The sequence below is a fragment of the Eurosta solidaginis genome, chromosome 4 (assembly GCF_040869045.1).
Source record: "Eurosta solidaginis isolate ZX-2024a chromosome 4, ASM4086904v1, whole genome shotgun sequence".
NCBI classification, from domain to species: domain Eukaryota; kingdom Metazoa; phylum Arthropoda; class Insecta; order Diptera; family Tephritidae; genus Eurosta; species Eurosta solidaginis.
In genome coordinates this window covers 211,598,729-211,742,907 of record NC_090322.1, presented here as the reverse complement: position 1 = coordinate 211,742,907, position 144,179 = coordinate 211,598,729, and the positions used below count along the sequence as shown (strand labels likewise).

At 36.9% G+C, this 144,179-nt stretch overlaps 2 protein-coding genes across 2 annotated transcripts; both read right to left on the bottom strand.

Annotated features, from left to right (window-relative positions):
* Positions 1-47,349: 47,349 nt before the first annotated feature.
* On the bottom strand, positions 47,350-130,382 carry LOC137250942 (uncharacterized). The gene is made up of 6 exons (XM_067784696.1): positions 130,304-130,382; positions 126,882-126,937; positions 119,801-119,938; positions 94,200-94,393; positions 92,393-92,489; positions 47,350-53,344 (listed from the first exon to the last, which is right to left on the bottom strand). The coding sequence occupies exons 1-6, from the start codon at positions 130,366-130,368 to the stop codon at positions 53,196-53,198; spliced, it is 699 nt and encodes a 232-aa protein (XP_067640797.1). The 5' UTR covers positions 130,369-130,382; the 3' UTR covers positions 47,350-53,195.
* LOC137249007 (protein spaetzle-like) lies at positions 65,068-66,029 on the bottom strand. The gene has a single exon (XM_067780061.1). It carries the CDS (start codon positions 65,900-65,902, stop codon positions 65,216-65,218), a length of 687 nt encoding a protein of 228 aa, XP_067636162.1. The 5' UTR covers positions 65,903-66,029; the 3' UTR covers positions 65,068-65,215.
* Positions 130,383-144,179: the final 13,797 nt, after the last annotated feature.

Here is a 144,179-nt window from a genome sequence, read left to right as displayed (position 1 = left end):
ATATCATTACTGGAGTTGAATGTTGACATAATTTACTTATATACTGTAAAGATATTAAATTTTTTGTTAAAATTTTACTTAAAAAAAATTTTTTTTTAAAAGTGGGCGTGGTCCTTCTCCGATTTTGCTAATTTTCATTAAGCGTACATATAGTAATAGGGGTAACGTTCCTGCCAAATTTCATCATGATATCTTCAACGACTGTCAAATTACAGCTTGCAAAATTTTAAATTACCTTCTTTTAAAAGTAGGCGGTGCCGCGCCCATTGTCCAAAATTTTACTAATTTTCTATTTTGCGTCATAAGTTCAACTCATCTACCAAGTTTCGTCGCTTTATCTGTCTTTTGTAATGAATTATCGCACTTTTTCGGTTTTTCGAAATTTTCGATATCGAAAAAGTGGGCGTGGTTATAGTCCGATATCGGTCATTTTAAATAGCGATCTGAGATAAGTGCTCAGGAACCTACATACCAAATTTCATCAAGGGACCTCAAAATTTACTCAAGTTATCGTGTTAACGGACGGACGGACATGGCTCAATTAAATTTTTTTCGATCCTGATTATTTTGATATATGGAAGTCTATATCTATCTCGATTCCTTTATACATGTACAACAAACCGTTATCCAATCAAACTTAATATACTCTGTGAGCTCTGCTCAACTGGGTATAAAAATTTAAATGTGGGAATTATGTGATATTTATGTGCTCCAACATAAGCTACGGTCTGTCCAGAAAAACAGACGGGTGACAAGGGGGGATGCGGGGCATATAACCCGAAGGCAACATCGAAACGGGATAGGGCAGAATTTTGTGCTATTTATGGGCTCGATAGTTCCAAAAACGATTCGTTTTTTTGACGTAAGAAAAAGTACTTAAATTTTGAGCACAAAATTTTTTATTTTGGGAACAAATTAGCACATAATACCTGGCCTACCAAATTTCGAATCCATCGTGGGGGGTCCAGCTTGACGGACCTGGCCGCCGTGGTGTGATGGTAGCATGCTCCGCCTACCACGCCGAAGACCCTGGGTTCACACCCCGGACAAAGCAACATGAAAATTTTAGAAATAAGGTTTTTCAATTAGAAGAAAATTTTCCTAAGCGGGGTCGCCCCTCGGCACTGTTCGGCAAGCACTCCGAGTGTATTTCTGCCATGAAAGGGTCTCAGTGAAAACTCATCTGCCTTGCAAATGCCGCAACATAGGTACTTTCGTACGAAGCTGTCGCAACACCTTTTTTTGTTCATTTGACTACTAAAACGGTCAACTACGAATCAACGATTTGTGCGCAGTTGATTCAACATCTTGTTGCGGTGGATAAAAATTGGTAGAAATTTCGGTTGAATTTACACGTATTTCGGTTGATTTTACCAGTCTTTTTCTTTCAGTGCAATTGCTCAATAATAGCCTCTATTGACCACCTTCTTTTTATACCTTTCATGAAAATGAAATGGTATATTAATTTCGTCACGAAACCCAAAATTTTAAGTCCTTAAAGGAAAATAGATAGACCCACCATTAAGTATACCGAAATAATCAGGTTGAAGAGCTGAGTTGATTTAGCCATGTCCGTCTGTCCGTCTGTTCGTCTGTCCGTCTGTCTGTTTGTATGCAAATTAGTCCCTCAATTTTTGAGATATCTTGATAAAATTTGGTGAGCGGGTGTATTTGGGTGTCCGATTAGACATTTGTCGGAACCGACCGGATCGGGCCACTATAGCATATATCCTCCATACAACCGAATTTTCAGAAAAAGAGGATTTTTGTAATATCTTACTCAATTTAACAGATTGAAGCTTCAAAGTTCGCCATATACTTTCGTATATTGCACATATTGTTGCCTGAAAAAATTGATGAGATCGGGCGTATATATAGTATATATCCCCCACAACCGATTGTTCAGATAAGAAACTTTTCGTAATTACTGCCCTATTTTAAGAGCTAGAGGCATCAAATTTCAACGAATGCTTACGTATGTAGCATATATTGTTGTCTGAAAAAATCATACAGATCGGTGGTATATATAGTATATATATGGTGGTCTGTATAGTATATATATAGTATATATATATATTTTCGCAATTTTAGCCCCATTTTAACAGCTAGAAGCTGCAAATTTCACCGAACGATTACGTTTGTGGCATATATTGTTGTCTGAAAAAATCATAGAGATTGGTTGTATATATAGTATATATCTCATGCAACCGATTGTTCAGATAAAAAACTTTTCGCAATTTCTACCCCATTTTAACAGCTATAAGCTTCAAATTTCACCGATTGCTTACGTATATAGTATGTATTGTTGTGTCAAAAAATCACAGAGGTCGGTGATATATATAATATATATATGATGGTATATATAGTATCTAAAGTCACCCCTGGTCCACCTTTATGGCGATATCTCGAAAAGGCGAACACCTATAAAACGAAGGCCCACTCCCTTTTAAAATACTCATTAACACCTATCATTTGATACCCATATCGTACAAACGCATTCTAGAGTCAACCCTGATCCACCTCTATGGTTATATCCCTAAATGGCGTCGACCTATAGAACTATGGCCCACTCCCTCGTAAAATACTCTTTAATGCCTTTCATTTGATACACATGTCATACAAACACATTCCAGGGTTTCCCTCGGTTCATTTTCCTACATGGTTATTTTCCCTTATCTTGTCACCATAGCTCTCAACTGAGTATGTAATGTTCGGTTACACCCGAACTTAACCTTCCTTACTTGTTTTGTTTGACCTAGTGCTTATGAGGGGGGGGGGGCTATCTGGACGTCCAGCTGGACCCCCCATTTTGAGGCTAAAAAAAAAGTACTTAAACTTTGAAGTTTTAAAAAAATCATTAAAAGTTGTCAAAAAACCGAATTCTTTTTGGCACTATTGAGCACATAAATAGCACATAATTCCCACATTTAAATTGTTTTGTTTTGCCTAGTGCTTACGAGGGGGGTCTAGCTGGATCCACCACTTTTGATGTTTAAAAAAAAACATTAAAAGTTGTCAAAAAAACGAATCGTTTTTGGAACTATCGATCCCATAAATAGCTAAAAATTCTGCACCTATCCTTTTTCGATTTTTCCGTCTGGGGTTATATGCCCCCGCCCCTACTTGCCACCCCTCTGGTTTTCTGGACAGACCGTAGCTTATGTTGGAGCACATAAATAGCACATAATTCCCACATTTAAATTTTTTTGTTTGAATTAGTGCTTATGAGGGGGGGGGGGGGGGGGGTCTAGCTGGACGTCCAGCTGGACCCCCCATTGTGAGGTTAAAAAAAAAAGTACTTAAATTTTGAGCACAAAATTTTTTATTTTGGGAACAAATTAGCACATAAATAGCACATAAGACCTGGCCTGCCAAATTTCAAATCCATCGTGGGGGGTCCAGCTTGACGGACCTACGGCGGCCGCCATATACATCGTAAATATGTGCATACATATAGTACACAGCATACATAAGTACAGAGTAGAGAGCGCAGTGAGCGTAAAACTCTCTTTGAAATTTGCTCATGTGTTGACTGTTGATCGATGTTGAAATGACCAGTGAGATCAGTTGTGTTAACAAAAAAATCACTTAGATTGACTAGGAATCTGTCAATTTTACAGAATTTTGTTAACTTAAGAGCGACAATTTCTCTTCTGCTGAAATGACTAAACTAATTTGTTCGCTTGACAAAGAACTCGGTCGAATTAACCATAATTCGATCAATTTCACCGAATCTCCGTTAAGTCAAGAACAACATAAACGATTTGTTGATTTTACTACCACCATTTCTTTCAGTGTACAAAACTTACATAAATTTGAATAACTTCTATTCATAAGGTGTTGGTGTATCACTTGAGTATGCCCCATTCTTAATCGGATATATTTGATCAAATTGAGTCGTTTTAAATTACGTTGTCACATACAGGAAATTTTATTTATTACGCTGTTTTTATGAGGGGTAGATCTTTTATACCAGTTTGAAGTTTTATTGAAACTAGAAATGTGGGCTTTTTGTAGTTTTGTTTTTAGTAATCTTATATTATCTGTATTGTTAATGTTTTTATTTAAGAAGGTACATAGCTGAGGTTTTGTGAGTTTCTTTAGCGATCTTGTTGGCGAATTCATTACCAATAATATCTACACGCCCGGGTATACAAAGTAGAATAAATTTTGGAAAATTATTGATTAAAATATTTCTTATATGGTTCGAATAAAAATTTGTGTTATTTACATTTTTAACAGAACTAATAGCTCCAAGTGAATCAGTGCAAATAATATAGTTACTAATGTTATTTATAAGTAACAATAATGCTCCGAGAATCACTACTATTTCAGCCAAGTAGATAGAACTATACTCTGCGAGTACGCCTACTTTTAAAGTGGTTTTATTTGTTGTAATGCGGAATGTGATGCCCTCATTCGACTTTGGATCATCGGTGTATATAAATTTATAGTTTTTGTATCTACTCCGAATAAAATGGAATTTACTGCGGTAGCTCTCTGAGACTGTGTCTGAGTTCATCAAATAACTCAGGCTGTCGCCAATGCATTCGTCATTTAAAAACCACGGAGAGTATATTTCCGTAACTGATTTTGAAGCTATATATGATATGCCTATCTTTTTACATAACTCAATACATTTTTGTATAGCGGACTTATATTTTGATGCTTTTTTTGAGGTATCTCTTTTCTTGACCATTTTTGCAAAAAGTTTATTGTTTTGCAGTAAAATTTTATAGAGTTTAGTTGTTGAAAATAAGGCGCGATTTTCTATTGGTGATATTTTTGATTCAGAGATTAAACAGCTTATATTTTTTGTGCGGTAGGTTCCAAGTGCCATTCGTATAGCTGAGTGATATATTGATTTGACCTATATAAGAGAAGAAGATGCTTCATCTTTATATATAAAAATCACGTGTCATATTGTTTGTCCGCGATGGACTCCTAAACTACTGAACCAATTTTGAATTTGTTTTGCACCCCGTAAGTAGTTTGATCTAACTTGTAATATAGGATAGGTTATATCTCAGTTTATAGTCGCAATATTATTTTATTGCAAATTATTTTATATGTTTACACGTAATAATAAAATGTTACGTATACGCACCGGCACTCATATTTTCAGGTGGTACGGATATCCTTCCGTGTAATTGGTTGGTGTTTAATTAAACAACGTGCTAATCAATAAAAAATATTATAGCGAATGATATCAAGTATAGCACATCACCAGGCCCGCCGAGAGGGGGGGGGGGGATAGGGGAATTACCCCCGGACCCAGGGTTTCTGAAGGGGCTCGCGATTTAGAAGTACTAAGACATTTTTTTTTAATTCAGGAGTGTCTTTATTTATTCCATGTGCAATTTTTAAACCGAATTTCAAAAGCAACGAATATCTGCATTTTGTTTTAATATTATAGTGAAGTGTGTAAAATAAAAATCTACATATATAAAAGGAAAGGCTAAAATGTGTGTTAGTTGGTTGCCGGTGTTTGAAGAGATGCCTTGGTCAATTTTGTTCGAACGTGGACCCGGGTAGCCCTAGAATGTGATTTTATAATATCGATATCATATGAAAGCTGTTGATGAGTGCTTTAGTACAGAGTAATATATTATACCGCTTGGTGACTACGGTCTCAAGATATAGGCCAAAACGTGGACCCGGATACCCCTAGAATGTGTGGGTAAAATGTATATAAAGTGAAAGCTGTTTCTGAGAGCTCTAAAGAAATTTTCATTGTAATATTCGATTTAGTCGCATCAACCTGGCAAAACTGATAAATATGCATGCGAAGCGGAAATAAAGACAAGAATTAATAATACCCACATACCTATTTTTATACGCCCTATTCGATTTACCTGAAATTTCGTATATAAATTTGCCTATGTTAGTATTTACGATCCTTTTTTCCGGGAAGTAGACCAGAGACGGACTGGAACTGGGATTAGGACTAGGACTGGGACTCGGAGTGGGTCTGGGACTGGAACAAAATACATGCCACCCTCTGAGACAGTCAATAAGGGATAAAGAAGAATGAGAAGAACGTGAGAGAAGAGAAAAGAGAGAAGGAGACTGAGAAAGAAATAAAATGAGACGAATATGGAGATAGATGAAGCGAAAAAGACGGAGGGAGGAGTGAATAAAAAGATCAGGAAAAAGTGAAGAGGGCAGAGTTAGACGAAAAAAGCTTATTAAAATGTATGCAGATAGGCCAAATTTAGGGCAGAACAACGTCTGCCGGGTCTGCTAGCAACCATATAAAAATAAAGAATAATCAATCTTTGACATCAATAATGCATTTACTATACTTATAAGACTTGGTGGCTTGCAGTTATTGGCATCCGATATACTTGTGTGCGTTAGTACAAATTTCGAAATATATTTTTTTATTATTCCAAAATTCTTTAGGCCATTTACTTTGTAAAGTTAAGTACAACTCTACTTTACCCTTGAAAACAATAAGTGTTTTCTAGTGATTAGATAACGAACTCACTATTCATCACATTGGAGTGAAAAAACGTATGATTTTCGGTATTTCTTGACATTTATTTATGTACTTGTTATACACAAATAACACCCTATATTTCTTTTTTTCGCTCTGTTTGTTCTTTGCAAATATTATGTTGATACGTTATGATATATGTTTTTTATTGTAGACATTTCCATATGCTCGTAAAGCCGTTACGCATATAACGTAAATTTATGTTTTGAACAATCATGGTGACAACAGAGATAACAACGTCTAAATACATTAGGGCGGTCCCACCCTTCCTTTGTTGCGGTTTCCGGTTGCTTCAGGGGAACAGCTTCTGGGCCTGAACGTAAACATTCATTTGCCTAACGCGACAAAGCTAGCCATTGACATCTTACATCCACAATAGAGGTATAGATTTGGTGAAATTAAAAAAATATCTTCATGTCTTGTAGAGGTGCGATCTCAAATCGTCATTGATATCCATTTTGCAATTGCGAAGATGGTTGGTGTCATGTGGAGACACGTTAGATACAGGAAACATATTGAGTGTCGGGCGATGCCATGTCATACCTCTCCCTTGATCTTGTAATCTCCCCCTAGCATCTCTTTTATAAATCCTTAAAACTCTGAGTGCAGAACTCCCTCTTCCTCTGCTAAACATGGTATAGGTAGAGGTGCGCAAAGCCACCCCTTTTCGGCTTATATCGGAAGGATTTTAGGTTTAGTTGAGGAATGGTTCTGGGTCGCTTCATGATTATTTAGAGGACAAAATCGAATTATCTACAGATTATTTTAGGATAATTTTTCCATGATTTAGGAATATTTCGGGATAAATTCGGAATTATTTTCGAGATCATTTCGCTACTATATAAAGATGCTCTTGGAATTTATTTGGGCCGATTTCGGGATTGTTTGAATATCCTTTTTCGATATCATTTCGGTACTACATAAGGATGCTCTTGGAATCTATTTGGGCCTATTCCGGGATTGTTTAAAGATCCTTTAGGGATTTATCCGGTGCAATTTTGAAATAATTTCGTGACTTGTTCCGTTCTCATTTCCCATTCTTATTCTAGATAGGTTCAGGAGTACTCCAAGATAACTTTGATCATATTGAGGTAATTGCAGGAAACTCCCTCTTTTTTAAAAACTATGCCCAGCAGGTCCTTGTACACAATGAGCTATCTGTGATCGAAGTTTAATCCATTCGAGTCAGCCGTTGTAGTGTGATTTAATCATATGGTGACATCTGAATATCGCCACATCGAAGCATCCAACCATCCAAACATTTCGACTTTCTTATTTTGTTCATAATAATAACCTTAACTCGCTGCTCCGTCTGCAAAACAGCGATCAACTCCAAAAATCACAATCATGCACAGGCATAAAATTGATTGACTTCCCCATACGAGCCAACGAAATTTTCGTATTTTGCAAAGCCCTCTCCTGGGTGATTAGAATAGGGTAGTTAATATTTAGAGTAAACAGATCAGTAAGTATTGAGTTGGTGAACTCGGAAGGCATTCGGGAGTGTTATCGATGTTGATGGTCCTTTGCCGGATGCAGATACGGCAATCTGGGAAAGATTTGGTAAGACCACAAGAGACCTTATAGGCCATACCGCCCTCCCACCCTCTAGACCCATCAGGACTTCGGGGTCCCCAGAGCCGCAGCTGTTAATGAAACAGGATTCGCCACGAGTAGGCGAGGTTGACAATTGGGTTGGAGAAGCTGTATATTGTGCTGGCAACCCCTTGAGAGGGTTGCGTTACACAGCCCCTTGAGTCAATCTGGTATCTTAGTCGCCTCCTACGACAGGCTACCTACCGCGGGTATATTCTAAGCCCCTAACCCGCTGGGGGATCGGTGGTGTGTATAACTTCAGTATTTCAGAATTTCGACTAAGCGACCTCTTGATGTAGGTGGTCCATATATAATTATTGCGATAAATGTTCGAAACACTTCGGAAATGACCCCGATCATTTTATGACTAATTCTAAAAAATTTCCAGACTTTTTTTTGGGTTACTTCAGATGATCTCGCTACTATTTTGATTTGTGACTATTTTTTCCTCGCATTGTATTTTTGATCATTTAGGCGCCATTTCTCGACTTATTACGGTTTTTTTTGTGTTGTCATTCCAATAGGTTATGTTAAAGAAGGCGCTGCCCGGTAATAGATCACCAAGTCTCTCTTCTACTCTTCCAACTTCGTTGTAGGGACATCTGTTCGCATTCGAAGCACTTTTGCAAGCAATCTATCCACCCTAATACACGTGTTCGTATGAAAAGATTTTATGAGGAACTAAGCTAGCATATAAATTTCGCCATGTTACGCTTATACATGTCTAGTGAATTTTTATTTTAACACCGTTAACGAATATGCGTTTAGTCGAAAAAGGTTTCAGCATATTTCATGTCGTATGCTATTAGGGCTGTTAACGCCTTAGTATAAAAGAGCATCACAAAGGAGGGATACATAGTTGCGTTTTAATAGCTACACAATAAATACTTTGTGACTTTTTATATAATCACATCAACGGCAAATGCGAGGACTCACTTTAGCAAAAATTTGTCCTTAAGTGATTTAAAAAATGAAAATATAATCACTTTTGATTTGGCAAAAATGTTTACGAGATGACAAAGATTTATATTCTAGTCGTATTTTTTTATTGCTGTTTATTACGCAGTTGTTTTATTTGAATGGTTTCATGTAGGTATTGCTTATATGTATTTATAAATAGAGTAGTTTAGTTTAACCGCCGTGCAGTTCTTTGAGCCTCCTCATAGAGCGATAGGCTGAAAGAAAATATTAGAAATTGCATACATATATAAGAAGCAATTTATTGAAGAGAGGCAGTTTTCTAAGATATCCTTCAAGGAAGTAATGGAAGTAATGCCTCGAGAGTGTTAGGCGCACTAGAATCTACACAGAGGGCTCGAAAACGGAAAAGGGAACTAGACCTGGAATATACTCAAAATATTTGTAAGTAAATCAATCGTACCGGCTACTTCCTGACACATGCAATCTCTTTCAAATGAAGGTATATTTCGTAGGAGAGTACGGTCCTAGATATCAATATAATGAGCTTGTAGACAACCAGCTTGCCTTTGCATTGCAAGCCGATGTGATAAGCTCGGATATTGTAGGGAGGTGTTCAGCGTCTATAGCGTCCATACAGGACCAAACGAAATGAGAACGAACTTGCAGAACGAATTTGCAGACGAGATTGCTAGAAAAGGTTCCAAAATGGACATAAGCAAGGCGGACAGCTCCGTACGACCACCCCTGAGTAAGACCACGTTTGGATAGCAAAGATCTGGCTTTCTTCTCCAGCTGAACAAGCAGAGTTTTCACCGGTGCCATCACAGGTCATTGCGCTAATGGTTCGACGGTGGCGCATACCAAAAAGCTCGCTCAGCAGAAGCTGTCAGGACGAAGAGGAAGATTCGTCGATTCATCCGTTCCTCAGCCGATGTCCAGGACTGCAAACAAGATGACTCATATTTCTGGGCTCCCGGTTTTTCGACAATCTTACAATCTAGAAGAGTTTGAGAAAGTAGATCTTTCACTTCTAATTAAGCTCATTGGAGAAAGCAAGTGATTCTTTGAGCACTACTATGGAGTAATTTGGTTGGATGAATGTGCCACCATCCGATACTGTTTTAGGGTATCACAATGGAAAAAAAAAATTCCTCCGAGTAGAAGTGTGGAAAATTCCCACACACGCCCCCTTAACCCTAGTTCGATCGACGCGTCACCGGGGAGTCTCCCCTCAAGAAAACACATTTTTAATAAAGTTTTTTAACTCATTTTCCGCAACATCCAAAGTTAATGAATTTTAAGTAGAAAATATAAAAATAAGGTTTTACAATTTTAGTCATAGACAACTGTAACGGGTTGAAAACTTTTCTTGTTTTTTTGGCCAACGTAGTCACCTATGTGACCACAAGCAAATACCAATTACAAGCAAGACATGTAGATACATATGAAAATATTATTGTTATAGGATCATTTATGAGAACAGAGTTTTATAAAAGATAGAAACTTTATTTGCTGCACTAAACACATTTGAAAATGGGCTGAATGTGCTATTGGCACACTGGCTTTTTACAAACTAAGCAAACTTTCCGGGAGTTCCGTTGTCTTTTATTCACTTGTTGACAAACATGACACTTGCCTTTGATTTTCATTTCACCTGTTTCGTCACGTTGCTCAATTTGCGATTCCGATGCAAAGGACAGAGATAAACGGGTATTCTTTACATAATTATCCCTATAAATAATGTGTCCAACTAATGCCATTACATCCAATATATTGTAAAATAGAGCCAATGGCCACAGATGCGACTTTCCTTTGCATGTGTAAATTCCGAGCATTGGATGCATTGTATCGACACCACCTTTTGTACGATTGTAGTCGAGAATTATTTCAGGCTTCTTTGAGGCAGAATCGATTGATGCATTATTGTGCAATGTAGAGAGCAAAAAACTTTTTTTTTGGCTTTGGCTTTGCGGAACGCAAACTTAGATTCACACAAAGGCGAAGACTTACCAAACTGCATAGGCAAGGTGCAATGAAGTGTAGAAGTTGTCGGTGGTAAAATTTCGTCCACTACTTTACCATGGTTACACCAACTCAAGCACAATTTTTATACTCAGTTGAGCAGAGCTCACAGAGTATATTAACTTTGATTGGATAACGGTTGGTTGTACAGGTATTAAGGAATCGAGATAGATATAGATTTCCATATATCAAAATCATCAGTATCGAAAAAAAATTTGATGGAGCCATGTCCGCCCGTCCGTCCGTACGTCCGTTAACACGATAACTTGAGTAAATTTTGAGGTATCTTGATGAAATTTAGTATATAGGCTCCTGGGCACTTATCTCAGATCGCTATTTAAAATGAACGATATCGGACTATAACCATGCCCACTTTTTCTATATCGAAAATTTCGAAAAATCGAAAAAGTGCGATAATTCATTAAAAAAGACGGATAAAGCGATGAAACTTGGGTAGGTGAGTTGAACTTATGACACAGAATAGAAAACTAGTAAAATTTTGAACAATGGGCGTGGCACCGCCCACTTTTAAAAGAAGGTAATTTAGAAGTTTTGCAAGATGTAATTTGGCACTCGTTGAGGATTTCATGATCAAGTTTGGCAGGAACGTTACCCTTATTAATATATGTATGCATAATAAAAATTTGCAAAATAGGAGGACAACCACGCCCACTTTTAAAAAAAATTTTTTTAAAGTCAAATTTTAAAAGAAAAGTTAACATCTTTACAGTATATAAGTAAATTATGTCTACATTCAACTCCAGTAATGATATGGTAAAACAAAATACAAAAATAAAAGAAATTTTCAAAATGGGCATGGCTGCGCTCTTTTCATTTAATTTGTCTAGGATATTTTTAATGCCATAAGTCGAGCAAACATTTACCAATCCTTGTGAAATTTGGAAGGGGCTTAAATTCAAGGACGATAACTGTTTTCTGTGAAATTGGGCGAAATCGGTTGAAACTACGTCCAGTTTTTATACACAGTCGACCTTCAGCCCATCCTCTCGGCCGTTAACACGATAACTTGAGCAAAAATCGATATATCTTTATTAAACTCAGTTCACGTACTTATCTGAACTCAATTTGTATTGGTATAAAAAATGGCCGAAATCCGACTATGACCACGCCCACTTTTTCGATATCGAAAATTACGAAAAATGAAAAAAAAATGCCATAATTCTATACTAAATACGAAAAAAGGGATGAAACATGGTAATTGGATTGGTTTATTGACCCAAAATATAACTTTAGAAAAAAACTTTGTAAAATGGGTGTGACAAATACCATATTAAGTAGAAGAAAATAAAAAAGTTCTGCAGGGCGAAATCAAAAGCACTTGGAATCTTGGCAGGAATACTGTTCTTGGTATTACATATATAAATAAATTAGCAGTACCCGACAGATGATGGTCTGGGTCACCCTGGTCCACATTTTGGTCAATATCTCGAAAACGCCTTCACATATGCAACTACCACCACCCCCTTTTAAAACCCTCGTTAATACCTTTAATTTGATACCCATATCGTACAAACAAATTCTAGAGTCACCCCTGGTCCACCTTTATGGCGATATCCAGAAAAGGCGTCCACCTATAGAACTAAGGCCCACTCCTTTTTAAAATACTTATTATCACCTTTCGTTTGATACCCATATTGTACAGACACATTCTAGAGTCACCCCTGGTCCACCTTTGTGGCGATATCTCAAAAAGGCGTCCACCTATAGAACTAAGGCCCACGCTCTTTTAAAAAACACCTTTCGTTTGATACCCATATCGTACAAACAAATTCTAGAGTCACCCCTGGTCCACCTTCATGTCGATATCTCGAAAAGGCGTCCACCAATAGAACTAAGGCCCACGCCCTTTCAAAATACTCATTATCACCTTTCGTTTGATACCCATATTGTACAAACAAATTCTAGAGTCACCCCTGGACCACCTTTATGGCGATATCTCGAAAAGGCGTCCACCTATAGAACTGAGGCCTACTCCCTTTTAAAATACTCATTAAAACCTTTTATTTGATACCCATATCGTACAAACAAATTCTAGAGTCAGCCCTGGTCCACCTTTATGGCGATATCTCGAAAAGTCGTCCACTTATAGAACTAAGGCCCACTCCCTTTCAAAATACTCATTATCACCTTTCGTTTGATACCCATATCGTCCAAACAAATTCTAGAGTCACCCCTGGTCCACCTTTATGGCGATATCTCGAAAAGTCGTCCACTTATAGAACTAAGGCCCACTCCCTTTCAAAATACTCATTATCACCTTTCGTTTGATACCCATATTGTACAGACACATTCCAGAGTCACCCCTGGTCCATCTTTATGGCGATATCTCGAAAAGGCGTCCACCTATAGAACAAAGGCCCACTCCCTTTTAAAATACTCATTAACACTTTTCATTTGATACCCATATCGTCCAAACAAATTCTAGAGTCACCCCTGGTCCACCTTTATGGCGATATCTCGAAAAGTCGTCCACTTATAGAACTAAGGCCCACTCCCTTTCAAAATACTCATTATCACCTTTCGTTTGATACCCATATCGTCCAAACAAATTCTAGAGTCACCCCTGGTCCACCTTTATGGCGATATCTCGAAAAGGCGTCCACCTATATAACTAAGGCCCACTCCGTTTTAAAATACTCATTATCACCTTTCGTTTGATACCCATATCGTCCAAACAAATTCTAGAGTCACCCCTGGTCCACCTTTATGGCGATATCTCGAAAAGTCGTCCACTTATAGAACTAAGGCCCACTCCCTTTCAAAATACTCATTATCACCTTTCGTTTGATACCCATATTGTACAGACACATTCCAGAGTCACCCCTGGTCCATCTTTATGGCGATATCTCGAAAAGGCGTCCACCTATAGAACAAAGGCCCACTCCCTTTTAAAATACTCATTAACACTTTTCATTTGATACCCATATCGTCCAAACAAATTCTAGAGTCACCCCTGGTCCACCTTTATGGCGATATCTCGAAAAGTCGTCCACTTATAGAACTAAGGCCCACTCCCTTTCAAAATACTCATTATCACCTTTCGTTTGATACCCATATCGTCCAAACAAATTCTAGAGTCACCCCTGGTCCACCTTTATGGCGATATCTCGAAAAGTCGTCCACTTATAGAACTAAGGCCCACTCCCTTTCAAAATACTCATTATCACCTTTCGTTTGATACCCATATTGTACAGACACATTCCAGAGTCACCCCTGGACCACCTTTATGGCGATATCTCGAAAAGGCGTCCACCTATAGAACTGAGGCCCACTCCCTTTTAAAATACTAATTAAAACCTTTTATTTGATACCCATATCGTACAAACAAATTCTAGAGTCAGCCCTGGTCCACCTTTATGGCGATATCCCTAAATGGCGTCCACCTATAGAACTATGGCCCACACCCTCTTAAAATACTCTTCAATACCTTCCATTTGATACACGTGTCATACAAACACATCCCAGGGTTACCCTAGGTTCATATTCCTACATGGAGATTTTCCCTTATTTTGTCTCCATAGCTCTCAACTGAGTATGTAATGTTCGGTTACCCCCGAACTTAGCCTTCCTTACTTGTTTCACCTAAATTAAAAGATGTTGCCTGCACTGGTTCCCGCCCTAAATATAATATACCATGCAAAAGGTGGCTGGTTTTCACACGCCTACAATATTTTTATGCCGTATTTTGCTGGTTTTGAGGCGATATATTGACGGAACGCCACTCGACCACGAAATGAATAAAGTTGTTCATCATTCTTCATTCATATTACTGTGGGGCCGATAGTGCTTCCGCATGTTTTCGTTCATAAGCATCCAAATTTCCGATATTGGAGCTGCTTTATCAGTTTCCTTTCGAGTCTCACGTGTTCTGTTATCATCAAAACGAATAGTGTGGAGAATAGCTTTGAATCTATTTCTGCTCATCGCAGCACGGTAGAGTGGAAATGAATAAGAAGCCCATAACTCATCAATCGTCTCCATGCTGGACTCATGGACACCGAAAGCTAATAAGATTCCATAAAATACATCCATTTCAATACTGTCAGTTTCTTCCCATATTTTTGGGGCGACTGTTGATGTTTCTCGTTCCATATTTGGGCCATCATCTCGCCTATTCTGTTTGCGTGGCGCACTTTTATATACTTCATAATGTCGGAAAACAACAAATTAAACGGCTGATAGCTCCTTGGCAAGCAGGCCTACCTAAACATAATCAAAAGCGACTTAATAATTATTTGCGCATAATATACATATACTTCATTGGCTGACCTCTTTGTCTAAGTATATTGTGGCCACGAGTTTGACCTGTTGATGATGGCTTCTGACACCACTGAGTTCCAACGGGCGCTTCTACACTAATTGCGACCCAATGATATGAAACACAATATCTTCTATTTCTCCATCGGTATCTGGCCCTTCTCTATCTGGCTTTTTCCGAAATTTGTTCCCAGCATTTAAGCTGAACTTTCATTTTATTAAACAGTCACCGGGGTGACTGCGTCAGCCAAAATGAGTTGTAACAAGTAACGGTGTCGAAGTTTGGGTGTAACCGAACATTATATACTCAGCGTGAGCTTCAATTGCACATTTCATTTCAGATAAATTACTTTTCTACATAACACGTCGCACCGCCCGTTTAAAAAAAATTTCTCCCCATTTCCTCTTACAATAAAACTTGATAAGTGAAATATCATTGATTCAAAACTATTTGTTGCTAAGTTATAGGTTACTGTTCTAGTTTACGACCCTTTTAAACCTTTAAAATTTGTTCTATATCTAAGCTGCCGTAGTCTTTAACCGATCCCGTCCACTTTTACTAGAAATATTTTCTGCTATAAGGAAAATATGTGTATCCAATTTTGTTACTGTATGTAAATTTTTCTTAGAGTTATGGCTCCCGAAACATTGAAAATTGCTTAGTAATAAAAGGGGTGATGCCACGCCGATTTTTTTTAAATTTGAAGCTTTTCTTATTTGTTGTTGGGAAATGAATTGCCATTGTTATAAAGTTCTTTTTTGCAACGATATAGCTTATTTTATACGTCCGTGACCCTTTTAAAAATCTTTTGTATAAAAGTGGGCGTGGTCCTTAACCGATTTAATTTTTCTTCAAAGCATTCCTTATAGTAAAGGCAACCTCTCTGACGAATTTTGTTACGATAGGTTTAACGGTATTTGATTTATGATTAATAATATTTGTAGAATTGATTTTTACACAAGTGAGCGGTGCCACGCCCATTTAAAAATTTTTTTTCAAACTTTTATCAGGAGTCTCAATATCAGTCCACATGTCAAATTTCAGCATTCTAGGTGTATTACTTACTAAATAATCAGGTTTTTTGTGTTTTCCAAAATGTTATATATATAAAAAGTGGGCGTGGTTATCATACGATTTCGCTCATTTTCAATATAAATCTATTCTGGGTCCAGATAAGCTCGTGTATCAAATTTGGTGAAGATATCTCAAGATTTACTCAAGTTATCGTGTTAACGGTAGACGGACGAACGGACGGACATGGCTCAATAAACTTTTTTTCGATACTGATGATTTTGATATATGGAAGTCTATATCTATCTCGATTCCTTTATACCTGTACAACCAACCGTTATCCAATCAAAGTTAATATACTCTGTGTGTAAAGCACACTGAGTATAAAAATCGTCGGCCGAATGAGGGTTAACCTTACTTAGCCGTATAACTAAGCTATATTGTAATTATTTCATTCCTAGTGGTGTATGTTTTATAATAGCAATTTGAATACCGAATAAATACATAACTATGTACAAATCTGGTTATCTGGCGACTGCCGTGGTATTATGGTAGCGTGCTCTGCCTACCACACCGAGGATTATGGGTTCAAATTCCGGGAAAAGTAACATAAAAAATTAAGTAACAAGTTTTTTCAAGTTTTTTTAAATGGCGCGCCCCTCGGCAGAGATTTAGCAGGGACTTCTAGTGTATTTTTACCATGAAAAGCTTCTTATTGAAAACTCATCGGCTTTGTAGGTCCCGTCCCGACAATTTGTGGGCAAAATTGAAAGGAGCGCGACGAAAATTGGAAGAGAAGCTGGGCCTTAATCTCTTCGAAGGTTCAAAGCGGCTTGTATTAACTTTTTTTGTGTACAAACCTGGTTATGTACGCAACATATTTCCAAATCGTGCTCGTGCAAACATCCAAATATAAATGCATAATTAACACAAAATAAGCTTACACAAAAAAATAATAGAAAAGAGGATTTGAAAATTTCATTTGCATTGCAAATATTTAATGTAATAAATTAACAAGGGATTATTGTAATAAAGTGGTGAACATTTTCAATTAGTCGCATAGAATGTGGATTTTTTGCTGAAACGTATTTACATAGAACGGATGCACAGTGCACTGCACTGGGATAGAAACAAATAAAAAATTTGCAACTAGAAATATGAGATAATTTTAATGACAAATGAGAGCTATTATTTCTTTTAATATCTTAATAATCATTTTTTTTATTTTAATTTTTACTATTCTCCTATTATCAAAATTGAGGTTATATAAGAACGATCTCAGCAAACAGTTGAATTTTTTTAGTTAGAAAGTGGTTATTTGTCAAGGTATGGATAGAAGCGAGGGCGCAGTTTTGACTCAGAAATTTGCACATGTTATAACAATGTAATAGAACCAACAAAAAAAAACACAAGAGAATTAACTATAACAGGCTTTCTGCATTAAATGAAAGGCGTGAGTACCAAGTACTCATCAATTTCGATGTGTAAATATGCAGTTGTATGCTTGGAAGCTAATTGTTTTAAGTTTACTAAAGGTCGCCCAAGGGTTGAAGTTAAATCACAACAGAGGCAACTTTATCGGAAACAAATAGTATCAAGCTTTTTGATTAGAGCTTTGTCGGCTTCTGATCGGGAATGAACGATACCGACAAGATTTTAGATTTCGATTTCTATTAGCTTGCCATTGTCTTCCACACCTAGGTCCTCTAGATACTGCAACATTTGCTCAACAACTCCTGATCCATTTACGTTGGGAATTTGTATGTTTGACTTAGGTTAGGTTAGGTTGCAAGGGCTGAGCTGAACACTATGGTAATAGCTCACTACTTAGGCCACCAATGGGCCCATTGTAATACCCTATACGGTCTCAAAAGATGACCCCTACCCTGCCTAAAGCGGATCAAACCACTTCGTGGAAATTATAAATTTTGCCAGAGCCTTTACTTCATAGCAAGAGACCTCAGCGAGGTCATGTAGAAAAGGTTTACCAAGGATAGCAACCCTACGCCTACTAAGCGCTGAACAGTGACAGAGAAGGTGCTGGACGCTCTCTTCCTCTTCTGTACATCTGCAGCTGCGACAATAGTCGAAGGTCGTTACCCCCATTCTAGCACCGTGCGTGCCTATTAAGCAATGCCCTGTTAGAACCCTTATCAGGGATGATAGAGCTGATTTTTTTAAAATCAGAAGCGCTTCTGTGCGCCCCTTGTCATATGAGGCTCAGGTTTGCCTGGATGTCTCACACGATGATATGGCTGACCATAGTCCATTTGCGATTCTTATAGTGCTTGTGTTCACACGAAGCCTGAAAGTGGCAATGGGTATGCCTACCGAATCATTTCCCGTTAGGATATCGTCGGTGGTACCTCTTCTGGCCAGCTTTTCTGCCCTGCAATTGCCTTCGATATCCCTGTGCCCAGGTACCCATATAAGGCTGATACTGAAGTGCTGAGCCATCTCGTTAAGAGATCTGCGGCATTCAGTGACCGACTTTGCGTTGTCGACGAATGAGTCCAGGACCTTTAAGGCGGCCTGGCTGTCTGAGAAAATAAACACCCGTTTACCATCCTTAGGCATAGACTCTAGATGGTTCACAGCCCTGTGTATCGCCAGCATTTCCGCTTGGTAAAAACATGTTTGACTTAACATAAGCTTTTATTTTTCCCCATATTATTTCAATAGGGTTAAGCTAAGGGAGTAAGGCCTCAACCGCAATAAAGTGGCTTCCTGGCAAACCTCGTGTAGCTTGGAATCGCATGGCGCGTTTTCACAAACAATGGCAGCATCTGAAAATTGGTTTCCAATTTCGCACCATCTCTGCTAAGCCAAGCATTTGCATCGTCAGCCTCGAAAGACCCTCTTCTTGTAGTAATTTTCACTACGCCAGATGCGGATATGGCCCCAATAAGATGTACGTTGAGAACTTCTGAGACCGGCAAGACCTATACGAGTAAGGAGAACTAGTTCTGCTTACTCCAAACTGGAAAAAGAAGCGGTACAGATGGGTTTGATGGTGAATGAGGACAAAACGAAGTACCTGCTGTCATCGAGCAAACAGTCAGCGCATATGTGCCTTGGCAACCACGCAACCGTTGGCAGCCATAATTTCGAAATAGTAAAAGACTTCGTTTATTTGGGAACCAGCATCAACACTATCAACAACATCAGCACTGAAATCCAGCGAAGAATCAATCTTGCCAGTAAATGCTGCTTTGGACTAGGTGGGCAATTGAAAAGTAAAGTCCTCTCTCGGCGAACGAAAATCATACTCTACAAGTCACTTATCGTACCCGTCCTGCTGTATGGAGCAGAAGCATGGGCCGTGACAACAGCAGATGAAGCGGCTTTGGGGGTGTTCGAGCGAAAAGTTCTTCGAAAGATTTATGGACCTCTACGCGTTGGCGATGGCGAGTAGCGAAGAAGATTTAATGATGAGCTGTACGAGCTATACGCAGACATCAACATAGTCTAGCGAATTAAAACGCAGCGGCTGCGCTGGCTAGGCCATGTTATGCGAATGAATGATGATGCTCCGGCCAAGAAAGTGTTTCTATCGGAACCCGCCTATGGAAACAGAGGTAGAGGGCGGCCCCACTCCGTTGGAAGGACCAGGTGGAAAACGATTTAAACTCCCTTGGTGTTACCAATTGGCGCCAGTTGGCGGAGCGAAGGAGCGACTGGCGCGCCTCCTTGTTTGTTGGACGGCCATAACCGTTTAGACGGTTAAGCGCCAATTAAGTATGTAAGTAAGACCTATACGAAATGTTCTCCAATTTTTGCGCGACCTCGTGAACGCCTACAGAATAGATTTAAATTCGTCTCATCAAATAAGATTATTTGCTTGCCGGACTGAATTAATTGGTTTAGCGAAATTACATACTCACTATACTTTTCCTTATTGAGTTGGTTGTTCATTGAAAGGGGCTCCTTATGAAGACCTTTGTCCTTCCAAGTAATTTCCTACGCTGGAAATGGAAATGGTGTTTCTAAAAGTTTGTTCAATTCTTTTTAATACAATGGCTTTATCCTCCTCTGCCCATGTAAGTATTATTGCCAACTCATCATCCGAAGCTTAGCATTTCAAGCCACCTCGCTTAACTGCTTCAGGAGTGCCAGAATATACCAATACGTAGGCTGTTTTGTATCTTACATTGAGCGACTCCGCCAGCACCACCTAATCAAGGCCTTTATTGGCAGCTTCAACAATTCTCCTTTTGCCTTCAGTAGAGTACTTGCTGCTAGCCCGCTGCTGGACTGATTCGGATACTGAAAACAATTAAAAACTACATATGAGTCGTTTATTTTGAAAGTGGTTTATGTCCATTAAAAAAAAAAAATGGAGTTAATGATAAATGATGATAATTGATAATAACAATAATCACATTCCTATATAATCTTTTTTATACTCAGCTGAGCAGAGCTCACAGAGTATATTAACTTTGTTCGGATAACGGTAATCCGTAACGCCATAAACTAATCGACATAGATATAGACTTCTATATATCAAAATGATCTGGGCGGACAAGAAATTCATTTAGCCCACTTTTACGATATCGAAAATTTCGAAAAACCGTAAAAGTGCGATAATTCATTACCAAAGACGGATAAAGCGATGAAACTTGGTAGGTAGGTTGACCTTATGACGAAGAATAGAAAATTTGTAAAATTTTGGACAATGGACGTGGCACAGCCCACTTTTAAAAGAAGGTAATTCAAAAGTTTTGCAAGCCGTAATTTGGCAGTCGTTGAAGATATCATGATGAAATTTTGCAGGAAATTTACTCCTATTACTATATGTGTGCTAAATAAAAATTAGCAAATATCTTTACAGTATATACGTAAATTATGTCAACATTCAACTCCAGTAATGATATGGTGCAACAAAACACAAAAATAAAAGAAAACTTCAAAATGGGCGTGGCTCCTCCCTTTTTCATTTAATTTTTCTGGAATACTTTTAATGCCATAAGTCGAACAAAAATTTACCAATCCTTGTGAAATTTGGTAAGGGCATAGCTATGCTGATAACTGTTTTCTGTGAAAATGGGCAAAATCGGCTAAAGCTACGCCTAGTTTTTATACACAGTCGACCTTCAGCCCATCCTCTCGGCCGTTAACACGATAACTTGAGCAAAAATCGATATATCTTTACTAAACTTAGTTCACGTACTTATCGCTACTGACTATATCTTGGTATTAAAAATGGGCGAAATCCGACTATGACCACGCCCACTTTTTCGATTTCGAAAATTTCGAAAAATGAAAAAAAATTCATAATTCTATACCAAATACGAAAAAAGGGATTAAATATGGTGATTCTGGGTCACCCTGGTCCACATTTTGGTCACCATCTCGAAAACGCCTTCACTTATACTACTAAGGGCCACTCCCTTTTAAACCCTCATTAATACCTCTAATTTGATACCCGTATCGTACAAACACATTCTAGAGTCACCCCTGGTCCACCTTTATGGCGATATCCCGAAAAGGCCTCCACCTATAGAACTACGGCCCACTCCCTTCTAAAATACTCTTTAATAACTTCCATTTGATACACATGTCATACAAACATATTCCAGTGTTGCCCTAGGTTCATTTCCCTACATGGTGATTTTCCCTTACTGAGTATGTAATGTTCGGTTACTCCCGAACTTAGCCTTCCTTACTTGTTTATGAACAATTTAAGTTTAGTATCATAAAATCGCTATGATTTTGGGGACTTAAAATTACTTAGCTAACTAAATCCAAAAAAAATTATTTTTTAACTCATTTAAGTCTGAAATAAAACTTATTATTTAATATTTATTCAAAATTTATTATTATTAATTATTATCTGGAAGAAGCAATTCATAAAATATTAAAAAACACTAGTGGCGAATCTGTAAATTGGCTAAGGATATGTTGGATGCGATTTATAAGAAATGCACCCAATAGAATGCTTTATAAAGAATCTATGGAAGTGGATGCAGGGTTCAAAATACTTGATTATTACCTTGTCGGGGAAGACTAAGGAACTTCAAGAAAATAATATAAGCGCCATTATACAAAAATGTATGTACCATTTCAACTCCTAATTATAAGGATATGATGGAGTTACTAAGGTATATACAACCTATGCATCATGAATATTTTAAGAACCTTACACATAATCTAAATGAGGAGAAATAATATTGCAAAATCTTCAATGTTATCCTTAGTAAATAAATGTAAATTTAATTTTTTAATAAATGAATTAATATTTATTTTTAAAAACATTTTTTTAATTACATAAATAAAAATCTTTACCTAACTTGAAAACCTCCCTATTTATTTTAAAGCTATTACATTCATCTACATCAGAGATAAAATATTTACAATTTCTATTATTTAATTTCTTAAAAATAAGCGGACTTATTCCTTTTCACAAAGAAAAAAGTTATTTTATTAATTTTTGAAAGTTGTTTAAGTCCATTTTAGGTTCTGAAACACAGCTTATTATTATAGTAAAGTTTACAAAACATATTACGTTATATATTCAAACATGTTTAAGGTCACAAAGCCATAAAAGAAAATAATACTACTTAACAATATTTTTGAAACTAATCAAACACAAACCCTTAAATGTCTCAATATAACAAAAATGGACTTAAACCACTTTCATAATAAACGACTTATATATCCTTTAAGATATCATTTTATAAAGAGCACAACTTTTGTTTTACTTACGTGTTATATCGCTTCGACAAATGGGGAACTTATTGCCGTCCATAAACCTCGAAGCACTCCCCATGGAAGAGGTGCTTACATGGTAATAACCTTGTCAATGCACGACGTTTTATGGATACAAGGCACAATGAACATTTATCCTGAACCTGCATATTGAATGCTTACACGTAAACAATGCAAATTTTATGGATACTTTTTTATAGATAACTTATTTGATAAACTAACTTGATTATACCAATTTTGCTGCAATATTTTCTAAAGTAAATTTGATGTTGTCGAAAGTACATTTGACACTTTCTTAAGTACATTTGAGGCTTTCTAAAGTACGTTTGACTAAAGTACATTTCATGTTTTCTATAATCTAATTTATTTTTTAATTTCATGCTTCTAAATTACATTTGACATATTCTAAAGAACACTTGATTATTCTAAAGTTCACATCATGCATTCCTAAATTGAGTTGATGTTTTCCAAAATCGAATTGACGCTTTCAAAAATCAATTTGATATTTTCTAAACTACTGTTGGAAAAGGTGTAGCAGGTTAATGGCTGTGTACTGTTAGCACTACGATCAGAAATCGATAACTTTTACATAACAAATCGATATATTTTTGATTGCAAAATCGATAACTTTCGATAATACACCGATAAAAAATCTATTACTTTTCTGGGTTTTTTTATTTCGCATAACGGAAACCCGCTATATGATACTGCGGTCAAAATCAGATGTCCACCTTTAATTTCACCGCTTTTTCAGATCTTTTTCAAATGTATTATTTTGACTCGTTCCCATAACAATATTTAGCTGCAACTGTGGTGGCGTTGCACTGTAGTTGTACGTGGCGTATACGTAATATGAAAATCTGAATGCAAGCACGAGTTAATCAGAACCCATCAACAATTGGCATAAGCGGTTGTAAACAATAAGGTATTTTGAATGAAACTAAGTGTGATATCTTCTGCATAGACATCAAAATTCCAAAGTGATTGGATCACCTGATTTGTAATTGACTATCGCTCTCTAATTCTGTATCTCTTTCTATCACCCGCTGAAGATAGGTGCCGCCATATTGAACACCCTGTCAAAACGCTAAAAAGTAGCCATATTGAACATCCTGTCAGGCAGTTGACAGATAAGATATCACACTTAGTTTCATTCACAATCCAATAAGGAATACTGATTTCCCTCCTGACAGATAAACCTTAGAATAAGTTGAATATAGTAAAACATAGGTCTTATTTTATGCTTCAGATAAGCCTTATTCTTAAGGAGAACCAAAAGTAAGTATGAGCAGAGGAAATTCTGTCGTTCATATATACAGCAGTGGTACGCCCCATTGATCAAATTCTTTAACGAAAGTCAAAGGAAATTTGAAGTTTGAGGGGTTGTACCAAATGACATGGGGGTTAGAGACGTTGGTCCCACCTTGCACTTGAGAAGATCAAAGTTGTGTCAGAGTGACGCGCGTCTCCCTAAGAAGACTGCTTTCCCCAACCGAGAATTTAGGGTATGACATTGAGACCTTGCTGACTTTTTGTGAATGACTCTGAAGGCATTTTTATATTATTAGAACTAAATCTTTTGGGCCAGATTTCGTCAGAGTGCTTGCGGAGAATACTTGCTATGTCACTAGGAGGCGGGACCTCTTCAATCAAATGTCTGCTAGGGTACCCAAGCTTCTGAATATTCAAGAGAAATTGTTTATTCAGCATTTCCTTTCTCGCCTTCATGGGGAGAATGATGTTCTGGTGACATAACAAGTTTGTAGTGGTAGCAGCACCGCTATCGGATTTGTGGTTTTGGGTACAAAGTTTTAGCTGTTGTGAGCTAAAGTAAAGAGCCACGCAAAAATTACATTCCGTGTATAAAAATATGCCTCTTTATCCCACTTTCCACAGTACCTAACAATGTCTGTAGTTATTAGATACAGTGAATAATCAAAAGAGTCAATAGCGGGATACAGGAAGGCATCCAGCCGCGAATAGGTATTTCCACAATGGCTTAATTTTACATAAAACTTGTCAGTTTTAAAGCAAGTAAGACTTTTTTTATACAATACTTAGTAATAGATCACTTGTTCATGGATGGGTCAAAGTTGAACGCGAAGGTTGGTGGGGCAAGTTTTTATCAAGATATTGTAACGAATTTACTGCAAATCCTCTTATTTGCCCTTTTGCTAAGTTCACATCGCTAAACTGTTGAATAAATAACTCCAATATTGAATAATGGAAAATTGGCCTTTATTAAAGTACTTCACAATAACACTTATACTTTGCAACTAGCTTGCCTAACAACCAAACTGATTAATAGCTCAAATGAAAACTCTACTATTGCCCGCCAGATTGCGTGCTTAATCAATAACTGCTTGATAGCACAACTCAAACTGAATTCCAGCGCTTCTACATTTGCTTCCTTTTATACTCTCTGATTTCAACGTTCGCATCTTCTAGGCGCTTCCAGAATCTACTAGCTGCCATCAGCTCTCAAACTTCTCAGCTGTAACTACAATTGCGCGATTTTATAGCTTCTCTCATTGCATACTTTCAGGAGTATCTCAGATATATGCATGTGTTTGTGCATTGACTCTCCGCTGCTCGTATACGTACATGGTACATATGTGTAGACGCAATTATTGTTTCGTTTATGTAGATACATAATGATTGAATTATTGATGTGAATTCACGTCACTGCTTAGCATCGGCCTAGAGATAGCAGCACCCCTTAGTTTTGCTAATATTCGTAACAATATTTAAGCGGCTATGAGAGCCTTGAATTCAACTATAGTATGATCGAGGGTGTGGTTTGGAAGTGCTTGACCTCGTTTGCTATTGCATCCAACTACTTTATGATTAAGATAATCTGGCTCCCGGACCATACTAAATTTCCGGGTAACTGTCCAGCGTATCTCTGCAGTACGGCTCAATATACTGCAAACCCCATCACGCTGCTGCTGTTTGGAGGATGATGATTTGGAATAATCGAGTCACTTTTTGCTTGATTGCCCAGCTTTTGTCATAACTAGGCGAAAGAAAGTATTTAGGTGGCGACTCACATGGATCTCCGCAGGATATATCCAAAGTAGAGAACGATGTAATTATAAACAATATTGTTGTTACGTTGCACAACGATTCGCTAAGTAGCTCTAACTAAAAACAAAAAATGTAAGGCGCGATAACCTCCGAAGAGATCTAAGGCCGAGCTTCTCTTCCAATTTGCGTCGTGCTCCTCTTAAATTTTCCCTACGAATTGGCCCGACGGGACCTACATGTTTTATGCGGACCTCGAACGGCATCTGCAAGGCAGGTGAGTATTCAGTGAGAGCTTTTCATGGCAGAAATACACTCGGAGCGCTTGCCAAACACTGCCGAGAGGCGACCTCGCTTAGAAAATTTTTCTTCTAATTGAAAAACCTTATTTCTAAAATTTTGATGTTGCTTTGCCCGGGGTGTGAACCCGGGGCATACGGTGTGGTAGGCGGAGCACGCTACCATCACACCACGGTGGCCGCCAATTAGCGCTAACTACGACACCGTTATTTGCTGTCCAAGTGAGGGCCCCCTACCAGGGCAGCTCCCACCTAACATAGCCTAACCTAGTAACAACTCAACTATATTGTTGGAAAGGAATACGAAAACAAAATTTTCTTCTTATTTGAAAAAATTGGAACGGCGATGAAGCGAGTTTTAATAAATAAATGTACTTTTCATCGTTTCGAAAAACCCATACAATATGTAAATTATGTATATATTCCTCGTTAGGTTAGGTTAAGTTGAACTGGCCGGTCCGTGAGGACCTCACATAGACTGAATGAGTCCGTAGCGTTACTAAAAGTTTATTTTAACGACCAAGCTGGAAACCCTATCAAAAACCGGACCTATGTTATAAAATAACTCCGTCCTTTTGGCAAATACTAGAAGCTTTCTAAGACTGAAGCCAGTTGCTGCTTCTAGATCGGACAGCTGTATCACTCCTAATAGCTGGAGTCTTAGCCTGATAAGCGCAGGGCAAAAGCACAAAATGTGCTCGATCATTTCCTCCTCCAACCCGTAATTCCTACATCTGCTATCACCGACCAAGCCTTATTTAAGTGCATGTGACGCCAGAAGGCATTGTCCAGTCCGAAAACCCATCACGAGTCTACAGTCCTCTCTTTTTAATGACAGAAGCAAATTTTTTAGCCTAAGGTTGTAAGACCTCCACATAATCTTCTACGTTTTACAGCCCGCGCTTCGATCCACGCCTGTCCCGCTTGGCCGATCATGTGCGCCTCTCGCCTTGTCTTAATCTCGTCCAATCTAATTGGGATGCCTACGGAGCAAGCGTCAAAGTATGCGCCCTGTTTAGATAGTTTATCTGCTTTTTCATTCACATCTATTCCCATATGCCCAGGGACCCAATATATATGTATGTTTCTCCCTGTACCGATTCTTTTCGGATACTGCTTGCACTTGTTTCCTAATGAACTCTTCTTTTCAGGGGATTTCATTTGTTTTATAAGCCTTTATAAAAGGCCAAATACAACAAGTAGTATCCTATTATAAAGTCTTTTGTACGCCTTATGTCAATTAATCTATGAGCCTTATAATAAAATTGTTACATTCTGCATACCTTAGGTCTTATCATAATCCCTACTGCAAGTCGTATTTTATATGGGTTATATTTCAGATAAACCTTAATCCCGATGACATAAGTAGAGAAAAATAAGGCGTAGCATAAAGAACACACCATACAACTAATATTCCTTTTATAATTAGGGACTGACACCATAAGGCTTTTGGCCATATGACATAAGCCTTATGTAAGGTCCAAATTTTTTAGTGGGAATTTCAACAGTAAATGGGTTTAAGCTCTTTTGCTTACATATTTTTGATATTTAAATAATTCGCTGTGTTCGTATGTAATATTATTTAAAACAAACCCATATTTATGAATTTAGACACAAAAACTACATTAAATTTATATCGAAAATACGTATACAACTTTAAAAATAACAAGTAAGGAAGGTTAAGTTCGGGTGTAACCGAACATTGCATACTCAGTTGAGAGCAATGGTGACAACATAAGGGAAAATAACCATGTAGGAAAATGAACCGAGGGAAACCCTTGAATGTGTTTGTATGACATGTGTATCACATGAAAGGCATTAAAGAGTATTTTATGAGGGAGTGGGCCATAGTTCTATAGGTGGACGCCATTTAGGGATATCGCCATAAAGGTGGATCAGGGTTGACTCTAGAATTTGTTTATACGATATGGGTATCAAATGAAAGGTGTTAATGAGTATTTTAAAAGGAGTGATCCTTAGTTCCATAGGTGGATGCCGTTTCAAGATATCGCCATAAAGGTGGACCAGGGGTGACTCTAGAATGTGTTTGTACGATATAGGTATCAAATTAAAGGTATTAATGAGGGTTTTAAAAGGGAGTGGTGGTAGTTGTATATGTGAAGGCGTTTTCCAGATATCGATCAAAATGTGGACCAGGGTGAACCAGAACATCATACGTTGGATACCGCTAATTTATTTATATATGTAATACCACGCACAGTATTCCTGCCAAGATGCAGAACTTTTTCGTTTTCTTCTACTTAATATGGTAGGTGTCACACCCATTTTATAAAGTTTTTTCTAAAGTTATATTTTGCGTCAATAAACCAATCCAATTACCATTTTTCATCCCTTTTTTCGTATCTGGTATAGAATTATTGCATTGTTTTCATTTTTCGTAATTTTCGATATCGAAAAAGTATGCGTGGTCATAGTCGGATTTCGGCCATTTTTTATACCAATTCAAAGTGTGTTCGGATAAGTACGTGAACTGAGTTTAGTAAATATATATCAATTTTTGCTCAAGTTATCGTGTTAAAGGCCGAGCGGAAGGACAGACGGTCGACCGTGTATAAAAGCTGGGCGTGGCTTCAACCGAATTCGCCCTTTTTAACAGAAATAAGTATCGTCCACAGTACCATAAGGAATGGTAAATTTTTGTTCGACTTATGGCATTAAAAGTATTCTAGACAAATTAAATGAAAAAGGGTGAAGCCACGCCCATTTTGAAATTTACTTTTATTTTTGTATTTTGTTGCACCATATCATTACTGGAGTTGAATATTGACATATTTTACTTATCTAATATATAAAATTCTTCTGTCACGGTTTTAGAGGCTGAACTCCTCCGAAACGGCTGAACCGATTCTCATGAAATTTTGTGGGCATATTGGGTAGGTCTAAGAATCGGCCAACGTCTACCATTTTCGATACGTGTCTAGGGTCTTGAGATCAAAACGTGGACCCGGGTACCCCTAGAATGCGTTTATACAATATGGGTGTCAAATGAAAGCTGTTGATGAGTGATTTAGTACAGGATAATTTTCATAAAAGTGGGAGGCTAGTGTCTCGAGATATAGCCCAAAACGTGGACCCGGGTACCCCGAGAATGTGTTTATACAATATGGATAACAAATGAAAGCTGTTGATGAGTGATTTAGTACAGGATAATTTTCATAAAAGTGGGAGGCTAGGGTCTCGAGATATAGCCCAAAACGTGGACCCGTGTACCCCTAGAATGTGCTTATACAATATGGATATCAAATGAAAGATGTTGATGAGTGCTTTAGTACAGGGTAGTTTTAATACCTATTTGTGACTAGAGTCTCGAGATATAGGCCAAAACGTGGATCAGGGTAACAATAGGATGTGTTTTTACATTATGGATATCAAATTGAAGTTGTTTATGTGTGCTTTAGTACAGAGTAAGTTTTACACCGCTGAGTGAATAGGGTCTTGAGATATAGGTCAAAACATGGACCCGGTTACCCCTAGAATGTGTGTGTATTATGGATATCAAATGAAAGCTGTTGCTGAGAGCTCTAAAGTTCATTGTGATATTCGATTTAGTCGCATCAACCTGGCAAAACTGATAAATATGCATGCGAAGCCGAAATAAAGACAAGAATTAATAATACCCATATACCTATTTACATACGTCCTCTTCGATACGCCTGAAATTTTTTTATATAAATTTGCCTATATTAGTATTTACGATGCTTTTTTCCGGGAAGTATACCAGAGGGGGACTGGGACTGGGATTAGGACTAGGACTGGTACTGAGACTGAGACTCGGAGTGGGACTGGAACAAAATACAAACCACCCTCTGGGACTGGCAATAAGAAATGAAGAAGAAGGAGAAAAATTTGAGAAAAGAGAAAAGAGAGAAGGAGACTGAGAAAGAGATAGAATGAGACGAAGATGGAGATGCAGCGAAAAAGACGGAGGGAGGAGTGAATAAAAGGATTAAGAAAAAGTGAAGAGGGGGAGGGCAGAGTTAGACGGAAAAAGCTTATTAAAATGTATGCAGATAGGCCAAATTTACGGCAGAACAACGTCTGCCGGGTCTGCTAGTATACTGTATTATTATTAAATTTTTGTTAAAATTTTACTTAAAAAAAAAACTTTTTTAAAGTGGGCGTGATCATTCTCCGATTTTCTAAGTTTTTATTAAGCATACATATAGTAATAGGAGTAAAGTTCCTGCCAAATTTCATCATAATATCTGCAATGACTGCCAAATTACAACTTGCAAAACTTTTAAATTACCTTCTTTTAAAAGTGGGCGGTACCACGCCCATTGTCCAAAATTTTACTAATTTTCTATTCTGCGTAATAAGTTCGACTCACCTACCAAGCTTCATCGCTTTATCCGTCTTTGGTAATGAATTATCGCACTTTTTCGGTTTTTCGAAATTTTCGATATCGAAAAGTGGGCATGATTATAGTCCGATATCGTTCATTTTAAATAGCGATATTAGATGAGTGCTCAGGAACCTACATACCAAATTTCATCAAGATAAATTTACTGAAGTTATCGTGTTAACGGACGGACGGACATGGCTCAATCAAATTTTTTTTCGATCCTGATGATTTTGATATATGGAAGTCTATATCTATCTCGATTCCTTTATACCTGTACAACCAACCGTTATCCAATCAAAGTTAATATACTCTGTGAGCTCTGCTCAACTGAGCATAAAAACATAGCACATGCATAAAACTAAGTGCAATGTAAATATGAATAAACAAACATGTGTATGTACAAACATATGAGTTGCAAAAATAATAGAAACCATTAATCCACCATGAAATATTAACATTTTCCACATACGCAGTAATGTGACAAATTTTCACTGATAACAAATTGTTAAGACGTGCTTCCAATGTATACTTCAAATTACATAACTGTATTATACACATATACTTATTGTATTGCATTTTGATAACTGTGGCGGGCACAATTCCGTTGTATTTAGTGAAACCAAAATTTTTTGAAGATAAGGATGTTGCATGCGCGAACTTCAGTGGAAAGCAGCGGAGCTTCACAAAATTCTAGTAGGTCACTTCCACCACACCACAAACTTTAACACCATTTTTAACATAATTTAAGCATAATTTAATACACTGATTGTAGTTTAGGAGAGTAAAAATGTTAATTCTGAACACATTAGCTGAATAAAAGTTGTACATATAATTGTTAAATAATAAATACAGGCTGTGGTAGCTTAACACATTCTGCTATGGTGAGTGGTGAATGTGACCTACTAGAGTTTTGTGAAAGTTGCTTCACAATATTTTTCGTCCACGCAACATCTCTACTTTAGAATTGTCTCTGGCGAAACTGAATGAAGCTGTTTTCCTTAAATTTTCAAAAATTCGTTTATGGTATTGAATATAATGCAGAAATTTTATTCTAACTATACAGTGGTGCGAATAAATATAAACTCAAATATACTTTTTCATATATTTTTTATTAAGAAAATTAAATTAAACTAAACTTTCGTACATGTGTACTTACTAGATACAGCGACATATTAAACATAATTTATTAAATACATTTAAACATTTTTCGTTTGAATTAAACAGAATCCGCTTATTCGTCCAAAAACTTGAGAATAACTATAAACTCACTTTCTTATTTTTCCCTAATATTTTGTGGACCGACCATGGTTTTTGAGTACATCCACCAAACGGCGTGGGACACTCTGAACAAGCTTACTTAGAGTACCACCAGGAATCCCCCCCCCCTACGAGCTTATGATTCTGTCTTTAAGTTCAGACACTGTCTCAATAGAAGGTCTTTCCGGATCGTAAACCTTTCTTGACAGGATTCCCCACAAGTTTTCTATGAGGCTTGAATCTGGGCTCAAAGCTGGCCTTGCTAAAATCGGGACACCGAATTCCTCAAACCACTTCTTTGTTGTTTTTGCTGCGTGAATGGGTGCGTTATCTTCCTGGAAAATGAATTCTTCGTCTTCTGATAACGTTATAAACGGAAGGAGGTTTTCAAATAAAGTATGTTCGTATGATAGCGCATTCATCCTGCCAGAAACAAATGCAATTTCGGACTTAAGTTCACTTTTAAAAGCTGCCCAAACCATGACAAATCCTCCTCCCTGTGCACGTTTAGACATTATTCGAACGTCGTTGTGTAAATCATGCCAGTAGTAGCGATATCCAAATTGAACTTTTTTTCATCACTGAATTTAACGTGTGACAAGATTGTTCCATTTTGTATGTGCTCTTCCGCAAATTTAAGCCTTGCCTCAATGTGCCTTTGTCTTAAAGCCGGTTTTGAAATGCATTTTCTGTATTGTAGATTTTCTGAAGACGCTGCCCATTTTCTCAGGGTACTAGGATGACAGTTTAGGTTCAGTCGGCCTACAAATTTGGATGACGATGCTCCAGTGACCGACACTTCCCGAAGGGTTGCCCGTTTTGTGATGGAAGAAAATTTTTTAGGACGGCCTGAACGTTTCTTCTTGGCATAGTTTTCACGACCAAGCTTCACACAATTTTTAACAACACCTTGTGACCTATTTATTTCGAAAGCGATTTGTCTTTGTGTTTTTCCGCATTTTCGTAAGTCTAATATTCTTTGAATTTCAATTTCACTCAACTGTTTTCCACGTGGCATGGCGCCCTTCAATAAACCAAGCAAAGAAAGCGTTCTGATAAGAGCAGTGCACAACTGAGACTGGCCCTTAATTCTAAAAGAGAAATGGGAATAACCACTATTCAGTGAAAGCTCCTACTAAAACAAAATTTACAGTTACAGAGATCAATTATGTATAGAGTTTATAATTATTCTCAGCAAAAATGCGTTCCTACTCCTCATTTTTGTTAAAATAACGGACAATTTCTACTGGGTAAAGGCATCCAGGCATAAAGGAGGAGGGTGGGGCCGTGTGTAGAAGTCCACGAAAGTGGGGAAAGCTTCTGACCGCCATTCACCTGGGAATGGCCAGAGCGATTCTTTTGCATGCGGTTCAAGCAGCTCACTACTGCCGGTCGCTTGCGGCCAAGTATCCTCTGGGTAGCCGCTAAACACCCGTTTAGCGGTGAGCTAATGTGAGAAGGCGGCAACCTGGCTAGGCCACTCTGACATAATCGGTTTAAGGGCTAGCCGGGGGAGATCTCATCGGCAGCGTCTGTACACCTCTAGGTGCGGCTGCAAGCGGGCGTCTGTCTTGGAGCAAGCGGCTCGCTATATAAACGTGCCAAGTAACATTTTCACCCCCGCTGAGCGGGTTGTGCGCTGGGCTTGGGACCCGCCACGTAAAACCGTACTCCAATGAAATATAACAACAAGCCTCGGATAAATACACTCTCTATTGATGACGACCATGGCAAACGTTTGAAGGACAATGAATTGAGGGCATGCACCTGGAACGTCCGCTCCCTGAATGGGATTGGTGCAGATGCCCGGCTGGTTGATGTCCTCGTCAAAGCAAAATCTGACATCACCGCCATCCAAGAAATGCGTTGGACGAAGCAAGGAAGAAAGAAGATAAAAAATTGTGACATATATTGGAGTGGCCATGCGAATAAGCGCAGTTTCGGCGTCGGATTCGTGGTGGGAGAGAGACTTTGTCGCCAAGTGCTGGCGTTCACGCCTGTGGACGAGCGTCTCGCCGCTATTCGAATAAAAGCAAAATTTTTTAATATATCATTCATCTGCGCCCATGCGCCGACAGAGGAGAAAGACGATGAGGTGAAAGACACTTTTTATGAACAATTAGAACGCACATACGAGCGCTGCCCCCGTCATGATATAAAAGTCGTGCTTGGTGACTTTAACGCCAGGGTGGGCAAAGAAGGTGTTTTTGGCCCTACAGTCGGAAAGTTCAGCCTACACAATGAAACTTCTCCTAACGGACTGAGGCTGATTGACTTTGCCGGTGCTCGAAACATGGTCATATCAAGCACGAGGTTCATGCATAAAAAGATACATCAAGCTACATGGCTGTCTCCTGATCGAAATACTCGCAATCAGATCGATCACGTTGTGATAGACGGACGGCATGCCTCCAGTGTTTTAGATGTGCGAACGATCCGAGGACCTAACATCGATTCGGACCATTATCTCGTTGCAGCCAAAATACGCACCCGCCTCAACGCGGCTAAAAACAAGAAACAAAAAACACAAGGAAAACTGGACGTCGAAAAGCTTCAATCACAACAGACTGCCAATGATTTCGCAACTCGACTCTCAAACCTGCTCTCTGAGGGCACAACTCATCCTGAAGGAATACAGGAGCAGTGGGAGCATATCTCCAAAGCACTTCATACTGCCGCCGAAGAAAAAATTGGTTACCGGCGGCTACGGAAAAACAACTGGTATGATGAAGAATGCCGCGTTGCAACCGAAAGAAAAGACGCTGCCTACAGGGCTACGTTAAAAGCGAGCGCGACAAGAGGAGTGTGTGAACGCTATCGTGAGTTGAAAAGGGAAGCGAGACGCCTTTTCAGGAAGAAAAAAGCAGAAGCAGAAAGGCGTGAGTGCGAGGAGCTTGAGCTGCTAGCCACCACGAATAACGCCCGAAAATTCTACCAAAAAATACGGCGACAGACGGAAGGTTTCAAGACCGGGGCAAACTCCTGTAGGAATGAAAACGGCGACCTTGTAACTGATGTCCAGAGAGTGCTTAGATTATGGAGGGAACACTTCTCTGCTCTCCTAAATGGAGGCAGCAATTCACCGCGCAGAGATGAAGAACCCGATCCCGCAATCGATGATGATGGAATATATGTCCCCCCGCCCGATTATGACGAAGTTAGAATAGCAATAACCAGATTGAAAAACAACAAGGCCGTGGGCGCTGATGGATTGCCTGCGGAGCTATTCAAGTTCGGCGGCGAGGAGTTGGTAAGGCGCATGCAGCAGCTTCTTAGCAAAATATGGGCGGACGAAAGCATGCCCGACGGTTGGAATCTAAGTGTTCTTTGCCCAGTCCACAAGAAGGGGGATACTGCAAAATGCACCAACTATCGTGGAATCAGCCTTCTTAATATCGCATATAAGGTCCTTTCAAGTGTATTGTGCGAAAGATTGAAGCCCACCGTGAACCGGCTGATTGGACCTTATCAGTGCGGCTTCAGACCTGGTAAATCTACGATCGACCAGATTTTAACAATGCGCCAAATCTTGGAAAAAACCCGTGAAAAGAGAATCGACACACATCACCTCTTCGTCGACTTTAAAGCCGCCTTCGACAGCACGAAAAGGAGCTGCCTATATGCCGCTATGTCTGAATTTGGTTTCCCCGCAAAACTTATACGGCTGTGCAAAATGACGTTGAGCAACACCATCAGCTCAGTCAGAATTGGGAAGGACCTCTCCGAGCCGTTCGAAACTAAACGAGGTTTCAGACAGGGTGACCCCCTATCGTGCGATTTCTTTAATTTGATGCTGGAGAAAATTATACTAGCTGCAGAACTTAACCGCACTGGAACAATATACTATAAAAGCGTGCAATTACTGGCATATGCTGATGACATTGATATCATCGGTCTAAACACCCGCGCTGTTAGTTCTGCTTACTCCAAGCTGGAAAAAGAAGCGGTAAAGATGGGTTTGATGGTGAATGAGGACAAAACGAAGTACCTGCTGTCATCGAGCAAAGAGTCAGCGCATATGCGCCTTGGCAACCACGCTACCGTTGGCAGCCATAATTTCGAAATAGTAAAAGACTTCGTTTATTTGGGAACCAGCATCAACACTAGCAACAACATCAGCACTGAAATCCAGCGAAGAATCAATCTTGCCAATAAATGCTACTTTGGACTATGTAGGCAATTGAAAAGTAAAGTCCTCTCTCGGCGAACGAAAATCATACTCTACAAGTCACTTATCGTACCCGTCCTGCTATATGGGGCAGAAGCATGGACCATGACAACAGCAGATGAAGCGGCTTTGGGAGTGTTCGAGAGAAAAGTTCTTCGAAAGATTTATGGACCTCTACGCGTTGGCGATGGCGAGTACCGAAGAAGATTTAATGATGAGCTGTACGAGCTATACGCAGACATCAACATAGTCCAGCGAATTAAAACGCAGCGGCTGCGCTGGCTAGGCCATGTTATGCGAATGAAAAATGATGCTCCGGCCAAGAAAGTGTTTCTATCGGAACCCGCCTATGGAAGCAGAGGTAGAGGGCGGCCCCCACTCCGTTGGAAGGACCAGGTGGAAAACGATTTAAACTCCCTTGGTGTGACCAATTGGCGCCGGTTGGCGGAGCGAAGGAGCGACTGGCGCGCCTTGTTGGACGGCCATAACCGTTTAGACGGTTAAGCGCCAATTAAGTAAGTAAGTAAGTAAGTAAGTAAAGGCATCCAATGAGGTCATTTTTCCCAATAAGGGAAATACTATTTATACACAGTAGCTTGCAAAAAAATGTAAACATCTCTACATAGCAAAAGTAAATAATATATTTGAGTTTATATTTATTCGCTGCACTATATATAGTAAAAAAAAAACTTTTGTTATTACAATTGCACATTTTTAGCACAGATGAATAGAAGGTGTGGCGAATAATAGCATTTCGGTTCATCACTATGCTGCTCTTAATAAATGCACAACAGTAATAAAGCAAGCAGCCACAAACTTGTACATGTAAACATCAAATCTGATAGCGAAGGGAATATTTCGCACACATAACTAGCAGCTCGAAGCAAAGAGATTATTTCACATACACATGTACAGTCAGCAAATAAGAGCGAAAAAGAAAGAGAAATAATCACACGTCACGTTATCATCAGCTAAGAGCAGAAGTTGTTATTCACACACACACACGCATATGGCTAGAAGCAAACATAAACTACAGATATACATGTAGATAGCTAAATAACCAAATATGAGATACAACTCATATTCGTAAAAAGTCCCAGACCTTTGGAGAAAAGAACGAGGCTAAATGATAGTATAAAAGCAGCGCGAAGTAAGAGAGAATCGATCAGTTTAATTTTAACACGCTTTAGTGAATTACGCGATAAAAGTAATTGTCAGGTGCTACTCCAAAAGTAGTCTAAATAAAGAACGTGTTATAATACTGAATATTTCAGTTACTTATTCGACAGTTCAGAGATTCGAACGTTATCAGAATCTGTAAAATAATCACGAATTTCTCAATATTCGTTACAATATGTAACATTCTTTCTCTCTCAATTCGTTTCCAAGAAATGCCCCGAACTAGAGCTCATAGTTCATTTTATTCTAAAAAATGGTTCATTCGTTTCCAGGAAACGACCCTGAACTATATCTGTAATTAAACGTTACCGCTGAGCCAAATGAAATCCACCAAAAATGTTGTAAGAGATCGGTGCTTTTCTTATTCGAAAGAGTAAAAATGTATATGAGGTACCAAAAAACCGTACAAGAATGAAGGGAAAGGTATCGTAAAAAGGTTTGACATCAAAATCAACTATTTGAAAACGGAAATGAAAAATTTTAGTTCTATCAAAATACATTTGGATAAAAAAAGTATTAATTTTTGAGTCGGTCGCTGTCTCTTTCATTATTTGTTTTCACACTTAGAGGTATCTATGTAGAAGGTTGTTTTTGCGCCGTAATATCGTATGGCGCAGCCGGTTGTGGACCTAACCACAGTGTTTTGCGAAGAAATGATATAGATAACGCCAGTGATATGGATCAGCCATCTTTTTTATGCTAATATTTTTCGACAGAATCAACATTTTTATTCCTATTTTCGGATCGTAGACACCGAGATCAAAAGACGTCTTCCGACACCCTGCCGTCATTTTTGGCCGTGATTTAGCAGTCAACAACTCATGTAAAGTTATACCTATTAATTTATTATTGAATACTTTGAGAAAAATTTATACAACACGACATCAGGATGGACAAGGCAACAGATGTTTCGATTATGTCTTGTAAATATCTTCAAAGTCTTTTATTACGGCGCTGCTTCGATGATCGATTTGCCGACAAACACTTGCGATCAACTTTATACTTTTAGTTAAGTAAATTTGCGATTTAAGGCAGTCAACGAAATTAAGGCGGAAATATTAGAGTAAAGTATCCAAGTATATTGATTTTGAAAAATAATTATTAGCTTCTTCAACACCAGTTGTACAAGCCAAAGAATTTCTGCGCAGAAAATCTTTCTGCTTGGCGGCCCCTAGATGAAACGTAGTTCCACGGATAGCTTTTTTCCGCCTTATGGATATTTATCATGACATAAATACGCGCCTTTAGATACTCCATTCGACTAATTTAAGTAGTAGTCTTAAAATAAACCATTAGGGTGCAAAACACCAAAAAGTTGTTTAAAAATGCCCAAATATGTTTTGACGACGATTCCATCAATAGTCAGTGTAGGAAAAATGAAGAAGTTTCATATCAATTCATCAATATTTTTATTAGAACAGATGAGATGGTTGGATGTAATAAAGTTCAATTGCATTGCAAGCAACAACTTCTGCTTGCTTAATAAAAGTGCAATTGTGTTGTATATAATTTTGTTATCTACTCATGGTAGCAATGATAATGGCTATTTAAAATGTACAAAAGTCCATATATCTGCTGACAAAAATTGCTTTCGATGTTGTACATAAGAATATGATGAGGAGAAATTAATACTTCCCAAAGAAGAAAACTATATTTGATACTTGCCTTCGGAGAAGTGTAAAATTCTATTAAACTTCCGAAGAACATTTCTCTGGGCTACTCAGTTGTTGTTGTCATTGCATATGCTTTTGGGAGATATAGCAGGAGGGGTATGCCCATTTCCCATTGGGAGAGAACTTGACACTTTACCTGCCTCAGTCTAAAGTAGCACTTGTTCGGAAGAGAGATTATCAGTTAAATTTCTAGGAGTACTTAATTTTTTCACATACACAGATATTGAAAAAGGGTATCTGTGCTGATTCTGATTTCAGTCTTTCCAGGTTTCTGACTCTTGCAGTGCAACTCCGTGACATTTTTTTTCCGTGGGTAGTAAGGGGTTCGGCGACCAATGTTAAGCGAGTTTTTGACGGACTGACGACTTTAAATGTGTTAAAATATATAGTAAAATTAATTCGTATATTCTCTAGTACATATTGTTGAGATTTACTGGAATTCAAAAGACTTTTATATGTTTCTTTTTGCTGGGTCCCCCAAACGTAGAAAATTTCAAGGGTTTCGTAGTACTCCAGCGGGTTACGGGGTTAGATTATTCGCGCGCTATGTATGCCTGTGATAAGAGGCGACCAAAATACCAAATAGATTCAAGGGGTTATGTAGCGCAATTCCTTTCAAGGTGTTGCCAGCGCAATATATAGCTTTTCCAACCCAATTGTCACCCTCACCTATCTGTGACAAATCCTGTTTCATTAACAACCGAGGCTCTGGCGAAACTCCTAACTCCTCATGAATCTAGGGGGTGGGAGGGCAGTAGCATCCGGAGAAGGACCACCAACATCTATAACAATCCCCACGGCCTTCGGGGAGTGTCCTTATCGCTACAACAACAACAACATCAAAAACAGCAACAACAGGGTTTCGAAGTACGCATAAATGAGGCGGGTAACTCTGGGCAACTAACACTGGGTGACCTCGTTGGGAAAACTGAAGAGTAGTTTTTTTGGTGCGGCGAACTTTCTATGTACCATCGGGGCTTATTTCGCGGTCTTAAGATCCTTTTGGTTATGTATGGATAGAAAGAGAAAAAAACGTTGCTTATCTAACCAAAAAATCTGCAGTGAGAGGGCATTATTACTGGACATTTTCCTTCACGAGGAAACTTCGCCGCAAGCATAAACAAATTAGCACTGCAGAAGCTGATTATAATAAAGAGGAGTCGATAATAATCTTTGAGAGAGAGCGAAGAAATTCCTCTGCGGCACTGTATGTATGCAAGAGAATGCTAGGGTGCACGTGGGCCTATCTTTGCAATCCGTTTGGTAGTAATCAAAAGGAGACAGAAGTTGAATATGATGCATCAAGCAGAAAAGGCGTGGAAAGAAGCGCGCGCCTGCACAATTTCTTAGATCAAGTGCAAATCCTACCATATTAGACTCACAAAGTGGCTCATTTCTGTGAAGAGAGAAAACTTAAGACTTAAGGAATGTTCCAATTTTATTGAGCTTTGTTTACGTTATTATTTTTTAAACTCATTTGACGTTTATTTAACCAGCGCAGAAATATTAAGTTAAAGGGAGCAAAAGCAAATGGTCTTAAATTTCTTTTGTGTCAAATTTTACTGGAAAATATTGTTAAAATAATTTTCTCATTTACGATTGCACAGCTGAACAATTTCCAAGAAAGGCATGCCGACCACTGGGGTTAGCTGTCGGCAGAGTCTTGGTCAAAATAATTGTTTTGTTGTCTTGTCATTTTATGTTTTCGTTCCTTTACTTTTTTTATGTCTTCATGTTGTTTGTTGGCCATCAAAAGTAATCATTTATAGCTTCGCCTTTAAGCTCACTCAACAAACAATCGAAAACAAAATTTATTGCCATTTTAATGTAGCAGTTTTTGGTAACAATAATAGTTATTATTTTTTTACTACCTTAATATAACGTTACTATTTTGTGTATCCGGAAAATTTTAGTGTAAAATTGAGAAATCTTGTTATATTCTCTTTTTTAATAAAATTCAAACATCACAACTAACAAAATTCGGTATAAATACAATATCTTTTAAGCTGAGAAGGCTTATGACAGAACTTCAGTCAGGGAGTTTACCAATCACTGTTGGGAGACAAGAACTGTTTTCAGCTGAGCATTTTACTTTCCGTTCACAATATATCTGTAGTTTTAGCACTGGTACAATACCCTACTCGACAAGCACTTTCTCATGGCGCTATTTTCATTACCATTTTCAAGCTCTTTCGGTGGCACTTTAGCCTATATGGTTGTATATGTTGAGACATATTGTTCCTTAAAGTCTAAAGTGTGTGAAAAGACGCCTATGACTTTACCCTTTTGGTTACACATATCCCATGGTTTTTAATTTTATTCGTGTGGCTGCTAATGTTAAAAAGACGTAGAAAGTGTATATAGGCGGGAGCGCCCCGCTATTAGGGACCTAACCAGCGCGAGATTTTGATTCCATCCATTTTGATCCCATCCAAATTGGGCATCCACTTATAACGCTTTCTGATCAGATGACGGCACCTCTGCAGACAGACCTTCTGAATGGATTAAAATCTGTTCTCGGATGGGAGAGCTAGTTCAATCAAGGTGATGCACACGATGTAGTGGTTGTAGCTTGTATGACGTCTTTCACTCTATTTGACGATGTTGGAGGCAGAACCTTTCTTTTTTTGTCAACTCAAATACTTAGCCTTGGTCGAATTTTTCAACAGTTCTTTAGTTAGATATTGCACAATGACAAAGTGTCATGATGGCGCCCTTGTATACGGTGAAGATATAATCGGTCGGTTGGCATAATTTAATCCATAAAAGTGGGTACGATATCCACTGTAAGCTAAATTTGTAATTGAATCTGACTGAAGTCTAACGAGCTTAGTTAGAAGCTTGCGAGGTATTTGTAGCTTTGGAGAAGATTTAGTTTGTTCGACATGTAACTAGTCATTTCTATGCCTTTCCCACATGGCTTGCTTAGTTAAACCTCCTTTTTTATAGGGCGACAGAAAGATAAGATTCGTGCTGACAAAGTGTAGCGTACTTTTTCTCAATTTATAAGCCTTGTTTCAGTATGCTGTTTCTACCACTGGCTTCTGTTAGATAAAGTTTAATCCAGGCAGTAAGAAGGTCACAATACCATCCAACATTTGACAAGGGGCCTGGCTGGAACACCCAACGCTCGAACATCGCTTGACAGGTCAGCTTTAGCGTTCACAGCAGTTTCTCTGCCGTATCAGTGCCGCCCCTACTCCTGCAGGGAAGTACATTTGCCTACTGCCCCTTTAGTATTTACCAGTTGTGGAGGTCGCTTTATACCTCTTATATTCCAAACGGTCTCATTATCCTCAAAGCAAGAAGGGTAGGCTGTGCTGTCATACATCCTAATCGGAATCATGTCTTAATAACATTTTGGCAATCTCACAAGCTCTCCATAGTCCTTAATGCTGCTAATAAGAGCAGACACGAATATAGAGCTTTTGACTTTGATAACATCATGAGTTTCGCCCACTTACATCCTGTTGAAGCTTTCCAGTGTCAAATTTGCCAAATATTGGCATAAACCTCCTGCTATAATGCCATCGCTGACATCTGTACGGCAATTGGAACGGTTGCCAGTAGGAAATAGAATTTCGATAACTCCTTTTGGTTTTGCTTTTGATGTCCCTCAGGGCGCTATCCTAACGGATTCTAAACAGTACAGCAATTCAGGTGGTTAAGTTGAGGTTGAACTGCGTGGCCAATAAAGACTGAAGATGAGTAGTGGACAAGGCATAAATATAAGGTCTGGGTGTATTTAATGTAGTCTTATAAGATTCTTGATAATATTTTTTTAAATCAAATACCTAGATCCGAAGGCCGCTAGCTCAAAAATCTAAGATTTCGAAGTTATGAGTACCACCTGATTTCTCAATTTAATACCTATCGAACTATATACTCCATTTAATAATACCCCCACTAACCAGCGAAAAAAAGCTTTGAAACCTTGAAACTTATTTTGTAATATCATCAAAGAAACTGCGTATCTTTATAACGAATGAATATGCCTAGGGACTTGTAGAAATTGATCTTACTAATCAAGGGAACATCTTACAGCTGGGTTTGCTTCAAAGTTCGATCTTGCACTTCTTACCGTAGGATTATACGCTGAATTTCTATATTTCTAATATTATTTTTGGTGTAAACTTCCCCGAAAAGACGAAGCCCTGCACAATATTTCTTTAGATCCGCTTTTAAGGTCTCTTGAAAACAAATTTTGTCGAACTGAAGAAGAGGTAATATATATTTCTACGTAACTTAAGTCTGCATCCATTGAGTTTTCCAGCTCCGTATAATACTCAACGCTTACCGGAATGCTCTGCATCATTGGGAGACTTCAAAAGCAGACTTCCTTATATATGAGTTGTGACGTCACTGTAGCGTTTCATTTTACACATAAGGCTAAAGGCCAAGCAGTGACAAAGGCAGTGTGGCCACACTAAAGCAATCAATTTAACTAATTATCTGGCTCATAAATTAAACCAAAATTCTATCTGAACTTATCTGGCTGAAATCGTTGTTGTTGTATTTACATACAAAACCATTTATCTGACTCAAAGTCTTTACGAACGGATGATGCGTTTTATTTTCTTAATGTCGATTTATGAATAAGCAATTAAGGTCATCAACTTTAACTTATTAGTTTCAGCCTACCTCATTATTTTGTTGTCCACCTTATTTACCGTATGCTATGAATTTGGTGTCAAGCTGCAACCATACATATTTATATTTTGTTCATAGAAAGGCAATTAACTAAAACGAAAGCATATTACTCTTTTTTGTGGCCATCATTAACATCATCATAATTATCATCAAACCCATTCCTTTTGTGGAATTATATTTTTATGCATAGCTAAAATCGACATTTCAGTTTTTTCTGCTTAATTTTTTACACATTTTCTAGCAGTAAGATCTTACCCTTATATCACACCTTCACCATCTTACTTTAAACAACTTTAAATATTTGTAAACGACATTAAAGGAGTAAACACGGCGACCTTCCTTTAGCCAGTTTAGTCAGTTCACATTATATATTGTCAATTATTTGAACAGCTTTTGTCAGTTCTACGACCTTGATGTGTTTAAAAACAATCCCTACAAAAATTCAACTAGTCTGGGGTGACCTTGAAGCTAGTAGCGTAGAATTGCGTTGTTAAAACTATATTGAATCACCAAAAACACCAATAGCCTTTCAATTAGACTTACAAAACAAAAGACTAACAAAACGAAGTGGACTCAAGGCTAAGACCAGAAGCAAGGGGGTAGAGAAGGAAATGTAAGAAAGAGAAAGCGGCCGCCGTGGTGTGATGGTAGCGTGCTTCGCCTACCACACCGAAGATCCTGGGTTCACGCCCCGGGCAAAGCAACATCGAAATTCTAGAAACAAGTTTATTACACTTAGAAGAAATTTTTTCTAAGCGAAGTCGCCCCTCAGCAGTGTTTGGCAAGCACTCCGAGTGTTTTTCTGCCATCAAAAGCTTCTCAGTGCCTTGCAGATGCCGTTCGGAGTCGGCGTAAAACATGAAGCCCTATATCATTTCTGGTATCTGGTATCAAAAAGTTATCGTGTGGGAATGTTTTAAATTTGTTATGGGTTTATTATCAGCGTGTTATCGAAAAGTTATAGACCCATTTTCGAAAAGTTATCGATTTGTTGCCCAAAGATATCGAGCTGTTACCGAGTTATTGTCCATAATTTATAGGTTAATAATAAAAGTTATAGACTGTATAGAAGTTATTGACATAAATCAAATTATCGGTTTGTTATCGAAACGTTATCGGTTTGAGCAAAAGTTTTGTTATGGATGATTCATTGGGTTTTCATATAACAGATACCAATAAAATTTCAATATAAAATTGATGACTCATTTGTAACCCGACGATAAAAAACCGATTGGAAACGCATATGAAGCCGATGACCACGCAATAACAAACCGATAATAAACTGATAACTTGACGATATTCTCGCTTTCGATAATATTTAATCCAATAATAAACAATAACTTGTTGGTATTGGTTGTTATCAATAAAAGGCCTACGAAGCACGATTTGTTTACACATCGAAAACTACGGGTTCTTGGTAGTCAAACCTATATTTCTCAAGTGTGCGCAATTTCTGATTAATTTCAAATAAGAATCCGCATCATCCAAAACCAATTCGTAAACGAGTGCTGAACATTTTTTTTTTAGTCGTGAAATCATTTCCTACCGCTCATTCCCAATGATTTTGCTGACTGGGATACCAACAATTTCGAAAGTTGTAAAGGAAAAATGCTTTGCTTGCGCACACGTTTTGTTTACGATAATTGTTTGTGTATTATGTGAAAAATTTAATTTGTTTATTTTTTGGTTAGTGTGTAAATGTTATAATAGAATTGCTCTTCCTTCAAACGCATGCGGGAATTAAAAGGATAAAATTTTAAATGATTTAATTATACTTACGTTCAAGTCAAGAAGTGAATAAATTAAGATTGCTGTGAAAATTTATTGTCCTTCAATAAAGTTGAATTAGGTAACTCAGCGGAAGTTCATATGAAATAAAGTTCCTTCGCTACCTCATCCATTTCGTCTTATATGGAATATGAACAACGTGAGCTTTGCAAAATGATAAATTTAGACTCGATTACCGCAAAACACATGTAGGTTAGGTTGAACGGACCGATCAACAAAGACCTCACATAGACTGAATCTGAAGTGCTTCCGAAATTTGTTTGACGACCAAACGAAAGAACCCCAATTAGGTGTCAGGACTAATGTTATAGAATAACTTCACCCTCTTGACAAATATCTTCTAGGACCTACCTTAATAGCTGCCTCTAGATCTGGCAATTATACCGCCTCTTATAGCTGGAGCCTTGGCTTGGCAAGCGCAGGACACAAACACAGAACTTGCTTAACCATTTTTCCTGCAGCTTGCGCTTCCTATATCTCCTGCAACTGACAAGACCTAACTTATAAGCATGTGACGCCAGAAGGCAGTGTCCAGTTAGTATGCCCATCGTGAGCCTTAAGTCTTCTCCCTTCATAGATATGAGCCACTTTGTGAGTCTAATATCAGAGGATTTTAAATTTCACAGCCTCATGCTTCTGCCAACGCCTTCCCTTCTTGATGGATTAGGACGTCTACCGTCGACTCAAAGAGTGCTGCAACCTCCTTTGACAATTCGTCGGCCTTTTTGTTCACTTCTATCCCTTTACGAACGGAATCCCAGCACAGATGCATGGACCGGCCTGGTTGAAGTTTTTCCAATACTTCCTTGCATTGAAATACACTCCGTGATGAAGTACTATGTGAGGTCATTGCTTTAAACGCCACCTGAATATCAATATATATATTGACGCGACTGCAGCTTAAGCACGGTTCCTCCAGAATTCCTGCTGCTTTCTTCGCAGCTATTATTTCCGCTTTAAAGACGCTGCAGTAATCTGACAGTCTGTAGGACCAACGTTTTCTGGATCGAACAGTAAACAACATACTCGACTCCTTTCGTTCGTTTAGAACCAGCGGTATAGACGTGTATAGTATATTCTGCCATTTGTACATCCTCCGGCTCAATTATGGTCCCAAGATCTTTTCCGAAGCACAGACACGGGATCATATATTACGTCTGCCGGATATTCATTAGATTGCGTTAAACTGCCATGGCCATATGGTCTAAATTCAAGTTGCCCCGAGGCCTTCAGCATTGTTGCAGTGGTTAAAGCGATATTTTTGGCAATTACGTCTGGAGGCGGGATGTGTAGAATGCCATATCGGGGTACTTTTTTAGATCTCCCAGTATGCTAGTCATTGATGATCTGCATACCTCCTCTAGTTTTTGTTATACGTACTTTTTTGTATAGCTATATGTGTTAGACTGGGTCGATTTATTAATCGATATCGCGCCATCGATTTTTCGATATGATTTGAGCTCAGGAAAAAAAGTTCCACTACGCATACCCAAAAAAATAATTATCGGGCCTGCGCAATTTCATTTTTTCGACTTTTAATTTTTAAGGTTTTTTCACATTTTTGGGTCGGACAGGGTATACATATGGAAATTTTTTTGGTAGGTCATGAAAAAAACCTAAAAATCAAAGTCGAAAAAAAGTCAAGAAAATGAAATTTCGCAGGCTCGAAAATAATTTTTTTGGGTATGCGTAGTGGAACTTTTTTCCTTAGCCCAAATCCTATCGAAAAACCGATGGCGCGATATCGTTTAACTTGCGTTAATACAAATCGACCCGGGTTAATATTAACTTATGTATATGGGCGCCAAATAAATTTTAAAGAATTTATTTCTCTAATTCTTAAAGAATTATATATATTTATTTTATTACATATTTACATGCTTCATGTATTTATATATCTTCATTCATCTGAGAATTTAGATACTCGTATAAGAATATTTTTCTTTTACATAATTATACCCTTTTCAAACGTCAATTAGCAATACATTTCTTAATTGTTGAAATTATGATTATATATTTGTAGAAACGAATTATGATACTCGAAAATATAAGTTTTTCCAAAGTTTTCTTTTCATACTGGAAATTTTCTAAACTGTTGATTACTTACCTTAAGTAAAAATATACTTATATTTTTTTATAATCTTTTGTTTAATGTATATTTTTTTGCTTAATTGATAAGTGGATTTAAAATTTATACTTTTCTGAAATAATTCATACTCATGTATTTATACATTTTAGTCATATCAATTTTATTGTCGCATCCAGAATAAAAAACTTTCAGAAATTAAAATCAGACTGAACCAAAGATAGAATGCTTTAAATAAATGAAAATGAACTTCTTTTTTTTTTGAAATATCAAATTCCGAGACACTGTCTCTTTGATTGTTTTTCCAAGTGGAGCATTCTTCAACTTGAATCTGATAGAACATTTCTGAGAAAAGTTTGGAGATATTGTGTTCTTTTACCGAACTCTGAATATGCAGTTTTTGAAACTTATTTTGAAATAGAGAATTATTAAATTCGTAGAAAGGGAGCCGTTTGCAACGAATCTAAGATCAACATCGGCACTCTACATTAATTTCTTGAAGCATGCTTTCTTGCACTTTTTCATAAAGTTTTTAAGCGCTGTTCTTTGGGCTTTGTATGTAATGTGTAGCTCATCATATTGTAATGATGAAAGTGCCTTCTGTGTCCGTCGCCTTGCTTTGTGCCATTTTCTACGCCATCGTTCGTTCAGTACACAGGAGGCCGATTTAGTTCTGGGTATGATAGCATGCCACACCATACTTAGCTTCTCGGGAGGAATTAAACTCATACCATTTTGACACATTTTAAAATTAGCTCTGCGCTGCAAAGAGTTGCAAGCGGGCTTAAAAGAATCATTTTTTTTCTTGGTTGTGTGTCGACTCAATTTACGTCAGGGAAAGATGTGACCGTTTTTAATCTTGGATGCGACTTATAAGTATTTGTTAAATAGATGATGAATATGTTTTTATGCTTAGTTACTTCAATGCCTGATATTTTATACTGTGTATATTTTGCTTCCTTATACATATGTATATAACTACTTTATACAATTTAGTAAAGCTTTTTTGCCATTGCTCTTGCTTTGGTTTCATTATTTATGAAACCAAAACATTTAGTAAATTTTGTTTAGTTTTGTTTTAAGAAACAGTTAGTTACATAAATTGATACATAGAGAGTTGAGAAATCATATATGAACTAGATTTAAACATAAGATTTACATTTATCTAATAAGAAGAGATTGAATTTGGTTTACTTATTAGTTCGTATAACTATATATATGTGTTTGTTTATTTTTTTATAGTGTCTATATAAGATGTATTATAAAACCCTTTCGGTAACAAACTACTTTTGAACATTTCTATTAAAAAATTCTTGTTAGAATAGATCAACTTCAAAGGTATTTTTTATTGAATAAGTTGTATAAATTTAATATATAGTTTAGTAGAAATTTGTTGATTAAACGAATTGATTTTTAGTTTTTTTTTTTTTCTATTATTTATAACATTTTTTTTTTTGCTTAAACTAGTAATTAGTAGTACTAACTCAGTTGCTTCCTAATCATACAATTATGAGATTTTTTATTAATTAATATACTTAGATTTTTATTTTAACTTCTCTATATTCAGCTGTTTTATTTAACTTACTTTTTATTATATAAGTGCCTGCATATCGTTAGTTTAATACACAAAGGCCCTAAGCAACAGATTTTTCGAAACTCCGTATTTCAAAGATTTTGGTATAATATTGTGGCGAATATTAGCACTTCTAATATTACTATGCTGTTAGTAAATAAACACAACGACATTTACACACATACATAGAAGGCAACGGAGAATATTTTACACACATAACCAGGAGCTTGAAGCGAAGAGATTATTTCACATACATATATGTAGTCAGCAGATAAGAGCGAAGAGATTATTTCACATACATATATGTAGCCAGCAGATAAGAGCGAAGATGAAGGAAAAACAATCACACATCACATTATCATCAGCTAAGAACAGAATATGTTACTCACACATACACTCACATATAGATTGAAGAAAAATATAAACTACAGATATACATGTAAATAACTAAATAACCAAGTATGAGATACAACTGATCCAGAAGGCATGTTCGTGAAAAGTCTGGACCTTAGGAGATATATGTGAACGAGACTAACTGAGATTATAAAAGTAGCGCGGTGCAAGCGATAATCAATCAGTTTGATTTAAACTCGCTATTAGTGAAGTACACGATTATTGTAATTGTGAAGTTCTACTCCCAATATAGTCTAATTCTAGATCCACAAAATTTGCTACAATACATTACACCATCAGTAAAAGTTTTTAAAATGTTGGAACCAATAACTGCGGAGTTATGCCACTTTGAAAATGCGTAATCCGCTTGTACATATATAAAAAGGTTTTTTGTTTCTGCTTTAAAATTTGAAATTTGTTTTTTATGGCCTTTGCGAATTAAGCTAATGATATATTTTTTGTCGTTGTTACCCTTAATTTTTTGCTTGATATTTCTCTCTTAATCCAATGTATTAGCAACACCTAACATTGCTTTAATTTGAAATCTTCTATTGAATTGTTTGTTTTCATTTTAAAGCTTTTCCATGTTTCAAGTTTCTGTAAAAATTTCTGTAGTATGAAAATATATTGTTCTGTTAATTTGTTAATTTGTACAAACTTATACTTAGTTCGAGATTTGACAAGGGTTTTGTTACGCTATATACATATATTTTTAGAAGTATAAAGAAATTGAAATATCGTTATATTTGTCATATGAAGGGTTGCAATGAGTGGCGGATTCAGGATTTTGAGAAGGCGGATACATTTTTTTTTTTTTTGAAATTTTGATAATATCTCTCATCCACAGTTCCTTAAAACTCCACAATTTCTACTAGGCTTTCCAATAAAAATTTTTTGGCATTGGCAATGTAAAGTTCATGGTATTATGATTAAGAAAGTACCGAATATATATTGCGTATATCCGTATAACTACCGTCTCATCAACGAATTTAACAACCAAAAAAATGGTTCGGGCTTTCATTTTATCTTTGAGAAGGTTGGAACCTGGTACCTCTTGAGGATGTTGTTGAAACGTGTTCTAAATACGACATTGAAATCAAAAAGCGTTGTTTATGCCCTAAAAATGTCTCCAATATTGGATATCAAGGGATTGAGTATTCCTATAGAATAACATTGTATGTGCCACTTCTAGATATTTCCATTTTTCACCTTCAAAATCGCTTCGAAAAGCACAAATCCATTGTCTAAAGCTTTGGCTAGTTATTTCTTAAGCAAGTATTCGATGAAGGGAAATTCACAGAACTCAACAATTTTAATGAAGAATGACTTGATGGTTCCGAAAGTGCCTTCGTCTTTGAAGTCAAAGTCTGGAGGCAACGAGTTTGTGGTTTTTGAGAAAAATTCGAATATAGGGCGGTCCTCAATTTAATTCTGACATAGGTCGTTTTTGAAACAAATGCTGAAGTAAGATGTTATTCAAGCGTTTTCGAAAAGGCAACCGAGATAAGGCGATATTCCACTGAGAAGTCGATTTATGGATATCGTTTTTTTTTTCTAGGTAAAATAAACGTTTTAATTTGTGATACTGCACAGAACCTCCAATATTTGTCCATCGGAAATCCTTTTCATCGAAAGTGTTTTTCTGAATTGACTACTTCAACAGTCAAATCAAGAGAAAAGATGTTTCTTATACGTAAACATGTTTCTTATACGTAAGTCATAGCTCAGTTAACTTAATAATTATTACTGACACTCAAAGAATACCAATGAAAACTGTTAAAATAACAGATTCGCAACAACATTAAAATAGCAGCGAAGGTTGTGCATATGACAGAGATTTCTGTGGCGACATTGTCATAAGAACAAAGTCATCGTAACTTTCTCTCTAAAATTAGCAGATGCATTTGCATAATGTTGACAGCTGTTCGCTGTTGAAATAACCAACGAAATCAGTTATGTTAACAGAAAAATCAGTTGGATGTACTAGGAATCTGTAATTTTTACAGAATATTGTTAACTTGAGATCAAGACGAAGTACTTGCTGTCTATCAAGAAAGAATTGGCGCATTCGCACCTCTCCAGCCACGTCACTGTTGACGGATATAAACTCGGGACTGTGAAATATTTCGTCTATTTGGATACCAGCATTAACAGCAAACGAACACGTATCAGCTTAGGAATAAAACGGAGAATAACTCTTGCCAACAAGTGCTACTTTGGAATGAGTAAACAATTGTATAGTAAAGTCCTCGCTGGATGAGCAAAAATCACGTTCTACATGTCGCTCAACATACCTGTCGAGAGAAGATGAGATGACTCTTTGAGTATGCGAGGGAAAATTTCGCCGGCAGATTTATGATCCTGTCCGTAAAGCCAACGCAGCTATGACGCGAAACAGCGATAGCTGGCGTGACCTGTTGCGAAATGGTCAAAATCACTTAGGCGGTTAAGCGCCAATGATGAGAAAAACAGTTTCTCTTCTGTTGAAATAACAAAACAAATATGTACTCTTGACAAAAAACCCTGTTGAAATAACCAAAAATCTATCAATTTCATCGAAATTCCGTAAATTTAAGGAAAAAAAGGTTTGTTGATTTTACAAGGGTTATTTGTTTGAGTGTGGTTTCTATGCCTTTCACTTGTGGCACAGCTCGAGTCTTGTAAGCTAAATGCTACTTTGCACTGAGTACGTAGTTGAGTCTTTTCTCTTGCAATAATAATCGAGCTTTATGATTTTCTATTCATATCCGTTTTGATGTATTTCTCGAAATCAGAAATGGACTGAAGATGGGATGGCGCTTGGAGTATTCGCAAAAAAATTGCTTAGTCTTAAACTGAGTTAACATATCTACGTTGAAAACTTCTAAGTTGGTCAATATACTAAAAAAATTATAATTATAGATTTTTTATGATCAGGAAGTGTTTTGTAAACACTGTCGTTGTATTTCTGATACTAAACGCATCTCAGCGAAAATTCAGATGCCTTTCGGAGTCGCTGGCAATTTATAGTAGAAATGAAAGACTGGCACGACATAAATTGGAAGTGAACTTCAGCCAAAATATCCTTGGAGATATTTCGCGTATTGTATTTATTTATTTAATTTTGATAAGTTGGTTAGAGAATGCAAAGGTTTTCATCTTGTTAATTTGTACTTAATATTTTTATATATAGAAAAGATAATTCATATTTAATTAGGCTACGTAATATTTAGAATAGGAGCAAGATTTCTTAAGAAGAGATTTGTATTTAATTTAGGTTAGTATAAAATACATAAAAAAATGTTTGTTAGTCATACTTTGGCATAGATTAAGTTTACGTTTAAAAAATATAATTTACAAATTTAGTGCCATTATATAGAGCACGACTATGAAATAAACTATCAAGTGATGGCCTGAACAAATATAGAAAATTGTTTGCTTAATTTTTTTTCTTATTTTAAGTAGAGACAGTGAGTAGAATAACTTAAAATTCTTTGCTAATTTTTGTCTGTTAATCATATAAAGGGTGCTGCATTCGACCATCCTCTTTATAGTTAACATAATATTACTTAAGTCATAACTTCTGGTGCAATTCGAATCAATTTGCATAATCGACGTCATACAAAAATGTGTATTTACGAAAAATTTGACATTACATTATTCCGACAAAGCTTATGTACAAATGCATGTAAATATGTACATATGAATGTTATAATAATTATATTTACACCTGCTCCGCCGTCTCATCAAAAACAATCGAATGCAAATCCATAGCTGAGCGCGTTTTACGTGGCGCTCTTGGCATCATAAACTGATTGGGGCTGGGACCGACGAATACAGAATTTTGCCGCGGACGCGTATGTGGCGCATAACCTGTAAATAAATAACGAAAGAGAAAAGGAAATTAGAGTAAAAAGAAGAAGCTTTCAGTGCCCTGTAACTAGTGATAGAACTTTTAAAAAAAGTATCGATACCGGTACTCATATAAAATACTCGGATCAAAGTATTGATGCTTGTCCTCATACTCAGTAAAAGGTATCGAATATACTCGATCCAAGTGAGTACTTCGGAATTTTTTCCAAAAGTGAATAATCTTTTTTTAAATGAGATCGTATGTTTTGAATTTAGTAGAAAACAAGTAAAGTAGTTTAATTTGGATGAAAACAAACATTATATACCCATAAGTGTGTTCTTACAAATATTTTAACGATACATATAAAGGCAAACCTGGCGAACATTAAATGATTTAAAAGATTTTTGATCGATTTATGGCATCTAAAAAAAATTTTGAGCTCGAAAAAGTTGTTTAAACGCGGTTGCCCTTCGGCAATGGTTTCGCAAGCACTCCAAGTGTATTTCTCTCATGAAAAGTATCCTTGTGAAAATTCATCTGCCTTGCAGATACCGTTCGGAATAGACATAAAATATGTAGATCTCGTCGCCTCAATTTGTAAGGAAAATTAAAAAAAAGCATACACAAAATTCGAAGAGAAGCTTGGTCTAAATCTCCTCCGAGGTAAATCGCGTCTAGTTCTTTTTATGTCATTAACAGTTTGGTGAAGACTTTAACCAAAGGATCAGAACGATCTTCCTTCAATTTTTTTTTTTTCCATTTTTGAAAGTGAGCGGGGATATAATCTGATTTCGACCATTTCCAACACCAATATATCGTCGCCGATGCTGTAAAAGCTGCTAACTCCATCCACCAAAATTTCACAATATAACGAAAAAGCTCTGCTGCATGACAAGTTAAAATATATTGAAATTTTATGAAGTTAGCAGCTTTTCATAATTTTGTTGGAGTTAGTGATTTTGTACAATAAAAACATAATTTTCTTTTACCACCATATGCAGAAATCGTCTCCCATTCCGCCGTTATCAAAAAGTCGGTTTAAGTTAAATGCGGAGCTTTTACCGCATCGTCGATGGTCTCAGTTTATACTCAAGTTATGGTGTTAATGAACGGAGCTTCGTTGATCTTAAACATGCATCGCCACTTGGTAAAGCATCGGGAAAAAGTATCGACGTAAAATATCGGTGCTTTACTCAGTACTTGGAAAAAAGCATCGAGTACAAAATACTCGAGTATTTTTTGGAAAAGTATCGATACCACTCACTCAGTACTCGTATCGTTCTATCACTACCTGCATGCGTGGTTCCAGGGGGGGGGGGGGGGGGGCTTTTTTTTTGTATTGAATGTAATGACGTATATGATACTAATCTACATAGTAGTTTCTTATCAAAAACGGATTTTTACTAATTTTTAATTTTTCTTGCTTTTTTACGTTCCAAGGGGGGAGGGGGGACATTTTTTTTAAATATATATAATAATAACCCGTTGAACCCATCATAAAAAAATTCGGCAGAAAGGCTGCCCTTGTTATATATAAAGAATGCTACAAAGAAAAATCAACGAAATCGGTTAAGGATAACGCCCACTTTTATATAAAAATGTTTAAAAGTGTCGTGGACGAATAAAATAAGCTATATACTTGCAAAAAAGAGCTTTATATCAAAGGTATTTCTTCCCCGAGCGAAATTCTAGCAAGAAATAGGAAAAAATTCAAATATTTGAAAATGGGCGTAACACCGCCCCTTTTTTGACTAAGTAATGTTGTATGTTTTGTAATGTAACTGCTTGGTCCGGGGCGAGGAGGGTGGCGGTTAGGCATGGGCGGAGCCACGCCCATTTTCTTTTGTTTTTGCATTTGATTGCACCATATCATTACTGGAGTTGAATGTTGATATAATTTAATTATATACTGTAAAGATACAAAATTTTTGTTAAAATTTGACTTTAAAAAAATTTTTTTTTTAAAGTGGGCGTGGTCGTTCACCGATTTTGCTAATTTTTATTAAGCATACATATAGTAATAGGAGTAACGTCATTTCATCATGATATCTTCAACGAGTGCCAAATTACAGCTTGCAAAAATTTTAAATAACCTTTTTTTTTAAGTGGGCGGTGCCACGCCGTTTTCCAAAATTTTACTAATTTTATTTTTTGCGTCATAAGTACAACTCACCTACCAAGTTTCATCGCTTTAGTCGTCTTTGGTAATGAATTATCGCACTTTTTCGGTTTTTCGAAATTTTCGATATCGAACAAGTGGGCGTGGTTATAGTCCGATATTGTTCATTTTAAATAGCGATCTGAGATGAGTGCTCAGGAACCTAGATACCAAATTTCATCAAGATACCTCAAAATTTACTCAAGTTATCGTGTTAACGGACAGACGGACGGACGGACGGACGGACATGGCTCAATCAAATTTTTTTTTTTATCCTGATGATTTTGATATATGGAAGTCTATATCTTTCTCGATTCCTTTATTCCTGTACAACCAACCGTTATCCAATCAAAGTTAATATACTCTGTGAGCTCTGCTCAACTGAGTATAAAAACGCGAAGGGGTCCTCAGAGATATCCACAAATAGGCGTTGGCTTTCTATGCCAGGAATTATCCGGGGGACCCACTTTCTTAAAGATGAATACCCTGAACTCGAAGGAGAGGAAAGCAATATCAGAATCAACCCCGACATACATAATGTGTGTCGTGCTTGCAACGTGTGAGTGACAATTTGTGAGTGGTCGCACCTTTTGGATGGCGCGAATCTGTGCTACAACAACAAAAGCAACGAGCCGCATAGAGAAAAATTCAACGTCGCTGCTCTTACAGGAATAAATCGATGCAAAGAAGGCTATTGGAAGTAGTTGCACAAGAACAAAAGCGCGGCATTGGCTGACTGTGTTTGTTAACAGTTAAAGCATCGTAGGAATGCTAGTACGAATGCCACTTCCGTGAGAAAAGGAGATTTACAAAGCATAATCCAAACAGCTGTCGCCTTCTCCGTCCAGACGTAACTGTTTAAATTTTTTCCAAATTATAAAATTTAAGCTTTTATTTCCTCAATGCCTTGCGATACTCTCTAATATATAAACATATGTTTAACTACTTTAACTACTTTTTTGCACCTCTATCGCCCTTTCTTTTACCTTCTTCCTGACCCTATTTTCCGCTTCCACTGTCATTTGTCACCGTTTCACTTTCCTTACTTTATTCTTTTTTCTCCCTCTGCCTCTCCCTCACTGTATACTTCCATTTCTTCCTACTAATGGCTCTCCCTCCGTTTTCTGGAACTCCGGTTCCTTATAGGAAATATTTTGCTTGTGTTTGCCGAAAAACGCATGAAATTTCATTTAAATCGGATCAGGGGCTATACAAATCATTTTTCCACTCGCTTGTATAAACTTCCCTTGTATGTTTGTATGTATGAAACTATCGTTTAATACATATTTCAACAGCTTTTGTTTAGTCTCATTTTCATCTTGCGGTCTTATCCCATGTGTATGCGCAATTTAAAGCACAGCTTTTGTTATTTACATAAAATACTGTGGCATGCTGTGGCATAATTTTTATACTCAGTTGAGCAAAGCTCACAGAGTATATTAACTTTGATTGGATAACGGTTAGTTGTACAGGTATAAAGGAATCGAGATAGATATAGACTTCCATATATAAAAATCATCAGTATCGAAAAAAAATTTGATTGAGCCATGCCCGTCCGTCCGTCCGTCCGTTAACACGATAACTTGAGTAAATTTTGAGGTATCTTGGTATGTAGGTTCCTGAGCACTCACCTCAGATCGCTATTTAAAATGAACGATATCGGACCATAACCACACCCACTTTTTCGATATCGAAAATTTCGAAAAACAAAAAAAAGTGCGATAATTCATTACCAAAGATGGATAAAGCGGTGAAACTTGGTAGGTGAGTTGAACTTATGACGCAGAATACAAAATTTGTAAAATTTTGGACAATGGGCGTGGCACCGCTCACTTTTAAAAGAGGGTAATTTAAAATTTTGCAATTTGGCAGCCATTGAAGATATCATGATGAAATTTGGCAGGAACGTTACTCCTATTACTATATATATGCTTAATAAAAATTAGCAAAATCGGTCGTTCTCCGCCCACTTTTAAATAGCAATTTTTTAAAGTCAAATTTTAACAAAAAATTTTATATGTTTACAGTATATAAGCAAATTACGTCAACATTCAACTCCAGTAATGATATGGTGCAACATAATACAAAAATAAAAGAAAATTTCAATCGGGGCGTGACTCCGCCATTTTTCATTTAATTTGTCTAGGATAATTGTAATGTCATAAGTCGAACAAAAATTTACCAATCCTTGTGAAATTTGGTAGGGGCTTAGATTCTAGGACGAAAACTTATTTCTGTGAAAAAGGGCGAAATCGGTTGAAGCCACGCCCAGTTTTTATACACAGTCGATCGTCTGTCCTTCCGCTCGGCCGTTAACACGATAACTTGAGCAAAAATCGATATATCTTTTCTAAACTCAGTTCACGTACTTATCTGAACGAAAAAAGGGATGAAACATGGTGATTGGATTGGTTTATTGACGCAAAATATAACTTTAGAAAAAAACTTTGTAAAATGGGTGTGCCACCTTCCATATTAAGTAGAAGAAAATGAAAAAGTTCTGCAGGGCGAAATGAAAAACCCTTGAAATCTTGGCAGGAATACTGTTCGTGGTATTACATATATAAATAAATTAGCGGTATCCAACAGATGATGTTCTGGGTCACCCTGGTCCACATTTTGGTCGATATCTGGAAAACGCCTTCACATATACAACTACCACCACTCCCTTTTAAAACCCTCATTAATACCTTTAATTTGATACCCATATCATATAAACACATTCTAGACTCACCCTTGGTCCACCTCTATGGCGATATCTGGAAAAGGCGACCACCTATAGAACTAAGGCCCACTCCCTTTTAAAATGACTCATTAACACCTTTCATTTGATACCCATATCATACAAACATATTCTAGATTCACCCCTGGTCCACCTCTATGGCGATATTTGGAAAAGGCGACCACCTATAGAACTAAGGCCCACTCCCTTTTAAGAAGCCTCCTTAACAACTTTCATTTGATAGCCATATTCTACAAAAAAAGTCTAGGGTCACCCCTGGTCCACCTTTATGGCGACATCTCTAAACGGCGTCCACCTATGGAACTAAGGATCACTCCCTTTTTAAATACTCTTTAACACCTTTCATTTGATACCCATATCGTACAAACATATTCTAGACTCACCCCTGGTCCACCTCTATGGCGATATCTGGAAAAGGCGACCACCTATAGAACTAAGGCCCACTCCCTTTTGAAAAGACTCATTAACACCTTTCATTTGATACCCATATCGTACAAACAAAGTCTAGGGTCACCCCTGGTCCACCTTTATGGCGATATCCCGAAAAGGAGTCCATCGATATATAGAACTAAGGCCCACTCCCTTTTAAAATACTCATTAACACCTTTTATTTGATACCCATATCGTACAAACAAATTTTAGGGTCACCCCTGGTCCACCTTTATGGCGATATCTCGAAAAGGCGACTACCTCTATAACTAAGCTCAAACCCCTTTTAAAATACTCATTAACACCTTTCGTTTGATACCCATATCGTACAAACAAATTTTAGGGTCACCCCTGGTCCACCTTTATGGCGATATCTCTAAAAGGCGACTACATATAGAACTAAGCTCCAACCCCTTTTAAAATACTCATTAACACCTTTCATTTGATACCCATATCGTACAAACAAATTCTAGAGTCAGCCCTGATTCACCTTTATGGCGATATCCCTAAATGATGTCCGCCTATAGAACTATGGCCCAATTCCTCATAAAATACTCTTTAATGCTTTTCATTTGATACACATGTCATACAAACACATTCCAGGGTTTCCCTCGGTTCATTTTCCTACATAGTGTTTTCCCTTATGTTGTCACCATACCTCTCAACTGAGAATGTAATGTTCGGTTACAGCCGAACTTAACCTTTCTTACTTGTTGCATTTAAATTCAAAATATCATGGAAAGGATTTACTGTAAATATGAAATTTAAGAGTAATTATTTATTTATGCATGAATTGTTTAATGTGCATTTGCTGATATCGAAGCTTTTTCACAAGAAATTTCCTTATTACACAGGGTATTACAACTTTGGTTGGTTGTACATATATAACGGAATCGAGATTGATATAGACTTCCATAATTCAAAATCGTCAGTGTCCAAAAAAAAATTTGATTGAGCCATGTCCGTCCGTCCCTCAGTTGACACGATAGCTTCAGCAAATTTTGAAATATCCTCTTCAAATTCGGTATACGGGCTTATCTGCACCCAGAATAGATTGGTATTGAAAATTAGCGAAATCGAACGATAACCACGTCTATTTTTTATCGAAAATATAGAAAAATGGAAAAAATGGGTTAATTCAAAAATTAGTACCGCTAAGCTATTGGAATTGGGTAGGTGGTTTTATGACGGAAAACATAAATTCCAAAAAATTTTATAATATGGGCGTGGCACCACCCACATTTAGAAGATGAAAATTTGAAAGTTTAGCAAGCCATAAATCAAAAGCCGGTAAAGATAATAGATTCAAATTTGGCAGAGACACTATCCTTGCCAAATTATATAGCCTGCGTAAAGATAATCAAAATCGGTTAAAGAAAAAACTCCGATAGGTGGCACAATGATCGAGATATTGGAAAAAATCGCATATTTGGAACAAATATTACATACAGTCCGTTAGAAGTGACATCAAAATACTTTGCAGTTCGAGGAGTTAAATTGCAGCAAATTATCAAGAAAGAGTCCTTGTAATAATGAGTCACTAAATGAACTAAATAGAGTGAGAAATAATTGGCACTATAGATATAGACTAAAAACTTGAAAATAAAATAATTTTAAAAAAATGTTTGGTTAAAGGGTTTTATTGAAAACAATACATACATGAAGTAATAATAATACTAAAAGCTAGAAAATAATTAGGTAGGTCCAACGCTTTTGTTTATTTGTCTGATCAACGCCCTAGATTGATGAGGAGTGTGATGACTAGGACCCAACTAATTATTTTCTAGCTTTTAGTATTATTATTACTTAATGTAAGTATTGTTTTCAATAAAACCGTTTAACTTAAAAATTTTTTGTTTAATTATTTTATGTTTATCTAAAAAATCGCTTAGGTGTACGCTATATATTTCATATCTTATACAGCCGATTATTTAGATATTACGAATGGGATAAGATTATTTTTCAGCCCCATTCATGAAAGGTATGAAGTCTTCGGCACAGCCGAAAACCGTCCCGTCCTTACTTGTTTTTATTACCTTTTTACAAAAGATATTGTCAACACTTTCTACTTATTTTTATTTTTTTTTTTCAATAGCGTAATATCAGCGCTTATTTTATTCTTGAGTGCTTTTATATTATGCATTAAATTAAGTATACATATATGATCATATATTCAGTAAGCATGTACAATTGCTCTTATAGCCCTAACCATTTCAATCTTAATCTTATTTTAATATAATAAACAAATATTTGGAAAAATTGTAACGAATTTTGCGAGGTCAAAGCGACGTGGCATTAATCAACACGTTTTTGGCATCTTTCAACCAAAATCGACTCCCATGCGCTTTTTACAGCTTCCCATAGTTGCTTATTCGATAGTTGCTCGCGTTGGGCTACTACCTCCTTGATTTTAAATGGGGTATATGTCTGCTGACTGTAGCGGCCATTCCATCACGTTGATCTGTCTTTCCTCAAACCATCCTTTTGCTACGTTGCTCGTATATTTCAGGTTATTGTCCTGCTGAAACGTATAAACAAGTAGCATTCCGTCTCTGGCATATTACAGCATGATGTCTTTGAGTATATCAACATATGAAACGTCAGTCATAATTTCTCTAACCCAATGAATGGGTCCAACGCACAACCAAGAAAAGCATGTTCAGACAATAACAATGGAACCTTCATGCTTTACGACTTTTGTTGTATACTGCGTATAGTATTCGGTATTAAGTGGCCGTCTTACACAATGGCGTGATCCCATTCCATCATACATGACAATCTTCAACTCGTCCGACCATAAAATGTTGCGCTGAAGAAAAATTCAAATGTTCTTTGGCAAATCGAAGTCTCTTTTGTAAATGAGTTTTAGTTAACAACGGTACTTTTATTGAACTGTGTGCATCAAAGTCATGCTCACGTAAACGCCGACAAACTGTCTTAATGTTTGAACACACTTTTAAGGCATCTCTGATTTCCGGGGCAGCCGCAAATGGAAACTGCTGAGAGTATCTTACGACTATTCAACTTTTCTTAACAACATTGCTGACTTTTTTCCACGGGTTTTGCGGTTAATGGCGTTAGGTACCACTGTTGGTGAGCAATTACTGATGTTTTGCACTTCCACATAAATTTTGCCATCAGCAATAAATTTTTTTAACCCTAGAAAGATAACTTACGTCTGAGAGACGTGTTCAAGTTTAAGGACCCTAAAGATATAAAAAAATTACATAGCATTTTTTTGTTGTGTTTTTTTTTTTTGAATCATTTATGTGATATACATATATTCACTCGTTTCAAATGTTTTTTAAAGAAAAATATTGTTTTTTTTTAATATATTGAAAATTAAGTTTGACTTGTCTTGCACTTGTCCTTACAAAAATCAGTCTTTTTCGAAGAACCTCAGTTTATAGCAAAAAAACTAAAATAAAATACATTTTTTTGTACTTCAATCTAACTGTTTTAAATTATACTTAAAAAATATTAGCTAAAATTACCATTTTAGGCAAAAATTACATATAAAATGGGTAGTCACGTAAAAGATAAACGATACCGTCTCTTGGACGTATTTTTAAAAAACAATCGTATATATTTCAGCAACAAAAAAAGTTACTACTGAAAAACACACCCCACTGACAAACTGGTAATGGTAGCTGAGAAAACTGAGAATGAGAATGTTCTCTCTTTACGATTGTGGGAGACTGGGAGCAAAATTAAAACGACATACGTCTCGCAGACGTATGTTATCTCACTAGGGTAAAGAGCGCGCGTTGCTTAGGTGTGCAATTCCTCTTTCTCGACATTTCTGCTTAAGGAGTAATACAAATTTGGGCATTGGTTATTGAATATCAATTAAATAAACTAATCTCGCCGTTCTTTTTACAATTCTCACAAACATAGATTTTTTGTACACTTTTCCATGCACTACTTAAATTTTGACTGACTAAAAAGCCATTGCAACCAAAACTTCATTCAAATTTAACAAAACCAATAGGTTAAGTCTAAAAAAGAATTGCATTCTTTGAAACCAACTTCTTGTTCTAATGGTTTTTATGGTGGATACCGAAAAAAAACGGTGGATAAAAAAACTCGGCCACTTAAATGAACTGAGCCATAAGCACTACTAAAATTTTAAACGCAACTGTAAGTATATGAACAAATGATTTCATCCATGTTGCGGAAGAAATTAATTAACCGATATTATTAAGTAATTTTATATTACTCATTATTATTGTCATCATTCTTCCCACATCAGCTAGCAATTTAATCATCGTCATAAATTTTGTTAATAAAATATAAAAAATGTATTGAAAGTCATTCCTTTGATTAAAAGTAGCCGGCATGTCGGAAATATGCATGTCGTCAGCCAGTCTGTTAATATTTTTAGTTTCCATGTTTTGATCCCCTTCTTATTGTTTTTTTTTTTTTTTATGCATTAATCTTATCGCATTTATTTATTAAAAACATTAAATAAATATTCAGTGAAGCGCTAATGAAATGCATATGCAGTAGAAAGACTTGAAGTGGAAGTGCAAGAACGTTTTGCTCATCTTGTGGGAAGTTTTTGGATAAACGCAATGCACTTATGTGGTGCTGCAATCGTTTTCGCGATCGAATTTTTACTAACTTCCCAAACAGAAATTAGAATAAACTTAACCAAGTTAAAAAAATGTCGATAGATAGCGCACGGATAGAGTAAACATTCCAACTAAATTTTTTTGCAAATGATCGGGGCGTTACTTGTCGGTGAGTTAAGAAATTCAGTGAATCTATATCTTCTATAATGTTGCAAAATAAAGTCGCCAAATACCGTTGAAATGCCATAAATTCCTACAGAATACGCCAATTTTAAATCGGTTTTTTTATTTGAAAGCTAGGCCATGTGAGAGGGATGTAATATAATTTGAAGTTATCAATTATAGGAGTGTGGAAAATTGCCAAAATAATAAGCCAAAAATGGATGGATATATTGAAATATTTCTTCTGTGCAATAAGACCTTGAAATATTTCCTTCGTTCTGCATTAAAAAAAATATACTTGATTCCTTTCTATAAGAGCAATATTGTTTAAACAAACCTAATACCAATTTCACACACCGATTTAATGAAATAATTAGTAAATTTTCCTATATTAAAGCCCTTATTGAACTCAATCTTCAATACAAAATACAAATTCCTAAGTATGTCATTATTACTTTATTGAATGCCTGATGTAGTCAAACGTCTAGAGCGTTTTGTTTGATGGGCCCGATTTTATTTTCAATGTAACAAATGATAATGAAAAATAAATAATTTTAAATTTTATGTTCACTGCAAAAGATAATATTGTAACGAGTTTACTCCAAATCCTCTTATTTGCCCTTCTGCTAAGTTCGAATCACTAAACTGTTGAATAACTGACTCCAATATTGAATAATGGTAAAATGGCCTTTATTAAAGTACTTCACAATAACACTTATACTTTGCAACTAACTTGCTTAACAACCAAACTGATTGATAGCTCAAATGAAACTCTACTATTGCCCGACAGATTGCGTGCTTAATCAATAACTGCTTGATAGCTCAACTCAAACTGAATTCCAGCGCCTCTACATTTGCTGCCTTTTATACTCTCTGATTTCAACGTTCGCATTTTCTAGGCGCTTCCATTTCCAGAATCTACTAGTTGCCATCAGCTCTCAAACTTCTCAGATGTAACTACAATTGCACGATTTTACAGCTTCTCTCAATGCATACTTTCAGGAGTATCTCAGATATATGCATGCGTTTGTGCATTGATACTCCGCTGCTCGTATACGTACATGGTACATATGTGTACCCGCAATTATTGTTTCGTTTATGTAGATACATAATGATTGATCTATGGATGTGCATGATATCACTGTTTAGCATCGGCTTAGAGATAGCAGCACCCCTTAGTTTTGCTAATATTCGTAACAATATGGTATTTTCAAAACTAGGCACATATTTGGTTAGGTGCAACATTTATGAGTAGTCGCACATTCCTTTTATTTTGATTGCTTTAACAGTTAAAGAGGGGGTACTATTTTTTCTAAAAGGGTAATACTTTTTTGGGGCTTAATGAAGCAAATGACCCTGAGGGAAAAGGAAAATTTTATTATTTCATTGAATAAAATTGTGATTAGGTTAAATCAGTATAACATTTTTTCCAAAAAATACGGCGCGTGTGTTTGCTGTGAACTGTACGAGCAAACTTGCTTTTAGTGGGGCTTTCACCTTATCACATTATGCATCACATACATACAATGAATTACATAGATCGAATGGTATAAATGCCAGCATTCGCTGGCAATATTTAATTTCAGGAGTACTTATATCGGTATGTACACACAACTGTGTTCGAAATAATAGCAGAAGTTAAATTAAATATTTGATGATTTAATTTTTATTGTTGGATAAATAGTTTTGCCAATATTTAACAAGGAAACACTATTGAAAATATACAAATACACAGCTACCAAATTATTCATTTACATTCTTATAAGTATTCTTAAAACTAATTAACACTTATAACACAAACTGTTTTATCGTTTTACGAGTTATTCTACATCAATCTTACATTTCGCAATGCACATTTGCAAGCACTCGGCAATTTCACCATTCGCTCCTTCATAACGCCATTTGATACCACCACCAAACTTCTATAAATATAATGTTGCTTACAACGCGATTGAATGCCAAATGGTAAGAGATCGTTATATTTGCAGGATTTGTCAACACTGGCACATTGTTCTACCAAAACGCCTTGCCTATATTTTTTATGTTGCACAACCATTACCCATCTGGATTCTTTTGTTTCAGCAACTTTCGGATAAATTAAACGAGATTTCGTATCACAAAAATAACTTTCGGTGGCCTCTTCTCCCATACGATTTGTCACATTGTTGTGTGGCACAAAATCATCTTTAAAATAATATTTGAATTTTTCAAATTCTTCAATGCTAAACTTATCCAATTGTGTTGTTTCCATATAATTCGGTACTTCGGTACAAAAGGGTTTGCCTTCACGTTGTTCAGCACAAATCACGCCATCATCTATTGGACTTTCGGTTGCTACATTGAATACAGCCATGCCAGGTCCTACTTTGAAAATATTTTCCATGCCTATATCCATTCGTCTTGGATTCGACTCTGACAGCACAACACGTGCGATGGTGGGTGTTATTCCTTCTAGCACACACACAACAACAGCAAGTATGTAAAATAGCAGCATCTTTCGGTAATTTGCCATTTTATTTTGTTGATTTTGCTTTGTTTATTTATTGATTGTTAAATAGCGCAAATTTCGTTAAATATTTGGTTTTTCCCAATGCTCAATGAATGATGTCAAGTGTTGATTTGCTCTGTTGAGTTTCGGGTTTTTCCCACAACTGAATGACTTTTGTAATGACCTTTCTGTTTTATACCAAAGCATTCAGGTAAGCTTCGTTAGAGCGCACGTGGGGACAGGTATGTAATAGCGTTTGGCGTGGTATTTTTTTTTTTTTTTTTGTTGCTATTTTAGGTCATCAAGTGAGCATCGTTTGCGAAATGCAATGTACTTGACATAAGTATAAAGAATTTTGAGATTATGCCCGGATATGAAAACGAATTGTTATACCCAGTTGCTTTAAGACGGTTAAATCCTTTTTTTTGAACTTTGTAACTTAGGTACTAGGTAAGACAGAATAAACGCAATAAAACGAAACAAGTGTAGTTAATATTACAAAATTGAGTCGCATTTGACAATACTCGCCCTCATAAATTTAAGTGTTGCTGCTTCCAGACCTATCTGCGGCATCGTTTTTTCAGTATCAGCAGGAAAATAACGCCTGCGGTCTACATTCCTTTTGTGGGAGGGTTTATTTCCTTTTCCTGAGATGAAATTGAAGTTTTAGTCAACTGAACTGTGTGGCTGGATACTCAGAGTCAATTATTGATTTAACCCAGATTATCCTCCCGTATTATCGCTGGCGGCTACCGTAGTGTGGTGAAAGCGTACTCCCGTCAACTACGCCGAATATCCTGGGTTAACGCCTCCAGCAAAGCAACATCCAAATTTAAGAAACAGATTTTTTCAATTGGAAGAAAGTTTTTCTAAGCGGAGTCGCTCCTCGCCAGAATTTGCTAAGCACTTTCCGCAAATTTGGAGGAAACATTTGAAGGAGCACGACGCAGATAACAAGCCTATTGCTGATGATTAATGGCAGGGTTGTATGGCGCCAGGTACAAAATCAAAATGGTCTTTCTAGATTGTAGTTTCATTTCACATGTTCCTCCGTTATTCACAATAGCTCTGTTATTCATAGTAGCTTCGTTATTAAATATTTAGATTCCGTTATTTCTCGAATGTAATTTTTTTGGTTTTTAAATGGCACCACGCCAGGCACAAAATAAGCAATGTGTATTTCAAAGCTATTTGCCACATTGAGCCGGGTAAAAGGGCTTACAATATTCCGTCAGTACGCAATTTTGTCGCAGATGACTTAAATCCATAGACCAGAGTCCGGCTAGTAGCAAATGATTCTTTTACCGGAGCATACCGTATTCACATCCTGAACTGTAACACTTCTGTAACACTGGCTTAGCCTACCGCACTATTTCTTCGATTTACCCGGCTCTAGCTAGATTACTAGAAAATCCTTTGGGAAGGCCTCTTTGGAAAATCTGAAAAGGTTAGCGGATTAGCTCGTGAAAGCAGTACACAATCTTTGGTCATTGGCAACAGTAGGTAGCTGGGGACTTTCTAACTTATTTACTTTTTTAATTGGCGCTTGGCCGTTTGAACGGTATTCAGCGTGTTCAGAATACGAAGAAAAATACCCTGGGAGTTCAGAAATTTATTCCAGTGTGGCGAAAACAACTGCGTCACAAATTTTCCTGTCTGTCACAAATTTTAAAATCAATCACATTATCGTTGACTACAACATTCCATAGTTTAGGATACAGAAAGCCTTTGTTGAGTGCCTCTGCTCACCTCTCTTGCGATTTTGGTCATATCACACTTTGCTGCGTTAATTGGTTGCACAGAAGTTTGCCAATCAAATCAACCGGAGCCACTTCGACTCCTAAGCTAGTCAGGATTCGTTTGATAGTTTCAGAAGAGCATTGCTAAACCCCCTTGCAATGTGAGAAAGTTTACCTGATTGTGTCGTTATTTTCGAGGATATACATATGTATGAGCTCAAGTTAGAGTATCTATATGATTTGATGAACAAAAGTCTTGGATGAAAATCAATTTAAGTGACCCTATTAAGCATCCTCTTACGTTTAGTGATCCTTGCTATAATTTAGCACGAGAATAATGTATTTGGTAGTGCGATCGGATTTTAAATTTTAGACAGAAACTTGTAAAGATTAGGGATTAGTTTGTACTAGAATATATACGAGCAGATAATCCCTGTTCGTACAGGGCAACAAATTTATTTTCTTTCAGTTGGTGGTCGAGAACGGGACGGGAAAGGGAGACGGTTACGGGGCAACTCCATACCCGTTATTTTGCTGCATCGCCCTTATTACGCCTTGCGATCGGAAAAAAATCAATGTATTGCCGAAATCGAGTTCACGTGTATAATCATGGTAATAGACTAACGGTTATAACTAAACCGACACAGATCGTAGTCCTACCAACTTTGATATATTAGGTGATTTATTTTTACTTCCTTTATATTAAGTCGGTTGAATGTTTGTCCGCTTTTCATACAAATCTTGCAATCGATTTTGAAGTAACTTCTCATTGAGCTACAAACGTGAAATTTTACACATAGGTTAGAACACCGTGACAATGCAACAAAAGGAAAAAAATCCGTTAGGTGGCGCACGGATCGAAATAATTTGTTTGTCCGCTTTTCATACAAATCTTGCAATCGATTTTTAAGTAACTTCTCATTAAGCTACAAACCTTAAACTTTACACATAGGTTAGAACACCGTGAAAATGCAAATAAAAGGAGAAAAAATCCGTTAGGTGGCGCACGGATCGAAATAATTTGTTTGTCCGCTTTTCATATAAATCTTGCAATCGATTTTTAAGTAACTTCTCATTGAGCTACAAACGTGAAACTTTACACATAGGTTAGAACACCGTGACAATGCAACAAAAGGAAAAAAATCCGTTAGGTGGCGCACGGATCGAAATAATTTGTTTGTCCGCTTTTCATACAAATCTTGCAATCCATTTTTAAGTAACTTCTCATTGTGCTATAAACGTGAAACTTTACACATAGGTTAGAACTCCGTGAAAATGCAAATAAAAGGAGAAAAAATCCGTTAGGTGGCGCACGAATCGAAATAATTTATTTGTCCGCTTTTCAAACAAATCTTGCAATAAATTTTTAAGTAACTTCTCATTGAGCTACAAACGTGAAACTTTACACATAGGTTAGAACACCGTGACAATGCAACAAGAGGAAAAAATCCGTTAGGTGGCGCACGGATCGAAATAATTTGTTTGTCGGCTTTTCATACAAATCTTGCAATCGATTTTTAAGTAACTTCTCATTGTGCTATAAACATGAAACTTTACACATAGGTTAGAACACCGTGACAATGCAACAAAAGGAAGAAAATCCGTTAGGTGGCGCACGGATCGAAATAATTAGATAAGAATTTGAAAGTTTTTAAACCAGCTTTTAAGTAACTTCTCGATGAGCTAGAGACTTGAAATTTCAAACTTAATTCAGAGGTCGATGACAGCCGATGACACGATACAAAAAGATTCGCTTGGGGGCGCACGGTATGAGATACTTAGAAAAATCATACGAAACGGAGGGAATTTGGGATTGATTTTTATGTAAGTTCTCAATGAGCAACACTTCACAGATAGGGTATGACGCCTAGAAAATTTAAGAAAAGAAGAAAAAATTCCGTTAGTTGGTGCACGGATCGAAATATTTAGATAAGAATTTAGAAATTTGGTGTTTTGAGATCGATTTTAAAGTAATTTCTCATTGAGCTTTAAACATGAAACCTCAAAGACAGGTTAAGACACCGTGACAAAGGAACAAAATGAGAAAAAAATTACGTTAGGTGGCGCACGGATCGAAAAAATTAGTTGATAATTTAGAAATTTGAAACCGGGTTTTAAGTAACTTCTCGATGAGCTAGAGGCTAAAAATTTAGAGCTTAACTCAGAAGTCGATGACAGCCGATGACACAATACAAAAAGTTTCGCTAGGGGGCGCACGGACTGAGATATTTAGAAAAATCAAACTGAAGGAAGGGAATTTTGGGATTGATTTTTATGTAAGTTCTCATTGAACTACAACCTTAAAACTTAACAGATAGGTTAAGACACCGAGAAAATGTAAGAAAAGAAGAAGATAAAAATAAAATAAAAAAATTTTAAGCACTTCCTTTATATAAATGGACAAAAATCAGGGAAAAATGTTTCCTTATATTAAAACATTTTCTCGCTAAACTTTGATTTTTAAATTTTGACATAGAAATTGCAAGTAAAGTAAAAATATAAAGGTGGATATAAAGGTGGAGCGCAATTGATTGACTAATAATATCTCCTTTCCTACCAACTTTCCAATCCAAGTAATGTGCGCTTCACTTTTATATTTTTACTTCTCATAAATATTTTTGCAATTTCTATGTCAAAATTTAAAAATCAAAGTTTAGCAAGAATATGTCTTGATATAAGGAGACATTTTCCCTGATTTTTGTCCATTTATATAAAGGAAGTGCTTAAAATTTTTTTATTTTATTTTTTTCTCATACTCATTCCAAGCATCAGATCAAAAATACTGAAAAATTGTATGTTGATGAAAGACTTAGTAACGAGGTACCAAACCTATTTTAAACTTGTTATTAAAAAACGTCTTCGTTACAACTGGGTATATAAAAAGTCTCTTCCAAGCTTGAATTTGTCTAACAATTGAATAGCTAAAGGCTTGAATTGCTTTGCCCAAATACTTGAACACCTCTGCTTGTAAATTTTGGCTCTTCGCGGAAACGCAAAACAATGAACAAAGGAAGCACTTGAGATTTAACCTAATCGTTAAAAGAAATAAATTATTTGCACCCTCATTTAGTAAATATAATAACACTGTAAATAGATGGATACCATTTTGTGCAAAGACGACATTGCCGCACGTCCAATGAAACAGGTAGTACTTACATATATCGTGCTTAGCAGCAGTTGTGTGTAAACTAATACAATCAAATAAAAAGAATGCTTCGCATGTATTGGGATTTATCCTATCGTTGACGGAATAAGTTTAAAATAATTTTCTGTGAGGTTAAAAAAGATAGTTATGACAGCAGAAAAGGATTAAATGTGGCGCCTAGCTGTTGTTGCGATTTATGATGTATTCTAGAATATTTGAATATTTGCTGGAAAATATCCGTCTTAATGGTTATCTTAACTTAAATACAGACTAATTAAGGCTAATGCTCATAAACATGAAATATCCTACAGATATTAAGACATTAAGAACATATGACCGTACAATTACATACATACAAACCCACACCAAAAATTGTGAAGCTTATATGCGGAGTATAAATTTGGCCAAATGGGCTTATAGCATGAGGAAATAAATCTGCAAGGACACTCAATTGTATTGAACATTTCTTTTAACAACTTTTTTTTTTTATAAATCTGCCTGCGAAAAACTCCATAAAGGCTTTAAGCCGCATATTTTAAAAACCGTTGAAGAAAACAAGGTTTTTAGGTTTTTATTGAAATACTTAAATTTTTCGTTCACAGTGGTGTAGTGCAAAAATCTCGTAAATTATAATTGATGCCCGCATCAAATTCTGTACACACGCTCCGCCACATACATATTGTTACGAATATTAGCAACACTAAGGGATACTATCATCTCTAAGCCGATGCTAAGCAGTGACTTGTATGCACATCATTAAATCAATCATTATGTCTTCACACATGTACGTACACGCAGCGGAGAAGAGACGCACAAACACATGCAGATATCTTATCTCAGATGCTCCCGAAAGTATGCAATTATAATTGTGCTGACATATACACGCGCATATGAGAAGCTATAATCGTAGTAATTTTATAGCTGATAACCAACTAGTAAATTCTAGAAATGGAAGCGCCTAGAAGATGCGAACGAGAAATCACAGAGTGTAAAAGGCAACAACAGTAGAGGCACGACAATCAGTTTCATTTAGGATCAATAGTAGTGTTATTCTGAAGTAATTTAATAAAGGCCATTTGGCGTTATTGAATAGTGGAGTTATTTATTCAACATTTTAGTGATTCGAACGTTAGCAGAAGGTTGCAAATAAGGCGAATTGCAGTAAATTCGCTATAATGTGTCAGAAGAGGAATTGTTGTTAAATTCCGAAGACTTCGAATACAACTTGGGCATGGCAAAGTGGAGTGAATTGAAGATCCAGCAACTGAAGAAGGAGTTGGAGAGCCGTGGATTGAATACAACCGGCAATAAACTTGAACTTCAGGCACGACTACGAAAAGCAATGGAATTAGAGGGAATTAACGTGGATGAGTATGTCTTTCCTCTTGATGGCGAGGAGACAACAAAAATTGAGGAGAGAAATTAAACATCGCAGACAGTTACGAGCACAGACGTGAACATGATATTGGCTGCAATATCTGCATAAACATCGACAGTAACATCAATGTCGTCGCAAATGTCATCTCAACTGGAAGAACAGAAGACATATATGGCATCTCAACTAGAATCCCAAGAGAACCGTATAACATCCAAGATGGAAGAACAGAAGACATATATGGCATCGAAGATGGAATCACAGAGGACACGTATTGCAGAAATGTCGTCAGAAATAACATCGAAGATTGAAGCCCAAGAAACGCATATTTCAGAAATGTCGTCACAAATGACATCTCAACCGGCAGAACAGAAGACAAGTATAGCATCCCAACTGGAATCGCAAGAGACACGTATAACATCCAAGATAGAAGAACAAGAAGAGCGCTTATCATTGCAGGTGGCACAAAAATCTTCGCAGTTAGAAGCACAGGAAGCAAGGGTAACATCAAAGCTGGAAGCGCAGGATGCAAAAATCACTCAATTTCAGGTAGAAGTCGATGATTTAAAAGGTCGTATGGAGCACTTGCAACTAAATCGGCCAGCAGTTTCAGCGAGTAATCCAACGGTAAAAACACCATCCTTTGACGGTTCTGTTCCTTTCCAGGTCTTTAAGCCACAGTTTGAGAAGACCGCAGCAGTGAACAACTGGAATGCTGAAGATAAAGTTGAAGCTCTATTCGTAGCAATGAAAAGACCAGCAGCCGAAATCCTACAGACTATTCCCGAAGGAGAGCGGGACAACTATGAAGCATTGATGGCCGCTGTCGAGAGACGTTATGGAAGCGAGCATAGAAAACAGATATATCAAATTGAGTTGCAAAATCGTTACCAAAAAGCTAATGAGACTTTGCAAGAGTTTGCTTCGGATGTTGAAAGATTGGCTCATTTGGCAAATGCGGACGCACCCGTGGAGTACACCGAAAGGTAAAAATTCGGAGTTTTATAAATGGCATACGGGACGTAGAAATGAAACGAGCTACATATGTGAACCCAAATCCAACATTTGCTGGAACGGTATCCCATGCACTGACTCAGGAAACTGCCTCACTTTTGAGTAAGCCAGCGTACAAAGCTCATCGTGTGGAAGTGGAAAGACCAGATTGGGTAGACACAATTTTGAAAGCACTGAAGGGATCACAACCGAAAAATGCCGGAGTTATGAAATGTTACAAGTGCGGCAACCCAGGTCACATTGCACGATATTGCAGCACCGGTCCCAATAGTTCCAACAATTTGGGCGGCCATAAACGCAGAGATAAAGGAGGTGAGCAAATCTCCAAATCTCCTCAATCGTTAAACTAAGGCGATTCAGCCGCAAGGGGCGACAGCTTGCTCCCACAATGGAATGCCCCACAATCTCTGTCTCGCAAATTGGAAGAAGGTCAAGCAATCTTACTGTCGGAGGACATGTGGATGGAAAGTAACGTTTACTGACTGTAGATGCGGGTGCATCTCATTCCATCATTCGATCAGATTTAATCAACAAGAAGATAAGACCATTGTTGGGAGCAAGATTACGTACAGCCACGGGAGAAGACACCCAGGTAATTGGAGAATTAGCATGTGAAGTAGCAATTGGAAACGTCACGGTACTACACAATTTTATAGTGGCAGATATTGTTGACGAAATCATAATTGGAGTGCACTTCTTAATCGACCAAGGCATCATGATCGATATGCAAAGCAAGACGAAGAGATACGAGAACATGGATGTACCACTTAATTTCGGCTACGAGAGAACCTAGAGCTGTAAACGAGTGCTGGTGGAAGAAAATCAACAAATACCAGCAAAATTAGAAGCAGTAATCTGGGCAAAGGTTGGTGGAGATTGTGGGACAAACAAATTGTGGGTTGTCGAAGCAGCAAACAAATCAGCACCGAACGTACTTGTAGGAAAAACCCTGGCTATGACAAAACAAGATCGACGTGTTCCGGTAAGAGTACTCAATGGGTTAATGTCACCACTCAAACTGACCAAAGGAGCTATATTGGGAAGATGTCAAGAGGCTGAAGTAGTTATCAACTGTGAACAGCTCCAGGAATACGTTTCAGCTAGCAGGACTGATCTTTCAAATGACATTACGGCATGGACGGAGGGGATAGAGGAAGATTATCAGAGTAAGGCAAAGCAACTGCTCCTAAAGTACGCAAACATATATGACAAGGATGGTTCCAAACCAGGCCGGACCAATGTTGTGAAACATTAAATTGACACTGGAGATGCGAGGCCGATACGTCAAGCTCCTCGTAGTGTTCCTTTGGCGAAGCGGGAAGTTGTGAGTCAAATCGTACAAGAAATGAGCGACAGCGGCGTCATCGAACCATCAGCTAGTCCGTGGAGCTCACCGGTAATACTTGTGAAGAAGAAGGAATGGAAAATGAGGTTTTGCGTGGACTACCGCAAGTTGAACGACGTCACGAAAAAGGATAGCTACCCATTGCCGAGAATTGACGACACTCTGGACTCGCTATCTGGTACGAAATGGTTTTCCACACTGGATTTGAAAAGCGGCTACTGGCAAGTTGAGGTGAAGGAGAAAGATAAAGAGAAAACAGCCTTCAGTGTCGGTGATGGTCTTTGGCAATTTGGACTTTTGGACTTTCTAATGCACCAGCTACTTTTGGGAGACTCATGGACCAGGTACTGAAAGGACTACATTGGAAAACATGCTTGGTTTGCCTGGACGACATCATCGTATTGGGAAAGAACTTTGAAGAACATCTTAAGAACTTGGAGGAAGTTTTCCAGAGAATAGCTGGGGCTGGTCTGAAAGTAAGTCCCAAAAAGTGTTCGCTGTTTAAAAAGGAAGTAAATTGTTTGGGTCACAAGGTAACGAAAGAAGGTATCCGGAGGATTGGCCAAGATCACAGAACTTGCATGAATTAAGAAGTTTCCTTGGGCTGTGCACATATTACCGCCGATTTGTACAAAACTTTTCCAGCGTAGCCCATAGCCTCCATGAGCTTACAAAAAAAAAATAAAGCTTTTGAATAAAATAAGGAGCAAGAAGTGGCTTTCCAAACATTGAAGGAGCGTTTGTGCACTGCCCCAATGTTGGCATATCCGATTCCAGGAGCAACATTTATTCCAGATACAGATGCGAGTGGATATGCTATAGGAGGCGTTTTATCACAACAGGAGAAGGTAGTTGCATATTACAGCCGTTCAATTGGAAAACCAGAGAGGAACTATTGCATTACACAGAGAGAGCTGTTGGCATTGGTAGAGTGTATTAAAAATTTTCACAAATACCTCTACGGCCAGCGATTGCACGTCAGGACAGATCACGCAGTGTTGAAATGGCTTCTGCTGTTCCGTAATGCGGAAGGACAATTGGCACGGTGGATCGATCGTCTACAAAGCTATGACTTTTCCATTGAGCATCGAAAAGGTATTACCATGGAAATGCTAATGCAATGTCACGAAGACCATGTAGTTTGGAATGCAAGCACTGTTCAAAGGCCGAGGCTAAATAAGACATTATAGATGTCCGGATAATGACTATAACGTGTACGGATTAATGGGACAAGGAACAACTAAGAAAGTGTCAGCTAGAAGATACAGATCTGTCACATGTTATGCAAGGGCTCGAACAAGACGAAAGACCAAACAGAGAGGAGATGTCAACAGAGAGTCCCATTGCGAAGTCATATTGGGAACAGTGAACTGTTTAGAATTGATATCCGGTTGCTTGCATCGAGTATGGGAGAGTGAGGATGGTCAATGCAAGAAGAAACTGATAGTTGTTCCTAGAAAGAGGATTCCTGACGTGCTCAGCGAGCTGCATAATGATCCAAGTGGAGGTCATCTTGGAATCACTAAGACGCTCGAAATGATCAGAACAGAGCAAAAGGGCCCTAAACACGAAGTCATGGCCAGATAAGTCATGGCCAGATGAAGCAGTATATTTCAGGTGCACCATTTGAAGGGATCGCCATGGATGTCGCAGGTCCATTTCCTACTAGCAACCGCGGAATCAAATACGTGCTGGTGGTTATGGATTATTTCAATAAATGGCCAGAGGTATACCCAATCCCAAACCAAGAAGCGGAAACAGTAGAAAAAGTGGTTACAAACGATTGGGTCGCAAGGTATGGTGTACCAATGGAGTTACATTCTGACCAAGGCAGGAATTTTGAATCAGCTATGTTCCAAGAAATGTGTAAGAAGTTGGGCATTCGAAAAACATGGACAACTGTATTGCATCCTCAGTCCGATGGTATGGTGGAAGGTTTCAATAGAACCTTGGAGGAGCATTTAAGGAAAGTAGTAAGTAGCCATGTACCATAAAGAGTGGGATACACACATATCATTATTCTTAGTGGCTTACCGATCGGCAGTACATGATACAACGGGCCAAACTCCCGCAAAGGTAATTTTTGGCAAGGACCTTCGACTGCCAGCTGATTTGAAGTATGGGATAGATGCCGATGCGGAGAGAAATGTCAAGAAATCCACTGGTGGCTTGGAAGAAGAGCTGAGAGAGATAAACGATCTGGTAAGGCAACGAGCAAAGATTATGAGTGACAAGATGAAAGCCAGATACGATAAAGCAATTAATTCGGAAGGGTTTCAGGAAGGAGATTTGGTGCTGTTATACAACCCACAACGAAAAAAAGGGTTGTCCCCGAAATTGCGGTTTAATCGGGAAGGTCCATACAAAGTTGTAAAACTGATCAACGATGTAGTGTACCGTATACAAACCATTGGCAAACCACGAACCAAACTGAAAGTGGTCCATTTGGAAAGGCTTGCAGCGTTTAGATCGAGAGATTTGTCTGATCGGGACGATCAGACTTAGGTGGAGGGCAGTGTCACGAATATTAGCAACAAGAATGGATACAATCATCTCTAGTCCGATGCTAAGCAGTGACTTGTATGCACATCATTAAATCAATAATTATATCTTCACATATATACGTACACGCAGCGGAGAAGAGACGCACAAATACATGCATATATCTTATATGAGATGCTCCCAAAAGTATGCAATTATAATTGTGCTGACATATACACGCGCATATGAGAAGCTATAAAAGTAGTAATTTTATAGCTGATAACGAACTAGTAAATTCTAGAAATGGGAGCGCCTAGAAGATGCGAACGAGAAATCACAGAGTACAAAAGGCAGCAACACTAGAGGCACGACAATCAGTTTCATTTAAGATGCTATCTGGCGAGTAATAGTAGTGTTATTCCGAAGTACTTTAATAAAGGCCATTTGGCATTATTGAATAATGGAGTTATTTATTCAACAGTTTAGTGATTCGAACGTTAGCAGAAGGTTGCAAATAAGGCGAATTGCAGTAAATTCGTTATAATATTTTAGCAACTGCAGTCCATCTTTTGTAAAGTATTTCAAGTGTTTCGCGTGTCCTCCTTTCTACTTCAGCTTAACTAGCACCCAAAAACGCTAAATGGGTCATGTTGTTGTTGTTGTAGCAGTGCTTCGCCGCGTCGAAATTGTCATCAATGTCCTCTAACGGGGGACTTGCTGTTTCAACAGGGGTGGACCATAGTGAGAGGGGTATTAGAGGCGTTGGTTCGACATTACAATTGAAGAGATGGTTGGTGTCATGTGGGGACACATTGCAAGCAGAACATACGGTATCCAGATCGAAGTTGAGCTAGAGTGACGCGCTTTCCCTAGGGAGAGACAGTTCCTCTTCTGCGAGTTCTGGATATTTTTCTTTAAGGACTGGATTCATTAGGCAATTCCCGACATAGAGTTCCGACGCCTGTTTGTGGATATGACTGGAACCTGCTTGCTTTTTTGCTTCATACGGCCGTGTTCTCAGGTGCCGTAATTCCTCATAATGCTTACGAAGATTATCCCTTAAGCCCCTGAGAGGTGTAGTCCCATCAATCAGATGTCTGTTGGGATGCCCAGGTTTTTGGGTATTCAGGAGAAACTGTTTATTCAGCATTTCATTCTCACTTTAGTGGATAGTACTCTCCTCATTGCGTAGGTGGTGTTCTGGGGACATAAGAAGACAGCCCGTAGCGGTTCTGAGGGCATTGTTTCGGCAGGCCTGTATTTTCTTCCAGTGATTAACCTTTAGGCTTGGCAACCATATCGGAGACCAATCGGCCGGCCAATTGCTTTGTAAGTGCTAGTGAACGTTTCTTTATCTTTACCCCAAGCTCTGCCGGCAAGAAATTTGAGGATTTTATTTCGTCTCTTGATTTTAGAAACAATTGCGGTTGCGTGGTCTCCAAAATGTAAATCCTGATCGAACGTCACACCCAAGATGTTTGGATGTAACAAAGTCGGTAGCGTAGTGCCATCGACGTGGATATTCAATATGGTCGACATTTGGCGCGTTTATGTTGTAAATAAGGTTGCCGATAATTTGGTCGGTGACAATGTCAATTTTCGCGAGGCGGAGAAAATGGAGAGATGAGGGAGATAGCTGTTTATTTTATTTCGAAGCTCATCGATGCGTGGGCCTGGGCTTGTGGTTCGATGTTATGTTCCTGAATTGCATCGATGCTTGCCGCCTAGACAGGTAATTTTCGGTCCATCTGTTGTTACTAGGGGGAAGGGAGGACCCTTCCAGGTCTTGCAATAACGTGCCGTGATTGACCGTACAAAAGCAGGTCTAACACAACTAGTACTGTCCTATGGTGGGGGTTTTGATTTAATCCGCATTTTATTTGTGTGTTAATGGCGTTTAGCGTGGTGGTAGTGCTATGTAGTTTTCGAAAGCCATGCTGATGATTGGTAAGACGAAAATTTGCAGTGAAATAGGGAAGCAGAATGGCTTCAAGTGTCTTGGCTGCTGGCGATAGAAGAGATATGGGAGGATAAGAATCTCCTATGTTTGCTGGTTTCTCAGGCTTTAATAGCGGAACCACCCTGGCCATTTTCCATTTTTCGGGGATGACTTAGATGGGCAGGGACAAGTCAAAGACATGCGCTAGATAATTAAATCCCTCTTTGCTTAGTTTTTTAAGCATCGGAATGGCTATCAACGGATCATAACATCGGTGTTTTTGGAACGTTTCGATGTCTTAGGAACAAATATTATGTAGTTGTTTTGATATCATTTCATGGTTCTTCCAGCATAATGTTATGTCGCCAAATCAGACCAAAATAACACCAAACCATTTTATTTTCCAACGAACCGAAGTTGCTCACTGACCCAAATGACACACACACATACAGTCTGCACTCCATTGTAGATTTTTTTAGAGTGAGAAGGATGCTCTTTATTTGTATATCCAAACTTGTCGATAAGAATCTTGAAATCTTATTATCAATCAGACTAGACTCAAGCTCGTAACTAGAATAGTGTATTCGGTTTAGGTTTTATCAGAAGATAACACACCAGCAATAGTGGGAAATATTGAGTTGCCCTTTGGAGGATATGTAGGCACAACTCCTCTATACACCTTATCGGAATACATATATCAAGTTGGATTCTGAAGATCGGATCACTGGTTTCTATATAGACATAGGTCTTACCCCGGGAAGATACTACACGATCAGGAAAGTCGTAAGACTGAGTGACCCTTTGATGATAAAACATTAAATGGAGTATAACAAACTTTTATTGACCCTTATAGAGCATCTAAATTTAAAAAATGCACATTTGTCAATTTACAGCTTAGATTAAGCTACAGGGTTATGTTAAAACTAACTTTCGTTTAAACTAGCGCTTCACAATTAACGTAACCAATTGATCTCTAATGTAGTAAAGAGCATCAGCAGAGTAGCCTTGAAAATCGGGATGATGCTTAGACAATGCTGCCTTATGATATCAGTAGAGAAATATTGTTCTCCGCAGTCGGCTCATATCTTTGGACGAAGTCTCTGAAAAGACGATAGGCGCCAGAAATTGTACGACCGTAATAACCGAATTATTTTATGAGCCATAGGTTGTTTTCTTTTATTAAAATATTGTCGCCTTGTGGGTTCTTATCCGCTTTATCGTAGTTGTGTGTTCCTTTCAAAAAAATATTTTCTTTTTAATAAGAAAGGGGGTAGGCCCAGTTCGAAAGTTAGAATTTGGTAGTGCAATATGCGGTAACTTTTTCCCCAGAAGAGAAAACGCCATTAGTTTTAAATATTTGCTGTGTAAACATTTTGCTCATGGTAAGAAGAAAGTACTTACATACATTCGCGGAAGGCGCGGCTATGAAAAGACAGGAAAGGAGTAGGTGTATTATCGACTAAGTATAGATGAATTATGAATTTCTTATCGAATTTTTTTTAATTTGCTATCGATAATAGAAGCTATCGATGATTTATCGGTTTGTTTTAGAAAATCCTATCGAAAATTTATCGACTGTTTATTGATGAATGTTACCAGTTTGCTATCGGCCCGCTATGAAAAATATGTCAAACCGATTACTTACTTAATAGCGCTTAACCGTTTAAACAGTTATGCCGTCCTACAAGGTGTGCCAGTCGCTCCTTCTCTCAGCCAACCGGTGGCAATTGGTCACACCAAAGGAATTTAAATCGTTTTCCACCTGGTCCTTCCAAAGGAGTGGGCCGCCCTCGGAGGGTCATCTTTCATTCACATAACATGGCCTAGCTAGCACAGCCGCTGCGGTTTAATTCACTATGTTGAAGTCTGTGTATAGCTCGTACAGCTCATTGTTAAATCTTCTTGGGTACTCGCCATCGCCAACGCGTAGTTGCCAAGGCGCATATGCGCTGACTCTTTGCTCGATGACAACAGGTACTCCGTTTAGTCCTCATTCATCATCAAACCCATCTTTACGTTTGTTTTTCCAGTCTGGAGTAAGCAGATGCCAGGAATTGCACGCTTTTATAGAATATTGTTCCAGAGCAGTTAAGTTCTGCAGCTAGTGTAATTTCCTCCAACATCAAATTAAAGAAATCGCACGATAGGGGGTCACCCTGTCTGAAACCTCGTTTAGCTTTGACCGGCTTGGAGAGGTCCTTCCCAATTCTGACTGAGATGATTGTGTTGCTCAGCCTTGTTTTGCACGGCTGGATAAGTTTTGGGGGGAAACCAAATTCAGATATAGCGGCATATAGGCAGCTCTTTTCGTGCTGTCGAAGGCGGCTTTAAAATCGACACGGGTTTCCTCCAAAATTAGTGCATTGTGAAAATGTGGTCGCTGGTAGATTTACCAGGTTTGAAGCCGCACTGATAAGGTCCAATCAGCAGTATCCCCCTTCTTGTGGACTGGGCAATGAACACTTAGGTTCCAATCATCGGGCATGCGCTCGTTCGCCCATTTTTGCGAAGAAGTTGATGCATACGTCTCACCAACTCCTCCCCGTCGTATTTGAATAGCTCCGCAGGCAATCATTGAGCGCCCCCGGCCTTGCTGTTTTTCAGTCTGATTATTGCTATTCTGACTTCGTCATATTCGGGTCGGGGGATATTTACTCCATCATCATCGATTTCGGTAAATCGCTGTCTCCATTTAGGATAGCAGAGAAGTGTTCCCTACATAATCTAAGTACTTTCTGGACATCTGTTACAAGGTCACCGTTTTCGTTCTACAGAAGTCTGCCCCAGTCTTAAAACCTTCCTTCTGTCGCCGAATTTTTAGGTAGAATTTTCGGACATTATTCCTGGTGGCCAGCAGCTCAAGCTCCTCGAACTCACGCTTTTCTGCCTCTGATTTTTTCTTCCTGAAAAGGCGTCTCGCTTCCCTTTTTAACTCGCGATAGCGTGTACACATTCCTCTTGTTGCGCTCGCTTTTAAAGTAGCCCTGTAGGCAGCGTCTTTTCTTTCGGTTGCAACGCGGCATTCTTCATCGTACCAGTTGTTTTTCCGTGGCCACCGGTAACTATTTTTTTCCTCGGCGGCAGTCGGCGACAATAATGCGCTAAGGATAAAAATCCGACGAAGCTCTTCTCGAAATTATTTGTTTCTTGTATAGTCGCCTCTGTTGTAGTTTAACTTCAATCCCGTGGCGAGCTCGAGTTAATGTAAAAGCACTAGTTTTCTAAACGTTTACCTGTATGTTTAGATATCGAACTTTAAAAGTACTTGGTGCTCAAGCCTTTTTTTGCAACTAAAATATGTATGGTATTTTATAATTGAAATTCTATGGGAACAATCATCCATCCTTGTTTAGGAAGTGCTTGTGATAAATATATAGGGTTTTTAAAATGTTCAAGCTTTTTGTTGCAATGCATTTGTACACGTACAACATACTTTTGCAGAAGATATATGTACTAATATGTAGTGGCACATTTAAAATATCCCTGGAACGAAGGCAATTCCTCTAGGATGAATACGGGATGAGTCGTATACGACAAATGCCAGTTTTGATCTCTTTGTATGCATTGAACTGTTCCCTTTTGTTTGAAGGTGTCGTATGAAGAGACTAATTGTACCCACGACAGTCCCCTTTGTAGCCATATGGAAAAAAATGGAGACTAATCCCTTTTCGTATCAAAAAGTGTTAGTTTTCGTATGTTACGTCGATATGTAAATTTTAACGCAAGATAAAGTGCGTCTAAGTAAAGAAATTATTTAGGAGCCAACTCATTCCGGAAGGTATGGTCGACGATAATGTAACATATGGTCACAGTAATGTAGGTTCAGTATAGGGCTCCGCATTTTTCTTAAATAATTCGATTGAGTTACCTGTAATCTTTTTTATTTTACTCATTTCGTTGCCGCTTTTTCAATATTTCCTAAAATGGGCTACATAGATTTCAAACTGACTAGTCCTAACTGTGCCGAAAAGGGACTTACTTAGTTGGCGCTTAACCTTTTGAGCGAGAATAGAGGGGTTAATTATGCCCAAAGAGATCAATCGGAGACCACTCTGTTTAGGGATTAATCGCACTACTTTTGCAGGGATATTTTTAAATTTGCATGCAACATGCAAAATAGTCATTCACATCATTCATTTGGGTGTGTGTAGATAAGTGTGTACTTGACCTTTTATCACACCAAACGCATTTGCAATCCATATGAAATAGAGTAGCCACAAACTTTTAGAAATAGAAATGGATACAGCAAAGGAGCCCGAGTTGTACATGAAATTCCGATGTACATGTGTATATGAACATTTGTATACATATACGAGAAAATATGCTGCAGAAAAAATTAATGAAAAGCACGCAAAGCTACAGTTTCGTACTACAAGTTCAATGACTGCCTCCGAACTGGTGCTAATTGAATAAGCGACGTGACAGTTGGCAGCCACACTTGTAACAACAGCGCTTAAGTCTGAGCGATAAATTTAAATTACTCAATCACAAAGCGACTATCTCAGAACCACGTCGGCCTGAGAAGATAGAAACGCGTTACAATGATCTAATGGGTGTAATTGTCCTTTTTTGGACGGAGCTGAAAGCATTGCGATGGGACAGAACTAGAACTAGCTCTCAGTGTTGTGCAATTCGCTGCATAGTATGTACTCCATGGTACTAATAACACGACTCTACAAAAAAAAATTTTGTTCTTTGTCCTAAAGTTTATTTCATGATTTTCTGTTTTATTATAAGCAAAAACCTAAAGAAAATACCTTTTTGGTATAAAGTTTGCTTTCGTAATAATTATAGTAACAATACTCATGGCGCTAGAGTGATAACTAAACAATGGTCAGGTGTTTTGTACAAATCTAGAATAACCTAAAATGTCGTCGAGAAAGTCTAAGTATGAAGCTGATTCTTTTAGTTATATATGTGGGCAATTTATTAAAGTTCGAAATAGAAAACATGAATTAAATACATCATCCTCTGTGAAGCCGACGAAGCATATTTTAGCTGTCCTGTTTCGAATCAAGACAAGACATGGGCTCCTCATGTTGCTTGTAGTTATTGTAAAAGATGTTTGGAAGATAAACAAATTTAATTTTAATAGTAAATTAAATAAAGTAGACATATTGATTTCTCTTTCTATATTTTAGGTTGGTATTGCGGTGAGAAAAGATCTATGAAATTTGAAACACCAAGAATCTGGCGGGAACCAAAATGCCACGTTAAAGACTGCTACTTTTGTATTGTGAATCCGAGTTAAAGACGTAGAGTTAAAAAAGCAAAACCTATCGACTATCGTGATCTTGAATCTTCTTCTGCTACAGTCACACACGATCTGATACGACCAGTACCAGAGCCACCGAAAAAATTTTCGCATAGAAGTGGATCATCGCTTAATTCTTATAAAAGCAATGCCGATAAGGAGTTTTTACCAACACCAGAACAACCAAAACATCATTTCATAACTACTGAAGATTTTAATGATTTGATTAGAAATTTACCAAAAAGTAAAGCGGAGCTTTTAGGCTCTTCTTCGAACAACGTTATCAAGGCCAATATAATGAAAACATGATGGGAGACTATATTTGGGGTTTATTGCAGGATACTACCTATGAACATAAAAGAAAAAGTAAAAGTGTACACTTTTAGCTCATTTCCACTTTTTTGTAAGTTATTTCGATATTAAAACCTAATAAAAATATATATTTGAAATGTCTCATTTTCAAGTAAAAATGAAAACCACAGATTTTGAAAAATTTCGTTCGAGCGGTTTCCTAAACAGGAAAGCAAACTTTTTAATTCCATATATTTTTTTTTCGTCAAATTACGATCTAAAGAATTGAAATTTAATGCTTTGAAGTCAAAGTCAAATTTTGTGTTGACCCGTGTTATGAATGTTTCAGAAAACTATATCAGGGATTCTCTAAGACATGTAAAAATAAAATAGTTTAAAAACAATTAAGGAAGGCTAAGTTCGAGTGTAACCGAACATTACATACTCAGTTGGGAGCTATGGAGACAAAATAAGGGAAAATAACCATGTAGGAAAATGAACCTAGGGTAACCCTGGAATGTGTTTGTATGACATGTGTATCAAATGAAAGGTACTAAAGACTATTTTAAGAGGGAGTGGGCCATAGTTGTATAGGTGCACGCCATTTAGGGATATCGCCATAAATGTGGACCAGGGGTGACTCTATAATGTGTTTGTACGATATGGGTATCAAATTAAAGGTATTAATGAGGGTTTTAAAAGGGAGTGGGGGTAGTTGTATATGTGAAAGCGTTATCGAGATATCGACCAAAATGTGGACCAGGGTGACCCAGACCATCATCTGTGGGGTACCGCTAATTTATTTATATATGTAATACCACGAAGAGTATTCCTGCCAAGATTCCAAGGTCTTTTGATTCCGCCCTGCAGAACTTTTTCATTTTCTTTTACTTAATATGGTAGGTGTCACACCCATTTTACAAAGTTTTTTTCTAAAGTTATATTTTGCGTCAATAAACCAATCCAATTACCATGTTTTATCCGTTTTTCCGAATTTGGTATAGAATTATGGCATTTTTTAATTTTTCGTAATTTTCGATATGGCGGCCACCGTGGTGTGATGGTAGCGTGCTCCGCCTATCACGCCGTATGCCCTGGGTTCAACTCCTGGGCAAAGCAACATCAAAATTTTAGAAATAAGATTTTTCAATTAGAAGAAAATTTTTCTAAGCGGGGTTGCCCCTCGGCAGTGTCTGGCAAGCGCTCCGATTGTATTTCTGCCATGAAAAGCTCTCAGTGAAAACTCATCTGCCTTGCAGATGCCGTTCGGAGTCGGCATAAAACATGTAGGTCCCGTCCGGCCAATTTGTAGGGAAAAATCAAGAGGAGCACGACGCAAATTGGAAGAGAAGCTCGGCCTTAGATCTCTTCGGAGGTTATCGCGCCTTACATTTATTTTTTTATTTATCTAATTTTCGATATCGAAAAAGTGGGCGTGGTTATAGTCGGATTTCGGCCATTTTTTATACCAATACAAAGTGAATTCAGTTAATTACGTGAACTGAGTTTAGTATAGATATATCGATTTTTGCTCAAGTTATCGTGTTAAGGGCCGAGCAGAAGGACAGACGGTCGACTTTGTATAAAAACTAGGCGTGACTTCAACCGATTTCGCCCTTTTTCACAGAAATAAGTTATCGTCCTAGAATCTGAGCCCCTACCAAATTTCACAAGGATTGGTAAATTTTTGTTCGACTTATGACATTACAATTATCCTAGACAAATTAAATGAAAAAGGGCGGAGTCACGTCCATTTTGAAATTTTCTTTTATTTTTGTATTTTGTTGCACCATATCATTACTGGAGTTGAATGTTGACATAACTTACTTATATATTGTAAACATATTAAATTTTTTTTAATTTTACTTTAAAAAAGTTTTTTTTTTTAAATGGGCGTGGTCGGGCTCCGATTTTGATAATTTTTATTATATTATTTTATAGTAATAGGAGTAACGTGCCTACCAAATTTGATCATGATATCTTCAACGACCATTGTCCAAAATTTTACTAACTTTCTATTCTGCGTCATAAGTTCAACTCACCTACCAAGTTTCATCGCTTTATCCGTCTTTGGTAATGAATTATCGCACTTTTTCGATTTTTCGAAATTTTCGATATCGAAAAAGTGGGCGTGGTTATAGTCCGATATCGTTCATTTTAAAGACCGATCTGAGATTTGTGCCCAGGAATTTACACACCAAATTTCATCAAGATACCTCAAAATTTACTCAAGTTATCGTGTTAACGGACGGACGGACGCACAAGGCTCAATCAAATTGTTTTTCGATACTGATGATTTTGATATATGGAAATCTATATCTATCTCGATTCTTTTATACCTGTACAACCAACCGTTATCCAATCAAAGTTATTATACTCTGTGAGCTCTGCTCAACTGAGTATAACAATTTTGATGTTAAACGGTTTTATTTAAAAGAATACTTACATTAAGTGATAATAATACTAGAAGCTAGAAAATAATTAGGTAGTTGCTAGTCACCACACTCCTCACCAATCTAGGGCGTTGATCAGACAAATAATATAAAAATAAAAACGTGGATCGCGTCGAAATTCTATTGATAGTGAGCCGCTCATATCTTTACAAATGATATTCTCATATATTTATAATTAATACCAACTGAGCCTTAATCAGGTTTTGCTACGCCTCACGTTTTCAGAAATTTCACGCCCCACCGCTTATATTTATTTGTCTGATCAACGCCCTACATTGGTGAGGAGTGTGATGACTAGGACCCAACTATTATTTTCTATCTTTTAGTATTATTATTACTTAATGTATGTACTGTTTTCTATAAAACCGTTTAACTTAAACATTTTTTTTAATTTTTTTATTTTTTAGTCTTTATTTAATTGCTTATCATTTCTCATTCTATTTAGTTCATATTTAGTGACGCATTATTATAAGGACTTTTCCTTGACAATTCGACAATCCTTCCAAAGACTTTACTCGACTCAGCGCCATGTATGCTTGTCCCTCCTCGAACTACAATGTATAATGATGCCACTTCTAACGGACTATATGTATTACTTGTTCCAAATATGAGCCAAATCGGACCACAAACACGATTTTTTGAAATATTTCGATTCATGCGCATTAGGCCGGGTCGATTTGTGGGGAGGCAAAAAAATCGCCCATTGCTCTATGAAAATCATATTCTAGGGATCAAAATAAGAAACTTTGCCGAAGGAACCATATCTCTAAAACGAATTCTGATGTCCCCCAATTTGGGTCGAACTTTTGGGTGGGGGCAAATTTTGAAAAATCTCACTTTGACCCATTTAGAGTGCTCCAATCGAGTCCAAATGTATGACGGACCCCCACTAACTTTGGAGGCCCGACCCACCGATGCCAGTGGCACACCTCCTCGAACCCCCCTGGGGGTTCACCATACAAACATTTCAAAAAATCGCCGTTTTTGCACTTTACATGAAAAAATCAGCTAAATGGCTATGTGGTAATAAGGCCAACTGACCTTATGGCCGTTGACCTTTTGTCACCACACCATCACATTAATGCATTGTCATCGGTCCTTGATACGTATGAAAAGTTTCAAATTAATCAGACTTCTAGAAACCGGTGAAAATTAAGCTCAAAAATTCCGTTACATACAGGCCAAGCTAATAAAAGCGGGCTAAAAATGAATTTAACTTAGTAATAGAAAAGAAATTAAAAAAAATTATTAGAAATAAGCGTTTTTACAACCCTTTTAAAACCAAGGCATCACTGTGATGCATTTGCATGTCGTAAACATAGTTGTGTGGGTTTTTTATTCAACTGTTTTAAAAAATTAAGGTATCACTGTGACACAATTGCAGATCGTAAAATTGCTTGTGTTATTTTTTTTAAGCCACCACAAGACACAGCAAGTAGAATTGAAATTACCATTTATTGCTCGGACTCCAGGCTTTGTATGACCGTAGAACCTGTATCTCACTCATGCTTGCCTATAACATTATCAACGGTAATATAAACTTCCCTGATTTATCTAATTTATTCGTTTCATATATTCCACCACGTGATCAAAGGCACACCAGACTATTTGTTGAAGTAACTCATCGAACGAATTACGCGTTGAATGAACCCATATCTAAGGCTTTACACCTAGCAAATCGATATAGTGGTCTTCTTAACTTTAATAATAGCATTTATAAATTTAAGCTTGAACTTTTCTCTATTTTTAACTAGTCTGTAAAGAAGTTTGTACTTTTTAGACCTAAATAAACATAATAATAATAATAATAATAATTACCTCGTCTCGTAGACCATATATAACGCAACAGTTTTTGTGAATACATTATGTCGTTGTGAAGAACTCTAAGTGTGAAGTGCTAATTTCAGATAAAAAAATATTTCAAAAAAAATAATAAGTGAAGTGACCATTCCAAATCAAAAAATTTACAATGAATCCACCATCCTCTACACCGCAAGATGAAGCAGCTACATCAACAACTATCGAAAACCCAATGAGTCATATACCCAAGCACCAGAGTATGTAATACCACCAACAGTTATCCTTCCAAGATTCCAAGGGCTTTTATTTCGCCCTGCAAAACTTTTCCGTTTTCTTCTACTTAATATGGGAGGTGTCACACCCATTTTACAAAGTTTTTTTCCAAAGTTATATTTTGCGTCAATAGACCAATCCAATTACCATGTTTCATCCCCTTTTTCATATTTGGTATATTATTATGGCATTTTTTTCGTTTTTAGTAATTTTCGATATCGAAAAGTGGGCGTGGTCATAGTCGGATTTCGGCCATTTTTTACACCAATATAAAGTGAGTTCAGATAAGTACGTGAACTGAGTTTAATAAAGATATATCGATTTTTGCTCAAGCTATCATGTTAACGGCTGAGCGGAAGGACAGACGGTCGACTGTTTATAAAAACTGGGCGTGGCTTCAACCGATTTCGCCCTGTTTCACAGAAAACAGTAACCGTCCTAGAATCTACGCCTGTACCAAATTTCACAAGGATTGGTAATGTTTTGTTCGACATATGGCATTAAAAGTATCCTAGACAAATTAAATGAAAAAGGGCGGAGCCACGTCCATTTTGAAAATTTGTTTTATTTTTGTATTTTGTTGCACCATATCATTACTGGAGTTGAATGTTGACACAATTTACTTATATACTGTAAAGATATTAACTTTTCTTTTAAAATTTGACTTTAAAAATTTCTTTTTTAAAAAGTGGGCGTGGTCGTTCTCCGATTTTGCTGATTTTTATTAAGCATACATACAGTAATAAGAGTAACGTTCCTGCCAACTTTTATCATGATGTCTCCAACGACTGCCAAATTACAGCTTGCAAAACTTCTAATTACCTTCTGTTAAAAGTGGGCGGTGCCACGCCCATTGTCCAAAATTTTGCTGGTTTTCTATTCTGCGTCATAAGTTCAACTCACCTACTAAGTTTCATCGCTTTATCCTTATTTGGTAATGAATTATCGCACTTTTTCAATTTTTCGAAATTTTCGATATCGAAAAAGTGGGCGTGGTTATAGTCCGATATCGTTCATTTTAAATAGCGATCTGATATGAGTGCCCAGGAACCTACGTACCAAAGTTCATCAAGATACCTCGAAATTTACTCAAGTTATCGTGTTAACGGGCGGACGGACGGACGGACATGGCTCAATCGAATTTTTTTTCGACACTGATGATTTTGATATATGGAAGTCTATATCTATCTCGATTCCTTTATATATGTACAAACAACCGTTAACCAATCAAAGTTACTCTGCTCAATTGAGTATAAAAATTTTGTTCTCTACAAAAGGTCAAGCTAAATAAAATCGTTTAAAAAATGTATATCTTTTACGAAGCCCTAACGCTGAAATAATTATATCGGTCTTCCCTACTCTCATTATATATATTAATAGTTAGGCGGAGATTAAGGCAATAATCTCTCAGAGTACTTCGTCAAGAAGTGTTGTGGAATGCAAAAAAGCATTGGAAAAACTTCGCTCAGGCCGGAACATACTGGGTTCAAGGGCATAAAGTGAAGAAGGTAACGAAAGTTGGCAAAGGATGGTGCAGCAAATGAAATGACGACAGACTTCTCAATCCGTTTGAGATAAACTAAAAAGAGAGAGGAGTGGCATATGATCCATCAATCAGAAAAGGTGTAAATAGAAGCGCGGGGCTGACTCGTGAATCGGCTTATATCTCTAAAGAGAGAAGACTTAAGGATGAAGATGGGCATTTTAACTGGACACTGCCTTCTGTCATTACACGCTTATATGTTAGGTGCCGTCTGTAACAGCTGGGTTAGGAAGTTCGCGATGCAGGAAGAAGCAATTAAGCACGTTTTGTGTTCATGTCCTGCGCTCGTCAGAACAAGGCACCAGCTATTAAGGGCGGCAGAGTGGCCAGATCTCGAGGCAGCAATTAAGCTAGGCCTTAGAAAACTTTTAGTATTTTCAATGAGAACGGAGTTATACTATTACATAAGTAATAGTACCTGATTGGGATTCTTACGTTTGGTCGTCCAACAAATTCTGGTAACACTATGAACACATTCGGTCTATGTGAGGTCTTTATTGACCTCGCATGGGTACATTCTTATTACATCCTCCTACAAAACAACGCACACGTACATAAAGTCCAACTTATTTGAATGCGTGACCATCCTGCATAACATGTGTAGATATGTAATTGTATAACTTCTGCCTCGTTGAGAGTGTTGCATGTTGCATGTTGCAAGCTGTACATACATACAATGTAGTTGGTGCGTTGTAAGTGCACTTACCATGCAAATGAGAGTAATCCTGTTTTGAAAATTTTTGGAAATGTTTTACATACTTACGTACGTATGCACAAAAATTTGCTTGCGTGTCTGTTTTTCTGATTCTTTTAAAATGTACTTACGATTTGTGGTTCAAAAGTTTGAGGGGTGAAAATCCTGCAATCATTTATCAGTGTCAGTGCGTGAATGCCAGTACTTGGGGTATTATTAGTCTGAATTTGGAGTAAAGACTTTTACGTGAGGAATGTCATTGGATATTTTGGAAAAATTGATAAGCTCATGGGAAACAGAAAGCTTTCTATAAATGTATTCCTGTTGAGTTTATGTTTGTTTCTATGAAAATACTTTAGCATTAGTGCAAACCAGCAGTTTATATAGTACACATGTACGTATATTTGTCCGTCTACTAAACTAGTTGTACCATCTGAATTTAAATTCTAGATTTAATGATTAAACGTTTCATCTTGGCCTGTTTTTTCAGTTAGCTTAAACTACGACTAAAGTTGACTAGAGTTTCACTCTGCCACTTTGTCGACTTACTTACATGTAATTTGGGAGCTCATCTCAGTCTATGTAGTCCATGTGAGAAAAGTGTTTACCTTGCATTGAAAAGCTGGGACCAATTAGAAGATATTGAATTTTGTTCTGCGAATCGGGAAGCATGGATTTATAAATTGTTGCTGTTGTTGTTGTTGTTGTTGTTGTAGCGATAACGACACTCCCCGAAGGCCTTGGACCACATAACTTTTCGGCCATAACGCCCTCCCACCCATTATGTCCACGAGGAGCTCGGGGTCGCCAGAGCCTCGGCTGTTAATTAAACAGGATTCACCACGGATAGGTGAGGTTGACAATTGGCTTTGGAGAAGCTATGTATTGCGCTGACAGCCTGAAAGGGTTGCGCAACCAACCCCTTGAATCTAATTGATAGTTTATTGGACTCTTACGACAGGCATACCTACCGCGGGTATATTCTAACCTCCTAAGCCGCTGGGGTTGGAGTTATAAGTCAAATCCTCCCATCAGTGTTTCTTGGTTTGAGTTCGAGATCAATAATTTTGAAAATTATCTTTTAAACAGAGCAGGTGGGCTTCTATATAGCTTTTATAGGAAGTCTCGCTATATGACAGAATACAAAAATATGAAGTTAGTTCCTTACCTTTTGCATATATCGTTGGATTATACGCAGCAAAATGACATGTTGGCATATTAACGTTATTGACGATTCCCATTGACATTCTGGATACAGAAGCACGCTGAAAAGGGAAAATAATTGTGTTTTATTAAGAACGATCACAGTTTCAAATGCAACATAATGGGAGGTATGCACTTTTCAGGGTAGGTTAAAGTTCCTTTGCAACACCTTTGGATCACCTAGCGTCAAGGCAGAAAGGAAGATAGTCTCACGAAACCCAAACCCACTTACTAGGTTTAAGGCCTCATCATTTGAGTTTTGCAGCATTGAAATACAGCTACAAGCGGGAGACTATTGTCTTGGCACACCGTAGTTGTGCGCTAGTGTCGGGAGCTGCCACGTGTTAACTCTCTAGTAAAAGAACGGAACAATCTTTGGAAGGGGTCACCGCAACAATTTTAAGGACTATGACTTACTTTTAGAAAGGATGGCGTAAATGCACAGGTGACTGATGGTTTCATAAAATGATACGGCTCATATTAATATAACGCTTTTGATGGGGCGGACATCTACCACGGTTTTCAAACGAGGGATGCAGCGTCGAAATGCGCTGCAAAATATATCTACGATGTTTGTATTGGAGTGGAAAAGAAACTTCGACGCCAAGTAAGTAGCTGGTATAATTGAATCAAACAAACTATGCAGCCGCAATGGAGAAGGACCCTTTTTATAAGAAACTAGAAAATACATGCGAAGATATTCCCCGAAAGGCTATACAAGGAAGGGCAGTGTATGAATTCATACACGAGTAACATCTCCAATCGGCTAAATCGGCTCCAGTAAAACTCCAAAGATGATCATGATGAAGTACGAGTTTCCAGCATAAAAATAATGAAAGCTACCTTCAACCTGACTATTTAACCGAGCAACGAAAGCCCAAACTTCTAATGCGACGAGGAATGTCGCGCCGTGTCGAAAAGTAAGGACGTAGTTTACAAATAATTATACTGTAATGTCTGTATTTCAGTGACCTTCAAATTGTATAAGCCTTTGCCCTTTGCGGTTAAGCTACACGATCAGCTCCGTAAAGATTGAGTATGCCCTCTTCGAGCCATTCAGGCAATGGGTATTAATATCATGGCCTTAGGAAACTCAATTTTAGCTCTGCATTCTCTGACGGTGCTTAGCATAGGGAAAACGTAGATTTTGCGGTGAGCGACTTACTTACATCAACGATAAAATCGGCTCACTCGCATTTGGGCAAAGGGTAACGAGGCGCTGACTTATATGGTTACTAGAGTTAAATAAAATATGGGGGACGTATTTTAAAGTTTGTTAAAACACTGCTCTCAAAACGAACACAGAATGTCTTTTTAAACCACTGGAATACCATATTCATAGCTTTGTGCAGATGCTGAGTGTTGAAGATCCTTATATGCGATTTGTGGTGAGCACCCAATAGTAAATAGCTTCAAATGAGGTTGTTTACCAGACTCATTAAGAGGATGAGAAATATGATAGGATACAAAACAAAGAGTCCTTTAATGGAACTCTTTGCAAACTCTTTTCAGTTGACCATCATACTTGTAGCCAATAAATATTGCAGAAGAAGAACATAATATGCTCATGTATCAGTGGGGTGGTGACCTTACATTTTTTTTTTTTAAATAAAGCTTCGAGCGACATGCAGTTGTGAGCTACAAAAAACTCTTGCTTTGTCATATTGCTGATAAGGCTGCGGATTGTGTTGGCAGCGATACACATTGAATTTGTAGATTAGTCAATTTATAAGTTTTGAAGCATCGTATTATTATTTCTGAAATTTACTTACCCCATGCGTTGGTATTGCATCCATATCGACAAGTGGACAGGAAGAACGATGTTGCTGTTGGAATTTCGGTTGATAAGGTTCCAGCATACGTATTTTACCCCACCGATTAAAGAACAGAACAATAGCACCGACCCAAAGCATTAATACGAGGCTCACAAGGATTATTTCGCCAGGTCTTACAACGATTTTTGGACCTATAAAATGAAATCGGTTTAAAAAATAAAAAAATAAAAAATAATATGAATTTATATACGCAAGTATGGACATACTTAAAATTGTTTATAATTGATTTAAGGCAAAAGCTACACACGGCAATACTCTGATACTCTTCTGTAATATAACCAAAATACCTCAATTTCTACTGCCCACACTAAATGGCATAGGAATCTCGATCTTAACAATGATTAACTACATTGGTGTCGACATAGACATCAACCTAAACTGGAAAGTCAGTATTGAAAGAAGACGCACATCGCATATTACTCGTGGAAGAGAATGATGTGGTTTTACGCAGGGGTCATAAGACCCATCCTAACGTACGGAGCTGTCCTTAATAATCAATTCAACATTAAAAAACTAAACCTATACCAACGAGCGCTTTAAATCTTATCAATAACGAGCTGTCATTGGACCTCCACGTACGCCTTATAACTATTGGCACAGTCATTGGGCTAATGTAGCAGTGCATCGAGAGCTAATGATAGTCTTACGCCCACACTGAACTTTAACAGGAATTTTAAGGTGAAACTTCCCTCAAAAGAAGATTGATCAGGCGATACGATTTGTAAGGAGGGTATCACCTCATTCTACACTGATGAGTCCAAAAAGAACTGCGGCATTGTGGTAGATATATTATTCCTAAAAGCGAAATGTCGCAATATACATCCATCTCCCCAACTCAGTTGGATCTTCCATGCAGACTTACTTGGGAAAGAGAGGGCGTGTTACTTCCAATTCATGTAAGCGCTGTGAGAGAGCCTTTCTGACTAATCTCAAGAGAACCACAATTCGCTCGCAGCTCGTATTCTACGGACACTTGCAAAATCGTCACACAATCTTGGTCAGATGACAACCAGAAAAAACCCGTAAATTTAAATTAAAGGTATATTAAGGCTCTGCCACAAATACGAGACACTGACCTTTTGGCCTACAGCTCATTCAACGAGTGATGTAGGAGCTATAGACAGGTGGGCTGTAAAGAAACAGATGCCCACTTCCCCTACGACTGTCCACCCCTATCAAATATTAGGCCACAAATTTGAGGCAGTTTTGTGATAACCTTAAACAGTTTTCATGAAAGCGGTTGTTTTCTCCAAAAAAAAAAAAAAATGTTCCATACATAAAACAGTGAGAAGCAAACAGTATGACATAACAACGTCATCCACCGACGTCTTTATAAGTACTTACCCTGTAGGGAAAATGTCTTGTCTTGAACTGGTGAACTTCTAGTGCATTCGGACATATTCCTAGTTCGCCATCAATCTCTTCTACATGATTTCACCTGGCGACTTTAACATGGGGATGTCCTAGGCGGTGGATTTTTGTCTCCGCTGTATTACCTTTTATCTAGTTCTGAATTTGTTAAGAATTTCAACTTTAGAATTAGTTTTTTATTGGCACTTTTTCAATAGTTCCAAACTAGTGTAAAAACTTCTAGTACGATATTATCCCCTTTTTGGAAAGTGCCGAACCGGTGGGAAGGTGTGGAAAAAATGCATACTCATAGCCGAAGCTACTTAAATCTGGGAGCAGTTTTTTGTTCGTGGCCTTTTTCTCAAATATAAAATATAAAAATTCAAACTGTCGATTTTATAACTGGAGGAAATGTAGTTGCTAATGCACTAGTACTTATTTGGCACTTTTGGACTAGTTGCGAATCATAAACTCGTACCACTAGTAACTGACATCTTTTCAGGGTAGTTACGGACTTACCCATAAAATTTCGGTTTAACTTAGTTAGGTTGAATTGGTCGATCAATAAAGGTCTCACATAGACTGCATGTGTTCGTAGTGTAACCAGAATTTGTTTGACGACCAAACGGAAGAACCCCAATCAGTTACCAGAACTTATGTTATAGAATAACTCCGTCCTCTTGGCAAATACTAAACGTTTTTTAGGACCTAGTTTAATTGCTGCCTTGAGATCTGCCAGCTCTGCCGCCCTTAAAAATTGGAGTCTTGAGATGGCGAGCGCGGGACGCAAACACAGAACATGCTCAACTGTTTTCTTCCTGCATTTCGCACTTTTTAAACCTGCTTTTATTGACGAGGCCTAACTTATAATGTGACGCCAGAAAGTAGTATCCAGGTAGTATGCACATCGTAAGCCTTAAGTCTTCTCTCTTCAGAGATATGAGCCACTTTGGGAGTCTAATTTCCTGCTTGGTGAATGAAATGCAAAGGCTGTCTACTTTTGATTTTTTCCAAACTGATTGGGACGTCTATCGTCGCTTCAGCTAGTGTTGCACCCACCTTTACCAACTCATCGGCCTTTTCGTTACCTTCTCTGCCTTTATGACCGGGAATATATATAGTAGATAAGTATGGTCAGGCTTAAGCGAAGTTTTTAAAATGTTTCTTTGCATTCCAGAACACTTCTTGATGAAGTGGTGTGTGAAATCATTGTCTTAATCGCCGCGTGACTATCAATATATGAAAATATTGACGCGACTGCAGCTTAAGCACGCTTGCTTCAGAATTTCTGCTGCTGTCATCATGGCTAAAACTTCCGTCTGAAAGACGCTGCAGTAATCTGGCATCTTGTAGGATATACTTATTCCTGGATTGACACCGTAAACAGCAGAACCGACCCCTTCCATTAACTTGGAACCATCCGTATACACATATATAGTATGTTCTGCCATTTCTCCACCGTGGCGGGACGGTGCGTTTTACTTACGATGGTGAAAAAAATTAATTCTATTTTAATGCGATTCCACAATGAACTTCAGTAGAAGTAAATTAAAAGAAAATAAGCTCTCACAAAAGCTCTTTAATTTGGCCTTGGCAGTGACAAATGAAGACAAATGTAATCAAAGTCATATTAACGACAGATATAAACAAACGACAATGAAAAGTCTAGTATTTCCGATTCGTGGTAATGAAGTCAAAGCGTTTCGTTGTTGCACAAATCACTTCGACGACTTTTAATTACCAACGTAATGGCAGCTGGATATATTTGATTAAGTTTGTATGTAATATGTTTTAATTACGTACTACCAGGGACGCTTGTTATGTGCAATACGCGAGAAGTTCAATATTATGTTTATACACATGTCGGAGCAGCAGACTCACATACTTCATATGGCAACTACAGGACCAGTCGGATGATATAAAGTTGGGCCTCTATTGAAAGGGAAGGTGTAGGTGTATTTACCCCGACATTCGTAAAGTCAGTCCCACCCGCAGGTTCAAGCCAAACGTGAACTCCTGTAAGAAAATGGTGACCTTTTACCGATTTCTAGTTAGTGCTTTGATTATTCAGGAAACTGCCTTAATGGAGCACCCAGGAAGAATGATGAATCGGTCTCCAGAATCGAAGACGATGGAATTACCTTCCGTTAACCATCTATGGCGAGTTATGTAAAGCTATATAAAAATAACAAAGCCACGGGTGCAAATGGATTGGCCCTGTACCTACTCAAATACGGCAGCGAGGAGTTAGTAGAGCTTCTACATCAACTGTTATGCCTAATCTATACAAGCTTGTCACCACCTATCGTCATATGTATTTAGTTTGGTGCTAGGTAGCAGTATTAACACAAATACCAGCGTGGAATCATTTCTTCTCTACAAAGGAAAATCAAAGTATACGACAACTCCAGACAGCTCTGGGAGTTTTCGAGAGAAAAGTGCTTTGAGAGACAAATGGACCTATACGATGAAGACTTAAAGAAAGATAGAACCTATGTATGTAGTTCATAGATATGTAGCGCAAAAAAACAATACCCAACGGTTTCGTTAGCTAGGCCATGAGCGAATGGATGAAGGTGCTTCGCGCAAAAAGGTATTCTTATCAAAACTCCCTTATGAAAGGAGAGGAGGAAGGCGTTGGAAAAACCAAGTGGAGAATGTCTTCGATACCTTGGAATCGTGTGAGGAACAAATTAAAAGGAAGTAGCTCTAGAGAAATGACCCATAGACGCTCCACAAAATATCTCTAGTGAGTACAAGGCACCTAAATCTTTGTACCTGATAGCTGATATAATAGATCAAGCAATTTTTCCTTCCGCTATTATAAGGATTTAAAAATTTTATCTTTTTTAACATTTCCATTGAGTTTCGAGCTGCCTTTTTCTGTCATAAAAAGCAAGCCACTACACGGTTGAAAATTGTGGTGCAAATCTTAAACTTTCTGGTGCAAATAAACGACCAAATTTTTTTGGTTTTAAACGAATCGAGCTCATATGGCTTGTTTAGAAGTGAAAGATTTTGGATAAATTTTCAGTACAGAAAATTTCCCCTTTTGGAACTACTGGACTAAAATTTAAGCCCAAGTATAATAAAAGCTGGTTTTAGTCTCATAGTTTATAAAATAAACCAAAAAAGTTTAAACACGCGGTAAGGGTAAAACGTTTTGGTTTTAATTTTAGACTTTTCATCGAAAATTATACTTTTCAAGTGTACGGACCAAAATTAAAACAAGGAAATCTTAGAAATTGCTTAAAACTATTTGGTGGTTTTAAAAATAGTACAAACAAGTAAGGAAGGCTAAGTTCGGGTGTAACGGAACTTACATACTCAGCTGCCAAATTACAGCTTGCAAAACTTTTTAATTACCTTCTTTTAAAAGTGGGCGGTGCCAGGCCTATTGTCCAAAATTTTACTAATTGTCTATTCTGCATCATAAGATTAACCAACTTACCAAGTTTCATCGCTTTATCCGTCTTTGGTAAAGAATTATCGCACTTTTTCGAGTTTTCGCAATTTTCGATATAGAAAAATTGGGCGTGGTTATAGACCGATTTCGTTCATTTTAAGTAGCGATCTGAGATGAGTGCACAGGAACTTGCACATCAAATTTCATTAAGATACCTCAAAATTTACTAAGTTATCGCGTTTGCGGACTGACATACGGACGGACGGACGGACATGGCTAAATGAATTACTTTTTTCGCCCACATCATTTTGATATATAGAAGAGTATATCTATCTCGATTAGTTTAAGCCGTTACGGGGTACCGTTATGCGAACAAAATTAATATACTCTGTGAGCTCCGTTCAGCTGAGTATAAAAATGCTTAAAAACAGCAGCAACCTTTGGTTTTGAACGCGTACTTGTGCATATCGACAGCTAAGCGGAATATCGGCTACCATTTCGAAAGGACAAAATCCCTGGTAAAAATATAAAGTCAGTGTTTTTTTATTTTATTTTATATAGCTTTATTTTAAATAAGAAACTACGAAACTAAACCTTAGAATATCTACTTCAAACTGTTAACTTCTAAAGTAACAAATATTTACACTCATCGCAAAGAACAAATCTTTGTTTATCAATTTTTTGTTTTCATCTTTACAAAATCACAGCTATAGCAAATCGGAGTTTGTGAAAAGTTTTAGAGTCACACCATCTGATGACCTTGACTTTGTAGCAAACTTCATTGGACTTTCACTGCATCTTCGAGCGTGACGCTGCTTTATTTCTGTTAATATTAATTGCTTCAAAAAATCAGGTGAGCTTTTATCTGAGGACGTTGAAGGTGTAGGAGTTACTGGTTCTTGCTGATCTGCTTTACTTTGCTCTGCATGACGCTGTGTGAGCTCTAGCATTAGTTTCTGCATGAGTTCGGCTTGTCTATTAGGCATTTTTGTAAAAGTATATGGTTTATAGCACTTCATTGTACAATCAGTTTTAACGGGTGATGTTTTATGGAATTCTGTTTCATGGACTATACAGCTTTCTTTTGTAGTTGTGTTGTTAATGTCTTTGCTTTTGGTGTTGATCAGCTGTTCCTTATATTCGATGGTATCTATAAATACAGTAGATGTTAATGGCGCTTGTAAAATTACATCTGTTTTTTTGTATATTGAACGACGGCGTTTGGGCAGACGTAGTGATATACGGCGAGGTAACTTATTTTTGATTTTATCTTGAAATTTTCCTACTTTGTATTCCGTGTGGGTTTTTGTACAATTTTCAACTTCTTTAAAAGAGATGAAACCTTTTGTAAGCGAATTATCCGACAGTAATCCAACGTTTAACTTATAAGATTCATATTTTGTTGTAGACAGGGTTGTGAATATATAATCGCTTGTATTTTGGGCGTCATATTCCGAATCATACTTTGCACGTTTGCGTTGAGGTGACGTTTCTCCACACAATATTCGAGCTGCTGCCAGTGCACCAGCTGGAGATGCTGAAACGGGTCTGTACTCGTATATTCTTGCGTTACATTTTGATAGCTTATCGACTTTAGCGCTGTACATTTTTTTCTTAGATTGTAATGCACCCATGGTATTTTTTCGCAAGAAGTAGTTCTATGAGTTCTAAATGAGTACTTCCGTATGCGTTGTATGTTTTACAAACTTTTCAAGTTGACTGATGCTGTTTTCAAAATCTAAATTCTTTTATAAACAAGAGCAGGTACTTACGTAAAGTGTGTATGAACTGAAGAATTAATTATTTCACTTTAGTCCTAAATTGAATGTATATGTGTACATTGAACAAACATACGACACGCCCCCCCACTTTAAGTAATAAAAAACATAAAAATAAACAATGTCCTTGAAAATGTTTTCATTTAACTGTCGTTAATGTTTGTTATTCATATTCTGTAACTTAAGTGTCAACCAATTTTTGACGTTTGCTTCAACTTTTCATGCTATCTCCCTTCTGCAACTGCTTACCTGTTTTCTACCAAAAATCTTCTAAAACTACATACATTTTATCTGCTGGCAGCTACAACCGATTTCATTAGCCCTAGTGAGATAACATATATCTGTGAGACGTACGTCGTTTTAATTTTGCTCTCAGTCTCCCGCAATCGGAAAGAGAGAACGTTCTCATTCTGAGTTTTCTCAGCTACCATTACCAGCTTGTCAGTGGGGGCTCTTTTTCAGTAGTAACTTTTTTGTTTGCTGAAATATATACGATTTAAAAAAAAAAAAAACGTCTAAAAGACGTGTCGTTGTCTTTTACGTGACTACAAATTTTATATTTAAATTTTACCTCAAAAGGTAATTTTAGCTAATATTTTTTAAAGAATAGTTTAAAACAGTTAATTCATTCAATTGAAGTACAAAAACATGTATTTTATTTAATTTTTTTTGCTATAAATTTAGGTCCTTCGAAAAAGACTGATTTTTGTAAGGATAAATCCAATACAAGTCAAACTTAATTTTTAATATATTAAAAAAATGAAAACTCGAAATAAAAAACAAGTAAGGAAGTCTAAGTTCGGGTGAAACCGAACACTACATATTCATCTGTACACTTGAAATCTTGTTGTTGTTTGTTTTGTGTGCTTAATAGTGTTACAAGGCTGCGCAACAATACATATACATATGTTTATATTCTGAAATAATTTTTCTTCAAGTTATGGCTACCGAAACATTGCTTAGTCATAAAAGGGGCGGAACCACGCCAATTTTTTAAAATTTGAAGTTTTTTCTATTTATTGTTTTAAATCAACTTGGGAAATGAAATATCATTGATATAAGGCTCTTTTTTGCAAAGATATAGCTTATTTTATTCGTCCGCGACCCTTTTACAAATCTTTTATATAAAAGTGGGGGTGGTCCTTAACCGATTTCGTTAATTTTTCTTCAAATCATTCCTTATAGTAAAGGCAACTTCCCTTCCGATAGGTTTAACTATTTTTGATTTATGATTAATTATATTTGTAAAATTGATTTTATTACAAGTGGGCGGTGCCACGCCCATTTAAAAACCACGCGGAGGCTAGGTTGGAAATTGGGTTGCTGAAGCTTTGAATTACCCTTATTAACCCCTTTTATACCCTTCCATTAAGGCCATTTTCATTCTCTCCTCCACTTTGAGACATTTTACTACCTAGAATCAATGCTAGATATATATATAATAACTAGCAGACCCGGCAGACGTTGTTCTGCCCTAAATTTGGCCTATCTGCATACATTTTAATAAGCTTTTTCCGCCTAACTCTGCCCTATCCCTCTACACTTTTTCCTAATCTTTTTATTCACTCCTCCCTCCGCCTTTTTCGCTTCATCTCCATCCTCGTCTCATTCTTTCTTTCGTCTCTGTCTTTCTCAGTCTCCTTCTCTCTTTTCTCTTCTGTCAAGTTTTTCTCCTTCTTCTTCATCTCTTATTGCCAGTCCCAGAGGGTGGTATATATTTTCTTCCAGTCCCATTCCGAGTCTCAGTCCCATTTCCACTCCGAGTCTCAGTCTCAGTCCCAGTGCTAGTCCTAATCCCAGTCCCAGTCCGTCTCTGGTATACTTCCCGGAAAAAAGCAACGTAAATACTAATATAGGCAAATTTATATACGAAATTTCAAGCAAATCGAATATAACGTATGTAAATAGGTATGTGGGTATTATTAATTCTTGTCTTTATTTCGGTTTCGCATGCATATTTAACAGTTTTGCCAGGTTGATGCGACTAAATCGAATATCACAATGAACTTTAGAGCTCTCAGCAACAGCTTTCATTTTATATCCATAATACACACAAATTCTGGGGGTATCCGGGTCCATGTTTTGGCCTATATCTCGAGACCCTAGTCACTCAGCGGTGTAAAACTTACTCTGTACTAAAGCATACATCAACAACTTCAATTTGATACCCATAATGTAAAACCACATTCTAGGTGTATCCGGGTCCATGTTTTGGCCTAGGTCTCGAGACCGTAGTCACCCAGCGGTGTAAAACTTACTCTGTACTAAAGCATACATAAAGAGCTTCAATTTGATACCCATAATGTAAAAACACATTCTAGGTGTATCCGTGTCCACGTTTTGGGCTATATTTCGCGACCCTAACCTCCCAGTTGTATGAAAATTATCCTGTACTATAGCACACTTCAACAGCTCTCATTTGATATCCATATTGTATAAACACATTCTAGGGGTACCCGGGTCAACGTTTTGGGCTGTATCTCGAGACCCTAGCCTCCCAGTTGTATAAAAATTATCCTGTACTATAGCACTCATCAACAGCTTTCATTTGATATGCATATTGTATAAGCACATTCTAGGGGTACCCGGGTCCACGTTTTGGGCTATATCTCGAGACCCTAGCCTCCCAGTTGTATGAAGATTATCCTGTTCTATAGCACTCATCAACAGCTTTCATTTGATATCCATATTGTATAAACACATTCTAGGGGTACCCGGGTCCACGTTTTGGACTGTATCTCGAGACCCTAGCCTCCCAGTTGTATGAAAATTATCCTTTGCTATAGCACTCATCAACAGCTTTCATTTGATGTCCATATTGTATAAACACATTTCAGGGGTACCCGGGTCCACGTTTTGGGCTATATCTCGAGACCCTAGCCTCCCAGTTGTATGAAGATTATCCTGTTCTATAGCACTCATCAACAGCTTTCATTTGATATCCATATTATAAAAACACATTCTAGGGGTACACGGGTCACCCTTTTGGGCTATATCTCGAGACCCTAGCCTCCCAGTTGTACGAAAATTATCCTGTACTATAGCACTCATCAACAGCTTTTATTTGATATCTATATTGTATAAACACATTCTAGGGGTACCCGGGTCCACGTTTGGGGCTATATCTCGAGACTCTAGCCTCCCAGTTGTATGAAAATTATCCTGTACTATAGCACTCATCAACAGTTTTCATTTGATATCCATATTGTATAAACACACTTCAGGGGTACCCGGGTCCACGTTTTGGACTATATCTCGAGACCCTAGCCTCCCAGTTGTATGAAAATTATCCTGTACTATAGCACTCATCAACAGCTTTCTTTTGATATCCGTATTATATAAACACATTCTAGGGGTACCCGGGTCCACGTTTTGGGCTATATCTCGAGATCCTAGCCTCCCAGTTGTATGAAGATTATCCTGTACTATAGCACTCATCAACAGCTTTCGTTTGATATCCATATTGTATAAAGACATTCTAGGGGTACCCGGGTCCACGTTTTGGACTATATATCGAGACCCTAGCCTCCCATTTGTATGAAAATTATCCTGTACTATAGCACTCATCAACAGCTTTCTTTTGATATCCATATTATATAAACACATTCTAGGGGTACCCGGGTCCACGTTTTGGGCTATATCTCGAGACCCTAGCCTCCCAGTTGTATGAAAATTATCCTCTACTATAGCACCCATCAACAGCTTTCTTTTGATATCCATATTATATAAACACATTCTATGGGTACCCGGGTCCACGTTTTGGCCTATATCTCGAGACCCTAGTCACCCAGGGGTATGAAAATTATACTGTACTATAGCACACATCAACAGCTTTCATTTGATATCCATATTGTATAAACACATTCTAGGTACGTAGCGAAAAAAAGGTAGACGTTGGCCGATTCTCAGATCTACCCAATATGCTCACAAAATTTCATGAGAATCGGTTCAGCCGTTTCGGAGGAGTTAAGCCTCTAAAACAGTGACAGAAGAATTTTATATATTAGATGGATAATTAAAACTGCATAAAAATGGATCAAAAAGGATATATAGTTCCAGTTTTGGAGTAAACCAACGTACGTCACTGTACTCCTTGTGTCACCAAAAAAACTTGTTTCATGATATACTTTTTGTACTAGAGACTTTGAGATCCGTTAAATTTTCACATAATGGCATTATATTGAAGAAATAATAAACGAGGATTGTTCAAAGTGACGGCTGACACTTTTCTATAGCAACAAATTGTGTCAACTTTATTCTGCCCTAGTTTGGTCTCTGCACATTCCAACAGATCTACAACAGGATCGATATATTCCTTAGATTGAATATATATATATTGAACAGTTATTTAAAACGAGGAGAATCTATTAATCTTCCCCGAATACTGGGCTAATAGTATGCAGAATATATCCAAGTATGGCTGAGATGTACGTACTGTTTTACATAAATGTTCAACTAGTTTAAATATGCTTTTTCCATTAGAAGAATATTGGAGGCAAATAAGGACAAACTCGTTGAATGATAATATTTTTCAGAACAGTCTTTACGTAGGAGGGAAATACTAAATTTCCAAGCCCCTGTATTTGCGTAACTCGTTGTTATTAAGTCTGGATTTTTGGCGTTAAGCTGAGGTCCAATAATACAACAATTTTACTACACAGTTTCATCGAAATTGGAGATATCAAAAAATGTTGAGTGGTGCACTTGGAAATTTTACCCTCCATTTGAATAAGGGTGATATGTACACTTTGTGAATATCCTAAATATAACAATTTTTGTTATTATATCGACCTACTGATTTGTAAGATCGCGGGTTCGAATCGAGCTAAATGCCTAACAATAATTATTTTATCATTATTATTATGATACATTTTTTCTTAAATGAAAAAAAAAAAATTTAATTAGAATAGAAGAAAGAAAAAATTTAGGGAACTGCTAAATTCCTTCATCGGCAATGTTTAAGAAAAAAAGGGTTGTTGTTGAAATTCTGTATTTTAACTTTCTGATTAATTATTGAGCTCAAGGCCAAAAGGATAAATAAAACACCATGTATTTAGTGGTATTATAATTTATATTATTATTTCGTTTTCAATCTGAAACCATCATCAGGACTAGTGGTGGGTAATGACACTATTTTTTGAGTGTTCACACAGTAGCTCAGGCACACTTTGCAGTGTTAACACATTGTGTTGACACAATTGTATTATAACTGATTATCGAAAGTCGATATGAGTGTTGGCACAATATCAGAGCACAGTACTGTGTTACTTACCTCTAAAGCCACGTTTGACGCCATTTAGAAAAGTAAATCATGGCAACATTTATCTTCTTTCATTTCATACTCCCATGTTAAGGGAATCTACGTTATATAACAACAACTTTTGTTTAAATAGAACATTTTCAACTTAGAGTATACATTTTGTGCCCACATCTTTTAAACGTAATACACAGGCAAGATTATGCGTACAATCAACACACAAGCACAATGGACTATGTATGTATGAATGTGCACTTACGATCTGAGTGTCATTCTCTGTGCTATAGAAACAGTCAGCTTTGTGCCATCGAGTGTGCCACTGTGTTATAAATTAATCGATAAGTGTGCGTGTGCGTGCCGCACATTACTGAGTGTTAACACAGCAGTGCTGTGTTACTCAGCCTTAATCAGGACTAAAAAAAACACAAAATATAATAACAAACATTAGGCGAACATAAAAATAGCAGGTGGATATTTTACATATGGGCATATTTCATAAACAAATACAACTTACACAAATGAATGTACTTGATCGACTGATCATATGTTCGAACGGATGAATGAACAAAGACAAAACAGGAGAAAAGGTAAATAAAATTAAAGTACAGTAAGTATAAACAAATGTTCTTAAATCATGTACAGTCAAGTATAAACAAAATTAACAATATTTGTAACAACAAACAATAAGAACAAATTTCCAAATCATCTTCTTGCTATTTTTGTTGTTGTCGCCAAGTATGTGGGTGGCGGAATATTCGCTGTCGTATCATGAACACTGCTCAACTCACATTAGAGTTGAAAGAGTACAGACATAAATTGTAAATATGAACTTTTCAAGTTTAATAAATGTAATAATTAGTTTCTTACAAAACATGTTTTTCATAAATAGTCCATACATATAAGTATTATTGTAGCAGTGCCACACACAAAAATGACCACACATAATTTTAGTGTAAGAGGCATCATCGACATTTGTGCTCACTGTGAATTTCTGCGAATGTATGCATGAATTTACAATGTTCGCGAACGAGAAGAGAGAAAGAATAACATTAGATAAAAGGAACTAAAAGAACAAATAGAACCGAAATCGAAGATCTAGTTCACTTGTTCAGTTGAGAGACCCGGTCAATTGTTCAGAACGAAACGACCCAACTCTAATGTGAGTTGAGCAGTGTTCATGATACGACAGCGAATATCCCGCCACCCACATACTTGGCGACAACAACAAAAATAGCAAGAAGATGATTTGGAAATTTGTTCTTATTGTTTGTTGTTACATATATTGTTAATTTTGTTTATACTTGACTGTACATGCTTTAAGAAAATTTGTTTATACTTACTGTACTTTAATTTTGTTTACCCTTTCTCCTGTTTTGTCTTTGCTCATTCATCCGTTCGAACATATTATCAGTCGATCAAGTACATTCATTTGTGTAAGTTGTATTTGTTTATGAAATATGCCCATATGTAAAATATCCACCTGCTATTTTTATGTTTGCCTAATGTTTGTTATTATATTTTGTGTTTTTTAGTCCTGATGATGGTTTCAGATTGAAACTGAAATATCGACCAATTTATGAATTATAATACCACAAAATACATGGTGTTTTATTTATCCTTTTGGCCTTGAGCTCAATTATTAACCAGAAAGTTAAAATACATTTATAAGGCTATTAACAAAACCCAAACAGAAATTCTGTACAAAGTTCTAAAAACAAAATTCTGCTTTTTAAAATTCTGCTTTCAAAGTTCTGTATTAAATTATAATGTTAGCAATGTCAAAGAGGTCATGTCATTATTTTGAAAAAGTGCGCCATGCACAGTAATTCTAAGTAGAACATATTTCTGCATAGGCGACCTTCGGCCGCGCTTATAAAAAATAACCATGGGCTACGCCATGCTAAGTCCGGGTGTGTGGTATAACCGTGGCTACTGCCACGGTGATGTCCTTCTGCGTAGTATACCCTTCTGCGTAGGCGGCCTTCGGCCGCACTTTGAAAAAAATAACCCTTAGCCGATCCAACACCGGCTACGCCATGCCATGATTACGGAATTTTGACTTCCAGAATTAAACATGCAGAATTTTAGAAAGCAGAAATTTAGAAAGCAGAATTTTAAAAAGCAGAATTTTAAAAATCAGGATTTTGTTCAAGCAGAATTTTTTTTACAATTTACAGAATTTTGTCACCCAGAATTTTGTAATACAGAATAATGACACGCTCCCGAAAAAAATTATCATAACAATAATAATGATAAAATAAGTTTTGTTAGGCCTTGAGCTCCATTCGAACCCGCTATCTTAAGTATATTTTAACAGCTCTTTTTCACTTTCAAAATTTATATTATTACATGGACAAGTATAAAGACATAAAAATAGCCAAATATATACAAGACATGCTAATAATAACTGTATCAAGTCCTGGAGACTGCTGATTTGGTGTCAAAGAGTGAGTCGCTGTCACTATTCCTGCTTTATGCCGTTTATGTTGCTCTTTGTCATTGTTAGCTTTTCGCCTTTTCGCTTTGTATTTTATTTGGCTGTTTTGATTTTCAGGCCGAATACCATTATTTACTTCGTTAATTTTACTAAGGTTGTTAATTGTGATATGCTGGTGGTCTGTAACCGATAATTGTGTGAAAGCGTCACGTTTATCGATATATTCCTTAGATTGTGATATACCCATGGTAATCCAACAATTTTACTGCTGCCGCGTACAAAAATGCAACCCCTTTTATACCGCATGACAGGTAGGTAACAATGACCTTAAAACGGTTACTGCATATTAAGTACTTACCGAGTGCAAGGTCATATTTGCATTAATTGTTTAATATTTTTAGGGTATATGGAAAAAATAAAAATAAAATAATAAAATAGGAAGAAGAATTCATTTCCGCAACTTTTGGATATTACGAATGCATTGTCGACTTTTTCATTGTTTTCAAAATAAATACATATCCGAATATATGAGCACCTACATATGTAGATACATATACAATTATGTGTTCAACTGACCTTGAGTTTGTACGCAGCGTCATTGAAAGGGTACGGCGGCGTACAAAAAAGAAAAATCACTAAATTTGTTGATAGATTCTCCTAGTTTTATTTAGAGTTTTAAAAATTCTTGGATATGTGCACTTTTTTGGAATGAATAAAACTTTCAATAATCTTGATAGGGCAGACCGCCATAGTACAAAAAAAAAATGAATTGAAACTCAATCTTACTTTTTCAACGGTCTCATGCCTCTAAAGCGAGATCGTGAACACAAAAGTGAACAAGAAAATACTAGCAGCGGCAATTTTTTATCAAATTTCGTCAATTAAATTGTTCGTATTTTATATTCGTTAATTCAAGAAAAAACTTCCGAAAATTTTGTAACTGATATTATACAAGCCAATTTCAAAAACATTTTCGAAAAAAATCTATAATTTGAGAAAACTTTCGTACTTTTTATCTACATCTTTTCCCACTGTATTTCGAAGAAGAATCAAATGTATTTCAGAAAAACTTTTACAGAAAAACTATTTCAGAAAAGCTCAAATGAATATCAGAAAAGTGCAAATGTGTTTCAGATACATCAAATTGTATTTCAGAAACCCTCAACTTTATTTCAGAAAAGCTCAAGTGCATTTCGGAAAAACTCAACTGTGTTTCAGATTTTTCAAATCCATTCCAGAAAACCTCAAATGTATTTCAGAAAACCCCAAATATATTTCGGAGGGTGTAAACAGTATTTCAGAACTAATCAAATGTATTTCAGAATAACTCAAATGCATTTCAGAAAGTCACACATAATTCATAAAAACCCATCAAAATTTACATTTCATTGCAAATAAAAAGCTAACTAAGTTAAAAGGATGCCAAAAGCAGCGACCTGAATAAAATTTGAAAAAATCTATAGCATTCCGACTGACATGTCACGTTATTCCGAATCATCTAAATCTAAAATGGTTGAGTGCTGTATAGCACGAGCGCAGTAAGATTTTGTAGGGCGTGTTTTTTCCTTTCCGAATAACCTCTACTACACATACTACAAACGTCTTTAATAACTCATAGCTCATTCATGTTAGAAAGTGTCATATACGTCTTTATGAATGATTTTATATTTATTATGATTATTAAATTAAATTGAGCATTGAGGAATACTCTTCCAGACTTAAAGGATATGTTGAACTTGTATAAGAGACTTCCTATAACTCACAATGACACGGCGGTCGCTTTGTCGCATACATTGATTTAGTAAATCTGTCAAAACGTTGCCTAACGTCGGCCCCTTCATTTAAAGTTGTTGAACCCTTTCTGTGGCTTTCTTATTTTTGAATGAGCCACGACGCATTTCCATCGGAAGTACACTTGATGTGCTTATATCACCCTTTTCTTACTGTTCACTTTTCACAGCATGACTCATAGTCAAAAATTAATTTTTGATTGAATTTACTGAAGTTTAAGTTTTCTACATACGTTTCCACTTAAAATACTTGCTTGTTTTCCGAAAAATATATGAGGTTTTCGCTAATACGTTTCAGCTTTTCCGAAATACATTTGGCTCTTTCTGAAATACTTTTCCCATCTTCTGTAAAGCATTTGTGGTTTTCGCAAATAAATTTGATGTTTTCTAAAATAGGTTAGTAAAATCGGAGCCAACGGTATTGCTTTTCCTGAAATACATTAGACATTGTCTGAAATAAATTTGGGATTTTCTGAAAAACAATTTGAATATCTGAAATACAGTTTGCTTTTTCTGAAACACATTACACATTTACTTATATTCATTTGAGCTTTTCTGGAACACAATTGAATTTTTCTGAAAAAAAGTTGAATAAGCTGTACAGTTTTCTAAATTTTTTGAGTACGTAGTTGTGTACCCCAAGCAATTTTAGTCAAGTAATGTAGAAGTTATAAAAATAAAAATAAATGTAAGGCGCGATAACCTCCGAAGAGATCTAAGGCCGAGCTTCTCTTCCAATTTGCGTCGTGCTCCTCTTGCTTTTCCCTACAAATTGGCCGGACGGGACCTACATGTTTTATGCCGACTCCGAACGGCATCTGCAAGGCAGATGAGTTTTCACTGAGAGCTTTTCATGGCAGAAATACACCCGGAGCGCTTGCCAAACACTGCCGAGGGGCGACCCCGTTAGAAAAATTTTCTTCTAATTGAAAAACTTTATTTCTAAAATTTTGATGTTGCTTTGCCCGGGGTGTGAACCCAGGGCATACGGTGTGGTAGGCGGAGCACGCTACCATCACACCACGGTGGCCGCCATGTACAAGTTATGGGTCTGTCGTAATTCGTATTGATCTTTGACAACTTTTTTTCCAAAGGTTGTTTTTTTTATTTTTTTTCCATACGAACGGCGCATTTCTTTATTTTTTATATGGAAGAAAATGTGAAAGACCCTTCTGAAAAAAATCAAAGCGAATTTCGAGAGATCTAAAACTTGTATTTTGTTATACTTAAATTGATTGGGCTACAAAAGTGCATACTCATAGAATGATTTCAGGCACTCGCTAACTACAAAGGACCGCACATTGTTAGAACTTTGATAGCCGCCTAAATATCCGAGTAGTTGTTAAACCCCCTAACACATGACTCACTTTATGGCAATATATCCACCACATCCGCGAAAGTGGGAATTCTGCTTGAAACGCGCTACAGCGCAGCCTAAACGTTGGGCTTACTCCAAGTTTCAGCCTAGGCAAGACCTGGCGCATAGTAATCAGTTTTGTGCAGGATGAAGTCGAAGCTAGTAAAAGTACTTGAATGCCCATTGCCAACAAGCATAATAGTACAGCACAGTCTGTCACTGACCTCCGAACCATTTTTACCAGGTGTATATTTAAAATCGCGTTCAAAGACAAAGTTGGTAAAATGCGAAAGGCCCCGTTGATTCCATTAATGGCCATTCGTTGCACGGTTTCCAGTCCTTAAAAATTGAAGATCGGCTGGATCGCAATATTATTATTAAGAGATCCTCCTGGGTTTTTCAATGGATACACGGCAGCACCTATGGTTGCTTTCCAGTTATAACTCAGTAAACCATTGGAAAACAGTTGACTTTCCATCCAATCTGTACAATATAGCGAGTTGTGATGCCCATTTGTTGGTACCCAATCGTCATGTTTCAACAAATCTCTCAGAAAAGGCGTATCATCTTTAACAAAAACCCTAACTTAGTTTTGGGGTCATCAGAAAGATGTTTAGGAAACTCTACTGTAAATAATACACTCAGAAAACACAATGGTGTATGTTATACGCTATATATATATATGGGGCTTTCAAACCCAGCTTATCCAATGCCATGCAGCTGTGAAAGTATAGCAATGTGACCCCACAACAGACTTAGAGCCCGTCTGCTCAACCTCACGACGGAATACCTGGCAGTAGTATCGGGGAAATGGTACTTTGATTTTGTACTTTGGGTTGTACGTTCATTGGAGTCTATGTGCGAAGATGGAGATTAAAACCCAGAGCAAATATAAAAAGATAACCTGGAGTTACAGTCAGTCTACGTGATTGAGATCAGCACATCACCTGGCTTAGGTAGCCTTGGATATGAAGTATGGCTTGTTGTTTGTATGCAGGTTCAATTGTGATATATAAGCTTTACACAAACGAAAGGATATCGATTACTGTTGTTCTTTACTTTTGAAAGAAATTATACCTTTTTCATTGATGGCTTGTCGCGCTACCTGCCCAACAGCCAAGTTCGTTAAAAGGGCCACAAGTAAATGACGTTGCAGCCTCAAATGATAATTTTTCTAACGTAAAAGTAGAAACGAATCTTGCAATAAACTGTTGGGTAAAAACTGGGAGGCGTGTCGCGTTAATACCTGTGCTATTTACGCACACTAAAGATTTCAGTGAAACTTGTATAAAACGGGCAGAAAATCCAAAAACTTCAACAGTCTAGTCTTAACGTTCGTCAAAAACGCAACTCAAAGGAAGCTAGTCAATAATTTGCAAAATAAATTTCTTGAAAAGATGGGCGCTTTACATTCTAAACAAAATAGTGATGGAGTCATAGAAAATTACTTAATCAAAGGATCGTACACACTTCGACGTCATACAATTTCCGCGCCACATATACCAATCTCAGCATCACCAGCCAGCGCAGCTGCTTCCACACTAATTTTAAATGCTGGCAGTACACCGTTTGCAGTTTGTAAACGCCCAAAGCGCGATACTGAAAATATTTTAAAGCTGATCACGTCTAAGGAACATGAAAAAGGAGCAGAAAGCCGCCTGACAACGCTCGAAAATGAAAATACATTGAAAAATGTTAGCAGACACATCATGCCTAAAAACTCTGTAAGAGAACTGAAATTTTACAATGACTATGAAAGAAGCGAGCAAGATAACACCTTTGAAAGCGGGCAAGAAAAATTAGAATTTGATGTAAATCGTCGTAGTGTAACATTTAAATTACCTAAACGGCGTCACACATACAGTGCAAAGAGTAAGCCAAAGCAAGAAAAATATACCCCAACACCAGCGCCATCTACTGTGATCAGCGAAAAGGAAAATTGCAACTACGATACAAAAGAGGAGCAAGAATGTGTGAAATATTCAGCTGAAAATAGCGAAGCGAATCAAACATATATTTCCTGCAAAGAGCATGCCATCAAAATGAAGAAAGTTATGGCGGAACTCATGCAACGCCACATCGTAATGGACGAAGAGAGTCTGGAAGATCTATGGGCTACAGAAATTTTGAGTAGCGTGCCTTTGGTCAACTTGAAAGATCAAATTAATCCAAGTGATGAAATAATTGATGAGATATTTAAAGAAATACAAAATATGAACAATCCTTATGATATAAGAAAAGATTATTACTATTTATAATTAATTTTAGTATTTTAAATGAAAAACCAGACAAATTTACTTCTTGTAAAGATTAAGAATTATTTGTAATTAAATTGCATGACAAAACAATTAATTTCGTTTTTTTGCTTATTAACTGTTTTTTTTCGACTAATGTTTGCAAAAACATTTTCCAACAGTATTTGAGAAGAGCTCAATCGCGTTTTGTAATATATTTCAGTAAATATATTTCAGTAAAACACGAATGCAATTCAGGTAAAGTTACATTCAGAAAAAGCCAAATGAAGTTCAGAAAAGACAAATGTATTTCAGAAAAAAACCCAAATGTATGTCTGAGATTTTCTTTTGAATTTTTCCGAAATGCACTTGGGATTTTCTGAAATTCATTCGTGTTTTTTCTGAATTGTATTTAAGATTTTCTGAAATACATTCGCGGTTTTTTGAATTTCGTTTGTGTTCCTCTGAATTTTATTTGGTCTCTTCTGAAAAACATCTCAGGTGTAGCTTCATTGTTTTTTAGAAACAACGACTTTTTCAACAGTATTTCAGAAAAACCCAAATGTATTTCTGAGAGTTGAGATTGAATTACAAATGTATTTCAGAAAACAGTAATTGTATTTCCTAAAATACCAATGAAATTCAGATAAATATATAAATAGCATTCAGAAAAAATGAAATGAAATTCAAAAAAGCACAAATGTATTTTAGAAAATCGAAATGTGATTCTGATAACTTATTTTGAAATTATCTGAAATACACTTGGGATTTTCGGAAACTCGTTTGTGTTTTTTGAACGTTATTTAAAATTTTCTGAAATATATTTGCGTTTTTATAAATTTTATTTATGTTTCTCGGATTTTCATTTGAGCTTTTCTGAAAGACATTCAGCTTTTCTGAAAATCATTTGAGTATTTCTGAAATACTGTTCGACTTTCCCAATATACGCTAAAAATATAGAGATTTAGGCCCGATTTTTCAGTACAAGTACAGCTCAGTTTTTCAATTAAAGGCCTTTCTCAGCACAAGTTCAACTTTGATTCTCAGTTAAACTACGCTTGAACATATACTGCACTTTTTCAGTCTATCTTAAATGTAGTTTAAGCTGAATTTAAGCGTTAAACTATAGTTAATCTATAAGTTATTTACGTTCGTTCGCAATGGCGTCAAATATACCCAACAAGCATTTGAGCTTGAGTATCATTAGAGCTCGTGTTAATAACTAGTATACTTCTAAAACCTCAAGAGTTGTTTCAAAACATAGGCTCAGCTTGAGAATCAACTTGAGAATCATAGCGTTCTCAGCAAAAAAGGGAATTTAAAACAAAAAATACTATTATTTAAGTTGCAAAAAAAGATAGTTCCCAACTTATACTCAAGTGTGGTTGTGGTTCTGTAATTGAAAGCAAATTTAAAATTCCAATACTTACTACAGTATTTTAACGAAAATAAGATAAAACATGTATAATTTGTTTGTAATTTATAACGCTTTATTACTGCTAGCAACCAAGTGTTTATATCTTACAATAAACAGCTTTTGGGTTTGATGGCACCTCCATGAAAAATATTTTTTTTTTCGACTCCAATATAGGATATCAACTGAAGAAATATGCTGGATAGTTATTTGAGAACTATGCATCTGTCATATATTGGATAATAATTTTAGATTGACGTTGGATATTAACTCGAGAACTGCAAATTTTACAAAATTTCTTAGAGGTTAGATATTTATTGGAATGATGTTGAATATCAATTTGAGAACTATTAGGTTTAAGAATCACTCGAGAATGATGTTGCATATCACCTCCGGAACTAGATATACATTTCTTAAAGGGTAGAGATATATTTTTTCCATGTTTGTTGGGTAAACAAATTCCAGCTGTTGTCATTATTTAAATAAAAAAAAAAACAAAAAAGCCTACCCAAAGATGGCCTCAAGCTGTGACTAAAAAACTGCTTTGTAAGTTAACTGTAGTTTAAATTATCCACTGAAAAGCGAGCCTTACACTTACAGAGGAGGCCTCCATGGCAACAAAAACATATTTGTGAAGGTTCACATCAAAACGCAGCAATTAGGTACAAAATTAAAAAATAAATGCTCTTTTATATGCAGATCTCTTTCATTTCGCATCGCAACGAAGCCTTACACAGCATTTATTTGAAACCATCACCTTCTACCAATGTCGCTCCATCTGGATATTAAAAAATGTTTGTAACAATTTTATCATTTCCCAAGATTTGTATCAAAACAATTCATTTATATACTAACAGTCGCACCCATGATGAAATTAATATTCAGGCGTTGTCATCCCGTTGACGTTTTCCCTTATTCTGACAAGTTCGGCATACATAATTTAGAGGGTTGTCTATCATAGATAACTGCCTTTGAGTTCTACTACGATCGTAGTTGATTTTATTATACGTTTAGAAATATTATAACTATATAAGCCGTTACTAGAATTGTTTAGCCAAAAGGATTAACGTAAAATTGTATTCCATAACAGAATATAGACAACATTTTGCAGAAAACTAATTTATTTGAATAATTTGTACGAAAAATTAAGCAATACAAATTTATTACTTTTAAAGTACACGTAAATACTGGCATTTAGAGCTGGCGAAAAAGTGAGGTTATGTTGTTGACGTCGCCTTTATTATTACATCATGAGTCGCACCTTAAAACTAACTCAATCCCTATATGAAAAAAAAAAACAAAAAAATTTTGTTCGGGTTCAATCTTATTTTTGGCAGTTTTCTCGAAATAACTTATATGTATATGTAGTGAGTGCTGCTTGTTAGCGCGAATCTCCACATTTTAATTTATTGATTTAATAGTTTTGAACTCAGAAAAGCTTGCATGTATGATTCTGAGAGAAATAAAAAGGCGTTTCGTAATTTTCTTGCTCAAGTTCTTGCCTGAGTTGGGTCACTTTGCCGAAGTTTGATCGGTCACCTAGATCAATAGGAAGCTAACTCAAAAATCTGAAATTTTGAAGCTATGAGTGAGTACCTACGTCCGGGCGTCCCAATTTAATACCTACCGATCTGTTGACTCCATTTATTAATACTTCCACCAATCAACGAGAAAAGGCGAATAACCCTGGCGCATATGGGAGAGGCAGTTAATTTTTCGCGTTTCTGAACATTGCTATTTTTTTAGTTGATCGCTGTTTTGATCTAGGTGTGCGATATAATTTAATCATTTTCCTTTATAAGTTTAAACTTAACTTTGACAAAAAACGACTATTCTGCTTTATGCAGGCATTTGAAGGGTTTTTATTTTCAAAGGCGATAAAGAGTGCGCTATGTGGTGAACCCAGTACAATAATGTATGGTCTATGACTTCAAAACTCTTGTTCACAGGAAAGCTTCCTTTAATGGGGTGCCTTTTTATGAAACTGTCAGCATATTTCAATTTTAATCCGATATACTGCTACTTAGGCTCAGTTTTTAAGTAAGTTTAGGTTAGGGTAAGGGATGAGTAAGGGTAAGCTTTTTTATACGGCAACATTGATTTTTTATTATCTAGATAATTTGTAGCTACGGCAACAGCTGGATTTTGTTTACACAAAAAACTTTTAAAAAATATTTCTCCAGCCTTCGAGAAATTTATAACATCTAGTTGTGAACTTGATATCCAACATCATTCTCCAACCACTATGCAACCTTTGAGAAATTTTGTAAAATTAATAGTTTTTGATTTGATTTCGGACGTCATTCTCGTATTATTCTCCAACCTTCGAGAGACTTTAAGAAATGTGAAGTTTTCAAATGAATATTCAGCACATTTCTCCAGATTATATCTTACAATGGATATCTAGTTGAGGTGGAGTTGAAAACCAATCTTCTCCAAGGTGATGCCACCAACGTCAACAGCTGTTATTCATGTATTATTTTATTTTCTTGAAAACACTGTAGTTTTGGTGTCTGACATTTTTGTCGAGAACTACACTTGAGTACAAATTGGAAACTATAATTTTTTCAACATGAATAACAGCATTGTTTGCTTTATAAAAAATACCTTTTTTGCTGAAAACGCTATGATTCTCAAGTTGAGCCACTGTTTCGAAACAAGTATGGAGATTTTAGAGAAGAATGCTGGTTATTAAAATGAACTCTAATAAGCCCATATGCTTGTTGCGTGTATTCGAAGGTATTTCGAAGGAACGTAGAAAACTCTTAGGTTAACTACAGTTTAAACCTGACCGATTGGTTGCTTAAGATAAGTGTAAACTTCAGTTAAAGTAGACTGAAAAACTGCACAATAAGTTTAAGCGTAGTTGACCTGAGAAACCGAGTTGAACTTGTAATGAAAAACCGGGCCTTAAGGTTACTAAACTGTTTTAGGGTTTCTTTCGCCCAAAAGTTTGCACATCCAGCGATATTTTTTAGCAAACTATTTAATTTATTTTAAGAAAAATATACGAGTAAACGCTGTTCCCAGGGTTAAGTGGGTTAGCCTGCTTGCGATATGATAGGGGTGGTTTTAGGGGTTAGGGCTGTGTGTGACTCGGTACCCGAGGGTTAGATAATGTAGAGGTGTGGTGAGTTAGCACATTTATGGTGTGAGACAAAATTTTAAGAAAAATAAGACTTAATTCAAGAAAATTAGTAATCGACACTATCATGTCTATGTTATCTCAATCGATTTTCAGGTGTAGGAAAATTTAGAAACACGAAAATTTCAAAATGCGATATCTCAGCGAAAAAAAAATGCGATTTGAGCAAACTCAACGCCATTTGAAAGAAGTAGACTTGTGTTTAAATATGCCATCCTTTAATTTTGGTGAAAGAAAACATCAAATATGGGCAAAAACGGTGTTTTTTGCACTTTTAGGTTAGGTTACTAAAAAATATCGCTGGATCTGCAAACTGATGTGCGAAGAAAACCCTAAAACAGTTTAGTAACTTTAGGATATCTCGAAAAACAGAGCAAATGGAGCCATTCTGAGGCCAGATTTGGATTCAGCGGATCATAAACCTTCGGAAATATATAGTCTGGTTTCTGGGTATGAATGTTGGTTAAATTTTGTCGGCCTGTGTTATCGGTACAGCACAATTAGCTTTGCTAATATTTTCAGTAAATCTGTGATTAGTGCTGCTTTCAACTGTTAGATGTTGCAATAAACCGCTATGCCAACTTCCTGGCTCACAGCTTACTGCAACATCTAGAGACTATGTAGCTGTAATTGGTTCATATTATCGTTACTCATTTTTTCTGCGTAAAAATCTGTGATTGGATAAGTCAAAAAGGTAGCGGGTAGCGTTAATATGAACTAGGCGCAGATGCGGTAAGACAGCCACGGCTGCTTATCATTAATATACATATGCAGCTAAATTCAAATCGAGACACGTAGATTTGTCTAATTAGATTTCGTTGGTTACCTAGTTACCGACCAATAATTGACTGTAATTGGTTTTCTATGTAGCACAAGAAGGTATCTGCTCAATCAATAAATGTAAAATGATCGCTCATAAGTTATGAGTCTTAACAGAGTCCCAACAATAACAATACTGTGCTCTGCTTTATCGGCAGTTTTACTCGTTAGCAAAGTCACCAACCTTACGGTCTACTCGTATGACGCAGCCATTGCAATACTCTTCAATATGCTCACAATCCTTTCGCACAATAAGGCCAGGCCACATTAGCAAACCATATACCAACATGCAGTAACAGTTGTTGCCTATTTCTTGTAGAAATATCATATCGCACCCCTAAATCAAAAAGAAAGATAACTCAAAAACCTGAAATGCATATATAGATTTTGGTCCCGTTCGCAGACGGTTAATGTGTGTCGCACAGGGGTCAGAGTAGGCTTTACTTTATGACGACTTAAAAAATTTTAATCATATTAACTGCTGAGTGGAATATCACCCTATCTCGACTCATTCAGTAAATTCATAGTTCCGTAAAAATATCTAAACTTACCACTCCCCACAATTGTGGAGTTCATTACGCTGTTTACATCTCCTTGGCTGCTGATATAATCTGAGTTTGTTGCTAAGGCAGATCCAGTCTCTTCGATTTCCACAATAAAATTTGTACCTGTCCAGCCAGAGCCCCATTCTATAAGGAAACGTAGACAAGTTGTTAAATTAACTGCATTTTTGTTGGTTTCAAATAAATTTTCGATAGCATCTTGTAAATGTATTTAAAACTGCTAGGTCTTAACCCTTTCACTACCGCGCTAATTATGCATAACAATCGGAGCTCACGATTTCTTCTCGAATACAAGAGAGAATTTCGAGACCCGAGAAATCGAGAACTAGGCTTTTCACGAGATTCTGGTTTCTCGAAATACTCGTAAATCTCGCGAGCTTCTCAATATTCAATTAGGTTGCTGCAACTGCAGTACTCTATGCATTTATTTATTTTATTTATTTCTATGTTTTTAACTGTGGTATTGTAGAAATTTGCGTTTGTACTCCAGAATAAATCGTAAGCACTATATATAACATTCGACGCATCGATTAAATATAATTTCGAGAAGCTTGCGAGCTTTACGAGTATTTTGAGATGCGAGAATATCGCAAGAAGGCGGGAGTTTAGACAACTATCTTCTCCAACAAGTTCGAGAAATCGTAAGCTCTAATCCTAATAGAAATTTTAAAAGTTGTCAAAAATGCTATTAACGTCCCATTTGAGTAAGCAAGCGTGCAAGTGGTCCTTATGGATATTTTCCTTATGTTAGTTCAATGAGCCTTGTTGTTAAAGTGACCGTGTTATTGAGAATTTAACAAATAGTCTGTTTTAGATCTAATTTGAAAGTATATATTCTATCGACACAGTAAAGACCACAAAAAATTGGACGTATTATCCGATTGGTGTACATAAATGGCATAATAGTCATTATTTTAGAATAAATAATACCGGCGGCCACTGCGGCGTGATGGTAGCGTGCTCCGCCTACCACACGCCACGGGCAAAGCAACTTCAAAATTTTAGAAATAAGGTTTTTCAGTCGGAAGAACATTTTTCTAAGCGGGCCCGCCCCTCGGAAATGTTTGGCAAGCACTCCCAGGGTATTTCTGCTATGAAAAGCCTTGCAGATGCCGTTCAGAGTCAGCTTAGAACAAGTAGGTCCCATCACGCCAATTTGTAGGAAAAATTAAAAAGGAGCACGACGCAAGTTGGAAGAGAAGCTCGGCCTAAAATATCTTCGGAGGTTATCGTGCCTTACATTTATTTATTTACTAAATAATACCGATGGGCCTATGAGTCACAAGCAACGCCTTGTATAACAAGTAAGGAAGGCTTAGTTTGGGTGTAACCGAACATTAAAGGGATCTATAGGGGACGCCTTTTCGAGAAATCGCCATTTAGGTGGACCAGGGGAGAGTCTGGAATATGTTTGTACGATATGAGCATCAAATTAAAGGTATTAAAGCTGGTTTTAAAAAAGAGTGTCCCTTAGTTGTGTATGTGAAGGCGTTTTCGAGATATCGACCAAAAATGTGGACCAGAGCATCATCTTTCGGGTACCGCTAATTTATTAATATATGTAATACCACGATTCCAAGGGCTTTTGATTTCGCGCTACAGAACTTTTTCATTTTCTTCTACTTAATATGGTAGGTGTCACACCCATTTTACAAAGTTTTTTCTAAAGTTATATTTTGCGTCAAAAAACCAATCAAATCACCATGTTTCATCTCTTTTTTCGTAATTCGTATAGAATTATGGGATTTTTCTCATTTTTCGAAATTTTCGATATCGAAAAAGTGGGCGTCCGACTATGAGGATTTCGCCCCTTTTTAATACTAAGATAAAGTGAGTTCAGATAAGTACGTGAACTAAGTTTAGTAAAGATATATCGATTTTTGCTCAAGCTATCTTGTTAACGGCCGAGCGAAAAGACAGACGGTCGACTGTGTATAAAAACTTGGCGTGGCTTCAACCGATTTCGCCCATTTTCACAGAAAATATTTACTGTCATAGCTATGCCCTTACCGAATTTCACAAGCATTGGTAAATTTTTGTTCGATGTATGTCATTAAAAGTATTCTAGACAAATTATATGACAGCGGGCAGAGCCACGCCCATTTTGAATTTTCTTTTTTTTGTATTTTGTAGCACCATATCATTACTGAAGTTGAATGTTGACATAATTTACTTATATACCGTTAAGATATAAAATTTTTTGTTAAAATTTGACTTTTAACATTTTTTTTAAGTGGACGTGGTCGTCATCCGATTTTGCTAATGTTTATTTAGCACACATGTAATAATAGGAGTAACATTCCTGCCAAATTTCACCATGACATCTTCCACGACTGCTTACAGCTTGAAAAACTTTTTAATTACCTTCTTTTAAAAGTGGGCGGTGCCACGCCCATTGTCCAAGGTTTTACTAATTTTCTATTCTGCGTCATACCTTTTCGGTTTTTCGAAATTTTCGATATAGAAAAAGTGGGCGCGGTTATAGTCCGATTTCGTTCATTTTAAATAGCGATCTGAGATGAATGCCCAGGAACTTACATACCAAATTTCATTGAGATACGTCGAAATTCACTCAAGTTGTCGTGTTTAGGACAGACGGACGGACAGGGCTAAATGAATTTCTTTTTTCGCCCATATCATTTTGATATATAGAAGTCTATATCTATCTCGATTAGTTTATGCCGTTACGGGTTACCTGCGAGCTCTGCTCAGCTGAGTATAAAAACCAGTGGGAGATAATATCGCAGCACAAAATCTATTTTTCTAGGAAATTTGATTTTTTTCAAAGTTGGGTAACATACAAATTTTCGTAATATATGTCAGACCGCTTTTTGCAGTACGGTAGTGAAAGACCTAATTTCGTTTTCCTGCAGAACTTATGCGGCTATACTAATTGACGGTATCAACACTTACTGCTTCGTTTTCAGATGCCCGACATCAAAAAGGGGACTGAATTTCTTCCGTGGCACGCTACCACCGCACCATGGCTGCAGCGCTAGCCGTCAACAATATAGCGGCTTAAAAATGGGGCGAACGGACTAAATGTCCGGCGCTTGAGTTTCGAAAGAGATATTGGGACCACAATAGAGTTGGAGGATTGGCGCAATAGTGCGAAAATGGCAGAAAATAATACACATGTGTAAATTGATGTTTCAAAATTAACGAAAGGGGTGGGGTCTGCTGTTTACTGTTTCGATCCAGAAATTAGTAGATCATATAGGCTGCCAGATAACTGCAACATCTTTCAGGCAGAATTTGTAGCCGTGAATAAAGCAGTAGATATTTTGGAGGAAGCGTGCTTATGCTGCAGACGCTTCAATATATTGTGACGAATATTAGCATCACTAAGCTGTTAGGAAATAAATCACGCAACATCAAAAACATGAAGCAGGCACTGTTATGTACATGTACACATTAAAGCTAGTAACGCTTATGTAGAAGACGATGAAGAATAACTCACGCACACACATGTAGTCATCAGCCGAAATTGGTTCTCACACACACACACGCACATAGCTGGTAACCAAGCAGGAGATTCTAGAAGGTGAAACGTCTTTTGGAGAAATATGCGGACAAGGCAACAGAGAGTATAAAAGCAGCGCAAGCTGAGGAATCAGTTTTGACTTAAACACGCTATTGATTGTGGAGTATAAGTGTGAAGTACTACTCCCAAAGTAATCTAAATAAAGACCAGTTTGCAATACTGAATATTCGAGTGATTTATTCAACAGATTAGCGATACGAACATTAGCAGAAGATGCATAAATAACAGAAATCACCAGAATTTGTTACAATATACATTGATAGTAAGGCGGCGATCAAGGCAGCAATCTCACAAAGTACTACATCAAGAAGTGTACTTTAATGCAAAGGGGCATTGGAGAGACTTCGCTCAGGCAAGACCATACTTCTATACTTGGTTCCAGATCATAAAGGGATAGAAGGTAACGAAAAGGCCAATGAGCTGGCAAAGTAGGGTGCAGCACTTGCTGAATCGACGGTAGAAGTCCCAATTTGTTCGTTAGAAGTCAAAAGGAGACAGGAGTTGCATATTATGCATCAAGCAGGAATGGTGTATAGAAGCTGAAAGCTGCAAAATTTCTAGGATCATGTGTAAATCCTTTGACGTTAGACTCACGAAGTTATTCATATTTCTCAATGCAATGCTCACAATTGGCATACTAACTGGACACTGCCTTTTGGCGTCACAGGAAGAAATGTTTGAACATGTTTTGTGTTCGTGTGCTGCGCTCGCCAGCTGTTAGGGCTAATTAAACTTCCTTAACCCTAACGCCATAGTCGTAGCCATACCCATATCCATAACCACCTCCAATGTGATCGATTAATGGTGCCTAAACCTAAAAATCGTGAAAATTTCATAAAAATGAAGAAAACGCAAAAAATTACAAACATATTCCACAAAACATAAGTCTCTTAGTCACAAGGTGTCCAAAACAATGAATAAAATCTACAAAAAGTTGTTAAATTCACCAACTCAAATATTTTTAGGTTATGGATATGGCGAGAAACCAAAAACCAATTGGTTGGCTATGGTATGGTTAAGGCATTAGCGTTATGGTATGGCATCATTAATCGATTACATTGATTTCCATAAGGTAGGTTCGATCAGCCATTTTATCTGGTTATGGTTATATGGTTATAAGTCACCATTAATTGGCCCTTAAAGATCTAGCTGCTAGAGGCGGCAGAGTTGCCAAATCTCGAAGCAGTAATGAAGCTAGATTCTAGAAAGTTGTATTTTCCAAGAGGACATTATTATTTTATATCATAAATTATGGTGCCTAATTGTGGGTTTTCCGTTTCGTAGTCAAACAAATTCTGGTAACACTGCACAAATTCAGTCTGTATGAGGCCTTTATTAACCGGACAGTTCAACATATCCTAAGTTGTACGTACCAATCAGGAGCGAGTTGCAAAGAGAAAATTTGTTTGATTTTAATATTGATCTTCCTACATTGACAAAAAAAAAAGAAGGCATTCAAACCATGACCCACTCAGGTAAACTCTCCATTCAATAACTTGTGCCATCTACTGTCTCTATTTAAAAACAAGTAAGGAAGGTTAAGTTCGGGTGTAACCGAACATTACATACACAGTTGAGAGCTATGGTGACAACATAAGGCAAAATAACCATGTAGGAAAATGAACCGAGGGAAACCCTGGAATGTGTTTGTATGACATGTGTATCAAATGAAAGGCATTAAAGAGTATTTTATGAGGGAGTGGGCCATAGTTCTATAGGTGGACGCCATTTAGGGATATAGCCATAAAGGTGGATCAGGGTTGACTCTAGAATGCGTTTGTACGATATGGGTATCAAATGAAAGGTGTTAATGAGTATTTTTAAAAGGGAGTGGGCCTTCGTTCTATAGGTGTTCGCCTTTTCGAGATATCGCGATAAAGGTGGACCAGGGGTGACTTTAGAATATGTTTGTACGATATGGGTATCAAATGAAAGGTGTTAATGAGTATTTTAAAAGGGCGTGGGGCTTAGTTCTATAGGTGGACGCCTTTTCGAGATATCGCCATAAAGGTGGACCAGGGGTGACTCTAGAATGAGTTCGTACGATATGGGTATTAAATTAAAGGTATTAATGAAAGTTTTAAACGGGAGTGGTGGTAGTTGTATATGTGAAGGCGTTTTCCAGATATCGACCAAAATGTGGACCAGGGTGACCCAGAACATCATCTGTTGGATACCGCTAATTTATTTATATATGTTGTACCTGCCAAGATTTTAAGGGTTTTTTATTTCGCCCTGCAGAACTTTTTCATTTTCTTCTACTTAATATGGTAGGTGTCACAACCATTTTATAAAGTTTTTTCTAAAGTTATATTTCGCGTCAATAAAACAATCCAATTACAATGTTTCATCCCTTTTTTCGTATTTGGTAGAGAATTATGGCATTTTTTTTCATTTTTCGTAATTTTCGATATCGAAACAGTGGGCGTGGTCATAGTCGGATTTCGGTCATTTTTCATACCAAGATAAAGTGAGTTTAAGTAAGCACGTGAACTAAGTTCATTAAAGATATGCCGATTTTTGCTCAAGTTATCGTGTTAACGGCCGAACGGAAGGACAGACGGTGGACTGTGTATAAAAACTGGGCGTGGCATTAACCGATTTCGCCCATTTTCACAGAAAACAGTTAGCGTCATAAAATCTATGCCACTACCAAATTTCAAAAGGATTGGTTAATTTTTGTTCGACTTATGGCGTTAAAAGTATCCTAGACAAATTAAATGAAAAAGGGCGGAGCCACCCCCATTTTGAAATTTTCTTTTATTTTTGTATTTTGTTGCACCATATCATTACTGGAGTTGAATGTTGACATAATTTACTTATATACTGTAAAGATATTAAATTTTTTGTTAAAATTTTACTTTAAAAAAAATTTTTTTTAAAAGTGGGCGTGCTCCTTCTCCGATTTTGCTAATTTTTATTAAGCGTACATATATAATAGCAGTAACGTTCCTGCCAAATTTCATCATGATATCTTCAACGACTGCCAAATTACAGCTTGCAAAATTTTAAATTACCTTCTTTTAAAAGTGGGCGGTGCCATGCCCATTGTCCAAAATTTTACTAATTTTCTATTCTCCGTCATAAGTTCAACTCATCTACCAAGTTTCGTCGCTTTATCTGCCTTTTTTAATGAATTATCGCACTTTTTCGGTTTTTCGAAATTTTCGATATTGAAAAAGTGGGCGTGGTTATAGTCCGATATCGTTCATTTTAAATAGCGATCTGAGATGAGTGCTCAGGAACCTACATACCAAATTTCATCAAGATACCTCAAAATTAACTCAAGTTATCGTGTTAACGGGCGGACGGACGGACGGACGGACATGGCTCAATCAAATTTTTTTTCGATCCTGATTATTTTGATATATGGAAGTCTATATCTATCTCGATTCCTTTATATATGTACAACCAACCGTTATTCAATCAAACTTAATATACTCTGTGAGCTCTGCTCAACTGAGTATAATTAATTATATATATTTTATGTTAGTGCTAGGTAACCTAACCTAACCTAGTGCTTACCTTCAGAAACTTCTGGCGTTGGCTCTGGGCGTGCTAATAATTGCTCCAGTTTGACACTGCAATAAAATAAAAACGAAAATGATGTGAAAATTAGGTGAACAAATGGAATAAATAATTTTGCAATAAATGTGAATTGTTATGTTATCCGCACACATTTGCAAATATGTACTTTCATGTGGGCAAATAGGCAATACAACCTACAAATGTGTAAACCTTTGTATACCCAACTAATGCAAGTGGTAGCACCTGTTTGAAAGTTGGCGATTGGCCAAAGCAAAACATCGAGCTACATCGAGCTCCATACGGCAGAAATGATTAAATTTTAAAGCAACAGCATGGTTGCAGTTCCGCACAAAAAAAAAATTGACTTGAATCAACTCAGCACTTAGCAAATTAGAAACATGTGGATACACCATTTAAAATTTTGAATGCTTCTCTGCTTACATTAGATTGGTTTAGTATTGATATGGCACATTGCAAACAGAACAGCACTGCACTCAGAATTGCTGTAAGCAACAAAATGTTTGGAATTTTAAATTAGTTCAACGATGGAGCTGTACATTTCGTTGTGACGGCATACAAGAACAAGAATATTTTACACGAACAAAGTGAAAAAAATTTTTCCATCTTTAGTTAAAGTTTTTGTTTTCAAGCTAATTTAAATTTTCACTGACCTTCTCATGCAAGTTGTAAAAAGAATGTACTGACATACTACACTGTGTGGACTGACAAATGTCGGGGTGAATCTTTGATTTTGTTGTATCTATAACCGATAACGGCAATCCCTGAAGATTTTGGGTATTGCTATCGAATTTGATAGCCTCGGTTGCTTAGTATGTGATGTATTTATTTAAGAGATTGCATTTCAAGGTTAGCCAGCAAAAGCAATTCGGTTTATCATTAACAACAACCAATACCTAAGAGCAAGAAAGGACTTTTTCAGTGACATATGTTAATTTTTCAATCTTTTCGGTCCTTCAAAGAGATAATTTTTATTTTCAAATGTTTTCACAATATCACTGAGATCGTTAAGTGTGACTTAAGGTTTTTATAAAGCTGTTATGTAACTGTAAGCTTAACGTTCGGTTATTGTAATAAATAAATAAATGCAAGGCACGACAACCACCGAAGAGATTTTTGGCCGAGCTTCTCTTCCCATTGTGTCGTGCTTCCTTCCAATTTTGACGTGATGGGACCTATATGTTTTACGCCGACTCCGGTAGGCATCTGCAAGACAGATGAGTTTTTACAGAGAAGCTTTTCATGCTACAAAAATTTTTTCTAATTGAAATTTTTTTTTGTAAATTTTGGACGTTACTTTGCTCGGGGCTTGAATCAAGAATCTTCGGTGTGGTACTACTACCACACCACGGCGGGTCATATTAGCGGTTGCAAATAATAATTGTTTCTCAAAACTTAAACCAAAAAAACCAATCAGTCGGCACATATCATGCAGAGGCTATTATTATTTTCATTTATTTTTTTATTTCCACGCTCAACTTTAGATCATTTCTGATCTGCTCGAAGTTTTTTGCGTTCATTTTGAGACTTTTTGTAATAATGTTGCGGTCATTCCTGAAATAGTATGAGGTCACTTCGGTATTGTTTTAGGTAATATTTCAACATCAACGTAGTAATGTGTCAGGTAACATCTCGGAACTATTCGTAAGATATTTTCGGTATCATTTCGGGCTATTTCGGAACTATTTTGAGATCGCTATGACATCATGTTGTGATCACTCCAGAGCCTTTTCCAAATAATTACGTGAATATGTTCGGGATAATTTGGACACTATCTTGGAATAATTTAGTAGGGCTCCCATTTGTTATTAAAATGTAGTCGATGTGTTATCGAGAGAATATTATCGATTAGATATATGTACATCTGTTACCAAAAATATCGGTTTGTTATCGAAAAGCTTTCGATTTTTTATTGCATTAATATTTATTTTCTGTCGACAAAAAATCGATTACTTGTATTAAAAATATCTATAGTTTGTCGAAAAACTATCGATTTTCTATCGTAAAATATCGATTTTTTTAAATTACGGTTGGGTTTAGTTATCAATCTGTTATCGAAAATATGGGTTGTTATCGAAAAATATTTGGTTTCCAAAAAACATCGATTAATATATCGGAAATTTATTCATCTGCTATTGAAAATATCGGTTATCGGCTGAAGGAAAGTTATTGATTTTTTATCTCAAAAATATAGATTTTTTATGGAAAAAATCGATTTGTTGTTAAGATAATATCGATTTTTCTAACGAAAAAAAACGATTTGTGATACGGAAAAAATCTATTTTTTGTCAAAAAGTGATCGATTGTTCTCATTCAGTGACCAATCGCTTTATTTTGCTTGTAAAATGGTTATTCTCTGTGAGAAACCGAAAGCAGCAGAACTCGTATTTGCCAGTTATTTAAATACTGGCATTTAAATAACTGTTTTAATTGAACATATCGGCTTCAGGTACTGTTACCTGCGATCTCAGTGATTCCCCTCATGTAATAGATGCAAATACTCACAAATTGTCACCAATATCCTCTAACAGAAGCCCAAGGAAACTTGCAGTTTCAAAAGGAAAGGACTAGAGAGAAATTTAAAAGTTGGTTGGAGTCATGTGGAGTCACCTTACATGCAGGACATACATACATTATATGTCGGGGTTGATTCTGTACAAGTAAGAGTTTAACCTGTATCCAGGACGAAGTTGAGCTAGAGTGGCAGGCATGTCCTTATAGATAATACGATATCGTGAACTCCATAATAGACGGTTATCAAAATATAGTCACCTACCAGAGGACACATAATGCCATAAATGGAGATTTTAGTAGAATAAATGTCTACATATGTCTAGATAGTCTTGGTTAACGATGTCTCCCAAATTATTTTAAATATTTGTTTGTTTAAGAAAGCACACAATTAACAAAAGTTTATCATATCGGTTAGTTTATGACTCCAAGAAAATTGCAGGGTCATAAAACAATGCTCAAAGTATCAGTAACCAATACATGACAAGCGACAGAATATTCATTGCAGATACAAAAATGGTGGATACATTTACTAAAACCAAATAAAGAATACAAATATACTTGTAGTGACCATAATCAATGCGTGCAATTATACTTAAAATTAACAAAAGCAACAATGTCGCAATAAAACAAAAAATATAATGAGAATTGGCCATTGAGTGGAGAGCTCTCAAAAGGTCATTGTAGACAAGTGCAAAGACACAATGCGCTTCTTCAGACAACAAAATGTACTTGAGTGAGAACAGATGAAGGACATACCCAAGCTAATATGAATAAAAGAAAATATAATAAACATGCATACATAGGTCTGATTCAGACATAAATATTTTTTTTTACTTTTACTGAGAAGTATAGTCTACTTAAGAAATTATAATTTGCGCGACATTTACCTGCTGTCATGTGATAAATTCAGGATACCCTCTACGTATGGTTGTAGTAAGATGAAGACGATCATGAAATGCCAGTCAGTTTGTCGCCAATATTATTAGCAAAATGTTCCTTCCATTTACGCGATGTATGCTTTGTGTAGGCGTCCAGACAGAATGTGTCAAAGTGTTATAGATATTGTCGGAACAGATACATAGATGTTTGTCGCCATCAACCGACCGCAGGCGTTACTTCATATATAGATTTACATATATATCCGCATATTTTACTTCCCCGGTAGGCAAAGCAACTAGTTGTAAACTACCACAGCACTAGTATGAGTTCCAAGCTTTTTTCTTTTTAAACGGTTTTATTTAGCTTGACTTGACAGGGTGGACGGCCGGCCGGCACAAATGTTGTAATTACAATTTAAGTAACTTCCCGATAAGCTACAAGCTTCAAACTTGGAATAAAGTTCGGACCCCGATGGCAATGCAATAATAAGAAAAAAACTCCGATAGGTGGCGCATGGATCGAAATATTTAAAAAAATCGTATTTGTGGTCCGATTTGGCTCATACTTGGAACACATAATACATACATGAATATAAAAGCGACCTATGAAAAAAATCGCCGCTAGGTGGCGCAAGGATCGAGATATTCAAAAAAAATCGTATTTGTGGTCCGATTTGGCCCATATTTGGAACACATAATACATACAAGATAAGAAAGACACCTATGAAAAATATTGCCGCTAGGTGGCGCAAAGATTGAGATATTAAAAAAATCGTATCTTTGGTCCGATTTGGCTCATATTTGGAACAAATATTACATACAGTCCTATAGAAGTGACATCAAAATACTTTGGAGTTCGAGGAGGGACAAGCATACGTAGCGCAGAGTCGGGTAAAGTCTTTGGAAGGGTTATGTATTGAGGACTTAGATTGTAACAAATTATCAGGAAAGAGCCCTTGTAATAATGAGTCATTAAATGAACTAAATAGAGAAATAATAGGCAATTAAATAAAGACTAAAAACTTGAAAATAAAATAAATAAAAAAAAATTTTTAGTTAAACGGTTTTATTGAAAACAATACTTATTTGAAGTAATAATAATACTAAAAGCTAGAAAATAATTAGGTAGGTTGACGCGTCCAACGCTTTTATTTAATCGTCTGATCAACGCTCTAGATTGTGAGTGTTCCGCCATCTGGTGCAAATCACTGATAATGCTGGATTTTTGTTTGAGAATGTCAAACAAAGTAATTGACAATAAACAGCTGAATAAATATAGTTGGTAGAAAGGAATAGAAGTAGCAAATTTGCCAGTCAAACAAACCACCGCTGTATAGCTAAATGGTTAGCGCAGCATGCCTAAAGCGTACTGATGATGAAGGCTTAGCACCCTGCGAAATGGATCTATCTGCGCAGCTATGGCAGGTTGTCTGAACAATTTTCTACTTACTATTCCAATAAAAAAATACAATTTTTCAAATTTAGAAAAATTAAAAAATAACAATAATTATCATTAGAATAAAATTATTATTCTGGCCTTGAGCTCGAATCGAACCTTGAATCATTTATCAATAGGCCGATAAAAACAAAAACAATCAAAAAAAAATTTTTTTTTAATTATTTTTTTTTTAAATCAATTCAGAATTCTTTATCATATTGATGAGCGCTAAATTCTCTAGACTATCTTCCGGGAAAATCTAGAAATACACCATAAGCGACACTGCTTTGAACTATTAGCGCTGATTGTTGGGTCTCGTAGACCTCATGGCCATAGCTATAGGAAAGAGCAAACTTCCTAATTGAAATAGACATATATGTGATGAGAGTACCCACGGGAGCCATCACAATGCTTTAGTTCTGGTACTTCACCGATTATTCGCCGATGGCATTTTCCCATAAGCTGTCTATGCAGAATCTGTCGATATGAGGAGGGAAAAGAGCCGATTCAGAAACATCTCTGCCAATGTCCTGGACTGCACACAAGTCGTCTCAAATGTCCTAGAGGTGGATCTTTTTCCCCTACTTTAGTTGCTGTTGAGAACCAGGTGTTTTAATGAAGACTGACATTTTATTTTCTGAAATTAACGTCACCCTGTTGGTTCTTCTCAGCTCTCTTGTTAGTTTGTGTGTCCCTTTCACAAAATATTTTCCAATGAATAAGAAAAGTAATACCATTACCTACAAATTCAACTATTTGGTAGAGCCACATAGCGAAAGTATCTGCTTGGACGAACCATTCGACACTCACCGCAATCAATCAAATTGAACAAAACTGTCTCTGACTGGTAATGGGAAAGGATTCTATGTACACCCTCTAAACTAAACCTAACTTAACAGTCGAGGTGATTTTGGTCATCTCACAGCAAAGCACGTCAGTAGTCCTTACATTGTACTAATTGGAAAAACTTTCATCTGCTTTCATAGGCTTATGGAGATTGAAATATTTTGACATAAACCAGAGAAAATATTTGGCTGTAAATTACTGTACCATGTTTTTAGCAGCGTTAAGCCTATACTCGCGATTACTCACTTTCCTTTCTGTCGAAAAATCACAATGATCCTCTTACTTGCTTTTGTCGAAGAGAAAGCGTGCATGAGAACTTCCCAAAACAACACTCTGTAAAATCTTTATTGATTTTTAATGCCCTGTTTTGCAAGGAGCATCTAGACAGTAGCGCTTCGGCGCAATCTATGCCAGGATGCTGGAACTATGCCGCGATTTACTTTCGAGGAGATTTCAGTGCAGTTTCTCTTTCAATTTAAGTCGTGCTCCTGTTTAGATTTGTCCTTCAAATTGACAGAACGTAATCTACAGTTTTATGCCGATTCCGAACTGCATCTGATAAGCTTTTCGTGGCAAAAATACATTCGGAGTGCTTTCCAAACCAATACCCCCTCAGAAAAACCTTTTTCAAATTGAACAACTTTTTTTTTAATTTTTGAAGTTGCTTTGCCGGCAACTTGGGCCAACACGCTACCAAAAATTGGACCGCCAGTGAGGCAGCAATAAAAGCTCCATTTGAGACATTTGCTAGTTCAAAGGTTCTCAGTATGGATATTTATTATCTCGGGTTGAGGTCAGTGAGGAATCGAGGATCCCGAGAAATTGACTGGGCTAGTACCAATAGGCTCCTCAGGAGACGATAATTAGTTTGTAGCTTGCACCCTTTGAAGGAGTCATTCTTCACCAGATGCATTACAGCGCGACTAGTTTTAATTCCAATGAGCAGGAAATGCTAACTTTCTGTCGTCTTTCGGTCCACTGTGCAGGAAAAATTGAGAATAGTAGTAACGTACCACGACTGCAAGAATGATTAGCGAAGGTCTGTCTCACTGACAGCATGCTTTCTAGAAAGGTCACTCCTCAATAGATGCCATAGTTGTTGTTGCTGTGTTAACAATGCTTCGCCCCATTTAATGGGTACGGCTACTTACCAATTGTCATCAAGGCCCTCTAACAAGAGCCCAAGGAAACTAGCGGCTTTAACAGGGGTGAACCATAGTGAATTTCTCCACAATACAATGAAAAGATGGTTGGTGTGATGTGAGGACACATCGCATGCGGGACATACATTACGTGTGTCGGGGTTGATTCTGATCAAGTAAGAGTTTAGATTTTGTAGTGTGCTTTTGTGAGTAGGATAGTGTATATTTATAACGGAGTTCACCCGGCGCGGCCTTGTAAAAACGTTTATCAATTCTGTGTTGATTTGCCCTAGGGCCATCTCATGCTCAACTGGATCAAACGGCAGTGTTGGCAGGTGCCGGATCACATCATATTGCTTATGGAGATGTTCCCTTAGCCCTCTTGGAAATGGGGCTATATCAAGTTGTCGTTTGCTAGGTGGTTATTGTTTGTTTCAATTTAGCAACAACTGGTTGTTCAGCATTTCGTTGTGGTCTTTAATGTTGAGCACATCGAAATGCTGAACCAACAGTTGATAGTTGTCACAAGTCAAGCTTCGAACTCGGCCATGTTACTGGTGACAGTCTCATTCGTTTGACATGCCAGAACTAGCTTTCACGTCGAATTATAAGACACTATTACAGCTATTATAATAATTTATAAAGATGAGAGATGATACAGCTAAACTATACGAAGTCACAAGTAAAAATGGACTAGCTGGCAACAACAAAACGGCCTTTTACTTAAGATACAAAGCCGGAACAAATGCTGGCTTTTCATGCATTAAGTCTTTTGTTTTTAATTTTTATTTTGGATTAGAAAAAAAGTTTCTAAGCGGGACACCCCTCAGCAGTGATTTTGCAAACACATCGAGCGTATTTTTGCCATGAAAAGCTTCTCAGTGAAAGTTCAGTTGCCGTTAGGAGTGTTTTTAGAACTACGCCTTTTCCTTTTTCTCAAATACATATTTCTCAAAAATATTCTAAAATACTGTCCCACCTTTTCTATTTGAGACAATCAATCCCAGCCTTAAACCATTGAAATTTTTTCTACAGGGATATTCCTCAAATTACATTTATATTAGTATTTGCACACACACAAATACAGTAAAATCTTGCAAAAACAAATATATGTACATACGTATGTACTCAGGTATGTATCTAAAACTCAATTCTCAAGAAAGTCTTTAGGATACAAGTCGCTGTAACTTCCTGTATGTCAGTCTTATGAGATATTCCTCCGGCGCATGACATGACGCCTTGGCGACGTCGTCGACTTGTTGCACATTGGAGGTGTCTATGAGCAACGCCTGTCTGGAAACTCACTTGACGCATTCACAATTTCAACTACAAGCACAAGTAATGTATGCATAATTTTACAATTCCCTCACCTTAGTGATGGTGACGCCTCATTGCGGCGCTAGAAATTCGATTTGAATGAAATATTTGTTAGCCGCAATTTACGAAGTACTTTTCAAGTTATTGAAGTTTTTCTGCCCACAAGTTTTTAGTTGCCATAGCAAGCTTTTTGTTAGAAGCGCAACAGCAAAAATAATATTATCAACTAAATTAGATGTGATTATAAAATGTGGTGCTTAATAAAGTTGTAACCTTCAGCCTAGCCTACCTTGAATCAGATTGGAGAAATTCAGAGGGGGCAAACTATCGCCGACTGAGTTATGTTTTTTTAGGAGTTTTTGGAACAGTTTTTCCTTTAAGGCCAATATTTGAGATCCACTATGCAGTTTGGGTGCCCAAGCGAAGAAAAGTCATATATGTAAGCAGAGCATGCACATTAAAATCGTGCTTGGCGACACGGGCTAAGCTGTTGGTAACAAGCACCATTCAGGCACAAGCCTGACCATCTCGGGAACAATTTAATAACGTTAACGATGTTCCAGCAAGGGTGCAGATGGATCTTCCGCCTACCGTGAATTTCCTTTGTCTCGTTGTAGGCACTATTTAAAATGATCGAAATCGGACTATAACCACGCCCACTTTTTCGATATCGAAAATTTCGAAAAACCGGAAAAGTGCGATAATTCATTACCAAAGACGGATAAAGCGATGAAACTTGATAGTGCGTTGGCCTTATGACGCAGAATAGAAAATTATTAAAATTTTGGACAATGGGCGTGGCACCGTCCACTTTTAAAAGAAGCCAATTTAAAAGTTTTGCAAGCTGTAATTTGGCAGTCGTTGAAGATATAATGATGAAATTTGGCGGGAGCATTACTCCTATTACTATATGTGTGATAAATAAAAATTAGCCAAATCGGATTACGAACACGCCCACTTAAAAAAAAATTAAAGTCAAATTTTGACAAAAATTGAATATCTTAACAGTATATTAGTAAATTATATCAACATTCAACTCCAGTAATGATACAAAATACAAAAATAAAAGAAAATTTCAAAATGGGCGTGGCTCCGCCCTTTTTCATTTAATTTATCTAGAATACTTTTAATGCCATAAGTCGAACAAAAATTTACCAATCCTTGTGAAATTTGGTAAGGGTAAAGCTTCTATGGCGATAACTGTTTTCTGTGGGCGGTCCTGTGGTGGGTGGCCTATAAGGTTTCGTGGGGTCATACCAAATTGTTACCGAGAGGGTCGGGCTAGTACTTTAATGGTGCTTGTTGCTGGAACGTACCGGATCTGCATCCGGCAAAGTACCATCAACATCGATAACACTCCCCAAGGTCTTCGGGGAGTATCTTTATCGCTACAACAACAACAAAAACAAGCACGTCTCGCTAATTAAACACAGATAAAAGCTGGTAGTGAAAATATTTTGACGTTCAGCTTAATGCACAAAAGTTTTTCCTCGCGCAGTTGAGTGTAGGCATAGTAAATCTCCGATAATGATATTTTTTGTTTTTCACTCAGCTGAGTGGTAGTGAAATAAAAAGATGATAAAAAAATTGTAGGACTCCCTTTATATAAATGGACCAAAAGGTAGAAGGCAATTTTTCCTTTAATACAGACATAGTCTTGGTGAATTTTGACTAAAAAGCTTTAACAATAGCTCTTGTAAAAGAATTTTGGGATTCAAAATTATAAAGGTAGAGTGCATGTTTAAATTTTAAATAATCAATTAGTTAATCCCAAGTACATGGTTTGCCTTAAGTTGAAAGATTACGATCCACCTTTATAGTTTTAAATCCCAAAATTCCTTTACAAGAGCTATTGTTAAAGTTTTTTAGTCAAAATTCAACAAGACTATATCTGTATTAAAGGAAAAATTGCCTTCTATTTTTTGGTCCATTTATATAAAGGTAGTCCTTAACATTTTTTTATCATCTTTTTATTTTCAATTTTTTAGTGCTGTCTACAAACAGGCAATTGCAACTTTTATTAGTAATTTAAGTAATTCCTAAGCGAAAATTCGTATCTTTATTTATTTGCTCAAAATAGCTACCCGTTCTTTGGCGTTGCTCGGACGTACTACGTCTATATCTATATTCGGCTTAGGTGACTGTAGAAAGATGTATATGTGCTACATATAAATCGGTGAATTATTATAGCTATTCTATGTTCTTGATATTGATGGGAGATTTGGTCAAAGAGGATGAGTGTCGTGAATGATTCTTGTTGGCGATTATTCTCATAATTGGCGAAGCCGGATAGTGCAACGCAATCGTTGTTGGTGAATATGATCACAATTGTTGAGGAAGTAAGTTCAACATAATTGGTGATGTGGTGAATTTTCATTGCTGGTGAATGTGCATCATAACAAGAGAATTCCTTCTCGTTTGTCAGCTACTTAATTTGTACAGCTGAAAATCGTGGTGAAATTCGCATACACCTGAAAGTCTAAAAGAATCGTGGTAAAAGTGGCATACTCCTAAAAGTATGCAAGGACGTGCATTGAGTTGGGCCTTCAACGAGGTGGAATTCTACAACGCCTGCAACATTCGGGAGGCTAGCCATGAAGGTATGGCCTAATATTCTAAATAGTTCGACTTCTGCGTTACGCAGCTCAAATTTTTTGATCAAGCATTGCACTGCCACCGAGTTTTAAGCTATATTTCATGTTTCAAGTCTCTAGATATCCAGAAAGTTAGTTAAAAATCGATTGCAAGATTCCCAATTTCAAACTAGTTTTCTCAATATCTCGATACATGTGCCACCTAGCGGAATTTTTTTTTTTGATAAAATATTGCATTGTCATCGGGTTCTGATTTACGGCCCAAGTTTCATGTCTCTAGCTTATCGGAAAGTTACTCGAAAATCGATCACAATATTCCCCCCCCCCCCCGTTTTTAAAGGATTTGCAGTTACCTTGAATATAGCGCCACCTAGCTGAACTTTGTTTTCTATAGGTTGTATTGTCACCATGCCTCTAACTAAGTGCCAAGTTTCAAGTATCTAGGTAACCGGGAAATTAGTTAAAAATTGATTGAAAATTCCCAAATTAAAATTTGTTTTCTTACTATCTCGATCCGCCTGCCACCTAGCGAATTTTTTTTGACCAAATGTTGCATTGTCACCGGGTTCTGACCCACCTCCCAAGATTCAAGTCTCTAGCTCACCGGCAAGTTACTCAAAAATCGATCGCAAAATTCCCCTCGTTTTTCAGGGATTTGTAGTTATCTTAATTAGCACGCCACCTAGCGGAACCTTGTTTTCTATAAATTGTATTGTCACCAAGCCTCGAGCTGTGTGCCAAGTTTCAAGTCTCTAGGTCACCGGGAAGTTAGTTAAAAATGGATTGAAGGATTCCCAAATTAAAATTAATTTTCCTAATATCTCGATCCATGCGCCACCTAGCGGAATTTTTTTGATAAAATATTGCATTCTCACCGGGTTTTGGCTTACGGCTCAAGTTTCATATCTCCAGCTCACCGGGAAGTTACTCAAAAATCGATTGCGAAATTCCCCTCGTTTTTCAAGGATTTGTAGTTATCTTACTCATGGCGCTACCTAGCGGAATTTTGTTTTCTATAGATATTATTGTCATCAAGCCTCGAACTGCGTGCCAAGTTTCAAGTCGCTAGGTCACCGGGAAGTTAGTTAAAAATGGATTGAAGGATTCCCAAATCACAATTAATTTTCTTAATATCTCGATCCATGCGCCACCTAGCGGATTTTTTTTTTTTTTTGATTAAATATTGCATTGTCGTCGGGTTATGACTTACGGCTCAAGTTTCATATCTCCAGCTCACCGGAAAGTTACTTAGAAATCGATCGCAAGATTCCCTGCGTTTTTTCAGGGATTTTCGTTTATCTCGATTCGTCTGCCACCTGGCGGCATTTTGTTTTCCACGAATTGTAGTGCCATCGACTTTCAAACTATGTGCTAAATTTCAAGTCTCTGGATCACCGATAAGTTAGTTAAAAGTTGATGGCAAAATTTCCATTTTAAAATTTATTTTCTGTATATCTCAATCCGTGCGCCACCTAGCGGATTTGTTTTCACTTGCATTGTAATGTCTCCCAGATCTGAACTATGTTCTAAATATTAAGTGTCTAGCTTTTCCGTGGGTCAAAAATTCGAATGGAAATGAGGGGACAAACATGAACGGGACTTTATTAATAGGTCTGGAAGCACTGCGACCTTTGTGCAGATCTATTGCGCAAATGAAGGGGACTTAATATAAAGGTAGTAAAAATAAAATGACTGCAATAACTATAGTGATAAAAAAAATAGTACGCACTCAACCATTTCCAATCCGTCATCCCTTGTCAAATTTGGTTTCGAGACATTTGACAAGGGAGGACGGAAAATCGTTCCAATATACATCATTTATCAACCTTGTCGGAAAATCAACAAAACAAAATAAGTTATTTCCAATTAAGTGCAAAAAGAAAGATTAAAATTTAAAAGATGAAATTTGCTTTAACTTTAAATTTGCCACTGTTATTTTCATGATCACTACTGCCTTGTATGGCCTCTCCATTTTTTCACGCTTTTGCAACATATCTACAATTATCTTCAGTATACGTGAATTTTACACTACCTTTATTACCACTACCTCATCACGTGAATGAAGTGGAAATAAATACCTCATTTCACAAGTTTTTCTCACTTATTACACTTCTATGAACTTAATGTTTCTCAATTTTTTTTTTTTTTTGTGATGTTTGCTAATAAAAGATGTGCTAAAAGAAAAAATTGTCCAATTTTCAAAAGTCTCTGTTATCTCTTCGATTGACAGTTTGCCAGTGGCTCGTTATACATACAATACAATACCTGCATGCATACACTCACAAGTAAACAATAGAGCTCTCAAACTTTTGGCAATTCAAAATTTTTTATTTTTACCAACTAACTGAAATAACGCTGCAGGAATTAAACTTTGCCAACACATCACAAAATGTCCAGTTGTACAAACAACTCTATGAAACATGTATTTATGAAGAACGGAAAAAAAATGGGATACAGCATTTTGCCAATCTTTATTTTGTTTTGAACGAAAGCTTTTTTGTGTTTTTTTTTTGTCTAACCAAAGCATCCGTTTTTGCTTTAACTGCATTTTGTTGTCAGGGTTTAAAATTTCAATTTCAGAATATTGGCTTGTATTCTTGCTTATACTTTCTCTGGTCGCAATTGACTGGTGAAATGTTGTCAATATGAAAGAAAATTCGAAAACTAAAATCTTATCAAATATTTATTGACGCTCGCAATAGGTCTGAAGACTTTTAGGTCATCTGCATAAGGCAGGTATCGAAAGTTCACTAAACACGTCCCTACGCCAGCCAATAGGAATGGCAATTTTTTTTCAAATTTCGTCAGCCAAATTCATCTTGTTTATTTTCGATATTTAAAAAAAGGATATAAATTTCGTTACTCAAGCTATTTAAACCAATACCAAAAACGTTTTCTATTGTGAAAAATGCGAAAGTCCGGGAAAGTTTAACGAAAACTTTGAGCTTTTTATTTGAAGTTCTCTGAACTTTTTTTGAGTATGCAGTTGGAGGACGGGTGGGGTGGACGGTGTTGTCTCTACTCGCTTTTCTGAAATTTCTTTGACCACGCTTTCATATCACCAAATATTATTGACCTAGAACGAAGTAAGGTAGAGTTATCACAATTTTTTAAAACCGTTAAAGAGGGGAAGGAGGTTGAGGAGGAAGGTAGCACCACTGCTAATTCGATATATATGTCCTAGGTACCAAATATTAATGGTCTTGGACAGATACACCAAGACTTATTGCAAATTAGGATTCTGTTCCAGAGGGGGGAGTGGGCGAAGGAAGAATTTGCAAACTTTTCCCACCTTTATTAATATAGATCGTCGACTAAATATCACTGTTCAAAGACAATTTATTTTAAGCTACAACGACAAAACATATTTAAAAGTTCCTGTTACCAAGGAGTGTGGGACCCTACCCCACTTTTTCAAAATAATATAGCCAGTAGATCCGTTAGCACAAATTTCTATCACTGTGCCAATTTCATCTAAATCTGTTCACCTATTCTGGTGTAATTGTGAGTCACAAAAAGATTAAAAAATTACTCGAAATTAACTGTTCACAGGGAGCACAGGCTCCCTTTTCCAAAACAAAAAAGCTAATCTTCACTTTTCCAAATTCGTTAGCCCCGAAGAATGTTACTCGTATACAAAATATTATTGCTCTGAGCTCAACATACTGGGAATTGTGCTATCACAATGTATACAAATTTTTGAAGAGGAGGGAGTGGGGGGCAGTAGAAGACGACGTCACTACTCACTTTTCAAATTCCTTTGAATTCTTCCTATATGTCCCATATACCAAATATTGTTGGTGTTGGACAAATACAAGAAGAATTATAGTATAACGAATTTAGTGCAATTCCTCTTATTTGCAACCTTCTACTAACGTTCGAATCACTAAACTGTTAAATAAATGCAAAATGGCCTTTATTCAAGTACTTCACAATACTACTACTTCTCGACAGATAGCGTGCTGAAATCAAACTCATTGCTGATTGCTCAGATTACGCTCTTTTATACTCTTCGATTTCCTCGTTCCATACTTCTAGGCGTTTCCCGAATTTACTCAGTTACTAGCTATACAATTGTAACTACAGATGCACGTGTATATCTTCTCATATGCGCGTGTATCTGCGAGTGATACTTGCACAAATTATTGCCTACTTTTGGGAGTATCTCAGATATATGCATGTGTTTGTGCGTTGCTCTCCGCTGCTTGTATGGACATATGTGTAGACATAATGATTAATTTGGTTATGTGCATACAAGTCACTGCTCAGTATCTGCTTAGAGATGATAGTATCCCTTAGTGTTGCTAGTATTCGTCACAATAATAATTTAAAGATACAGTTCCAGAGAGGGTAAGTGGGGGTGTCCCTGCACCACTGGTCTCTTTTCCAAAATTGCTTAAAACTCTATATTAGCCAGATATAACATTTTATTGGCCTCGGACAAGTCCGAGGAATTTAAAAATACTTTTACAGCCACGTGGAGAAGGAAGGGTGAGAAAATTATTCAAGTTACCGAGTATTACGTGCGATGCCGTAATAAATTGCGATTAGGTATACAGCATACAGTCTACTGCAACAACAAAAACTAGGTATATTATGTGCTTTTTGACCATAACTAAGCTTTCCTTGCTTGTGTATCACCATACCTTAAGGTCACACCCTAATTTGTTCATGTTAGTATGTATTTATATTTCCCCAGTGTATTTCAACCGCATTTGCGTCTGATATTTTTAACTTACTTTAACAAACTGAATTTTTTCTATCAGCAAATTTTATGTACCTTCTTGCCGGCATAGTTCACCAAACATTTTTTCATATTTCTATTTGTAAATAATTTATTTCTGTCATTTTTTCTATCTCCCTAAGCAGACCATTTTAATTCTTTTGGCGTCCTTATAAGCAATTTATTTACACATACCTTAAATGTAATGAGCCATATCCTAATTACTGTTGAATATTTTAAAGGACATTTCATTGCATTTGAATTTTTCTTTTCTGACTTGAGACCGTAACAATGATTCATGTTGTGGTGATTAAAGATGTGAGATAACCATTGTAATGTGATACGTATTTATTTTTAAATCCTAAATAAGTAGCCAAATGCACTAAAAGCAAGGACCCATTTTAATAGTATTTTCTGTTTTTTTTTTGTTTTTGAGTCTAAGAAGTCCAGGAAAAAAATTGTCCTAGGTGAAAGTTTATGGGATCGCACACATCCTTTATTATTTTTCGAACTTTTTTTCCAAAAAATCCACAAACAAAATTAAATCTGGAAAAAAGTTACTGAATTCGGACTTATATTTTATCAATGTGAAAATAAAAGTTAAATCCGCATTTTTATTTTTAGGGACTAATAAAAGTACGGCCCAAAGCTGTGTAACGGCTCATCCAAATGAAAAGAATTTTTTAACAATACACTTTTTAAAAATTTAGACGAAAAAAACCCCGTTTCTTTTGGATAAGCCATTCCATGGTTATATCGCCGCACTTTTATTATGTCCTTAAAAAATAAAAGTTCCGACTTAACTTTTATTTTCTCACTAATAAAATGGTGGGGTGCAATAACAACATACGCAATAAGGCCACATGGCGTTATTTCCAATTGGTTTGAGAAATAACAGCATATGGCATGATTACCAATGCAGATTGGAAATAATCGTATAGATTGGAAATAAAGGCGAATAAAAATGCTATCAAATGAGTAATAAAGTCATAATTTAAAATCGCACCCACTTAAAATCAAAACAGTTGGTTTCGCATCGGGTCCAAACCGAACTCCTTTATTTAACGAATGATAGAAAGAAACGGGGAATGACTGCAATATAGTTAGGTAGAAAATAAGGTGATTGCATCTGTTTATAAGTTTGACGTTTAAGCCTAAGATATCACACTTTTCATATCCACAATGCACTTGTTTTCTGTTAATTGTCAAGTAAAATCATTGAACTCGATTGAACAAAAATGTTGTGCAAATGGAATGGAATGAAATTTAATTTTCGAATATGTGCTAATAACGGGATTTAGAAAATCTTGAAAATTATTATATATGCAGAAAACCAAATTTTCAAATACAAGTACTCTCGTGAATTAGATTAAGGCCAACTTGTTACTAATAAATTTAAAAAATTATTGTTAAACTAAAAAAATATTTTATAGATTTATATATGATAAACGTAACTTGGCAGATTAGCGTTAATTCGCCTGCCGCGCGGTGCCGCGCGCTGCGGGTTCGCGTCCCGCGCCCCTGGACGCCGTGCCCGCCGGTTCGTGCGCCCCGCGCACCACCATGCTGACCGCCCGTACCAAACTATGTTATCTTCTTTATATATAAATTTTGGAAAACGCAATAAGACCATCATGATGTTTTTATTTCCCTTGACAGTTGGAATAAGTCCATATTAAAATTATGGCTTTATTCCCAATTCCAGCGGGAAATAAATCCATTATGGCCTTATTGCGTATGGTGTTATAGCACCCCACCTAATAAAACAAAGTTTTCGGACTAATAAATTAAAAGTCTGGATATAATAATTAAATAAAATACTTTT

Coding starts and splice junctions, on each gene's coding strand:
- LOC137250942 (XM_067784696.1), bottom strand. CDS start 130,368: ATGATCGTCTTCATCTTACTACAACCATACGTAGAGGGTATCCTGAAT. Junction 126,938..130,303: donor AATTTATCACATGACAGCAG/GTAAATGTCGCG, acceptor ATTTTATTGCAG/TGTCAAACTGGAGCAATTAT. Junction 94,394..119,800: donor CTCCACAATTGTGGGGAGTG/GTAAGTTTAGAT, acceptor TTCATTTTATAG/GTCCAAAAATCGTTGTAAGA.
- LOC137249007 (XM_067780061.1), bottom strand. CDS start 65,902: ATGGCAAATTACCGAAAGATGCTGCTATTTTACATACTTGCTGTTGTT.